We start from the raw sequence: 134,053 nt of genomic DNA, 5'->3' as shown, positions 1-134,053 counted from the left end.
CGTTTTATTGCGCAATAAAATGAGAAAAAGTCGTTTTATCGCGAGATAAAACGAACTTTTTCGTTTTATTGCCACGTTAAAACGAAAAATAGCGCAATAAAACGAAAATTACCGCGTTAAAACGAGAAAAAGCCGTTTCATTGCGTGATAAAACGAGAAAAAGTCGTTTTATCGCGCGATAAAACGAACTTTTTCGTTTTATTGCCACGATAAAACGACTTTTTCTCATTTTATTGCGCAATAAAACGACTTTTTCTTGTTTTATCGCGGTAATTTCTCGTTTTAACGTGGTAATTTTAGTTTTATTGCGCGATAAAACGACTTTTTAGCGTCTGCAAAAAAAAATTTGTAACGTTTGTGATATTTTTATTACATGGCCCGAATCAGCCACCATAGAAATCCCACACATAAGGCAAAATGTACCATGTTGATAGAGAATTTCTCAGTGTTTGGTACAGTACATAGCTAATATACAAAACAATATAACGGCATTTTAAGGGTCTAGAGGGCAAGGTCCAGCGGGTCAAGAGGGTTAGGGTTAGGGTCTAGAGGGTTTAGGGTAAGGTGAAGGGTTAGGGTTAGGTGTCAACTCTAGTCATCACTTATAAATACCTAATCAACATTTTTGAGATAGTTCAGAAAGTCCAGTCCAGTTCAGTTCAGTTCAGATCAGATCAGAACAGGGTCATCAACCTGCGAGTCGTGAGCTCCGGATACTATAACGAAAAGGCCGACCTGTGAGTAGCGAGCTTTGACATACATCAATAAATAATATTCACGACAGGTCATCGAAAATATACTAGTTAGTATTCTCCTCGTCTGGATTCGAATTTTAAGAGACGTTCGATAAAGGATCGCTTCCGATAGTAGAGCACACCTCTTTAATAGTCTCTCTGAAACATACGCACGGTATCAACTGGTCGACTAGGACGAAAGGACACCTTTCTGCTGATCGTAGAATTGGACGAAAACACAGTTTACGTATATTCGTTTCAGATTCCCTACAACCGTTTTTTGTTTGTGGAACGACGGCTAGGTACTAGACTATCATGGACGTAAAAAGTATTTTATACGTCCATATGAGTTTATCAAATGTTCCACTGCCGGGCTGAATACGCGCCTCTGTACCCAGCTCAACGATATCGAATTCCAGAGTCCCACGTCTTTGCGGTCCCAGATCCGACGCGAGTGGATTGAATGCATGATCGAATAATAAAACCCCGACAGATTTTAATTCATAAAAATTCTTATTCAATTGAGGAGACATATTAGGCTTTTTAGATTACTTGCACCAGCGTGGATCCTCTGGAAATTCTGCCAACAACTTCATTACGCTTACCACTCATAATTTGAAAAAACCCAAATTTCTTTTTTTAATTTTGATACTGGATTAAACAGTACATCATCATGTAAATCCAGGAGTCCATATTAAGAATTTCGTTTCTTGTTTTCAGTCTTAAAATGATAGTATCTGTTTTTTTTCAAAGTATTTTAAAGCCTGTTTGGTCAACGGATGGCTATAGTGACAATCAAAAAGATTGCTGATTTCACAATACTCTTCGGCAGCTAAATACTTGCTTCTAACCGGTCAACAAGTGTCAGTGTGTCCGGTTTAAGCTGTATTGCCATTGATATAATCGCATCATCATGTTTTCCGCACATCCTCGTCTCCGGACAATGCTGGTGGAAATATTGGGTTGAAAAAAGAGGTGGATTGCAAAAAAACCACTGACTGGTCAACTAAAAAAGTTCAGAATAGCTAAGGGAGCGTTCATAAATTACGTACCTCCATTGGGGGAGGGGGGTTACTGAATTTTGGTACAAAGTAGTACATGGGGGAAGTTGAGTGGTCAGCAAAAAGGTACGTACTTTGAGGGAGGGGGTATTAATCAATCTTGGTACGTACTTTATGTACCAAACTCAAATGAAAATAGCCGTTGGTGTATTATCGTCAGAAAAACGGGAGATTTTGAGGTACGTAATTTGTGAACGCTCCCTCACTAAACAAATAAAATAAAGAATTTCAAACAAACATATTTATTATCATACAACAATTATACAAAATGCCAGGTATGTGCTCGAGGAATTTTAACGTAAGTTCCTCAAACACGTGGACTGTATTTCAAAAACAGTCCAACCATGGACGTATAAACTATAAACTAGAGTTTATACAACCATGGTCCAACCATAGACTCTAAAACGGAAATGTCTATGGGCCACAACCATGGGCGCTAAACTGTAAGAGTCCATGGCTCCCCGCACTAAAACCAGAGGTAAACCTGGCCAATTACCCTGGAAAGCGTAAGATTTAATGTTGAATCAATCTGATTTTTACATTTTTACTCTTGAAAGTTGACCCGGCCAGACGCCTATCTACCTTATAGGTATTACTTTAAAATCATGATCAAGCTAACCATAACAGATTCGGCAGTTATAGAGATTAACTGATTACAAGTATCATTGTTATTTACAAAATGACAGCTGGCTGATCAGGAAAAACAAGGTATAATTTTTAGCCTTATAATGAGCTATCCAAAAAATAAGATTACCGCACTAGCCTTTAACATCACAATTGCTACTGCAAGGTTTTTCAAGGTTTTTATTCACCAAAAACATTTCGACTACAACTGATTCAGAAAATTTGAATCAATAGGATAATTATAAAATAACACAAAGAATTGTAAACTTTGATCCATAAAACACCGACAATTGGGACCAGTCTGAATGTCTAAGACTATTAATTTGACAATTCATGTAGTCACCAGGCATAAGTGACATTTGGCTATTTCATGAAATATGAAGCATTTTACCATATGTAAGAGAAATTTAGGATACTCTGTTTATGCATCATCAATCATCAAAGAACTACATAACATATCTCCAACATATAAACATTAAAACTCCATAAATCCACAAATTCGCTCTCTCAAATAATGAATCTCTCATTTTATTTCATTAAACATTATTCTTAAAAGAAAACCGAAATTTCGCAAACTTTTCTTTGTATTTTAGGAATTGTAAGTTACTCGTTAACACATGAGTGAATTTTTACAGTTCATACAGTTACTGTATTCGAAAAACAGTTCAACATAAAAGCATTAAAACTAATAATACCTACAGATTCAAACTGGAAAGCTTGAGATTAACTAATCAATCTTAATTTTTTCATGTCCATAAACATTATGTTACAAGATAACTAGAGTTTTAAGTAAGATAGCTAGAGTTTTGCCAACCTTGCCTGAGGTTTTCAAACATTATCAATGTTATTTTCTCAACATTGTTATGTTTAATGCAAAGTATTTTGAAGGTGTTTTTAATTAAGATATATTGAGTATCATCGTATAGATATTTCATCTATCCATATATCTAGGTAAATTACAAATAACAGATCACTGAGATATCTACAATTAAGCTGAATTCGATAACTTTTTCGAGATCGGAAATGCATCATGCGCAGATTTGAATCAGGCCCCATATATTGTAAAACTGACAATATAGCTATCAAAACATAGCTAGGACAATTTACTAATCAACACTGTTCATATTTCCTCATTTATAGAAAAGAATGCCCCTCTATATTCAATAGGACCTCAGTTTGATAGTTGCTATAAACCTAACTAAAGTCGAAAAATTCTAAGATGAATAATGAACACGTATGTGTCGTTTTATTCTCACGACAAAACGTTGCTAAATGACAGGTATTTACGTACTCGAGGAATTATCATGTAAGTTCCTTGTTAACAAATGTACTGTATTTTAATAGTTCGACAGTTCGACATAAAAGCATTTAAACAAGAGACAAAACCTACAAAGTCCCGCTTCCGCTGCCCCTCGTCTTAACTTATGATTTTCAAACATTATCAGTTCGCTCATTTAATACAAAGTTATTTGAGAACATGACAATAATTTTACTATCGATAACTAATCATGTTTAAAGCTGTTTAACATTCTTTCTAAAAAAGAGTAAAATGTAAAATCTCCCAGATATTATGCCTAAAACAATCAGCAGTAACAGCAGTGACAGGGTGTGCTATAGGTAAAAGGGCGGGTGATCTTTCATCAGTTATTTGAAGCATTCTATCAAATCAGTTATTTTTTCAGTGTGTTTGGTTTAGTTAAGGTTTATGGTTATTTGTTTTGTTTATTACTAACCGTCCGATAGAATGCTTAAAACAACAACAGAAATGATCATAAGAGGTTGGGAAACTCTAGAGAAGGTTGTTCCATGTGAAGAAGAACCTTTAATGATTAGATTAAGTTAATTAAAAAAAATTCCTGATGATGATTATAATTATAGAAGTTAACTAATTGTTTGTTCGTTTTTGTTTATTTTTTTTATTACTTATGATTTTATTTTGTTTTTTTTTAAATATTTATTTTGTTATGTATTTTTTATTCATTGTTTTTTTATTTATTTACTTCTTTAATTTGTTCTATGTATTTTGTATTTTGTACTATTTTTTACTATTTACATCATCAGGAATTTCTTACCGGTGGAAATATGGGCTCACTTTAAAAAAGTGCTACAAATTCACTGCTGCTCCTAAATAATCGTTTATCATTAGAAACCCCTATTTGGAGTTAAGCGATCATTGAAAGCAACTTAACCTTATGATATGGATGATGATGAAAGAAGTTAAAACAGCTATAAACAGAATTAAAACGATCAAAATTATTGCTGGCCATTATCATTTATTCCTTTATATCACATTATTCCTAGCTATACCTCTCTTATACCTCTGTGGATACAATGTACTAAGATACAAGTTTTCATATACCTAGCTATGATCATCTACATGGAAGCTCAATGCTAAAACTCTGTGAAAATCAAGATATTCTACTCATTAGTCAAATTGCTTTTATGGGCATTGGAAAAGAATTATGGCATCAACAAATACAACACTTTGGTATATAAACTTAGTATTTGTACACAGAATACTGCCAAACATTATAGTCTATATTTTTCTTAACTACGTGATGATATTCAAGGGCGTAGCCAGTCTATACTGAAGGCCCACTTTTTGGCCAAGGAATCATTTTCAAAACATCTTTATTCAAAGCCCATAAACTTGCTGGACGAGTTTAACTAATCAGGTATCAACTTCCTTTATTGCGTTTAAAAGTTTCAACCGTTTAACTGACTACCCTCTCCCTTTTGAACATTCAGGCTATGCAAATCATTTTCACTCAATATAAAATGAATCACTGTTTCTAAGAGACCAAACTATGTCATTATTACAAATCATGCAAAGCTATGTTTAACTAAGTATGAAGATTATCTGAGCTATCCTGTTGATATCATGTCTCAGTTTAGGTGTATTTCAACCGTGACGCTGAATGCGATCAATACCATGAATTAATGGAGCGTAGATTTCATGAGACTCCAAGAAGAAACTTTCTGTCGCATTACAAAGGACATGACACATCTGTTTACAAATCGAAAACAGTTTGCCTAATCAATATGAAAGAATTAGGATGCCATTTAATTGAAATATTCAAATATGAATAGTTCCTTCTCAGGCCCAGAGCCCTACTTATCTAACTTCAATTTTCATTAATCAACATTAAAACTATTTCTTTATTTCCGCCTCTTCAAATAGACAGTGCATTTTAAGACGCATTTTGAAACCCATGTTACACATCAGACTGGTTTGTAAAAAGGTAATACACAAAATAAATCAATACTTTACATATTCTACTGACGTTGCTGCTCCTGAACAAGTGTTTATAAGGTACGCATTGTCTGTGCTGCTCCTGAATAAATGTTCACAATATATATACATTGTCTCTGCTGGTCCTGATTAATTGTTTTTATACAACACACGCATTGTCTCTGCTCCACCTGTAGAAGAAATCTGTCATTGGGCGATAAACCGCTGCTGGCTGAATTTCTCATCTGGACTTCTAGGCCTACGCAGTTGGACTCTTCTGTGGTAGGTGATGATTTCAATTCAAGTTAGAATCTTCTGTTGGCAGTTTTAATAAGTAGATTCTAGAAGACGAGTTGATCTCAGGCTGAGCTTCTTCTTATAGATGTGATTTAGCTGAAATTAATAAAAGAAGATATCCTGTAATTATACAATATCTTACAATATACACAATTTTTCATATAGCATTAATCATAATAAATTCCATGTAAATCAACTTACCTTTCAAGATAACTGGATTTAGTGTTGGCTAGGAGTTCTAAGTTAGTTGATTAGTAAAATTCAAGGTGCATTCTTCTGTTGTCTGTTGTAATCAGTAGATTCGAGATGGTTAGTTGATCTTAGTATGGACTTTTTCTTATAGATGTGATGTAGCTGAAATCCACAAAAGGAGATATCCTGTAATCACACAATATTTCATATAGCATTAATGAAAATGGATTCCATGTGAATCAACTTACCTTTCAAGTCGGTTCATGAGTTAAATTCGTTCTGTGGTAGTTGATGATTTCAATTCAAGTTGGAATATTCTGTTGGCCAATTCGAATCAGTAGATTTTTGACTAGTTAAATCTTAGGCATTTTCTTATAGATGTGATTTAGCTGAAATGAATAAAAGAAGATGTCCTGTAATTAGACAATATCTTACAATATACACAATTCTTCATATAGCTTTAATCATAATAATTTCCAAGTAAATCAATTTACCTTTCAAGATAACTGGGTTTCGTGTCGGCTAGGAGTTCTAAGTTAGTAAAATTCAAGGTGCCATTCTTCTGTTGTCTGTTCTAATGTGTAGATTCTAGATGGTTAGTTGATCTTAGTATGGGCTTTTTCTTATAGATGTGATTTAGCTGAAATGCACAAAAGGAGATATCCTGTATTCAGACAATATTTCATATAGCATTAATGATAATAGATTCCATGTGAATCAACTTACCTTTCAAGATTGCTGCGTTAAGTATCGGCTAGGATCGTCTAAGTCGGTTCTTGAGTTAAATTTGTTCTGTGGTAGTTGATGATTTCAATTCAAGTTGGAATATTCTGTTGGCTATTCGAATCAGTACATTTTTGACTAGATAATGTTAGGCTGAGCATTTTCTTATAGATGTAATTTAGCTGAAATGAATAAAAGAAGATATCCTGTAATTAGACAATATCTTCAGGGATGAGAACGCCGACCTGTAAAATCCGCGGGTTAATTTCTTGAGTGACATATGCGAACCAGCACCAGCGAGCGCCGAAGGCGCGAAGCTATTTAGGGGGGGTTTGGGGGCCCTCCCCCAAGAAAATTTTAGAAATTAAATACGTTTTCCGAGCACTTAGAGCGATCTCGAACCCATGAACGACTATTATATTTTGGAAGGTAATGGCTAGTTCCAATGTGGTACATCCTCATTTGATGACATTCAGCATCTCATGCATTACGGGTCGAGCCCTGAATTATTGCAGTAAAAATGCGCCGATGAATGCTCACTAAAAATCATCACCAAGTAGTGTATAATATCCGAAAGCGTTCGCCACACACACGCAGCAACAGTAAGTAGACCTATATACGTTACTACTGTTGCTGTGCGTGCGTGTCTGCAACCGATCGATAAAATACATACAAACTCATCGTAGTACAAATGTACATACAAAATCACTGTGTTGCAATGAATATGCATTGAAATGCAATACTTTTACGTGACGATAAGTAAAACAGGCACTGAACGCTTTTACACTTCACCTGATTACCGATCGCGCCGGACCAATTGAGTGAGATCATCACCCCCCCCCCCCCATACTTTTACATCATTTTTGGACTATTTGGAAAATTGATATTTTTCAATACTGAAATCCGCGGGAAACCGCGGATCCGCAGGGAATTTTCATCTCTGATCTTACAATATACACAATTTTTCATATAGCATTAATGATAATAAAATCAATTTACCTTTCAAGATAACTTGGTTTAGTGTTGGCTAGCAGTTCTAAGTTGGTTGATTAGTAAAATTCAAGGTGCATTCTTCTGTGGTCTGTTCTAATCAGTAGATTCTAGATGGTTAGTTGATCTTAGTATGGGCTTTTTCTTATAGATGTGATTTAGCTGAAATGCACAAAAGGAGATATCCTGTATTCAGACAATATTTCATATAGCATTAATGATAATAGATTCCATGTGAATCAACTTACCTTTCAAGATTGCTGCGTTAAGTATCGGCTAGGATCGTCTAAGTCGGTTCTTGAGTTAAATTCGTTCTGTGGTAGTTGATGATTTCAATTCAAGTTGGAATATTCTGTTGGCTATTCGAATCAGTACATTTTTGACTAGATAATGTTAGGCTGAGCATTTTCTTATAGATGTAATTTAGCTGAAATGAATAAAAGAAGATATCCTGTAATTAGACAATATCTTACAATATACACAATTTTTCATATAGCATTAATGATAATAAAATCAATTTACCTTTCAAGATAACTTGGTTTAGTGTTGGCTAGCAGTTCTAAGTTGGTTGATTAGTAAAATTCAAGGTGCATTCTTCTGTGGTCTGTTCTAATCAGTAGATTCTAGATGGTTAGTTGATCTTAGTATGGGCTTTTTCTTATAGATGTGATTTGTGATAACTGGGTTTGGTGTCGGCTAGGATTGTCTTAGTCTGTTCTCTAATCGGCAGATTTTAAACGAGTTGTTGACCTCAAGCGCGGCAGTTTCATATAGATATTATTCAGCTGAAACAAGTAAACAAAGATATCCTGTAAATACAAATATTTCATTCAGAATTAATCGTAATAATTTCATTTATATCAACTTACCTTTAACGATTTCTAGGTTCGGTATTGGCTTGGATACTCGGTGTGGTAGGACATTAGTTTCGAACCCCAACTGCCTAATTATTTGTTGTAGTAGTAGCATTAGTTCATCACTGTTTAAGATTAATGACAGGCCGGATATATATCAGATCAGCAATGTGGACGGGTGCATAGATTTTGGTAATTAAATGCCTCTTCTGTGCGCTGTCTTCTAATCGGCAGATTTCAAGTGAGTTGTTGATCTCAAGCGCAGCCGGTTCATATAGATAGGATAAAGCTGAAATAGTCAACAAAGATATCCTGTTAATACTTCATTCAGAATTAATCGTAACTAGTGGAAAGCCCGTGGAAACCACGGGTGATTTCTAAATGAAGAACTTCCGACTTTTTATTTCGTTGCATGTTAATTGAGTATTTGGGCATTTCAAAGTGGCCTAATTTATGTGGTGTGATCAGCTGTGCCCATATAGAGACCATACGGGATCTCAGGACTCACTTGACCTTCTTCCCATGGAGGCCCAAGGTTACAGAACTATAGATAGAAACAAACATGTAAAGTACCGATATGATCATTTCATAATGTATGAATTTCATGACCCGGCAGCTGGGTCACAAAGGCAGCAGTAGCTCGTACTGTATCAACAGTGGCTGTCTCTAGTCAGTGGCTATGCCAGCTGACCCATGCACCCTCTGTGAACAGTAGGAGAGACTACAAAAATTTGGAAAGTGAATAATTTTGAATGGAAACCATGCCCAAGCGATAAAACACGTTGAGATCTACCGCCGGGCAAATTTTTAGGGCAATACATCCAGTAACGAAGGAGCTGGCGGTACAACAATTCAGTATCATTATATGAGATAATTTCATGTATATCGACTTACCTTTTATTATTGTTTTGTTCGCTATCGGCGAGGATCTCCTAAGTTGGTTGGTTGATGTTGAGATCAATTCAAATTGGCCCCTTCTGAGTGCTGTTCTCTAATCGGCAGATTTTAAACGAGTTGTTGATCTCATGAGCGGCAGTTTCATATAGATAGGATTTAGCTGAAAATGAGTAAACAAAGATATCCTGTAAATACAGATATTTCATTCAGAATTCAGGCCCCTTCTGTGCGCTGTTCTCTAATCGGCAGATTTTAGATGAGTTGTTGACCTCAAGCGCTCGTTTGACTTTGTATGAATTTCCTGACCCAGCAGCCGGGTCACATCGTACTGTATCAACTGTGACAACAGTGGCTATCTCTAGTCAGTGGCTATGCCAGCAGACCCATGCGCCCTCTGTTTACAGTACGAGAGACTACAAAAATTTGGCAAATGGCGCTGTTCCAGTTGGTCGATTTTGGAAGAGTAGTTGATCTCAAGCTGGGTTTTTTCTTATAGTCGCAATTTAGCTGCTACGATTAAAAGAAGATAGCCTGTAATGACAAATTATTTCATTTAGAATTCATCATTATCATTTCCATAAAATATCAACTTACATTTCAAGTTTGCTGGGTTCCGTATCAGTTAAAATGTTCTAAGTTCATTGATGCATTTGATTTAAGCTTGAATTGTTGTGTGGGCTGTTCTTATCGGTAGATTTGATTTGTTGTTGATCTCAAGCTGGGCAGTTTGATGAAGATAGGATTCAGCTGAAGAGTAAACAAAGATATCATGTAATCACAAAACATTTCATTGAGAAATAACTCCATCTATATTAAGTTACCTATTATGATTGCTGGATTCGTTATCGGTGTGGATCATCTAAGTTGGTTGGTTGATTCTAGTTGGCTGTGCGCTGTTCCAGTTGGTCGATTTTGGACGAGTAGTTGATCTCAAACTGGGTTTTTCTCATAGTTGAAATTTAGCTGCAATGATTAAAAGAAGATATCCTGTAATGACAAAGTATTTCATTTAGAATTTATCGCAATAATTTCAACTATATTAAGTTACCTTTTATGATTGCCGGGTTCATTATCGCCGAGGGTCTCCTAAGTTGGAAGTCTAATTTTACATATCTTTTGTTGTTTTTTCTGTGTAAATAGTCCGAAAGTTTACAATGTTTGAATTTTGTCTAATTTTACATTTCTTTGCTTTTCTTTTCATGTAAATAGTCCGAAAGTTTACAAGGTTAAGATAATTTTGTCTAAGTTTTACTTTTTACTTTTGCTTTCTCCGTGTAAAGTTTTTTCAAAATCGGAAATCGAAGTACAGATATAGTTGCGTGATCGGCGGTCCATTTTACATAAATATTCTTTGCTTGAAATCCAAGCACATAACGGGAAATTCGGTTCCGGTGCCTTCAATTAATCTTCCAACCAGTCTGAACCGGCAAGCGTCTGATTGGGGACTGCCTATTTTGATACATCGAGATTGGAATATCTATATTACAAGGTTGAAGATCATTTTGTACATTTTATGACTAGTTGATTAATAGTATCATATAGTGCAAACCTGCTAGTAAAATTGCCCCTATATACATTTCGATTCCCAGCTAAACTTTGTTCGTATTATCAAAATAACTTCATCGCCAATTAATAAACTTTTAAGAGATATGTATTCTTCCCACAGACATCTGTGCCCAGTGAATGGTATTCTAATCCATTTCAGTAATTTTAAATATTGCTGGTAAAATATATACAATGATCTTATGATTATGATAATATAACTAGCTTAACGAACCCAGAATTCCCCAAAACCTAACTGATTCAACAGATCCCACACACATGTGGCCAAGTTAGATGCAGACAACATTGCACGATACAGCGTCTCATCCACTGCGCTATTTTTAATAAACTTAAATTCGTTATATTGAATTAATTCTAACTAATTATCTAAGCGATCCATTAATTAGTAATCATACTAGCCACAATTAATTGTCAGTCGAACAATATTTATATGGAGCCTGAAAACCTACACGAGTAGAATTTCAGATGTGGTGAATTCATCACTATTTGAATTCATCAGAACTTAAGATAAAATCACATTTTTAGTGGTAAATTAGAAATTCCCTTACCCGAATTGCAATATAATCTTTATTTCCCTTTTACAGTACACTGTGTATAAGGATCAAAAGACCTTGTTATGACCGGACCTCCCTGGTGCGGTGCAAGACATGATGCTGGAATATAGTTTGAAGGAAGGGGGTTAGTAAAAGAGAGCTATTAGCGAGAGGAATAAGACCTAAGTTCAGGATATCCTGTCAGAATAAGGCTCTCAATCTGACATACACAGTGATATTGAAGTATTCCCCTACCAAATTCAGGAATGTATTTTGCACGTACAGATTTGTTTTATCTCCCTTCGATCAGAATTAAATCTGCGTTAAATGATTTTGGCAATATGTATCAAAACTAAAACAGCTGTATGAAGACACAATAGGTTCACTTAGACACAGATAAATAAGTAATGTGCTCAGATACACATGTATCAGCTACATTTTTAATGTCAATGTACTTGAATTCAAAATAATTTACCTTAATTGTAGATATCTAAGTAGTACCTTAATGAGTAATTCACCTTAGTTATATCCTTATTCATCCTCCAAGTTGTTTGTCCCGCGTGTTGACTAGGTAATGATGTTGTTAGAACGTCCAATGGTGCCATCGGACTCAGTCCCAGAGTCAGATTATGGATGTTGGTATCACCAGACTTCCCACCATCGGAGTTTGACTTCTGGCTAGCGAAATGACAAGATGAAGAGAGCATATTATATATTAAGTCAAAATGTTTGTCAGACAGAGCCTGACCACTGTGGTTTGAGAAAGCTTTAATTATCTCATAACCATCCCTATCATTAATAGTATTAACTATTATCGTGCCACAGATTTATGCCAGCTCCGTTCGTGTCTGGGTTAGGTACATATACAGCCAAACCATATACCTCTTCCCCACACGATAAGTGTTTTTTGAGAACACCTGTATTTTGGAATTAGTAAAAATCAACCCCTGATATACCACCATTGCCCCAAGTTTGCTTAAAATGAGCTGAAATTAAATAGTACATAATCATTAATTAACAAGACAAAATTTGCAACTATATCTAACTTTGATAGTGGATGATGAAAAAGATGAAAGGCCAGGATGAGGGGTCTGAATCAGAAATCGAAGATACAGAGTTTAGGATGCATTTGAAGTACACAAAAGATGCTCGAGATTACAGAGTTCACGAATACAATATAGACGATATCATACGCTGCGACAAGAAAAATTGGGAAAGATTTTGATGGAAGGGGAAAGAACCTTGGATGAAAAATAAAATTCACACAGTTTCACGGCTTAAATCGAAGTACAACCATATAGACGCTGGTAATACATAGTTTAACGGCTTTACATCATATTTGATCTAACCTGAGAGAAAGAAGTCAGCACAGAACTTCTGGCTGATAACAGCAAAGTCCGGTTCTCAGGGTTCCAACTGGCAGCGGCAGAGCCGGAGTTCTGTAACGTGGCCTCGTCCCAGCTAGTGGCGGGGTGCCAATGACACTGGTGTTACTACGGAGGACCCGCAATCAGAGTAAGACGGGAAGCGACAAACAACTTTGGCTTTGGGGGATATCCGATCTTCAAGCATCAACACCAAAAGACAACCGGCACCCAGATGAGAGAGAAAAACTGGGTGAACGGGGAGCCCAATCAGCAAGATGCCAATGGGTAGCCTTAGGCGAAGAAACCAGCCGATTCAGACTAGAATGGACCAAACTGGGGACCCAATTGAGAATTGAGCACACCACCTAAGACAACCGACACCCAGATGACAGAGAAAAACTGGGTGAACGGGGAGCCCATCAGCAAGACGCCAATGGGTAGCCTTAGGCAATGAACCAGCAGATTCAGACTAGAATGGACCAAACTGGGGACCTAAAGATCCAACAGCCCCCTCAGTCGAAGATTGCTACCGCCCCCATTTTATTCTGATTGTAGGTCCCCCGTAGTAACATCTGCATCACCAGCACTCCGCCACTAGCTGGAACAAGACCACATTAGTGAACTCAGACTCTGCCGCTGCCAGTTGAAACCCTGAGATTGAGAGGGCGGGGGCGAGGGACGAATGAAATGAAAGAAAAAAAAATGAAAAAACAAATAATATAGAAAAATAATGAAAAAAATAAAGATATAAAATATACCACACATTCATACGACACATATAAACTCCATTCACTCCTCTTGCACACACCGCGCACACAACTCCATCCACCGCACACATAACTCCATCCACCACTCCACACGCCACCGCGCCACAAGATCGCCAGGAAACACAGCAAAAGCTGAAGAGCTCGAGAGAACGCCATCTGATCGTGTCAAAGACTAGTACTCGATTGAACGATTGTGGAGAAATTCCGCGTTTTACAGTATCAAATGCAAACATAAATGTAGATATTTTATTGAACGGAATTGATTTTTCAGTTCACGTCAGTTGAAAACCCGTTTTGATCGATGTTTTAATGTTTATTTTAAATACAGATTACCTAGGATTATTGACTAATATCTAATTGTGAGGGTAGGATAAAAGGATCGCGGATAAATTACCTGCTCGCATGCCACAGCTGTCAAATCTCAATCGTCCAGTGCTGCCCCTAAATACTGTGGCGAATACATAAACTAACCGATTAATATACTCTACCCGTATTTGTACATGAGGCCTACCGTTTACTTATCTTGCTTAGTTTACGTCGTTCGTGTCTTGTGGTATCCCAAGACTATAAATCATATTGGATCCATTTTCAGGGGTAGAGCTAGATAATTAAATGATAATTATCCGAACAGTAGATTGTTCTATTTTTTTCCACGTCAAAGTTAATAGTTTAAAAATTCAAAATACAAATTATGTTCAAATTCAGATTTCACAAACAACAACTCGTTGGCTCACTGAAAGATAGCAGCGAAACAATCTTCGGGTAATAGATGTTAGGAACAATTAGGTTATCCTCTCAGTGCCTGGTTAATTGCGTTACCGTACCGTAATGGAAAAAGTAAGCAAAGAAGGTAGGCCTGACCGTGTAGGCTTACATTATCCAACTACAAAAGCCTTGACGCAACATAAACAAAATCGAAAAGGAAAATATCAAAAGTGCAGGATATCACATGCCTGAAGTAGCTTGGGCTTGAAGCTAATTACACCACGAGGGCAGATCTAGGCAAATATATCAGAATTTCAATTGCTAGACTTAATAGAGTGTGGTCGAATGAGAGAATATAGCATCTCAGGGAATGTCTAGAAGTTCAAATCACACTGCGTAGATTTGTTCACGTTAAGATTCATATAAAACTCAAACAGTGCCATAAAAATGAGCACCTGAAGTCTACATCAAGGACGGGTGGCCATTTTATCAGAATCTTGGGAAGAAATCCGTTGAGGAAGCGTCGATGGATAAAAGCAAACACATCTGATTTAAAAAAAAAAAACATGTTTTGAACATTAGTTTCCATAATATTGAAAGTATGCCTGTTTCAATATTTCTCATTAAAAAACCAAAACCGACCCTGAAAGATATATTCCAATGAGGTTGGTTTGGAATTTGTGGTAAACTATTGGAGATTTGGCTGTGGAAGGTATATATGAATCACATTATGTTTCATGCAGTAGCATGTCGTAATACATTGACGCGATTGTGTGCTTATAGATTTCACATGGTCACAGTCGAATGATCGTGGGTGGTTCTCAGGGAATTTACTAAACGCCAGTTCAATTGAGTCAATTCACGCTCGTAACACAAACTAAGTCCCGTACTAACGCGCGGTCAGCCCTATGGGCCCTGGTTGTTAACTATTAAGATTTTTGATGACGCGGTGGTCTTTCGTCTTAGACTGTTGTTTGGTCATTGTTCGGAAGGTTGACCAAATTTCATCTGGGTTTGCATGCAGACTTTTCGAATTTGTCTATACCCAGGCTTTCATAGCGTTTTGAATGCTTAATTGGTGGTCTCCTCAGCAGACGTTAAGGCAAGGAGATTGTCGATGGAGTTTCTTTGTATCAATAGACAGATTTTAATTCATAAAAATTCTTATTCAATTGAGTGGAGACATATTAGGCTTTTTAGATTACTTGCAGCATGGATCCTCTGGAAATTCTGCCAACAACTTCATTGCGCTTACCACTCATAATTTGAAAAACCCAAATTTCTTTCTTTAATTTTGATACTGGATTAAACGGTGTCATCATGTAAATCTAGGAACTAGTCCATATTAAGAATTTCGTTTCTTGCTTTCAGTCTTAAAATGATAGTATCTGTTTTTTCCAAAATATTTCAATGGCGTTCATGTAAATGTTTGTTTATGGATAAGATTGGTAAGAGAAAAAAATTTATTTGAGCCTTTCTTTTCGAAGACAGAATAGGTACTCAAGCAAGCAAGGAAAGCTAGCAAACAATAAGCTTTTGGCAACTGGCAACTGGCAACTGGCAATGTCGTCTCAGGGCTTCCATAATTTACTCGGATTTTGACTAAGTAGTGCAGTGTACCAAAAATCTGAAATTCTCTGTCAACATGGTACAACTTGCACACGGTGCGACCTTTTGACCGAGCGGCTCCGATTTCAAAAATACATAGTTACTTCGATGCGAGAGATGAGATTCTCGTTGATATTTGAATAATCGGGTGGCGGCCTCTCCCCAAGTAGCCTTGTCAGCCCTTTCAAATATAATCAAATATTGAATGAATTACACCGTAACATTCAAATTAAAAACGACGAATTTAAAAAACCGATTGTATGATTTTTTTGGGGGAAAAATAAAGACGATTGATACATATACATTATGCTGCTAACTAGCTTTACTCTCCCGATAGCTGTCATCATAAAGCAATTATGTTATTTTAGTAGCAATAAAAAGCGATAAAGATCTTAATAAATCCCCGAAAAGTGGATGTATGGATGGTAGCTATATCGGCATGGAGCTTTTGAGGCTGACAATCAGGCGTGTAAACAGCAGAAAAAGTGATCAGAAATAGATTTAGATTGTTCATTTGTTGTTGTTTATTTATGTTATAAAAACAAATTTGTAAATACATGTAATAATTTTCTATAAACAAAAAGAAGATCTGGCGAGTTTGACAGCAGCAGCTGCACGCATCATAAATCATCAGCAAAACATATTTATAATCATCATAAACAAACACGAACTTGAATACAGTAGAATTCTTTGAATCGAAATATTTGGACGGAATCAGAAATTTACAATGAAATATGCATCAACGAAACACCCTACGTATAGGGAATTGAAGTAACACCAATTTCTATCTCAAAGTTTCAACCTTTTACGCTTATAAATATCACATCACTTCCAATAGAACTTTCATTACTGCTCTTTCTCTTGTGATTCCTGAAATCAGTGAACAACTTTTAATTAAAATCCTAAATTATTTTTTTGGAAATGAAATAAATCAGAGTTTCTTTTTTACTCACAGCATCAGCTTTTTCCGTTCCGGAATCTTGTTCTTCGTCCTCTTTTTCCTCCTCAATAATTATGTTCTAAAGAATAATAATTTGAGGAAATTAATCTAAATTTTAAGTTGACCAGGGATCAAAAATTGGTTAAAATTTACCAGTGGATAACTCGACATAGTGATGATTAGAACTGCAGTGTCATCAACTTAATCCAAATTAAAGCAACTGTCATCTTCTAATGTAAAGTGATTGAAATGTGAAAATTACCTTGTTACTTTCTTCATCTTTCTTCTCGGCTTCCATTCTCGCCGCTTCTTTCTTTTCACGAGTTTTCTTCTCCTGGTCGATCATGTGGAAGAAGTCAAGTTCAGCTTTATCAACCAGATTCTCTCCCTCCTCTTCTTGACCTTCCTCTTCATGTTCCTGAACGCCGATGAAAACAAACGAAAAATAACCAGTTCAACGACGGCTGTGAAATGATGCATGAAAATCATCTCCAGAAATCAAAATGGAAGATGATAAAATATAACCTAATACTGAACATTTTATGAAAATTAAAGGCTATTATGAACTTAGATAAAAACATCCACTATAGAATTTCGACCCCCTCCTCCGTTGTCCACAGAATGTCCCTCTTCCTCCCTTGTCCATATACCCCCCTCAACCTTGGATGTCTTTTATGGACAGCCCCTTAGAATCCAAGTTTTGTGGTTCCAAACATTGCGATTATCAAGCAAAAATTTCTGTTACTGGTATTGTGAGTGCAAAAACTTGCAAAATGTAAATTTATAAACAGCTCTTATCTAACAACTCACCAAATCCATCTGAAATATTCGGTTAGTATTTTTTCTTAAATTCACTTAAAGCTGGCCGATATATTTTTAGCGAGATAAAAATTCTAAACCCGCACGCAAACCGCGATAACAATTGCATGAATAAAACTTGGCAAAAATGTTAAATAGTGGAACCTCGTTGTAATGAACTCAGGATATGAAGTGAAACTCTTTACAGTTAGTCGTATTCTATCCAGTTCGTTATAACGAGGTCTCACGGCACGATTATTAAAAAATGCAAAAAAAAACAAACAAACATGCAGTTAATTAATCCCGATGAATATAGGTGGCAGTCACAGCAACTTCAAACGTGTTAGAGACAAAAATATAAAACGAATGTGAACCGCAAACCGAACAGCAGACGCGTGCCGTGGTGAAATACCTTCTCTCCTCCGCCACTTTTAGCTCGTTCTTTCAGTTTATTCTCGCGATGTCGAGCGTCGAGAATTTTTTCTCTTCTCGTTTCTCGTTCTAACATCTATTTTAGAGAAACATGGATCGATTACAATCAGTGTCATCGAGATTCTTACCGGTCTTTTAGCCGTTCCGCCGGCACTTTTTTCCCGCTCTTTCAACTTCATTTCACGATGTCGACCTTCTAATATTTTTTCGCGCCTACATTCTCGTTCAAAACACTGAGCGAATAAAATCAGTTACAACAAGGAAATATTTATGAATATTTCAGAGATAACCCCCGGTTCAGATCAACATTCCTCGGTTAAGATTTAACAATGGCAAAGAATCATTATCCAACTTAAGCTATTACTGTGGAACTGGATGCAGAAGGGCTTCACGTGTTCTTGGCTTTGAAATATTATTTTTCAGAGGTACCCAAATTTTCCAGTTGAAACGCCTTCAGATTTATTCATTAGAAAATTATTTTCTGTATGGAAGCTTTTGGAATGAGTTTTTGAATCAAATGATAAATTTCAGAAATTTCTCATAATTTTAGCAATATGCATCAGTTGTTAATAATCTTACAGCAGTGATAAGATTCTTTTCGTTTCGTTGTAAAGTACACAAACTGTCTGACATTTCCAGTAGAGTTGTTGTTCCTGTGTGTGAACCTGTAGCTATCAGACGACCTTGCTCCTGCACGCGTAGACTGTACAGAGGTTCATCACAAACCTGTAAATATTCAAACATTTAAAACTTAAAGATTGAAGACAAAAAATGAAGCCTTACAGCTAAAAGTTTTTGACTTACTTGAATGCTTAATGTTGGATCATTTTGTTTGAATAAGAAATCCCAGATATCTAAAGTTCCATCCATTTTAGTAGTAAAGAATACAGCAGGTCTTATCGGCGACCAACAACCATCACTCAAATATGACATGTGATATCTACAAATACATGCCGTAATGAGATAAATGTTCGCAAGACTTTTGCAAAGACTTCAGAAATTTAAGGGAATTCATATTTTCTCTGTACTTACTTAGTCCACATAATAGAAGAATCTCGAATATCTTCAGACCAAATCTGTAAATTAACAGAATGTGCTAACAAGGTTTCGACATATTCTGAAGTGTAAGTATCATCGGTAAACTTACCCTTGCCGTCCAATCACCGACTGACAAGAAATTTTTAGGGAAGAAAGGATTTCTCTGTAATGCGTAAACAGGTCCGTGATGTCCTCCCCAAACATTGACTATTTTTTCAGCTGGAGTTTTCGCTTTACGGTTACACGATAATATAGTTCCCTGTTCGGTACCGACCATGAATTTCGTGGGCTGAAAAATTTACAAAAGATCATAGAACGCTTCTCGAAGACTTCATATAACATAGTATCTTAAAGAAGATCAACTTACAATCGTCGGTTCATATTCTAAAGACATTGATCCTTGCGCTTTCGTCGGGTCTTGTTTTTTTGTTGGGTCTAAAATCAGTTTTTCAGTCGGTTCACCGAGTTTACGGATATCCCACCACAATACCTGACCATCAGTCGAGGCGGAGAAACATTCTGTACCGGTTTTAGATTGGATCCAAATAGCTTTATAAAGAGGATCCCTATGACTGTGTTCAATAGGCGACATTTCTACCGGTTGTGAACCTTTTCTTGTGTCCCAATACGCTGTAAATTGATAAAGATGAAAAAAATCTCATAGAAATTATTATTCCACTTGATCAGGGCGGCCACTTTCCGCCCTCTTACAAATCCCTTGAGTTTTTTTCCAGATTTTCCTTGTGATTACACAAAATTCCCTGAGTGAGAGATTTCTAGGCTTAAAATGTTACAATTCATTCATTGAATCACGTATTGATAAAGAAACATATGGTTAGTAGCATTATCTGAATTCCCTCAGGTTGCTAGGCTTTTGGTAAAATTTGTTAAATTCTATGAGTTTTCCAGGTCAGTTGCCGTTGATTCTCCAGTAAGATTAGTTAATTCTATAAATGAATTACATACCCAACTGTCCATTATAACAACCTCCCAGTAATACATGTGAATCTTTAGGGTTATATTCAACGCAAACAAGTGGTGAAACAGGTTTCAGCGTCATTTCTGGTTTATTCGGGTTCTCTGAAATGATAGAACATTCGAAATATCATGAAATATCTTCTTAAGACAAAGATCGAAAGCTCAATCAAATACAGCAGTTCACATACCAACATCCCATATGTAAGAGTCCATGCTTGTATCTGCAGAAGCTCCTTGAAATTCCATTGTAGCGTAAGCAATAGCTAATTTTCGTGGACCATCGGGGAACCACGAAATATGAGTCGCGGTTCTTTTGATTTCATTTGGATCTCTATGAATAAATATCAATAGTTTTAATGGATGAAACTAATGAATTCTCATGGATATAACGAATTATCCACATTTTTTCTAAAAGCAACATTCAATTGTTTCTCTGAAGATGGAATTCAGATATATCTCAATATTGTCAAAGTACCAGGTAATAAACTTAAGATCATCCCAATTGTGGCATCGTTCACCAACAATTTTCACAATTGTTTTACCGAACAACCAAAGAATTAAATATGAATCTAACCAAATGTTTTTCTGCAGAATTGGCGAAATATTCACCTGAAAACATTAATAGTTTTAGCCGATGGTTGCTCCTCAGATAAATCTGATTCAATATCGTCGAAATATTCCTCGTAAATATCAATAGCATTGTTTTGTCGAATACAGTGTTCCATCACCTAAAAACATATCATGAAGAATTAGCAAATCAAATAGAATTGTGATATTTCAACTTACTAAATAATTTCTAATGATACTCACTCCTCCTAACTGTTGAATTGTGTTGATGTAAACTTCATCTTTCTCAACTTTTTTCCGGAAACGAATAACCTGTTCAACCTCTTGTGGATTGACATCTTTAGGCCATCCTCCTTCTGTGTGATTAATGCCTCGAGTATCAGTTTCAAATCTTTCAGTGTTCACCTTAAATATTACGAAATCAGTAAGTTTAATTCATAGGCTATGATTCAGTGCTAGACCCTGTTTTTTAGGAGTAGGATCAACCACAGCCGACTGGAACGAATCTAATGCCTGTTATGAAGTTTTATGAAGAATTAAGTTGTCGTAGTTTTTATGATTGTTATGTTTAGTGACTTTTCCAAATATGATGACTTAACTTGACATAGACCAAATTGAATATGAAATACAAACTATGACCCGAAAATAGAGAGATAATATAAAGCGATACAACGACTTATAAACTATAAGTAACATTCTACCTCATGTTCGGACATCTCTTGAACACATTGTATCCCGGTATCGCAAGGATTTCGCTCGACAAAGTTCTCTGATAAAGTTGCGTCCGGCAGAATATCGACGTGAAGCTCAGCCGGCCGATCTGAGAAATTACACTGACGTCCAAATTCATTTCGTTTCTTCGTATAAACATAAACAATCTCCATCTTTATTTAAATGTTTTCTGAAAACATACATTATCATTATTTGAGAGGGGACAAATCAGCCCAGGACAGTGTTGAGAATGTTTCTCTCTCGTCCGATTTCTCTTTGACTTTAGGGACTGAACTAATGTTAATGTCCAGACCAGCAATAACGTCAAATAACAGAGACTAGAGGCACTAGCTGGAGGGCTTGCTGCACAGCAGCTGTTGGGGGACAATTTGTTGACAAGAAATGACAATTGTTGAAAATTTAAAGTTAACTTAAGCGACAAGAAAGAAGGCTTTACTTACTTAGTCGTTTAGGCAAGTTAGAGTTGAAGTTGGTCGTAAAGGACAAAATCTATTCATTGTAAAATCGACTCTGAATGAATCTTTGCCTTACCTGATATCCGCTGAATATCAGTTCATCTGCTGTTTCTCAAAATAAACTCCTAACTTTATTAATTTCTGCAGTTGCCAAGTGCTGGAAGTGAAGGAAGTGTGGCGTCCTCCAAGTTGCTATTGGTGACCACCCAGTATTGTTTCCAAACCAACATAGACTGGCTTTCAAATGATTGAGGTCGAATCCCACAATAGTACTCGCCGCCCGAGTGCTATTAAGCTTGTAAAATGGAGTTAATAAGAAGTTTCCCTTAAATAAAACTTTATAAAGTTGATATGCTTATTCATTTAAAACAAACGAGTGATGAATGATAAATGAAATTTGACTAAGAAAAGTATTAGTATTCCTCGCATGCCACAGTAGAATAGCGAGGCTCTGTTAGATCTCAACCGTTTAGTGCCGCCCTTATGAATAACGATAGCGGAATTTCTGTGAACTAAACTACTAGCGCAGATTTACCGCCGGAATATAAATGTTCGTATTACGTATTCAATACGGACCACTGTGGCACCTAGTTCTTATAAACTATTATATAATAAATCCATCTTAAATTATTCTGAAGGATATTTCTATATTTTTATGTAACGCTATTATTCAATAAAAAGTGCCATCACTTTTGAGTCCTACAAACACTACTTAGGACTCGGTATCTCTGATCCCATATGCGTCAAATTTAAGATTTTCCAGGGGAGGGCGCCATGCCCCCCGTTTAGGAGCCTGCATTTAGTTCCGATCAAATTAAGAACGAATCCAACCGCGTACACGATTCCGGGCATACGTGCCCCTGCCATCATCCCGGGCTCTCGATTTATGGGAATTCTCGGGAAATGCACCCTCATCCACACAGACCTTGGCTGTCTACGTGATAAATCTGGTGTCTGAATCATTCGAAATGCTCCCTGTAATAAATATCTAACAAAGATCATCGGTTGGTTGTTTAATGTCGAAGAGGAGATAGAGCCGGCGCATGGATTGAACTCGGTGAGTGTTGTTGGTGCGCTCGGTGCCACCGCGCGTTCGCGGATATGCGCACGAGTCGCCTCGCTGTTACACTCAGTACTGAAAACAGTGTTCAGTATTTATAAGCGCAGTTACTGTCGGAATTATATCATTTCGTCTGATTCAGTTTTCGGCGTCGGTTCTACAGCAGTAACTTGGATTAATTAAAAGAAGTAATTAAACAGAATGTCTTCGCAAGGACAAACCGGTAAGTAAGATGATTTCAGCTTCAACACATAACGCAGACCGTGTTATGTTATTGCTTATATGCCGTGATTAGAATTCAATAATTTCAACTCTCCAAAAACGTTAAGAATTGTCATGAAAAGGTATACCGTTAAATGAATAATTCAATATGTATGCATGAAGTACGTTGTATTTGATATCGACATTTTCCTATGAATCTATTCACGTTTAATTTGCGGCCTCAACTCTTCGCGTTGAGAGGAAATGAAGAAAATTCGTGTCAATGAAATTGGTCGTATATTCTCTCGTAATATCGATAATCGAATTTCCAATAATATTCTGCTGCTGGCTTTTTTTTCATTAGGCGGCAAGCTGTTGTGTTTCTCACGAACTCATAACACGAATACCAAACTGCGTTGCTTCTTTCTGTTGTGTTTCATCATGTATTTTGAAAATTGCTAAAAGGCTTGTTGAACTTGTCAGCTCCTCCCCCTCGATAAACCAGGGTTATTTACCCCCACCCCCGATAAACCCGGGACTAGTTCCAAAGTAGCGGTGCCGGTGTTTCATTCTCTGATAAAATCCTGGCGTTGGGCGGGAAGGTGGTTGTCAGGGGATGGCATATTGGGGTAGACTGTGTTACACAAGTTTCTTAAAAAGAAACGTATATCTCGTATATCGAGCCCTTTTTCAGTCATAAATCTGCTTCCTCCATCACTAGTCTTATATTGATTCAGGTGCCTGTGGTTGCCAGGATAAGTGCGACTGTAAGACGGAATGTTGTCAGAAAGCCGGATGCACGACTAAAGATTGTCGATGCGAAGGCGATTGTAAATGTTGTTGCTGCGAATCGCAAAAGAATTGTCCAGACGGTTGCAGTAGTCGTGATAAATGTAACTGCGGTCCGAATTGTGGTTGCAGCGACAAGGCGTGTTGTAAATAACAGTTCGGTGAGTATCACTTATAAAGTGTCGCGCTGTCGCGAGTTAAAACAGCATCGCGGGAATTGGATAAACAGTTCAAGCACACAGCTTCATTAGCGCCAATATTTGTCTACTCAAGCGTCCAAGGTTATTGTAATCAGAGAAGCGAAATGTCTAAATAGATTTATTAGATATTTGATTATACTGAATCACGCTAGATTGTATGATAAAAGAGTTAAATTTTGTAATTTAGATCCATTTAATCGTAACAGTAACCATGATTATCATTTTGCCTTCGCTCTGTTTTCTGAAGTTTAAATTCTGAATGTTTGCGTGAAGGATATCTTCTGGTGAAGTTTTCCTTTTCGTAGTTGCAGATCTCAGCGTGCGTGTCCCTACAGCGTGTTAAAATGTGTTTCTGATTTCCAGGTTGGTCACCAACGTTCGGATGCCTAGAATGATGGATATCTAAAAACATCTTTATTGGGAGGCGAACTTGTAATACAATAAAAACTATGTTTAAATAATTTGTACCGGTGTAGTGGCCAGTGATTTTCATCCACAATTAGTTTCTTCAAACGAAAACGAAGTTTTCGCAAAGTATTATTCATTATTCCTTAATTATATATGACGCTCGCGCGTTGTGTGAAGTTGATGGTGGTGTTTCCGGAGGATGAACCCGTTAATAGTACACAATCAGTTTGAAAAGCGTCTCGTGATCCGTGGAAATTAAAACCAACTGTGCGCGCGGTGACGATTAAAGAAAATATATTATACATATTATATCAATATATCGAAATAAAATTTGTAAAATTATGAATTTTAGAATCTTAAAATACGTTGTATAAAAAGTATTTTGTAGGTTGAATTACGAGCGTCTTTCTTCGGGCAAGGGTTTGAATCTGATTTGCATCGCGTGGCCGCAACCGTGGGTGGTTCCGTCTTAATATCACTCACAATCATCTTTCGTGAGGAGAGAATCCCACAATGATAATAAAAAGTCCGAAAATGAAACTTCGAGATAGTAGTTTATTCAACGTTTCGACTATATCCTAATAGTCATCTTCAGGAATAATGAGATACTACAGAAATTATGAGATATATATACAATCCAGGGACAAAGAGACTTATTCAAGTAATCAGAGATGATACAAACTAAAGGAAAATTAACGTAGAAACAGTTACACGCTAAAATAGATTAAAGGGAAGCAAACCAAAGGGTAATTATAAACAACAATAGTGAGTATAAATATAAATGAAACTTAAAGTCAGTAGTAAAAAGAAAGACAAACTAGGGGGCACTTAAATTAAAACAAAGGTGAATACAAGTTAAGTCAGAGACGAAGTTGATGAGAGAACAAATAACAAATAATCAAAGGGGAAATCAAGTGTTGAGTTTAACCAGTTTACAGAGGAATTTTGATATAAGTTTATTATGGGAGACTGTAACTATCAGTTCTATAAATTCCGTCAATCTCAAAATTATTTGAAGTCACACGTACCGGACCTATTCCTCTGGAAATCGCTCTCCACTATTGTTCAAGGCTCTGGAAAATATCATCAGCACAGAAAGTCCGTGGATCTTACCAACCAACTGAATAAACTCATTGATTCCAGCCCTTGGACTAGATTTAGCAACACCGAAAACATAGTAAATTTGTCTTCAACCACGTTATCTTCTACTCAGTGTCAACTTCTCGGCTACGGTTTGAATTTTTCTCTTCCTCATCAAGATAAACATGTTTTAGACTTTGTCACCCAATTGGAATATCGCAAATCATCTCCGAACAGTTTGGACTATAATTTTATATTCATGAATCTACAGGCTATATGCGATCAACTCAACAGGAACCTTTTTGAATATCTACCTCGTCGATTTCGGCTCGCCCTCCAAGAACTACGGAAGTTAAAGACTATTAAAATAGCTAAGGCTGATAAAGGTGGCAAGATTGTGATTTTAGATCTGGATAATTATAATGTTAAAATGCAATCTCTCTTGGATAATCCTGGTGTTTATAAGAAACTTAAATCGAATCCTCTTCCTCGTATGCAAGCTAATTTCAACAGAAGTCTTTCGGATATTATTAAACGTTTCCCCTCCGCTAAAGAAACTCTGAATAAGTTCCATTCACGTCTTCCCTCTTTACCATATATCTATGGATTGCCTAAAATTCATAAAGATAATGTTCCACTGCGCCCTATAGTCTCCAATTGTAATTCTCCTACATACCGGTTATCTAAATTTCTCGCGAAACAGTTATCTCCGGTGCTCGGTTCGTTCTCTCCGTCGCACCTTCGCCATAATCAACACTTACTTGAACGTATTAAGAATATTATCCCTGGCAACGACAAATTTATATCATTTGATGTTACTTCCCTTTTTACCAATGTTCCTCTTGGACCTACTCTTGATTTCTTAAAACGCAGATTACCAACACTTAACATTAACTTCGACATTCCTACGGATTGTATCATCGACCTTATCTCTATTTGTACGACGGACTCCTTTTTTGAATTCAACAATTGTTTTTACGAGCAGACATTCGGTATCGCTATGGGAAATCCTCTAAGTCCTATTGTAGCTAATTTATTCCTAGAACATGTTGAGTCTGAAATATTGCCTCTTTACACTGATATTCACCCTAAAATCTGGCTCAGATATGTTGACGATGTTCAGGCTTTGGTTCCCTTTGACTTCAATGTTGATAACTTTCTTATATATTTAAACTCCCTTTACCCGTCTCTGGCTTTTACGTATGAATGGGAATCTAATAGTAAAATACCTTTTCTGGATGTTTTGATTTTTAACTGTGGTTCCTTTTTGAAATTCGCGGTTTATAGGAAACCTACCAACGCTGAATCCTACCTCCATTACTTCTCTTTTACTTCTCCGGATATTAAACTCGGTTTAGCTCAAGGATTATTTCTTCGCGCTTTGAGAATTTGCGACCCCTCATTTCTACCCGATGAAATTCACCATATTAACCAATCTCTCAAAAAACTTGCCTACCCCGATTTCCTATTGAAAAAAGCTCTACTTAAAGCTCGTACTACGCATTTTAGAAATAACAACCTTAGAACTCCTACGTTGGCTACCGATAAACAGCCTATCATTGTACCGTATGTACCTTTCCTCGAGAATTCTAAAGTTTCTCTTCGGTCACTAAATAAACAACTCATCTTTAAATACAATAATAAACTTAGTAACATATTGATTAACAACAAACCGAAAACCGAATCCCTAAACTGTGGAATTTATAAAATACCTTGTAAAGTTTGCGACAAAGTATATATAGGAGAAACAGGTCGGAATCTTAATCAACGCATAAAAGAGCATAAATTAGATGTAAAAAACTTTAAACCTGAAAGCGGAGTTGCTAGTCATGTTTTTCAGACTTCACACAATTTTGATTTTGCTAATGCTGAATTAGTTTACCCTTGCAGCGATAAAACTAGAAGACATATTTTGGAATCTGCATTAATTATTGAAAATTCGAACAACGTTGTAAACCTTAACAATGGTTTTTCACCCCATAATAAACTTATATCAAAATTCCTCTGTAAACTGGTTAAACTCAACACTTGATTTCCCCTTTGATTATTTGTTATTTGTTCTCTCATCAACTTCGTCTCTGACTTAACTTGTATTCACCTTTGTTTTAATTTAAGTGCCCCCTAGTTTGTCTTTCTTTTTACTACTGACTTTAAGTTTCATTTATATTTATACTCACTATTGTTGTTTATAATCACCCCTTAGTTTGCTTCCCTTTAATCTATTTTAGCGTGTAACTGTTTCTACGTTAATTTTCCTTTAGTTTGTATCATCTCTGATTACTTGAATAAGTCTCTTTGTCCCTGGATTGTATATATATCTCATAATTTCTGTAGTATCTCATTATTCCTGAAGATGACTATTAGGATATAGTCGAAACGTTGAATAAACTACTATCTCGAAGTTTCATTTTCGGACTTTTTATTATCATTGTGGGATTCTCTCCTCATCGCGTCAACACGGATATTGTGTTTTACCTACCGTGATCATCTTTCGTGCCTGCATTTTGATGGCATTAGGTTCGAATCCTGCAGAGGTGATTCAAAATCTGTTCAGTCATCCTTGCACCCTCTCACCTCGTGAAATAAGTTCATCGGGATAGTAGTCATTAAGAGTGGATCCCGTACTTTATCAAATGTGACAACCCTCTACATGAAATAAGTCCATATTTTAGGGCTGCTTTTGGTCCAGATCCTCAGTTTGACTCCAAAACAACTGGAGAAAATTAATAAAAAAGAAACTGTTTTCTTTATTCTACATATTTTTCGTTCAATAAAACCGCACAATTTTTTATAATCTTTATTCGTAAAACGTTTCTATACAAATACAAAAACTCAGAAAAGCAGTTTGAATATTTTGATTATTTACAACGCACATTATCAGCAAAAACATCTCATTATATCCATGAAAACAATAGCAATAACAATATCTTAAAACACTTTCAATAACAACAACAATATCAATACAATAGACTATGAAATACTTTACAGAAAACATTTTGTACATTTTTCTATCTATCGACATTAAAGCTCATACAACATTGCAGTTATTTCCCTATTTTTGATTTGAAAATAAATTACCGGTAAATATCATTTTATCAACAGCCATAGTTCAAACTTTCGATTTTTGGTTTAAAAGTATTCATAAAATGATTGGAATTAAAAAATGATTCCATTTGTGGACGGACCAGCAACAGTAAGATATCATATCATATATATACATGAATGCATCGACTTAGGCACTAACAACCACAGACATACATTATACAATGTATACCGTCTTTGAAAAAAAACCTTTGAATCTTGAAAAGCTTTCGTAAATAGAAATTTTTCTTCGGAATGTAATGAAAAAATCATTTTGGCAATGACTAGCCTGACACAAATAAACCTCAGCTGATCAGACGTTTTCCAATTAGAATAAACTTAATAATTTGACCAACAAAATCATTAACTTATAACTAAACTAAATCAATATGTTAATCATATGCAAATGAGATGCATATTGCATGAATTAGAAGCAAATTAAGCTGCGTATGAAGATTTCGTTCGAGCAGACGTTATGATTTTAGACGAGGATTATTTTCAGATTATGTGGAATCTGACGGCGGAATCGCGCGCTGCTTTTTGCCTAATATAGTAAAACGGATAAGAGTCCAGTTACCATGACAACGCAACAGTGCCTTATGGCAGAAATGCGGCTAGTTAGTGAACGGCAGAGTTTGAATGGTTCCTGAATTGTTCTAATAAAGCGCTTGATCAGAGGACAAAACGAGCACAAATTGGGAGCAAATTGCAAAATACACTACAATTGAGTGGCCGCAATTGACGAGGAGCTATTTAAACTCGAAAACCTGCATAAAACTAAAGATGAAGTATTTTCCTGACTGGTGTTAGTTCAACATTGGTGGAAAAAGAAGAACAACAGCGATCGAAGAAGAGATCGAAAGTTGATCGCCGAGTTACCCTTCTTATCCTTGCAAATACAACATAATCAAACGTAAACAGCCCCCGAGGCACGATCGATCCTTGAATACCTGTGCACACAGTATCTATATCTGATGTTATCTTTATTCCTTGAAACATTGTATCTCTGATATCAGGTCGCGTATTGTCACGTTTTTGCAAACTGCACTTTTTTCACCGTGTGCAGCGTATATAAAAACGTATCGGCGCAATAAAGATATGTGTCAAAGATTTCCGGTCCTTGAGGAGATTCGAAAAACTTTGCCGACATCTCATGCATACATAACATATTTGATTTATACAATTCTCAGCTATAAAAATGTCCTTGTAGCTGATATAATGATGCGCTCTCTCAGGGGATGGTAAATAGATCACACTCGTCTCAACGAGCAGGGATCCATTACTGCTACTGACCACTAATCTAATTTATACCCCTACGAATTCAATGAAGATCAGTTTTCAACAAACAACAAACAACGCGATTTACAAATCATATTCCTGAGAGCGACGATATTTCTAAGCAACAATATTTCAAATACCAGTTGTATAAATTGATATCGTGGGTTTCTCTTTAATGATATTCATCAAGATTCATCTCAATTATTCGCAGTATTTCTCATTGAATTCCAAAAGAACGCTTCCCATTTTAATCCAGTTTCTGGACGACAAAACCCTTTACTTTATAAGGGATAATTAACCATCTATTTGACGAGGAGATATCGGAGGAAATTACTGACATAAACTCAGTGTGGTTATCTGCTGAATTTAGAATCTGTATTCTCTCTTGTCGAGGATATTGCTATTTGTTGGTTACTCATCACGGTTTAATAGTCAAGCCGGTCAGAACAGCACGAACTCAATTACATCGTTACATAGAGCAGCACAGCGTGGACTTAACATAAAACACTATCACAAACCCCTGTCAACTTACAGACTGTTCTTATAGTGATGGATGATGGCAATATTTCACCGGATGGATGAAGACAAAATATCATAAATACGAAACCTTATTATACCCAGCCGAAGCAATGAATATCAGGAGACTAGGGCCCAGTTACACAGAGCGGGTATCAAAGTTACCCTTTGGGGTAAATCCTCAATCTGGGCCCGGTTTCATAGACAGGGTATCAACCACCAAGGTAATAACTGATAGATATCAAATGTTTCAAATGTTTATTTTGCCCGCACATCTATGAAACTCAGCCTTGGATGAAATATTTTAGCAGTTTAAAAATATTAAGTGTAAATCAATCAAAAATCTTTAGGATAATTAAACCTTTTAAGACATGAAATTAAATTGATTCTATACTCTGACTTTGTGATCGCAAATGGCTGCCTCTGATTCAGTCTCCCAATGAAATCATCAATAGCTTAAGCAAATGACAAAAGTAAATGGTGTAATAAATTTGATGTAATTGGGGGGTTTATGGAGGCAGCCATTGTCTTATTGATTAATGGACAGATGACTAAGAATAAAACACTTTCACACCATGTCAACAGCATCCACTTCGGTTTACTAATAATCCATATTCCACCATTCTCGACAACTACAGAAAAACCCTTCATGTTACAGCAGTAATTAACACTAATAAAGTATGCGTATAAAATATGTCAACAGCGTTGTCGTGGTGACGAGGTTATTTCAAAATGGACGGAATTCAAATGGTTTTAACGAAATAACAGTTTATTGATTAATGAAACGTCTATAGAGGCTGCGTCTTAGTGACTGATAATAAACAGCTATTTCCTTCAAACATTCATCAATCATCGTTCATCATTTTAGTTGTCGACAAATCATCACAAATTGTGGTAATTTTTCTTTTCTAGAAACTCAGTAGAAGACGTTATTTACGCGTCATTAAACGTAACTAGACCGCGGTTTTATCACTAGGGCAGTTACAGCAGAGCATACATCAAGCACGGCAACGTTCAATTGACCATGGACGTTAGAAACTTGCGTTAAAACTTTAGTTTATGCAACCGTGGACTGTCATTAATTCAAACTTTACCTGAACGTGACTGATTCAGAAAAATTACCCTCAATCGCTCAGAGCTGGAAATTAGATTCAATCGATCAAAGGAAAACAGTGCTGAATGATATTGAACTATCATGTCATTTTATCATGAATGAACGAATGAATGAAAGAATGAATGAATGAATTTGCTTTCAAAACATGTTTATCAACTGTCTGTCAGTCTGTCTATCGGAGCGGGAGGGGGTTTCTCATTAAAACTCATCCTCCGATGTTGTGCGAGCGTCAGCATGATTTTTTTCGCGCACGACGACTCGGTAGTCTGTCTACATTGAGAAGAGCAGACACAGTCTATTAACGGGTAAATAAATGAATTCATGTCCTCCAAACACCAGGTCTCTATTTCCCACGCAGTTTTAGAGACTCTTCAATACAGACACTCTATTACCTGTTCTATAACATATCGATAATCTGCAGCATGTATATGTCAATAGCAGTATCCAGTAAATTCAACCGATGCAGTATCCAGGAAATCTAGCTGATACGGTATCCAGTATGATATAAATGATTTAGTATCCAACAAATTTAACCAGCACAGTATCCAGTTTAATTAACCGACGCGATATCCAGTGAATGTAACCGATATAGTATCCAGTAAATTTAACCGATGCGGTATCCAGTAAATTCAGTTGATGCAGTATCCAGTATATTTAACCAACGCGGTATCCAGTAACACTGATGTCACCTTTACGATAGTGTGATATTGTCGGTGGTGGGCGTCTAGAATGTCTACGACTATGATTGCTATCTGATGTCAGTTGTGGTGTACTCGTAGCTGATGAATCAGACATTATATTAGCACCTACAAGAAAAACAACACAATCTTATACACCTTATTTCTATCAAGAAAAATCAAGACAGTATTATCATGGTACCAGTTTGTCAAAAGGTTCATGCTACCGATGAGACAATGAGAACTAAGTACTAAGTATGTTAATGCCTGGAAGATAAAGAAGTTTAAAAAGTCTCATAGCAGAAATTCTGTGCTTATTATCAATATACGACAAGAGAATAATATGGCACCAATACACACGCTAAGCATACGTAAGCCTTCCAGGGAAAGATGTTTGTTGTCCCCGGGGGTTTACGTCCCTGAGAAGATGACTTAAGAAATTCTGTACCTCTCTGTTGTTTCTGTAACGATAAACCTTTGTTTCCACGTTCAGGAGCTTTTTGAAACACCGTACTCGGTGGAGTATCGATTCTTTCAAATCCTTTCAGATCAGCGGCGTCTGAAACATGAGACGACGTTAAAATGAAATCAAAAATCATCATCATCATTATCATCGTTATCATTATTCTCCTCTTTCATTCATTATGTTACAAATATCATTTTCATGACTCAGATTTTTTGGCACGTATGACCGACGAACCTTTCGGTAACGGATCTCGATATTTTTGTCGCGCTCGATTATTTTCCGACGTTTGCTTCTTTTTCGTCGGTTTTCCCGGGGCTGGTTTGTTCTCGTGGCGACGAGATGGAACTTTACTCAGCTGAAATTACAAACGCACTCCTAATCAAATATCGTTGATGAAACTGGGATAAGATGATGAACTCTCGGTTCAGACAATCACAAACTTTTTCAGCTCAAGTAATCAAACCAGTTGCTCACGGCTAAGATTTAACTCTCAAAGTTAAAACATCGGATATTAAATACTTTTAAACACTAGAATCAAAATCAATGGAGAATGTGTTGAACTGGATTCAGGATTCAGGTTTCTTTTACTGTAATTGACTTTCTTCGTACAGAAAGTACAAGAAACCTTATATAACACGTTAAAGCGAAAACAGATGTAAGAATTGATGCAAGATTGCGGGAAAACTGGTGAATATACGTAACGGGGCTTTAAAATAAATCATGTTCCCTGTTTTACTAAAATAGAATTCATACTCGATTTAACGCTTTAAACACCGACATCCAGCTTACTATGGGTTCTAACTGGGGTACAATTTAGGGCAGCCAGCAGTTGAAGGTTTGATCAAAATAAATCATAACCACAAAATCGACAAAATAATTCCCTAAAAACACTTTAATAGAAGTTTCAAATGAAACACAAATGAAGAACTTGAAAAATGGATCGAATGAGAAATGACGGCAGAAAACCACTTAAAGCAGACAACAATCTATCTGATTTAAGATTGATATAATATGGCTGTAACAACCTAACCAGTATTTATAATTGATGATTCTGCAATTACACATCAATGCTGGAGTGACTATTGTACCCGTATTCATTTCTTATATTATAAATTTTGTTTCCCGGTAAAAACAAATAAATGTAAAAAAAAGAGGTTTTATGTGAGTTTTACAGCTTTATCAACTACCAGTAATTTATAGCATCAGGTTTCAGAGAACCACGACACCTTTCGCTTGATAGAATGGAACTACGTTATATTCCCTAATGATGAATTGTTTAGTAGAATCCCGAACTGTTGATGTGGTGTATGATAATCAAATTTACCACCGCGCTAATGAGGCTTGAGGTCGGGGCCCAGACTGCGTAGCCTTTACCTCCGGGCAGAGATAACAGAAAATCAAAAAACAATTCCCAGGGTCCAGTAACCACACGACTGGCGTATTCCCCAGCACCGACAATAATCACGGTACTCGGTCATTTTCGACAATCGAATGAATAAAGACAAGTCTAGTTCCGTCATTTTCAGACAGATTTCCTGGTAAAACCAGTACAGTAGGGCTACAGGACACGACGTGTTCGTTCATTATACACACAGGTCTATTGAACATGTATTTTTATCACTCATAGAAGAAAACTCATTTAAAAACGGCGCACATTTCCTCGTGATTGACCGAGGACGAGAGCAATGAAATTATCGTCTGCCCTCGTCTCTGATATTGATCTAGTCCTTTTATTCACGCACAATTGGTTTGGATTGATCATTTAGAGACAGTAGATTTATTCGTCTATTTGATTCGTCTACCGTCAATAAAGAACCAATTGAAAATGACGAACGACTGTGAATTGATGAGTCTGCAGTCGAGACATCCCCAAAACGCAGCAGCAGCAGCAGCAGCACTGCAGTGATAGTCGTCTGCACACAGCTCTCTGTCTTAATCAACTTAATGAAATTTCCCCCAAACTCTGCACAATGAATTAATGATTCAATTATCTCTTTATGTTAAAGACGGAATTTTCTTCGAGTTTGAGGGCTCCGTTTTCGCGAGACAACTACAACTTCTTGTTCTGATTAGATGAGGTATCCAATCATTACAAATAAGCATTTTAATAAAATTCATATTCAAATAACAAGGGTAGCTATTTTTAATACGGCCAGCAAAAAATTCAAACTGTAACACTATACAACAAGGAGAACAATAGGATTACTGTAAGCTATGTTGGATTACTGTAAGCTATGTTGGGTTACTGTAAGCTACGTTGGATTACTGAAAGCTGAACAGATTTTATACCCGGACAAATGAGAATGCACGTTGATGTTGTTTTTGTCGATGAAACATGGCAGCAGCGACCGGTGAAATATGCTGAATATCAATAAAATAACACATCATCAATATATCTGTATTTATACCTGTGGTGTGGAGAGGTGAGAGGAAGAGATGAGAGAGGAAGAGGAGAGAGACGGGGAGAGAGTAGAGGGAGTGAGATTAGAGGGGGAGAAAGAGAATGGGAGATGAAGGGTAGAAGGGGAAGAGAAAGAAAGTAGAGGGATTGAGGTACCGGTAAGAGGGGTGAGAAGGGAAGAGAATGGAGGGAAAGAGGAAATAGAGGGGGAAAGAGAGAAAAGGAGAGAGATTTCATTCATAATCAAAATCGATAGATAGAGGAATAATATAATAATGAAGCAGCTGCAAAAACAGGAAAATATCGATAAGATTTTTTAGATATCGACAAATGTTTTAATGAATTACGAATAACAAAACGTTCTCAGACGGAGAACATTTAAAAACCCAGTTCCACAGAGTATGGATCGAATATCTAACCCGACAACTGTAGAACTGGGTCCAGAAATTTACACAGCACAACAAATCTCTCGAGTTATGGATCAATGAATGCGTCGGTATTTGAAATGTTAGTTCCGTCAATTACCAGCAGATGACAGCACTGACTGACTGACTATTCAAGCAAGCACGCAGAGATACATTGAAAGCTCATACTAAATACTAATAAGACGAATTAAGCAAAGCAGATCGAGAGTTTAAAATACTATACACAATATCAACAAATCAGATTGAATCTAAAATTATGAGTCTAACAGATAAATAAATAACCTCAGATGAACTGGTGCTGCTCTCTGCATACGAGCGAAGTTGAGCCTGTTTCCTTCTACGCATGTACGTTTGCTTTACAAATAAAATCATTTATAACTATTACATAAAGTGGAAACTGGACTGATTCCGAGACTAGGCTGATACTGGGCAGATTCAGCAGTACTGGGCCGACTGATTCAGTAATGAAATCCTTGAGAATCTGTATCTTCGCTGAAACAAATGTATAAAGAATAAACTGTTATATTTACCTGGTAAGAACCGTAAAGATCATTCTTTCTTTTACGTGAAACATTCAAATCGTCTGATTCATGGTATCTCCTGTGAGACGACGGCGCTGGTTTCACTCCGTACCCCGCTAGCGCCACCTGTGAGTTCATATTCGCACTCTCTGTGTTTAACGACGCGTTGTCGTCACTGATCACGTGATTTAAACTCGTGACGGATGTTCCGTAACGGATGTCGTGATTCGCTAGACGACTCGGACTCAGGTAATTCTCTCCTCCGCTGCTGTCTATTAGCGCCGATGACGACATATTCTTCGTTAGCGCTAAATTGCTATCCGTTACTCGTAGAGTGCGCCGTCTAGCGGCTAAACGTGCGATATTACGAGTATTCGTCTCAATCATTTTATCATCGACTCTGACGACAGACGATCTATTGGTATCAGCAGCGTCTATCTGACCTTCACTGTTACTACGACTACTTAAAGTCAAAACGCTTTCTTTATCGTAATCGATCAATGATTGTTGCGAATCTCTCTTCGTTTTGTTTGGCCATTGTTGCTGCGTCTGCTCAAGATGATGCTCGCGTAGATGTTTACTTTTCGGACTATGTGAAAATACTTTGTCAGCTCTGAAGGAAAATGAATGGAACATAAATCAGAAATTTTTCAAGATTGTATTAGACAGTGTCCTGAGATGGAAGCTAAACTGACAATTATTTGAACAAAATAGCCGGTAGTTCTAGTGTCTTGTAGAATTCTTCTGTTCATCTTCAGAGAAGGCTACAGGTTTCTATTTGACTTTGGACATTCAGTTTGGGGAGTTTCAATTTTCATGAAAGTAGAACTCATAAGATGCATGTGCATAGGTCAGGGGTCCTGGGAAGTCTACCCCAGAAAACTTAAGAAAATTAGGTATCAAGAGGAACAATTATATGGCTCAGAGATTTTCCTGCAATTTGGCCATTAATCAAAGTTGAAAAGTATGTTTGGGACGAGAACTAAATCATTCTCAGATGGTTCTAAAATATGACAAAGATGCAGACATCATGCCAGTAACATTAGAACCATACTCAATAACTGCTCTAATGATTGTCAGTTTTCTAAAGATTTCTCAGTGTTATTTTTAGTACTAACGTTGTTTGTTTATCATTGGAAGACTTTCGTATAGATTTGTTGGATACGTGACGTGAAACTGCGGAACCTTCTTCTTCTTCTAAAGTGCTCAGTTTATCTGCGTCATAGTTTTCATCGTTTATTGAAAAATCCATCAGATTCCTCTGCAAATTACCAACTGACATTGCCTGGAATAAATGCATATTTAGGGTAACATTTAAACATTTGACAATTCAAATAATTAAACGAATGAGTGAACACCACGTAAGTTGGATTAAAGAATTTATAGTAGAAACAAAACCCACGATCAAATGAAGAAAAACATTCCGGGATAAATGGTTCTTATATTTCAAGTAGAATAATTTTGCCTATCATCACAGTATTGTACTTCTACTATTAGTTTTAGACTGCTGTCAGTCTAATGCAATCTTGGAAGTTTTATGACATGGCACAATAACCTGATAGTTCCGGGAAAAAAATGTCAGATTCCTGATGAATTAGATACAACTGTTCCTACTCACCTTGTAAGGAGTAATATTCTGACCCGATGTATCTCTACTCAGTATATTGTCATCCGCATCTCGGTTATAAAGTTCTATCAGATCATCTAAATATTTCGGACATGGAAGACTATTTTCTGAAAGAAAATTCATTAAGAAGTTTCAAGACCGAGCATTAGGTGGAATCATTTGTATGGGCAGGCGAAGTGGCTGAGCGGTCTAAGCCATCGGTCACTGGTTGCTCATCAATCCAGGGTTTGTGGCTTCTTACTCTGGTGGAGACTGAATTTCTTAGTCAAAGGTTCTTATCTGGTCTCTCACACGTTAATTGGGAGAAAAGAAACATCAAAGCTGAGTGATACTCAGCTGGTTTTCTCCTTTCTGGTACTAAGGAAACTGCCACTCAGCAGGTTGAGGTTGACATGAGTGGCAACAGTGGGTTGAGTTTACCCTGAGTGGCACCAGTTGGTTTGAAAGAAACTTATAAGTTAAACAATTACCATTGATGAGAGATTTTTGTTGTAAAATGATTTCGTCGCAGAGATTTCTCCTCTGCTCGTATCGAGCTATTATCAGATCTCGTTTACGTATTTCCATCTCACGCAGTAAAACCTCCGACTGCATTTCCGTGTTGCTGATTTCTAATTCGTGAACTCTACACAACAACGTTAAAATCTCTTTCTCTTCTTCGCTTGTGATTTTTGACGGCAAAGTCTGCAATTCAACAATATCATCAAAAACATTATCATTTTCTATAGAAATTATATTGTCTTTGAGAGAAGTTTCATGGACTTTGTAGTTTCATAGATGTTTTCTTCTTGTTTATGATGTAGAAATGAGACGTTTCAACACCCAATAGTAGAGAAAACTTCTTTGGAGTATGCGTATTCAACACATGGAAACAGTTGTGACAGCTCCATCAACAAATGCATCTAACTGTAGTGATCCTAATGAAGTGGTCACCGATATCGATGTTTCATTGATCAAACTGATTTCTCACCTCTTCAAGTTTTTCAGCCTTTGACTTCAGAATATCGAGTTCCTTTTTCACGTTGTTTTTGTGTTTTTGAGTTCGCGATTTTTCGTCGAGTAAAACCTTCATTTCTTCTCTCGTGACGCGAATATCATCAGGTTCCGGTGTGGAGTCCACGTCTAAACCTTGAAGCTCTTTTTCCTTCTCATTCTCTGTAGAAAGAGACAAAAATTGAATGATCTCTTACTACAGCAATAAACATATCAATACAACCAAACAATGGATCCAGGTCTTTAGTTTTCAGTTAAGATCGAAGAGTTAAAACATGGGGGATGAACTCATCTTTACTGTTAACCCAGAACTATAGAACCTGAATTGGATCTTAGTGTCTATAGCAAATTAAGAAACTGATAATATACCTATTTGTTTATTATCCAAATCCTTGTGAGACTCTTTCCTCCTTATTCTGGCTTTTTCTGCCTCCCATCTAAAAATCAAAACAGTGATGTCTCTTAAAATGTGATGAACACGACAACAGTTGTGAGTTTTCTAAACACTTACTCTTTGATAATCATCCGTACACGTGTTAATTCTAGGTTTATTTCCATGTTTGAGTTTTCAAGTTCCATCAAACTTCGTCTGTTAAGAAAAAGAAAGCACAAAATATTTTATCATTAGAATGATCGATGGATGAGTTCTCTCTAAACTGCTTTTGACAAGTTATATTCTCTCTCTCTCACCGTAATTCCATTTGATCTTTGAATGTCGTCAGAAGTTCTTCTTTCAAATTATTCAAACCTTGTTTTCTGGTTGATCCGAGCACTTCGTCTACAATCATTACAAACAATTGCACGATTAGAAATTGTTGAATGCGATAAACAGAATCCAGTAGATAAATAGAGTAAAGGAATGATAACAGAGTTGAAGTCAACAGGAAACTGCAGTTCCATAGTCCGCAGTTAGATTTGTCTCCAAGAGATACATTAGTTTATTATCAATAACTTGATAGTTGATATTCCTTGTACATACTTTGTATTGACTGTATCTTATTTCTTTGTGGTGATTTCACGTTCAGTTTTTGGCGTAATCGACTGATTTCTTGACGTAATTCTTGTATAATATGAGTATACTGCGCTATGTGATACGTGACATCAGTCACATTTCTACGCACCTGAAATTCATCATCATAAAACTACAATTCATTGTCTCTGATCAAACAATTCAAATGTCAGGTACATCAAGACATCTAGGTATTACATGGACATATTTGTCCTTTCAAAATTATGTTAACAATATTTCCTAGATTTAGACTCTGGACTCAGTTTTATAGTTCCTGGTTAAGATTTGAAGTAAAAACATTGGAAACGAATTTAGCTTAGTCAAACTTAACCAAAAACTGTAGAACGGGGTCTGTGGTCCCCCTGCACTGGGTTCAGGTCCATGGTCCCCCTGCTCCGGGAACAGGTCAGTGATCCCCCTGTTCCCAGGTCAGTGGTCCCATTGACCTTGAATTTGATATATCTTACTCACTTTAGTTTTGATATTTTTGGCTCTATCCGCGTACATGAGAGTATTGCGCGATTCTTCAAAGTTATGACTAGCTGGACTGATGTGAGCGATCATTACTGTTTTACAATTACCGCCTAACGCATCTTTCAATAATCGAGTCAGTTTACTGTCGCGGTAATTCACGTATTTACCTCCTTTCTCACCTACAGATTAAAACAGAAAATTAATGAATATGTCGACATTTAAGTTACCAGTTTAACTGAACATCTCTGTTTATCATAACAGGAAATGCAGCAATTCATTGTTCTCTGCGAAATTGTTCCTTGTTTTGGTGTAGCTGGATTCCAATCTAACTCAATATATGAATATATGTAGAATAAACAGTCAATCAATACTTATGGGACACTTTTTTTTCATATTCAATATGAGGTTTCAAATCAAGCAATTTCAACCTATAACTGTGAAAATGTATCCAGAATTTAGGATAAAGGATTATTTTTCTACTCACACAAAGCATTAATACAGTTTCCCAGTGCTAGTAGCGACCGGTTTATGTGAGCTCCTTCTACCATACGTTTACCGCGGTTATGAGTATTAGCGGCTCGTTCTGATCCGGCCAGATCGATCAGATACAGTTTACCGATTCGTACTTCCTCGTGAACGTTCGGTAATCGACTCCTCTGTTTAACGGTCACTTGTAGAATGGCGTGAGATCGCGACGACGTTTGATTGGCCGCCGTCGGTTCTTGAGTTCGCTCTTTATTTCCTCGTTTTAACAATGACATCACCTGTAACGTGATGTACACACACATCGGTGACCAAAATACTCTGTCATTCTGATTCTCAAAATTGTGGATTCAGGTCCACTATGAGTGAGATCTAGCTCTTGAATTAATATTTGTTCATTTTCAAATTTTCAAATTTTATAAGACAACTATGGAATGAAATGGAAATGAGTAACCCAGTTTTGGTATCATACCTCACTCGTAGAGTGCGCTGTTATTTCTGATAAACCATTTATCTGAACACCTTTATGATCTTCACGCAGCTCCAGAAATCCTGACGATGGATTTATCAAATCACGAATCATTTCATTATAAATCTGTACGAAAAAAAAAATCGAAATTTTAAAACATTGAGGCTAAGTAGTTTTAACCGCCAGTCACTAGCGTCATCATCGGCTCAAACCGCCTGGTGGAGAAAAAGAAACATTCGTGGGTTGAGGGTTAAAAATTCTACCCCGGTAATTCCATATACTAACAGTAGATGGCGCTATGAGAGTTGACCAGTAATGACCCGCGAGTGTCAGTTGGAAAGTGATTTGAATAGTGACTGACACGTCGCGCACCGGACGAACCGGTAATTACAATCAATATATAATCGTCTCATTCAATAGATGAACGTTCAGCTAATATACAGTCTCAACACATACAATCGCATAATACACAACACCTTTATATAGAACATTAATTAATAAATTCCATTTTCAAAATCCTACTGAGTGAGACACAGAACAGAAAACCCCACGGGCCAGTTCCACTCAAAGCCCATTACGATCAACTCACATTGTCGAAGTCATCGAAAATGAGAAGGTTGCCATAAGTAACTGATCATAACAATTTTGCTATGTTAAACTGGCCCCTGCCATCTCTGTCAATAATAATCAATACCTAATATTAACGATTTTATTCCAAATGACCTGCAGGATTCATCACATATCACTGTACTTCATTGATAAAGTACTGATCCATGAGGTGAGGGAGTCAATAATTGGCCACTTCGCCTTATGTATCTCCTTATTATGACTTGGGGGTTTTTTGCTTGCATATTTCATGAAGTATTATTTCCTGTTTATCATACGAGGCTTTATCGGTAATTAAATTTACCTCTAAATACGACATTTTCACTGTGTAAACGTTTTCATCCTTCGTTTTCTCCATCGAGAGGAAAAGATCGTTTAACGCTCGTACCATGATTCCCGGGTTTTCATCCGTTCCTAACATCGTGTACGTTTTACCGGCGCCTGTTAAATTATCAACACAATCAGAGTCATCGATAATATTCACACGGATTATGGAAAAAAAAAAAAAACAGCCGACAATATTTAAGTAATATCTTTCTTTCTAATATCTAACTTTAAATATCATTTTCAAGGATTTTCAACAATAGAAATTCTAAGGGGACGGTTTATTTGTTTTGCGTCATTTTGACCGCGTGACCGAGTTACGAGGGATCCAATATTTTTCTTTCCATCTCGATCGAAACAGTGATGGATGATTAATCACCTTGCCAACACGAACACAGATTGTGTTTTTTTTCATTAGGCTAATTGTCGAGTTAATGGATTTTCAGTCAATTTTTTCAGCGGGTAGATGAGATAGGGAGAGAGAGAGAGCTCTGAGGTGTAAGGTGTAATCCTATTAAAGCTGGCATGTTTTCAGTAGATAGAAGTATATCATTGATTCCTATGTCAATGAAGCTGATTCCAACGAATCGATTCACTGTGCTGCTACACGCAAAATTTCCTATAGACTCAAATATACAACTGATCTTAAATCTTAAATTCTAATCACAAATGATAAATTAATGATTATGATTTCTTTATCTAATAATTCATTGTATTTATCTTGTAGAGTAATATGCGGTATTCAATATTTACATATGAAACCTCAATATTTACACGTCGAACTGTCAAAATATACCAGTCCAGTACAGACAGTGCTATACAGTTCTATACAGTACTATATAGTACTGACAAATCTTTTAGTCAGATCTAATTCACTGAAATCTTTTATAATGTTTATACCCCTCATAAGATAAACCAACACCGTGACATTATAATCAATTCTAATTCATGTTCAGATGAGTTTTGAGTGAATCTATTTCGATATCTGTGATTGCGATGAAGGTGTCGTTTCTACCTCAGAAGTGGTGGGGTTGTTGGTGGTATGTGGGTGAATTATTTTTGATATCTGTGTTTGAATTTTAGCAATAAAGGTGTATTTCTAGGCAGTAGGGTTTATCGGGGTATATAAAAGAGTTTTGGTATATTTTACCTGTAGCACCGTAAGCGAATACGGTAGCGTTATATCCACTGATGATATTATCAATCAGGAATTTAGTCGTACAAATATAAACTTCTTCCTGTAAAATAGAACAAAAATACAATCAAATAATCAACAGTTACCTTTCATTTTGACCAAACGGGTTTAGAAATAACCTTTTGGATTAAAGATTAAAGAATTGTGTATAAATAATTTTGATTTTACTAAAGGTTACTGCCATTGATGTTACTTTACTTTTACTTAACTTTTGTTAGCTGGTTTTTTAAAGACCGAAGGGTCAGTTCTAAAAACTCAATGACAAGGATGATCTGCCCCGAGACACGGAGTCCAGTTGTACAGTCGTGACTTAAGCCCAAAAGTGGCCCTAAATCTGAAGACTGGTCCTCTGTTGTTAGATTGGCTAGAGCCGAGATGGTCTTCAATCTAAGCCAAGACCGTGCAACTTGGGACCACTTTGAACTGAACAATAATTGACCTTTATTTTATCATTACCATTAACCGCTGATAAGCGTTAATATCGAAATGAAATTTTAATCAAAATGAACGACAGATGATCTGAGGAAACTTTCAAAGCTGTTGCCGCGGTGATGGCAGACACGTGTGTTTAACTGCGGTAAATAAAACTTTCTATATAATTCATGTTACACGTTACAGAACTGCTGCCACCGGTGAGACCTGGCCCGACCTGCTCACTGCCATCACAAATCAAATATTTCATTTCCAACTACCCGTTCTTTGAATATTGACGGAAGGAATTGTTTAACGACTGGTAGCTTTAGGCAGCTACTTTCATCTCAATCAAATTACACTCAACGAAAAATATCGACATCGAAAACATCTACATTAAAACATGTATTTGTAAAATCAGCGTTTCAACTTCTCAGCATTTCTCTGCGATTAGTCGTATGTGGAGAATAGAATTAAAATGCCAATGACTTCTATTTAAGCTTCAAAAAGAACATTTTCTGTCCAATCCACAATTTCTTACATACAAACATAACGTTTGCGGTAACAAGTAACAATTTAAAAAGCGGTCGGCCCAGTTAATCAGCACGGTTCAATGATAACAATCAATATGAATTATTCAATATATCAGCGTTCAGCACGCACTATCTTAATGACTTGTTTGCACCAGTTTTTCACCACCGCGAGAGAATTTCTCAAGAAAAAAACCGTCCCTAAATAATAGATCAATGTGATTGCAAATAATTCAAAATAATTTCGGCTCTGAAAGTTCAACCATTTGTGCAATGCAGAGGGAGAGGGAGGGAGAGGGAGAGGGAGAGGGAGGGAGAGGGAGAGGGAGAGGGAGAGGGAGAGGGAGAGGGAGAGGCAGAGAGGGTATGATGATTACGGGTGGATATAATATTCATCAATAGTATTGCTGCTACGCTGTCACCCGATGTGGGAGGTCTGGAAGGTCGTCGGTTTCTATTTGTGAAACTGATGGCGTGAATGGTCGACAGGAAATTGGTGCGCGTTCAACCGTTCAAAGAATATGATTAATAGCGATATTATTATTAATATTTATAGCACGGATTGATGCAAAAAACGCATTAATAGATCAAAGCCTTCGATGAAACCCAGTGGCCTAATTCACTTATTACACTCGGTAAATTGGTATCAAATATTTTCGAGCAATAAAAACAAATTAACCTTCACCAATAATAACATCATTCACTAGTTATTAGATTCATAAAAGCTTTTAATGTCAGATTGTTAAATCTGTCATCAAATGAAGGCTTGAATATGAGCCATGTAATATCTGATGCGATGCCATTTAGTAAACGATTTTCCGCAAAATAATGACACCTCCGTTTATTTCCGGTCTCAAGGGCCTCCAGTATCCCACAAATATCAAAGTAAAGATATTTGATATTTCATTGTAAATATCTATTTTAGAACATTTTTTCTGCACTTTAAAAATTGCCAAAAAAAACCCACTGCATTAATTCAATTAATGCAATTCTTTCCGTGTTCCCTTCCATTTTAGAACGCCTATTATTAGAAAGAATTTTTTTTAATTTCCTTTTTCCCCACGCCCTCCCACATTTTTCTTGAAAAAATCTGCATTCCGAGTTATTAAAAAAGGCCTTATTGTAGTATGAAAGTGAACTGACCCTGCGCTGCGCGTCGGCTAAAAATAAATGAATAACAATTTATCTGTATAAAATAGGTTTGTTTTCAATTACTTTATGCCTTTTAGCAAACAATATCTTGTCTCGGACTCAGACACCTCAGACACCTCAGCAAGACACCAAGAATTCAGTGGGAAATGTGCACAAAGCCTGACCACAATTTAAGCAATCTGTTAACTCGAAATAAATTAAGGGCAAAGACATTCTTAATATATTAGAAAACTGCAAACCTGTTTACAGGGCTAGACTAAACTATTTGAAGATCTCAGCCAAACTAGGGGGGGTCCAGTGGAGATTTGAGTAATTATTTACCTGCGTTGATCTTCCATCGAAGGCGAAATCGAAAGCGAATTGTTTTTCTCGCGTTCTGTTCGCTCGTAAAACATCCTCCGTGTCGTGCAACGGATCCATTAAAACAACAACCTGTTAAATATAACAGCAGAGAAATATCACATACTTTATTTAACTAATTAAACCGAAGACAAGTGTTCAGTCAATATGCGATAATGAGATTATTTTGACTCTAGGTTTCAAAATGTAGAATTGATCTTAGAGGAAACAAAATCACCGAGGAATTTTAATGAACCCAACATAACCATAATATCAGGGTTCAATTGTACTTTAATGAAATAAGTTTTCATGATGTTTCATTTATAACAGGAGATCAGTGACCTGTTGTAATGAAGTATTTTCTATAAGTCTCTAAACCTGAACTAATCCAACATGGCGATCAACTCTTCCTTACATTTTCTTCTCAGAATGTTAAATTTCCAAACGAAAAAACAAAAACAAAACCAGAAAAACGATTTGTAAATAACGATTAAAAGTATAATTATTCACGGGATGAATTCAACGAACCCCGACAGATACTTACCGGACTCAGAGTGTTATAAATAATTTTCTGTAATTGAAATATTCTTAAAATATGACTGGAAATTGTATGAAAAACACAGCCAGGTTATTGGCAGGGTTAGATACGGTAGAGAATAGCTCTGACAATTCATGAATTTCTAATGCAATCATCAATGACAAAGAGAGACCGATAGATGTTACTGTATCGAAACCTATAGATGTTGTATTGTCTTATGATATAATTGTTCGCTAACATTGCTGATGAGATTGTCAGAAGCTTTTATGTTTCTCATACAGTATATATATATATATATAGAGATAACAATTCATCATGATACTGAGAGACTACTCGATGAAGATATGCATGTTGGGATAGGCAGGAACTGTGATACACACCCAAAATCTTAAATTAAAAAACAAAATCAAGGGTAGAGATCGTCTTTTTTCAGTATCCTAAGGTCAAAGTTTGGTATCTTACATATTTTACTTTATTTGACAAACTCTTGGTCTTAATACTCAGACAATTTGAGTGATATATATACAGAACATAAAAATGATGCACATTATACGCGACGTAGGTTGATACCTAATTAAATGCGAGCTATCTTTAAGGAAAAGTGAAAAATCACATAATTCTACCAATAAAACAAACAATTTACGAAGTTCGGCTCTGTCTTTGGTTTGCATTAATAACTTATGTTTGAAAAGGTTGGGTGTTATAAAATCTGCTGTGCAGATATAATTCCCAACTATCATTTATCAAAGTTTTTGAATTTGATTCAAGTTTTTTATCCAGAACAACAAGAAAGAATTAGATTAATCATTTTCCAATGGTGAAATGAGAAATATCGCGTATCGCATCGGGATAGTTTCATTAGTGTCCCAACAAAAAATTCTAGTATCAGGGCACTGCTAAAATTAGGCCCATGGGACAGGTATCATCATGTGATGGATACTGATAGTTTGACTATAAATATTCAATAGTAGAGATCTGTTGGTCTACCCACTCTAATGCTTCAAAACATGCATAGCAAATTCTTCAACATAATTTAATGCCATTTGCTTTGAAAATATGTAATGAAATAATGATGGCTTTTGAAGCATAGAAAAACGATAAGGCAGGAAAGTTCTCATTATACGTGTAACACTTAAACCGGAGCGGACGATTTTTTTGTTCAAATTTCAATGAGTCGCAAAATCGAAACAAAACATTCAGCGTTGCCACTGACGACCGATCTATAATTCATAATCACCGCCAGGGAATAGTTGTTGAAGATGATTTCGAGAGACGCTCGGAAATCAGCAAAAAAAATTCTGAAACGCTTTTTCTGGCGAAGTATCCTCATAACTTCACCAATGAAGAGGTGCTTATTTTGCAGCGTGGGTTTCGATCATTGGAAAATGTACGTCTGTTGAGGACACTTCGTGAATTCGAGCATCACTTGACAAGTTACGTCACCATAGCAACAATTTATTTTTTATACACAACATTCGCCGCAGGACCAATGAAATCGTGAGCTCAGTCATCTTTACAAACGTGTACTAATTCAAAACCATGTACACAAATCATTTTTAAACCATATTCTTGATAGCTTGGGGGATTGTATTTCGAGTAAGATGCACAATTTCCTGAACATGAAATCAATTAAATTCAACAAAAGGATTAAAACATTCGGAATACAATTTAATTAAAACTGACTCAATGAAGATATTATATGGATTTAAAAGAGTTCAGCCTAGTTATACTAATCAGTCAATTCCCAAAACTGCTCATCCTTTATCTTAAATGAGCAAATTACTAGTTGGGAATTAAACATTTGGTTTGTAATAAGCCTAGCTTAGAATTTAGCTTTTGTAATCTAATAACTTCTGTTATCCATAGTTTTATATACAGAATTGATGCCCTCGTATTTCACCTGATGAGGGGGATATGATTTAAAAGAGTTTATCAGTCAGTTCCCTGCATCCGAATCAAATCATAGATCAATAGAAAATACCGCGATACTAAGAAGATTAATGAAACTTTATAAATGTCATAGAGAGTTAGCGAAGTTAAATAGGATCTGGAGAGATAGTGTGTATAAATATGATTAATTCTATGAGAAGATTAGCGATAAATAGTTGTTAGTTTTGAATGGTACTGAAGATTACGGAAATAATTATAACTGCAGAAAACGAACAGTGTATTATATCATCTAATTCCAAACACAATCAATTTAACCCATAGCGAAACAAAGACGTCTGGACGATAAAACCATCCTATTATCAAAACTATAAAATTTGAGTCCTTCACAGGGTTCGCACACTTCAGCGCATCTGGAATTCCAGGAACGCAATAAACTATTGAAATTAAATAGTATATTCTGAGTAGCACATTTAGTATGAAATTCATTTCAGTGTATTTAAAACACTGAATTGTCTGTAGGTGTAACCTATTCATACTTACATTGTCTTCGACTTTATGCGATATATTTGTGGCTCCAGATATAATTTCATCGTTATTCATCGGGCGAATTCGAAGAGCCACCTAGAAATAGATCATTTAAAGAGAAATAAGAGAAATGCAGAATGAGCTCTGATATCAAATGAGGGGAAGTGAAGCGTGACGCATCAGATTCAAAATTTGACCACAAGTTTCACACGAAGCTCAGCAGCTGCTGCTCTCCAGAAGTTCTTCAGGGTTTAAACCCCTAAAACATGAAGCACCTTTCTCTGTTCACTAAAAGAATTATTGCAACAGCATAAGATTAATGTCTCTAGTTATGTGGTCCATCAAATTACTATTAGGGATCGGGACAACAGAGTATTTATCAATCAATCACCACACTGGTCACCACAGCCAAATGGTCACCACACTGACCAAACAAACCTACAAGAGATTGGTGGCCTAGTGGTTAGAGCGCTGGGCTGGCATGCGAGAGGTTCCTGGTGGCTAATGTTAGGGTTAGGGCTTGAAGGATGGTTCTGGGACGTTTTTGGCGAAAAATTTCAAATCTAAAAAAATTTCTTTTTTGTTTTTAGATGTGCATGACGTGCTTTTATCTTTTATTTCGATGTTACCATAGCAGCGACAACAGAGAGATCGGATATTCATCGAAAATGGTAAAAATCTAATGACAATCTATAAAACTGGTTTATCACCGCGGTGTCTACGATTTATTTTCAACAATTGCAATTCGTACAGGTTATTAACTTTGTCAACCATTAGAAAATTCGATTGTGCTTTACATTTAATCTGATTCATGCATCGTTGGATTAAAATAATAAATGTCACAGCTATAAAAGTGTATTTGAGACCACAGCACGCGTCTTAAGAATATCGTAATGACCACTTGACCTGAAAATAACCTCCAACAACTCAACCATGAACACACTGGACTATACTCACACATATATATTTGAAAGTTATATCAAAGAATTACTTCCCAGAAAGATAAAAATAAACATGAAAGAATTCTTAAGTTTATAACAGGTCTATTGAATCAATATATTTTTGATTAGAAAATTGGGGGGGGGAGTAGCTCAAAAATTGGTTAAAGATAACTGGTCGATAAATACCATAGTCACAATGAACTATTAATTGTCACTATGTCAACTATCCACTGGTTAACTCTAACCAACTTTTGAGCATCTGCAGCCCCTGGATTTCTTTTATCAAATATTTTTCATTTAAAAGCTTTCCTTACCGTCAAAGTTTGTTCGCCACCGATTTTCATCTTGTTTTCGTTTTACAAGTTTTCGAAAGATGTCAATATAAAAAATTCAGCATTTGTTGCAGAGACTGCTGTAGCCAGTCCTCCCAGAAGCATGTTCATTCTGTTATCCATCAATCACAAGATGCAGAACTCATCTCTGTTATCATTTATGGTTTTCACCGTAGAATCCTCAATATAATCGTGATGGTTTGAACACAAGTCTCCCATCCTGAATGCAATGCAACCAGTCTCCAGTAAAGCAGAGGCCCACTGTTGGTTGGTGAAATCGGCGATACAAATGGTGCACAACTCGGTGAATTCCCGATAGTAAAATATCATAGGTTCCAGATACAATTAAAATAACACAAAACACTGACAGGTAGAGGATGCAAAATGTGACAGACCGACATTAAGTGGTGTCACCGCTGTCAATGAGTGTCAAGTAAGTTAGTAGTAGAAGAATGAATGAATTGTCAATAAATTTCAGCAGGCTCTTCCCACACACACGACTCGCGAATATTTTTAAACCACGAATTACTCACTACTCTATAAATAACTAACAGTACACAGTTGCAGCAGTAGAATTCCTCTTGATCTCGACTCGTTTCAGTCAGCACGGTCGCTCACACTAGTACTGACACTGACGGCTGAAAAACACATGTAGTTTTGTTGACATTTTTGCCTCGACCGTGACGACACAGGTGGCAGTACCTCCTTGTCTCTGAAATGTAAATCGAAATTGCATTGATGTTTAGTATTACAAGTACGATATGAAAGACAGAGAGTTAATTTACTCTGAAAATACAAATGTCTCATTATCGCTGTTAAAACATCCGCACAGGGACAGACAGGGAGACTGAACGATCGGAGTATTCCTTGTAGTGTGTATAGTCACTGCACTGTAATGTGCTGCCACCGCACCTTCGATGCTATCCCGTCATGTGCTGCCACCTCTTGTCAACTCGGGTGATGACGTCAGAAGGGTTTTCCCATCATATTTTCATTGATGAGTCATTTGTCAAAAAATTGTTTGCGAGCCAAAAAACAAGTGAAAACAAGTGGTTGAAAGGCGTGTTATTGATTATAAATTCGGATGACAGTTTGAAGATTGTGTTGAACGGGTTTGCGGTGAACGCGTTGTCTATTTTTGACCGCGGAAAGGCGTTTATTTGCCGACAAATCGACTGGATTATTGACAAGATGGCCGACGATGAGGGTCTGGCGCCGACGGCTGATAGACCCTCAAATCTTTTAAATCATAGTCAGAATCAAGGTGGGTTCCTACCCCCTGTTTCAGGCAGATTTAGAAATCCCGGTTAGTAGTAGTGACTTGTCAGTGTCATCGCTGATCTCTCGCTGTGGATGATGACAAGATTTCTAAATTCAATCTTTTTGCTTTACCAACCTTACTATATCTGTTCACCTACAGTTGTCACTTAATTGTGTGGTCTGATTTACCTCTATCATTCTTAATTCTTTCTTAATCATTCTTAAACATTGAAATAATACTACTGTTCCTGAGGCGTAACACTGAGTGCCAGTGGCTAGAGTGTTTACATACATTTTCTAATAATCAAGGTAGCACCACCATAGAGTGATTAGTTGACCTAATGCAGTTAGACCATCCTAGCCATGTTTAGTTATACCTGACAATCACCTTCTAATGATAATTCTGGTATCTCGTAACTGTACTAATATGTAAACGTTTGTGTGTGAATGTCTGATTTACAGCAGACACAGCGAGAAGAAATTTGAAGCTGAATTTCGGGGGTGGCTTCAATAATCAAGTAGTTAATCAGCCAACGCTAGCCAGTATGGGACATCCCACTCAAATGTAAGTACCATCACCTCAACTGGTCAGAGGTCAACCTGTCTGTGGTTTAGTTTCACGATCGGATATTTTCACAAACCACTAAGGTATAAGCCCATCCGATAAGCTTACCACCATCGATAAGTAACTAACTACACCTCAACTTGTGTCCACAACTAGGCTTTGAAGTTAATCACCTATTACTTTATTGGAAATTAGATAATTTTGTTGGAATTGATCAAATTTTCCTCCAGTTAAATTCAATTGATTTTTGATTTGTTTGTGTTTGCAGTGAAAGAATTCGTTCTCATGGAATTGATGCTTCAGGGAAATTACAAATATCACCGGATCAGGTACTAAACTAGCTACAAACCGGACCTACGCCTATCAGAGTGAACACCTACTAAATTACCTTCTGATTACCTCTGTTTTATTCTAGGTTTACGATTTCACATCGGAAGACCTGGATGACCTTGGTGAAATTGGTAGAGGTCACTATGGAACTGTGAATAAAATGCAACATTCAATAAGTGATACTGTAATGGCAGTTAAGGTAATTTGAATATACTGAAGATTGAGCCACTTACCCGGAAATCAAGGAAACGTCAGGGAATTTTCTTTTCTTTAATAAAGTCAGGCAATAGTCAGTCTTTTGTGAATAAGCGAAAATCAGCGAAAACAACGTACATGTCAGAGACTAGTCAGGGAAAAAGCAAGTCAAATACAAGTGGCTTCTCTCCGTTTGTGGTTTTTCCAGATATTCGATGAACTAAAACGTGTATTTTATTTACAGAGAATTCGATCCACTGTTGATGAAAGGGAACAGAGTCAGTTATTGATGGATCTCGAAGTAGTAATGAAAAGCAGCGATTGTCCTTACATTGTACAATTCTACGGTGCTCTATTTAAAGAAGTGAGAAGAAAGACTGCTTTCACCCAGGTTCTTACAGATCGGGCAGAATCTGTGAATTCTGGATTTCCCGATCTAAGAACCCGTCTCCACTCACTGTCTGTGTAAATGATGTTTGTGACTATGTTTTGTTTTGTAGGGCGATTGCTGGATTTGTATGCAGTTAATGTCGATATCTTTGGACAAGTTTTATAAATTCATTTATTGGACACTAGAGCGTTCTATACCGGAAAAAATATTAGGCAAGATTGTAGTTGCTGTAAGTAATAGGCCTATGTGTGAATCAGGTTTTGGCTGCTTTCGAGGAATGAGGAATAATTGACATGATTTTTTCTTTCAGACTGTAAAAGCATTAAATTATCTAAAAGAGAAATTGAAGATCATTCACAGAGGTTAGTACTGTCTCTGAGTATGGTGCAAGGGTCAGATTGCCGCTGCATTTACTACACTTCCACGCCACTGTTTGTAAGGATGTGAAAAGATTGAATGTTATCAATCCGATTCCTGGTGGTGCCAGTTGATAATGAATTGTGGTGTCAATGATATGTTTGTTTATGATTACAGATGTAAAACCGTCGAATATTCTATTAGATCGAAGTGGCAATATCAAACTGTGTGATTTCGGTATTAGTGGACAGCTCGTGGATTCAATTGCAAAATCGCGTGACGCCGGTTGTAGACCTTACATGGCTGTAAGTTTTCAAACATTTAGGACAGTAAAAGTAAAACCTCTCTTAATCAGCACCAGTTCCATTACTTTCCAATATACAGGTTTTACAGTATAACATGTAGAACCAAGTAAATTCGGAAGCCTATAACGTATATTAGTGATATTCATGGATGTTTTGTTTTTCTGGCGATTTTCAGCCGGAGAGGATCGATCCTCGAGCTTCAAGTCGCGGCTACGATGTTCGCTCAGATGTGTGGAGTTTAGGCATCACTTTGGTGAGTAATTTGTAGTTAAAACTTAAAAACTGATAATTCCACCCAACAAGGAACAAGTGGTTAATTATTGTCAAATTTATTTTCAGTATGAATTAGCGACTGGTAAATTTCCGTATCCGAAATGGAATAGCGTATTTGATCAGTTGACACAAGTTGTCCAGGGAAACGCGCCACAATTAGACCATCGGGAGAATGGTTATTCCAGGGATTTCGTTTCGTTCGTCAATACGTGTTTAACTAAAGACGAGAAAACCAGACCGAAATACAATAAACTATTGGTAAGTGTTCAGGCGAAAACATGTTTCTCTATTGTGAAAAATTTTCCAAGGGTGTAGACTAGTAGATAAGCCTATAGATTACCGTAGTGTCCCTGGGTGAGGTGTCTCCACTCAGGAAAGAGGCAGTAGGTACTCCGTGTAGCTTGGGTATTACACCTTCCCAGGGAAAGATTATTGATATATGGTATGGTTAGGGGTAGAGATATAGGCTGGAGGTAATCATAGAAATTAATGGAAGCATGTCTGTAAAGCGTTCTGAGCAGCCTGGTTGGATTTAGTACTATATAGGCCTCACCTAAGCAATGTTTATGAATATGTTAAACTGATTTTTGATAAATTGTCAATTTCTCTTTCTCAGGAACATCCATTCATAAAATACTACGAGCATGCGGATATAATTGTGTCGGACTATGTGTGCGCTATACTGGATCAAATGCCTGAAAATATGGAATTCGAACTGAGCAACAGCTAGGCGGTACACGGCTTATAACTGAAACATGCACACTTTCATCTTGTGCCAAACAACGTTATTAGTTTTGGATTTTATTGAAGAATAATCCGCACTGACTGTGGCATGATTGTTGAATCAGTGGCGCGGTGTAACAGTGAGGTCTCTGAATAGTTCGATGGTTAGATCTAGGATTGTCCTAGAGAGAAGTTGGTGTGAAACGTTATGGAGAAATTGTGGATTTAACAACTAAGAATGGTTTGAAAACATGGCATTATTTACATGTTTTACTTGTATGTTTCTGTGGTATATATAGATAGTTTTTAAGTTCGTGATATTGTAAAACAGTTGACAGGGATCTGAAAGGCTGATGAATGTATGAATTTTGAGCCGTTTGTCAAAATCAATCAAAAAATACTTCAAGCTCGTCCTCCGTTGGGTTTATGAATTGAAATGTGGTATAAAGCTCAATAACTCTTACTCTAGTTCTATCCATGGTTAAGAGTTTTCCTTACGATACAAGCGAAAATTCTGTAATACTGTATCAATGACGTTCTAAGATGTTTCGATCCAAATCACAGAAGTGTTATTTTAATTACCGCAGCATAATTAATGATGGTTGGGATTTAAGGTGGCAATTAATGTCTCAATAACGCTGACAATCACAACAATGATATGAGCTAATTACAATTATAACAGAACAACCGGTACAGTAGACGCTGTTCATTCAACTCGGAATTTTTGTTAAAATGTTTATCCGACCGAAGAATTCCATCGAATTCGGATGTATGACTCTTGAGTCGGACGACCAATTTTGTCCTTAAAGATCCGACTTCGAGCGGGGTCTACTGTACTGGACTGAGATATCCTAGGGGGTCATTCATTTATTACGTACGCATTAGGGGAGGGGGAGGGGTCAGTGCAATTGCGTACTGTAATGCTTAATGTATACGAAAAAATGGCCGATTTTGCGTACAGAGGGGGAGGGGGTTGAAAAATTCAAATTTCATGCGTACGTAATTAATGAATGATCCCTAGACAAGGTTTTTAGTTCAAGCTCTATGCTACAGTCCTAAGGAGAAATGATATTCATATATTAGGAGAAAATATTGTTGAATAAATGGAGATATTGGAGAGAGATGGATTTTCATTACTTCCACTCCATCTCTCTCTCTCAATGACTCAATGTCTCTCTCTCTCTCAATGTCTCTGACTCAATGACTCTCTGTCTCTCTCAGATGCGTTTATGTCTTTTTTAGTAGATGATTAGAGTTTGTTTTTGTTAGGTTATATAATACTAACCGCTGTAATTGTGATAATTTCAAATTTTTATGTACAATAATGTAAAATAATGTATTATATATACTTGTAATATTAGGCTAACCAGACCGAGGCAGGATTTCATCGCACTTGTTGAACTATCGACAGGTTCCAAATGTTCTCGATTTCATCCATAATTCATACAACCCTCAAAACATGCTAGAAATTCTGCTCACGAATCGGGTTAGCCGAAAAATCTACCGGATTTAGTTATGTAATAACTGTCTAATATGGAGTGTAGTACAGTAAGTAATAAAATGTTTCTTTTAAGAAATGTATTTGTTAGTTTAAAGATCGGTAAAAATGAACAAGGATGAGGGGTGAAGGACATGAACACCAACCAGCTGACAGTTTCGGAATCGAACCAGTAGACTGTGTTTACCCAGAGTCGATATTTGGCCCTCCTAACTCCTCCGATTCCTGCTCCGGCTGCTCCGGAACTCGCATTCCTCGCAGAGAATGTATTCGCCCCGTTAGATCTGAAGCTATTCTACTGTATGAAGCCACCAATTGTCTAAATTTCCTCAAGATTCCACAAAAAAACCATTTAGACATTTACTGAGTTTAAATATATATAGTTAAGACCTGTACTACAAATAGGCCTATCAATTTATTTCCATGATAACAAACATCGTTAAACATGTCTAATGAGAACAGAACTAAAAGGAATGAAAAAGGATTATGGCACATAAGATATAGGGTAGCTGTAAAATTTCCTTCACCATTTTAGCAATACATGTATTAAAAGTCCAAACTATTCAAAATGACAAACAAAAATGTTAGAGACATGCAGGGTTTAAACATTAACAGTTAAACCAGTAGCTATCTCGGCCAGTATAGAATAGCATTTGATTCTAAAAAGATGGTTCACTAGATACAACTGTCAATTGCCAAGAAGAATTGCCAATTAGAAATAACCCTGATCCTGAGAATACTGAGTGAGAACAATCAAACATGTATTAACAGCCTAGATACTATTACTCGGGGACGGATCTATGGGGTCCAAATGAAAAGGAATGCTTTACCTTTTAGAATTAGATCCTGTACTGATTTACTTTAAAACTAAGTTAAAACATTTCTCTTCAGGCAATATTTCTATTGGTTTTAATTTCCGCATTTTATATTTGTATACCGCACTGAAATGTATACGGAGCACAGTATATAAGAAATATGTCATTATTATAATAATAATAATTATTATTATTGAGGGAATTTCTCTGATAAAGCAGCCACAAGTGGAGATCTCTTAACATTTGAAAGCTGAGAAGGCCAGGATCCCTAGATCCGCCCCATGTAACTGAAATATCATGAATTCTCTTAAATTTCGTCATTTTCTCCTTCCACATGTTTTGGAATGAGTTCGTGACTATTACGTATGTCGTAAAAGGACCAGGCGATCAATTGAACGACACCGACGACAACCGGTAACAAACACGATATCGTAAACATCACGTTCATTAAACTGTTGCGTTCATCGACGTTCTTTAACGTTCCGTTGCGTAGTTTATCGTATCCGTATGAATTGAACACCGACATAGCGAACATCGGTGATAACGATATCGCCGGTTTCACGATCAAAGCATTCGTACCGAAAACCATCGATGATATCGGATGCCTGAAATAGAAAGAGAATCATTCATGGAAACTCGCGTCGTCTGGTTCCAGTTTGACTCCTAAGTTTTATTACCTACTCAGATATTTACTCAATCAACTTGTTCCGCCTGAATATATTAACTGTTAACCGATAAGAACTGTTGATCGGGATATCAGGGAATCTAGGATTCAATATTCAGTGTATGGATTTCAGGGAATCGGGGTTCTTTCATCTTAAGTCAGGGAATTTCAGATCCCAATGCCATGCATACATAGTCTATGTTTTGCCCAAATCCAATACACAATAATTCTCTGTTTCATTCATTTTTCAATCTACAATTTTTCAGATACTCACGGACGATTATATAGTTCTTTATCGCGATCAATAATATCAGATACTGAGATATTATACAGCGTGAACGCTGCAAACGTGTAACAGCTGGAAAACAAATAACAAATACATGGTACTAACTAAACCGTTCTATAAACAATCTAAGGGTTGGTTAACTCAAATTACTGTTTTAATTGCCATCGGTTACTAACATGAAGACAAGCAAACAACAATTTGAACTTTAAGCTGAAACTTTTTTATGAAACTGCACCCAAACTCGACCTATAACTCACGTATCAATTAACAGAAATACGGCAAATACAAGTGGATATTTGGATCCGATGAAGTACATCGTTAGTCCTGTAAAGATCTTTGATATGAAATTTCCTCGTATGACTCGGTACGAGCCGAATTTAGCCACGAATCTTCCGCCGAAAATAACCAGCAACTGAAGAAACAAGTGTCCAATAATAAAAATTGACATCCTTTTGATTCTGTAATGAAATAAAGGAATTGAAGAACCTAGAAACTGAATTCAGCAGACTGTTATCTATTGTTCCATGCGAGTTACACTACCCTATAAACCCCCAGTTAACCCCTCCACAATACTCACCATCGGGCCAAAATTAAAAGCACCATACAAACAGCTACGAATGAAGGATGAGATTTCTGAATCGGGAATCAGATTATTACAGATGATCGCTGAAAAATTACTAAGGTAAGTTTTATGGAATTCTGAGAGAAAGTTAATGGTAACGAACGCAATGAAATTCTTCTCGGTAATAATCTGTAGAGTGAGACGCCAGTATGAATACTGATTAGATTCAGTCACAGTGTTCGATTGTTTGTCGATCAGTTCATTCGCCGCTGCCAGGTTGTACTTAGTTTTAGCTTTGATGCCTGTGTATCTGATACATAGCCAGGAGAGAACCGCGATCACAACGCATGCCACGCGAAACGCCGCCAGATTCTTCAAATTATCCGACACGATTTCGCAAATAAAAACGCTAAACGATCCGAACATAGCGGCGACCTGCGAATAGTGAATCAATCGCAGACGGTCGCCGTGGTCGAGGGACATCTCCGTAAATAAACAACAATGAGCGAGGAGCACGAACGTGAAAACCGCGTCGTAAAAAAACAACGAAACGATCAAATGAATTCCCGTTACCCAAGACTCCGACTCCGAGGTCCACGGGAACCACGGCAACAGGAACGATATCGCGAACAACAACGCGCCGCTGAGGATCGCTTTCTGACGCGTCTTCGTAAACGAGAACGTAGCGCGGTCTTGAAAATACGCGAACATCGGATCATTAACCGCGTTCCAGATCATGAACAGAATCTGAGACGTTTGAAACCACGCGTTATTTATGTGGTAATAGTTGAGGAATATATTCACGTAATAAAACATGAATATTGAATTCATCATCGTAGCTCCGAGACTCGTCGTCGCGTACGCTAGAGAATTACCGTGCATGATCAGTTTAAACACCATCGCTTCGATCTCTCACCTGAAATATATAGAGACAGAAACAAAGAATTATATATTATTTGGGAATGCGTTGTGAAACGAAAGTAAAATTAGGAATACCAAAAAAGGAGGCAGTAACATTTTAAACATACCCGGCGGTATTACCTTTTGACAGATAAAGGACTGTGATAGATGGCTGGACTCCCGTGTGATACCAGATACGACTTACCAAATTGTATATTTATAAAAAAATAGAAATAATTGCAGCAACTGAAAAAGTAAACAATTAGCTGTCACAAACCAGGGACAGCCAATAAATGTGGAAAGCCACATATCGCATATGGTCGCGTGCCACAGTTAGAACTGATCTATAAGGCACATTCTGCCCGTCATGTGCTGCCCCTTTATTTATCGTTAGCGGTGAATATGTGAACTAACTTATCACTCGCTTGCCACGGTTGGCATCTGTAACAAAATTTATAAATAAATTTTATGTGGCATAATTGTCTTGGATACCATTGTACCAAACTCCAATAAAAAGGGAGGAGCGTAGACTCAGATGGGGGATGGCGAGTTCGAACCTATGGCACGATAAATCAGTGTCAGGCACAAGCTGATGTACAACAATGATACATGTTTTAGGGCATCGCCTGGTCGGATCTAGGCTGACTGAACTGAGTATTACATTCAGAAGAAATCAATACCTGTGACCTAATGCTGCGTCCTTGGTTGTGAAAAACATTAGAGAATTCACTGAATACATTGAATAAACTCTAATTGTTTCTGAAAAATCACTTTTTTTATTACTACTACAGACGGCAAAACAGAGGAAAAATATTTCAATTATTTTGTCCTTTCGTTTTTGTATATGTCGTTTCATTGCACAAATGTGTGAATACAGCAGCAGCAGACGCTTTCGATTGTAATTCAGCAACTTCAACATCGTGATACCATTCAACACTTCCCCATTTATCAGTCTATCGTACAAACAAACAAATGAATCACAGATAAATTAAAGTTAATTAAGAGATAAATTCCTTCTTGCAAATGAAGAATCTTCTAAGACAAATAGTAGCGGTAAATCTGACAAGAAGAGAGGACTGAGTAGAGTCTCATGTACAGTGGAACCACATTATAACCACAGAATTTCATTTCAAATAGGACAATTTTGATAATTTCATACTGGATATAATGAACTATTGGTTATAACAAACAGATGTTCTAGTCCCCAGAACGTTGTGATGAGGTGGCACTGCAGAGTGAGAGTTGAGAAAGATTGAAAGTTAAAGGTGATATTTCAGCAGTGTCAGGTTGTTTTACCTGATAGACGGTCTCTAATCGAGCTAATTTAACGGCATCTTCTACTGAGATGTGTTTATCCATCAGAGCTAAAGACAAGACAAACGACTTCAACGCTTCAGTTGAATACTGGTAACCTAAAATGATTGAAAAAACACATAATCGTTAGAAAACATTGGTTAACTTTTAATCCAAGACAAAAGAAATCTGAACAGAACTCACCAACTAATGACCATTCTGTGTGTGAGAGTAAATGCTGACGAAATAAACGTTTTGTTTCTTCCGGTAATTCCGTCATTGAGAATCCCGATGTACACGGCAGTTTGACATCATACCTGTTTCAAACAAACATAATCAAAATGATGTTCATGACAGTTTGACATCATATTTACATAATTCATTAACACAGTTACAGCTACAGTTCATATAAGTTTCAATAATCACCTCTTTTCTGCCCATTCAATGATCGGGTTCCAATATTTGTCTTGATATTGTTTCAGCTCCTCCGGTTCATCAATTCGATAACTGTGGATGAAACATGGTATTAACCCTTTAACTGTGAAATCATTAAAATTACGGTCTAACTGTGAAATCATTAAAATTACGGTCTATTGAAGATTGAATTTATTTACCATAAAGTATCAGTTTCTAGATAACTGAGAATTCCATCAACTACTGTTTCTTTAGTTCGTTTAGTCGGGTTATCAATTGCCATATTACACAAATGTGTCTGTGAAAAGAAAGGGTTAAAGATTTAAACTAAAATTGAAATATAAAATTAGCTACAATTAAGTCTTTGTACGGTAGTTGTGATGATCATTATGTTGATGACTTATTCAAATGACAACTTAAACTTATAGTGAAATAATTGAATCAGAAATACAAATGAGGACTAAAAATATAGATAACTTGAAAATGCAAATTGGAACTGAAAATTGAAAGTGACAATAAATTTGACAGTAGTTACCAGGTGCATCGTATGACGCTCTATTTTTTTCTCTTGCGACATCCATTCCACTTCCACAGCGTGCGCCAGTGCTCTGTTCGGTACAACGAATACATTCCGTCCCGGTGTTTTCAGTTTTCTGTGATCGAGGAGTATTTCATATGAATCAGCTGCCAGAGAAAAAACAACTCAAATAAATTGTATCATACTATTTCCAATCATTTTTTACGCCAATTAATCTCATGAAAGAGTATAAAATCCATCAGCTAATCAATGAGTTGATATATCATATTTATCTGCTTATGAATGAATTAAATCAACCAATCTCTGTCTTTTTCCAAACAACACTGAATCCTAGCTACAGCAATGAGTGAACACCACTGACTCTCACGGCCCTATGACATCCTTCACAGATGATGATTTAGGCTTGAGGTTTATAGATTAAGATCAATGCTTGTCATACATACCGGTTCCATCCACTTTAACTATTGACGCAGTTTTATAGAAACGATTGATATCTAGAAATAAACAAACACACAAAATTCGTCACGACAGAAAATACTAAATTAAAAGTTTTGGTTTTAGTATTTTGGTAATGTTTTAAAAGGCTACCTGTTTTAGTATGTGTAAATATCTCTTTATCTAATTCTCTTTGTAGTTTATGAATAGAAGCTTCTTCTGTAAAAAAAGTGAAATATATAACTCAGTACAATAAAGTTTGATTTTAATTTGTCTTGAAATTAAGTCTGAAGTCTGTTTGGACTGAAATGTCACGGTTTTCTGATCAATCAAACATCAGACGATTATAACAGATACGTCATTTACATACTGTTCTCTGCTGTAGATTCGAATCTGGCTGTATTTCTCAATAAACTGAGACCATTCCGGCGCAAAAGTGAAGTTTTTAAACTCAAAGCGCTTCGAAATATTTTCATGGGCGCCGCCATCTTGAATCAATTCAATTAATGTAATGGGCGCCGCCATCTTGAATCAATTCAATTAATGTAAATTGAAGGGTGCTGATGAAAAAAATTCCTTTTTCCCAATGCAATGAGGTGAGTATTGTTGTTTTCTGAGTTAATTTAGAACTGCTAAATATTGCATGAAATTGTGGTTATTTTTCTCACGACGCAGAATGTGAAATGAAGCAGATAAAAAGTTGTTTATGAAAATTGCCTAAAAATTAAAAAGAAATGTCAAATAATATGGCCCAAAATATTTTTAGGCTGGAACACCCTTGACTACAGTTATTCGTAGGGGCTCGTATCAGAGTATTGGTTGCTGAAAAATTTGTTACAAGGTTATCTGTTAATCTATACTATTATTTCATCAGTTCAGACTCTGGATTAGTAAACAGATTATCGTTTTTACAGCAACCACATCTTTGATAGGCCTACGAGCCCCTGTGTGAAATTTTAAACCTTCAAGAGGTTTGGAATCATTGTTCGATCGATTCTGATTATGGAAGACCTGTACTTAAGTTGACCCAAAGCCGCAAGGCATGGATCAATTGCCAATAACTAGTTTGTCTAAAATTGTGAAAAAGTATTTTTAGCGCCAGTGACCTCAGTGAACTATTTATAGAGAAATCTTAACAAATATACTTTCTCTGAAAATCCATTGCTTATTGGCCGTATTAAGTGTGGCTTACAGTGGAAAGATATTTTTGAAAATCATATGAATCCATTTAGTTAGAATCGATCTATTCACAAATCTTCATAAAAGCACTCAATAGTTGAAATTTGATTTCAATCCTATTCATATCTAGACGAGGTAAGCACCTACAACTTTTAGGCCTAGATGAAGTTCTCTTAAGTTTCTAACCAGAAATTGAGGGTACAGTAAACCTCACCTCAGTTAAAATGGGACTGACAAAATTGAGTGAAGTCTCGGTTAAGGATTAGAAAAAAGAGGTCAAAGGAAATAAGAAAATGATTGGCCAGTTGCTCAAAAGTTGGTTAAAGATAACTGGCGGATATTTAATACGTTAGTAACAATGAACTTTTGATAACCACTAAATTATCCACTAGTTAACTAAAAATCAACTTTTGAGCAACTGACCCCTGACGCTGAAGTTTTTTGATATTAGGTAACCTGAAGCATTACTCTGATAGCGATTAAACAATTTCTTTAATGATGATATCTCATTCCAGTTGAAGCAGAAACAACTATGGATAAATCATTTATGTTTAACTGTAAGGGGGCGTGTTATCCGCTGAAACTGGCTGATGATATAAACTTATCTCTAGACAAACCTATAGCTCCATTAGTCGACATCGCTGCAGCTAAAATAGTCGAATCATCTTCTGTGACGCACGCTTGCTTGGATTTCATACCCACAGAATTGTTTATAAATCTGATGCAAGCGGCGTTGCTCTACGAGAGAGATGCCTCGGTCGCCGTTCTCATTCATAAATGGCCGTGGCAGAAACTGATACTGAAGAATATCGCGCCTGTAATAGACGACAATCTACTCATACTGCACGACTGTGATCTCAAGATTAAGAAAGTACGCCGCGGTCTCAAATATACAACGACTCTAGTGACGAACTTCTTAGACTGTCGAAAGAAAAGATCTCCTTCGAAATTGAAGTTTATGGATTTGTCAGGATTTCCAGTCGGTCAGTTTAGTTTTACATTTATTTCCTTACTGTTACATAGATTAAACTCTTTATATGTGTTCAAACAAAAATATAAAATGTCATTATAAGGCTAAACAAAAATGATACCATGTTTCTCCCCAGCGGCCGGGTCTTTTTTGTAAAATATGATAAAATTTGTATACAGTTCATTTCTAAAGCGGCCGGGTCTGTTATTGTAAAATTGATCACGATTTTTAAAAAAAGTAATGTATAGGGTAGATAGGCCGCCGGCCGGGTAAACTTTCAAGCTCAGCAGAGCGGAGAAACAAGGTATCAATTGTTTTCAGCCTAAGAATATGAAAGAGTCCAAAAAGTTTCCTTGAGCTAGTAGTTTATTTGACATATTGACTTTATCCTAATTATCTTCAGGAATACTGGGTCAAGGAAACATATATACTCTATTTTTCGCTAATATTTTTTGATTTTATTTCTTGACTGTATAGTTGTCTAACTCTATGGAGGAATATTGAATATTTTCAGCGGATGTGATCACTCATTATTTATGTTCTCACTGTTTACTCGTATTCAATGAAAATCGACAAAGAGAAATAATCAAATTGTACAACGAATGCAGAGAACAAATACCTCACCTTCCACAGGCGAATTATACAGTCGATGAAACATTTCCCGATGAACAATGTAAGTTTCTGCAATATCACGGTCGATTCCACGTGTGCTCCCATCGCACATTCACCTGCACCTTTTTGAAAAACTAAAGCAACTTTCTTCGGGGCAAATTTTCTTTTAGATATCACTAAAATATTACTCACCTGGAAGTTGCATTTGAAATAATTTCTAGAATTTTCTAGACTCCTGATTTGGCTTTGTACCTACAGAGCTCTATGAAAGTATGTCTTCGGACCCGCCCCTGTATCTATGCTTTGTCTCTCTGGTCCGAACTGTCTTTATTTATGTATTTTTCTTGTTTTCTCATAGATGTTGTAAGATTAGATGCGTTTGTGCGCACAAAACAACTAGCATTGGAACTAATCAAAGCGGCTCAAGTATCCGATAACTGTACACTGCGTATTGAAGTGAATAAACTGGATTTAACTTGTCTCGGCGAGGGTGTTATAGGACAAGTTCTTACTGAAGTTGATAAAGAGGTATATGATAGATATATTGTATCAGGCTACAGGAACTGGTTTGTAGTTCTCGCTTGAGTTTGTCTGTATTGAATCTGAGCTCATCTAGAAACATCCTCGCAGTTCCAACAACATTTCTTGGTTAAATGTAACTCTAGAATTGAACAAGTTCAATTTCAATTTGTTTACTTTAAAAGTCAAACGATAACTGGTCTGTTGAACTGGGTGACTATCTCATTTCACCTACATGGATCCAGTGCCACAAAACTCGGTTGAGTTCCACTCCTGATTAAAAGTTGATATCCAATGTTTTAACTGTCACAAGCCTAGTCCTAGAATTGTGATGGAACTGGATGGAAAATTACATCTCAATGTATTTCCTCTTTTTCAGCGATTGTTGTCATTGAGATTACAGTATAACTCATTAACCAGTGATAGTATGGTAACCCTGGCGCCGGTATTACAACAATGTCATAACGTCACCGAACTCGATATATCGTGTAACGGTCTCGTGTTAATTCACAATCGCGCGGCATGCGACGCTGTACGAAACGTCCTCAAACAAATGAAATTCATCCGACGACTAGATTTGAGTAATTGTTGGGTGCGAAATAGTCTGTTTCTACTTCTAGAAAATGTCGCGATGCCGCTTCAACATTTGTGCCTCAACGGATGCCGTCTGACGAGCGAAGACCTCGAGTACTTAGCGCGGTCTCGTCACGCGACGGCGCTCGTCGAACTCGATCTCAGCGAGAATCATTTCTCCGATTGTAATCGCGCCGTTCGAAATTTACTCGTCGCCTGCAAATCATCGCTGAAAATACTGGAGATCGAAGATTGTAAGTTGAACGACGTCGATTTATTGACGTTGGTTTCGCTGGCTTCGAGTCTCGACGAACTTCGATTCCTCAACGTGAATCATAATCGTTTCACCGATCCGACGGTGACCGAGGCCGTGCGAGCGTTCGCTAAAACTTCCGATCTACAAGTTTTGAAATTATCTTGTCCGGAAATCTACGTAAGTGCCAACAATGCGGATGTGTTTAATATGAACTACGATGAAGATACCGGCATGTTAATGTTCTGCGGACGAATGGATGCCATCGTTCAAGAGATGGCATCAAAAATGGAAGTTGTCGTTACATAATCGAAATTCTGAAGTTCAACCTCATCGAATTAATCCTTATTTAGCATTGTTCCGCTGTATACTAATAGATTTATTATTAGTCATTTATTGTATTTTCAATCAATGCATTTATTATTAGGCTAGTTAAATTCTTTAAACCAACTTTATCATGTATTGGATAGTTTATACCTACCGTACCATGGATTGGATAGATGTAACCAACCGTACCATCTATTGGATAGTTTAAAAGCTCTTAAGTTCATAGAATTTGTTTTTACTGATAAATCGTTCTTCATATATCTTGTTTTTGTTTGATGATTTCCTCGGGAAGTCATTGATTACTGTGATGTATTTTGCTCAGTTCTTTTCATTCAGTTCTATGCAACCGAAATCCCTCATACGGATAATTCTAATTGTATGTACATGTATTCAGTTTATACTCGGCGTCTCAAGAGTGTTTGAAAGTATCTTGTTATATGTCTCTCTAGTTCTCAAATTTTTCTAAAATGTATCCGTCATTTCTGTTGTTATTGATACTAAGTCAAACAATAAAATCTTTATGATGAGAATAAGTCAATTCGTATTCCTTTCGATGCATTTGAAGGTGTATTTTATTGTTTAGCGGTCATCCAGACATCATCCAGCATTCTTCATCCTTAGGTCGTTTGTAGCAAGTCTAACTAGTGCTACTCTCTAGAAAAATTAAGGCTCGGATTTATGCTTGCCTTTCACAAAGACAAAGAGTTTGTGTACAGGGTTCATCTGTTGTGTGATGGATCAAGATCGAGATAAAGATCACAAATCTTGAGCAATTACGATGTCTATCATGGGTGCTACTCACTAAAATAGTGCTACCAAGAGAGAGAGAGAGATCATCCGACCAAATCAACAACAGAACAAAACTCGATTCCAAATATTTGAATAATTTATTCTCTGACAACAGTAAATCTACAATGCAGTCGACACAGAAGCAAAAGGTACATGGTTTATTCAATCTGTACAGCAAGGCAGCCCCTGCTTACCCTCCCCTCCCCCATTTTATCAATTATGAAATATGGAAACTGATAAATTAGACAGTTATAGTTGAATCAGAGACTGCAAACTTGCTGTTCGATCAAATCAACTCATTATTTCGTAATTAGAATATCATTCATCATTAGACTAGGAGGAATAGGTCAACCACACATGAGTGTCTACACTATTATAGGTGTGGTTATAACAGTGACCACACCCGACAGTGCTGTCTACATTTACCAAAACTTTACCGGGCACTTCCAAATACGCTCACATCTCCAGACTGATTTCTAAAACTAGAACTAGCCTCATCTTTATTGCGTTAATACAAAATCCCACATTAAGAATGAACTAGGAAACATTTCGGAATCTACTTTTTAAAATTCTTCTTGTGGGATTTTCAATATTATCGTAACAACACGGCCTCAAGAGTGTTTGATCAATAGTTACTCTTCTAGCGTGTCATAGTTAAATACATCTAAAACTAAGATTTTGTCATTTATCATTGTCTCTTTGTAGTTGACTAGATTGATAGAAAATTATCATCGTACACATCTCAACTAAATAATGGCAGATCAGTTTATCTATACAATACACAGAATTTTACCAGCAGTATTTTGATAGTTAAAAGTTGCCTCGGTGAATATTATAATATCGTAATCATTGGTCGTGACATTGTCGTTCCTAGTTAATTTTTTTTGTTTGTTAATCATGATGATCAATATCATCATTATTATTAAGGTAGTTCGCAGGAATAAAGATATAAAACAATTAACATTAATTCATTATCAATTAACTAATTAAAACAACTGAACACATTTTTTTCCTTCAGAAAAATATAAACATCCAATACGATATAATAATAATAATAATAATAATAATAATAATACATTTGTATGACCACTTTTCATACAACGCTATTTATACGAGAACAACTGAGGAGTCGTCAAATCAATTTTCGACAAAATCATTCCACCAAAATGCTTGCTAAGTAAAAGCTCCACAATGGATTCAGAATAACTCCGACTAAGATTGAAGTTAAATCCTTCACGTTACATTGTCGTCAAGAATGGCTCATTCGTTCGTGGTTATTATGCCGAACACAGCTGAAGTAGTTTAAATCAGGAATCTACTCGTCCCGTTCAGCTATAAATCATTATAATTTGATTTGATATGTAAGTAATTCTGACTATGCGAATATTTCATCGATGAAACCGAGAATAGCTAATCCCTTAAAACGTCTTATTGACGATAAAGGTGACACCAGCGCGATCTGGGCTTTACAAATCATCTACAAGATGTTAACCAAATAATCCTTACGAAATTTATGATTATTTTCATAGAATCATACATAATACCGAGTGTATTATTGATCCGGGGAGAGACAGATGGGCAGACGTATGAAACATCAATCACGCGAGTCACAGCGCGTCGTAGAAACATCCCCCTCGCGAATCGTCGTAGCCCGGACATTCATCAAATATCTATTACTTGCTCATTTTATTTTATGACATGCTCCTGCCTCGCTTGGGTAAAATTACGCCATATTTATAATAGTGAAAATCAATAGAAGCTACTCTAACTCTAAGCAGCCGGAGATACAGACATCATACACTCAATGTATGTCTGGATTGTATGGCGATATTAAGAATATATTCAGCGTTGTAATAACCGTAAGATTTATATCTCAAGATTCTAGGGCCTGGTTTCAATGTAACGCTTGAAGATAAATCTTCTAACATGCCGCACAAGTCGAAATCAAATACCAGACTTCGAATCTAATTTCAAAATATACGCGTACAGTACAAGCATAATCCAGAGTAAAAAACATTCCTGCTAATTGACATCGCGTCTGCATTGTTCATTTATATCCATACAAGATTTATTTGAGAAAGACAGTAAGAAATGAGGAGAAAATCAGCAAAATGAAAATGTGCTCGATTGAACTTCAAACGTCTGAAGCTAATTATAGTTTACAGCGAATATAACTAACGTTTACGCAATTAAAATTATAATTATCAATCAATCAATGAAGGTTCATTAATATTCAGCATTACATGCGTTAAAAATTATTCAATAACTGAAATAATGAGTAACGAAACAATTAACGATATCTAATCAATAATTTACAAACCATCAAGAGACAATGGCTGCCTCCTTTATTCCACCTATGACATCAGCTTGGATAAAATACAAGCGATTTTATTTCGTTAACTCGATAAATGGTTATTGATCAATGTTGCCATGGTAATCGCGGTGATGTCATCACTTTCTCAGTGGAACGGAATTTAACTTTCCAGAAAGATATACCTTTTTTTTTAAAAAGATCTCGTCGGAGTGATATCGCGCGGTAAGGAGAACTGATTAAATCAATTCACCGAACGCAAAAAGAGTTGTGTGAAGGAGTTCTGTCTGCAATATTTACATTGAGGACCGCACTGTTCTATTTACAAATACATTGTTTCTGAGAAATGAACGTATTACCACACTGCCTGTTATCATAAACGGTGTATTCATTATTTCAAATCGGGATAATTCCAAACTACAGCGAACTATCATCACCAGGATTATTATATCCGTTTCATTCAATAGAAAATATATTCAAAGATGAGAATATCCTAGTTATTGATCAAAACTGTTTGAACTACAATCCTACAGGTTTCAATGATTTGAGGGACTTGATTTTAAGTCCTAACAGGGTTGGGTCTTACTACAGTAAGCTCCAGGGCTCAGTTGCACAGTACAAAAGTGGTCTCAAATATTTAAAGACTGGTCTCACGATTTTAGATAGGCTATAGAACTAGTTATAGACTGATCTCAAGTTTAAGCCATGACTGTGCAACTGGACAAGATTTTAAAGCATTTTTAGCCTAATTCCTTTTTGTTAAACTGCACCCTGAAGTTCATATTATAACGAGGTTCCACTGAATCTCTCACACATTTCCTCACACAATTACTACTCACAAAAGAATTATTGAAATATATTAAAACTACTGCTGCTGGCAAGAAATTTCACCATCCTCGTATAGAAACAATGCATTCACACGACTCAAAAAATAGATTCTGTCTGATCATTCATGGAATGTGCATAGGCCATTTGGCATATAATGATAGATACTGTAATGACAAGGATAATAATCATATAATTCTATAATAATAACACATACACAGCAATATATTGCTAAACCCATATTCTTGTTTGAAAATGCAAGGTTGTTTTTATTTTGAACAAGCTGAAACGATTTGATCATCCATACCAGATATATTCTTCCATAGAACACGTATGCTATCTGTCGTATGTTCAATAGGCACGTATTTTCGACTAGGGCACAACCATCAAATTTCACAATTCATTTTCACGTACCCGGTACGATTGTTAGAATTTCGAAACGTAAAGATCACAAAAATGATTGAAATCCGTAGAAAAAAATCATGATTTCAAACGAAAATTTCAGATGGATATTTTGTCGTACAGTAAACCTCGCCTAACTCGGACATGGCCAACTCATCGGACTATTCACTTAAAGGGAAAATGAATGAAATTACAGTCAAACTCGCTTCAAGTGATCATCGGATAATCATTCATCACAAGTCCTTTCTGTTATTTTAACATCAATGTGTGGTTCTTATTCTATTTACCATGTGTTAGTCGTCATTTGGATAACTAGACCAAAAAGCAAGTTTCACTGCATATTCTGCACACCCGGATCGAGTTCCGCAGACGTGGGTAAAGGTTTAACTCGCGAGTTACCAGTAACTCATTGAAAATGAACTTATCTTATGGAGAGTTAACTCTAACTCACAACTGTGGAACTGGATCCTGACTACCTATCTTTGTTGTAGTTTTTACACCACAATTAGCCATCGAAAATAGTAGTTTATTAGTAAATGAATGAGAAATCATTCCGTTTTTGAGAGTATCATGATAACTCTGGACGTAACTGAGCTCTAAAAAGAGTAGTAACTATTCTCAAATAGTAATTAATGGTAGTCAGATATGTGATTCCTATTTCCCTCAGATTTCATTGAACTCACTCGCAACTACCGATATTCAGCCACCAGTCGAGCGAGTTTATCGCGAGTTAGGGGGAGTAGGAGGTGTGGAAGGTTTACTCGTCGCGGCGTTCTCTAACACGTTTCCTCATCTCGGTACAAATCCAAATTCTGTTTATTCGGTTCGAAGTTCTGGTTTTCGCGGTCATTTTCGTACTCGACGAAATCGTCGAATAAACTCGGCCACGCCTCGGTGTCGTCGTACGTGCTCAGATCGTCACCGACAACTTCCACGAAATTTAAAAACATGTCCCACGTGTCCTTCGATATGCCGCGTATCCCCGGATGGTCGTCGAGGAAATTGAGCCAGCGTTTTAGAATCGGTAATTCGTCGTTAATGAACACTAAGTGCCAGAGCGCCTTCGCGATATCCACCGGTAAAGTCCGCTGACCGACGTCGGCATCGAGACCGAATTTAAACGTCCAACGATAAAACTCCTTAAACGCGTCTTTATTTTTCACTTCCTGCAACATCTCGGGGAATTTGGACTGAATTCCTTTGATCGAATCGACTTTAAGAGTTTTGAAACCATTGACGAATTCGCCGCGCGTGAATCGACACATCGTCTCCGCCTGGAACTTCCAGGCGAGCACCAGAACTCGAAACTCGTCCGGTTTCACGTCTAGGTCCCGACAGAATCTCTCGATGCCCTCCGCGAGGATGAACTCCTCGTCCGGTTCTTTATATTGTTCGTATAAAGCGTTGATTCTATTTTCGTTCGGCAAAGAGAATCGTTTCGACTCACCTCCGCTCAGTTTACGGATCGGCAATTTCGGATACTGCCCGAACATGACGCTCGCCGTCGACGCCGATTTACGATCGGTTTCGACAGTCGTAGCCGTCGTTGTCGTGGTAACGGTAGTAAAAGTCGTATAATTCGGATCGGTTGGCGGTATTTGAACTTTAGTTTCGTAGGTTCCAGGTTTTCTGATAACGGTCACCGGTAATCCTACAGATGAACGTGAAGGCTGCCGAGAGGAGCCGCTGACGGTCCGTGTTTGACCATTCTGGACACTGCTTCGATTTTGCTCCTCACAAGAAAAACACTTGCCCATTTGTACCCGACGTCCGACAAATCTTTCTTGCTTCAACAACACACCACCTACAACACAATGTATAAAACTCAATATTAGAAAAGTCAAGGTGCACTTTTTTACAATCCCTCTGTCTAGATTTTGAAACGTTTCAGTCTCACATCCACACCCATCTCATCATCATCCAGTATCATTCATCCCATCATTCTTCTTTATCCCTCATCTCCCCTCAAAAGGCCTAATCATTCATCCTTCTACTCTCACCCTGTCCCTCACAGTATACTTCTGCCAAAATATCATTCACCACAACACAGGTAAAGCCAGGTCATGCACCTAATGAAATCCTTCAACAAAATACAGTGATGATAAATGACTCATAGAATGGACCAGGAAGACACCAGTGTGTCGGTGACTGGTTGATTGATGATGGAAACTCGAACTGGAGACGGTAATTTTAACGCCTATTCTAACGTGATTTAATCGATTAAAATGAATAATCTCACTAACCATTCCACTTCTCCCGCTATAGATTCGACTCAAGCTTCTCTTTATTCTATTCCGTCGCTAATTTTCATATATATTCCCAGAACAATCATCGACTTTTTCCTCGGAAAAATGGACGAATGCCCTGCTCGGAAGTGACGTCCTGTCAAATATTCAGCACACCGTCAGCTGCTGCCACCTTCGGGGCGATGGACAAACTAAATATTCAACTACAACGGCCTGGTATCGGTTAAGGTTTATTCCACCGAATTAAAACATGAATAGATTGGCTTATTCTGAATGAAAAAACCGGTCTGATACGTGGTACATGATTTTTTGAAATAAATAAAATCTCAATTTGAATTTGTAACTCACTTGCCGTTTTTGACGGTAGAAATAAATTGATTGAATTTGTATTGAACTCACGTGCCAGGGCTAGTTATAAACCAGGAAACGATTGTGATATTTTTTCTCAGTGACTATTTCTTGTGCTAGCACATATCACGTTGTTGGAATAAGTAAAGGATAAAGATGTGACTGGTCTGACTGTGAATGTGCGGTAGTGAGTATCGAAATCCAATCACAAATTCTGTTCTGTAAATAGTTAAAAACTCGTATTCGTAGAGCCTAGAACAAGTGGTTGGCACTACACAAAACTGTACAATACAATAATTAAATTTAAATTTAATCTATTTTATTCAATTCTCTGTCTTCATATTTGATATCGTTGTTATCAATGATTGACATAAAGCAAGCAATAGTTTCATTTGCTGTTGGTTTTTTAGATAACGTTTAGCCCCTCTTATAATTATCAATGTGAATGAAAGGCACCGACGACCGTTGTTAAAAATGATGCAGAAATATTTCTATTTGTTTCTATATGACGAGGATAGTTTTTATGAGCATTCCACGATAAATTCAGCCAAAGCTGAAAAGTCCTTGATTTATTGTGGGATTTTCTCATAGATTCATATTACACGACGGATGATATTATATTAAGTGTATCTTCTTGACTCATGATTCAGATAAACGGCAACTGGCAGTGTACGCCTGTCTGTACTGTGTCATACTGACTGACTGGGTTGGGCTGTTTTTATGAGGACAATCAGCCCTCACTCCTCACTGACCCAGCAATCATTGCGTTGTGGATCAAAGTCTAGTATTATCGCATTACCTAAATTACGGTTGACCCCTGCAGTCACATAATTAGAAACCTGTAATTTGAATCCAAGAAATCTGGTACATTATTAATTGTTCTGAGCGAGAGAGGATATAATAGCATTGTGCTCTACGCTACTGTAGAGGCTTAAATACTACTTCTTCAGCTACTGACTTCATGACTTCAAACAAAGTTTTACCTAATGAGATTGTGACCTAGTCGTAGGGTAGGCATATGTTAAATGTTAGATTAGATTTTATTGGGAAATTGATCAGCTGGGTTTTTTTCTCATTGTCTGACGTTACCGATATTCATTAATTGCTATTGCGTCGATCGTTTAGCTTTGTGTATCCAGTGTTTAATGTTTGCTTTTTTTAAAAACAGCTTGAAATTCATTTGAAATTGATGTTTTATTTGATACAGGTTCCAGCCGGATGGTCTAGACCGAGGTAGATGGAACTGCGTCGATAAACAAGAATTCATCACCAGAAAAAAACGAACGCATGTAGAAATAACGGATAATTGCCCGGAATATGAATGATTAATGATGGGAATAGAGTTGTGATGAGTGTGTGTTGAGTATGGGATCGGGAGCTAGTTCATTATTAGAAAGCCTAACAGGCGGTCACCCGGTACGCGTAGTCATGCTCGGATTAGATTCAGCCGGAAAATCCACTGTTTTATATCGTATGAAGTTCGACCAGTATACGAACACCGTTCCTACAATCGGATTTAACTGCGAAAAAGTGAAAGGACAAAGCGGTAAAGCGAAGGGCGTTAATTTCATGGTTTGGGACGTCGGCGGTCAGGATAAACTACGTCCGTTATGGAGGTCGTATACGCGGTCGGCGGACGGTATCGTGTTCGTCGTTGATAGCGTCGACGTCGAACGTATGGAGGAAGCTCGTCTCGAACTAATCAAAACGATCCGTATCCCGGACAACGCGTCGGTACCGGTGATTATCATGGCTAACAAACAGGATCTGCCGGGCGCGCAGGAACCGCACGAGATGGAGAAAATAATGGCGTTACACGAACTCGGTCCCGGGCATTTATGGCAGATTATGCCGACGTGCGCGATCAACGGCGAAGGCTTAAACGAAGCGATGGAAGTTTTTTATAATATGATATTGAAAAGGCGTAAAGCGATGAAACACGGTAAAACAACGAAACGAAAATAAACGATTCGTGAAAATAGGAACCTTTTATTTCATCGAGCATTGATGTATAGCGCCTTTTAGCTGTGATCGTTGACAATCGGGATCCGGTTCCACAGTTCCAGCTTAGTTTCATTCTAAAAGTTATGTTCATTTTCGATGTTTCCACGCTAGATATAAATTCTAGTCGAGAACTGTGGTCTTTGATCCTGAATATCAGTTTCGATTTGGAAGTCAGAACCCTGAGAGTTATCTCGATAGTCACGTTCATTGTTCGGTTCTTATTTTCAGTTGAAGATGATAGTTATAATATTGCTAGTGTTCTTCCTGCGATAGTTTTTTTGAAGAAAATCTTCGAATCAATGTTAGCATTACGTCACCTAGAAACACACAGTGATATGAATCACTATCCGAAGTCATAAATCAAACTTTATGAATGTGAAACTCATTGACTGAATATTTCTGTATTTATTGCGATGAACGTCATTGAACGTTTTGAATATGGAATCGGTCCGAAAGATTAGAACTGGTTTCATGTATTCAGTAGTCGATAAAATGAGCGACTAATTCTAAAATCATGGACACATTGTATACTACTGTGTCACGCAGTTCTACAGCTCCGTTTCAAACAGATGCTTGAATCCGATCCGTTGAATTCTATCTAGATGAATATTTCATCGGTTTCAATTTCACGTCACTTCGTATCAGTTGAACTGAGATCAGAAATAATCGGAAGGGATCATTTTGACGGTGAATTGATTCATTTGGAATCGGGTGTTTCTCGAGTTCAGTCAATGCATGTGTCAATAATGCAGATTGTTTGTTCAGTTGTTAGTAACCAATATTTGGTTTATAAAGATGTAAATTGTTATTATATCGACATTCAAATAGGATGAATTTGTTTTGTATTACGATCATGTTTAAGACTCAGGTTGACTGCTGTTACTGCCCTAACTTCTTCTATCGTTCACTGGGTTTCTCTGTCCGAGCTCTTCGGACTGTTTAGATCTTATCTATTTAATCCTGACTGTGAGAGATGTTATCCTTTAACTGCTACGTGCTAGATTATTTTGCAACCCTTTTGATAATAACTGCGTTAGACCGGCCCGCTCGTACCGAGACTGTATTATGTTGCTGACTGGTTAATGATTTTCTATTGATTCTACCAGTAGTATATATATACTGAAACTGAGACCCTGAATTGATTGGTATGCATGTCATTTTTTACTGGCAATCGTAAATCTTTCGATTCTGCGCTTTCTACGTATGGCGCAGATTTCCTTCAGAGACTCCTTCCTTAACTGGTGATTGTCAGTTCTTAGAAAGGAACTTACATTAGTCAGACGGAAGGGTTCCACAGGAAATAATTACCTTCTCCTTTGGTCTTGCTTCAAAACCAAAGGAGGATGAATAATAGAAGAATATTATGTATATACAGAATTTATTTTGACATCATTCCTCAGTGTTATTAATCAATTTTATGCAATTATACTTTTTTGGGACCTTTGAGGTGAAAGTGATAGAAATTTACTTATTTTTGCTTTTGAATGAAGGAATGTGTCGTTATGATTTATAGTGTTGGCGCAAGCAATAGGTTAAAAATAATAATAGTTGAAATGGGTGATATATGGGAGTTGTCTGATGTATGAGGCACTTGTTGATGAAATATTTTCGCTGCTAATAATTTGCTGCACTGATGAACGGCTAAATGGCTGAAAATAAGGCTAAATGTTTCCTGCCTGTGGTTTAGTATCTCGAACAGTATTTATGAGGTTAATTGGTATTGACGGTATTTTGATAGAAACCATCAAGTATTTGATTTGCCTATTTACGCAATAAAAATGATTATCAAGCGCTGTGTGAGAATAACTGTCTGGTGTATGATCCAGTGGTTGATGATTAACCTCGTTCGGTCTTGTTTTCTGAAGAAAAACTAGGATTAGTTATTGATATCAAACCATGTATTGCGCCTATTCAATTATGATTGTTCAGATTTGTTAAACCAATCAGGTATTTCCATTCACAATAATCTGTGACGAAAACCCCAATGTTGCTTTATTGCAAGCATTGAGTGTTGTTACCTGGAAATACAAATAAACATTAGGTGAAATACCTTTGATAGTCAATCATGTAATTCTATAGGACAATATGTAAAACTGTTGTAAGACCAATTGTGTTAATCAACCTTCCACAAACAGTAAAGTTCCCACAGACAGTTAGACTCTAATTCTATAACTATCGACTTGATATGTCAACGTGTTCTTACAAGAAATCAACCACTTCAGTTCAATGCAAAACTTTCTGAATTAATGACCAATGATTTTACTATAATTAAGCAGGCACAAGGCATTTATTTATGATCATAAAATGGTTTTCATTTCTTGCGTATTTTATGTATCTCAGTTTTAACTGTTTGTATTATTTTTCACGGTTTTCTATTTCACCGTGAAACCCTTCATACTTTTAGAATAGTTTTTTATCACCTTTTCAAAACTGTGCTGCAATATAACAAATTCATTATTTCACATATTATTTTCTTTTTAAATATTTCAATCACAATGAATGACTGTAATGATTTAAGATAAAAAGGGTGCGTCGAGTGAAATAATTAGCCGGGTCAAACAAGTTTCAATCCCGCAAGCATTGATCATTGTCTTTTAAACAGGGATTGTGAAATTTCTTATACACCGAAAATAACAGTTTTCATAGAACATGCTACATGTATATTCAGGGAATGTCAACCACACAATAAATGAATGTTTTTTTTTTTGAATAAGTCCTGAGCACTTCTTCACATTTTCATTTATTACCTTTGAATACTCGCCGTCATTGCTTGCCTCATCTTGGTTTAGTCTAAGCTGTGGCGAGTGAGTACCTGTGTGTTGTATTCTAAGGTTTGATACTGGTTTTATGCTTGTAGGAATAGATCTAGAAGTGAATGTGGTTAATATTTTCCCACTCAAACCCCGCCCTAGACATAGAATATACGTTTTATATAAATGTTTTATTTTTACCTCTGAAGATATATATATATATATGTGTATATATTGAGTAAGTTATGAATTGCTGTAATGTGTAAATAGGCTAGTATTAATATAAACTGATGTACACATAAGTGTCTTGTGGAACGCTTTCAAATTATATTTTATTATGTAATTTTTAATGTTGAAAAACTTGTTGTATGACACGTGTATGGAGGTTATGCATGGACGTCAGACACTGTTCACATGTATGTCATAATGTCCGTCAGTTATGATATTGATATTACTTCAGTAAGCCACTTGTATTTGACGGTCAATTCGATGTCCTGTGACATCGCATGAATAACCTCTACACTAGAGTACTGATCAACCTCCGGGTCGAGGCTAAAGACTGAAGAATGTAATGAATTCTAGTTTCATCTAAATTAGTTTTAGAAAATAAGACTGAAATAGAAATGATTTATCGTGTCAAGATTTCAAGAATCAACTGCATAGATCTTACTTGTAGAAATATCTAGCTCCAAATATACAAAATACATTTATTGTATTGCAATGTTCACTTAAATAAATTGAATAACGTAACAGTTTAACACTGAAATATGCTTTTTGAGTTTTTGTTTGCTGTCTTTTTCTTAAGTCTTGAATGAATTGTCGTCTTCAGTACCTTTTTTCTTCTATCCCGAGTTCCTCCACCAACCCAAATAGCCTTTTAAAGCAAAAATCAGAGAAAAATACAACAAAAAAATTTATTATTCTAAATTATTTTAATTATATTTCTTATATAGAATATGAAACGAATATTTATAGCTAACGGTGAAATATGATTGAATTTTATTGTGAAAAACGACTAGAGTAATGTGAGCTGTAAGCGATGCGTGGCGTGTAATTCATCTCATCAATGCCTCCAACCGACTTCATGACCTCCTTCCATCTGCGGCTCTAGAAAACCCCGGAATGATTTACCATCGAACGACCATCTTGCACCATATCCTGAAAACAGACAAACCATTGATTTATAGTAGAATTATCAATGAAGAGAGCAACTGTATACTGTGGAGAACCTCCTTACGATGAACTTAAGGGCACCAGAAAATCTGATCGTTTATAATGATGGAAATATTTTAGAGTCCAACTGTAGGACTGAACTTACCATCAGCATGTCGAACTTCAATGATGTTTATTTGTTGCTGTAAAGCAAGAAGAACTACAATTAACAGAATGTTCATACAGTCAACTGCCCTTAATTTGGATTTTGGTCTTATTTGGACAATATTTGTAGTTCATTTGTTCATTAATATACAAGAAAATTACTTTTAATCCGGATTTCCTGTAACCTAACTGGATGAATTTTGTTGGTCCCAAATGATTCGAATTAAGCGGGTTCTACTGTATTTCAGTAAGCTTTAATCATTAGTTCTAGTTTATTTACCGGTAGTTGATGTATGTTGATCCATGTAGCCCCATCAAATATCTTTGTCATCACAGAATTTGCGTGTTCATTCTTAGTTACTTCAGCTGAATGAGAAAAATAATTTGGCTCCCTTTAATGCACGCTTAGATAACTCCGGTGAAATGACTATGTAGTTACCGGTACTTACAACCAGAAGAAATTCCCCACCAGCTCGATGACTGATCTCGATGACCATGTTTAGCCAGGGCTCTAGCTCCAACTGTTAACTGCGCCTTCTCACTACAAAATTCAGATATTCGTCGAATGAAAGTAAGAGAAAAATCTTTTTATTTTCATTGATGAAAAAAATGGCTATATCTCAATGTTGAGGTGTTTTGAAGAATATAACTTTGTACAGAATTGAATCGAAACCTGTGTAAAGCATTGAACGTATCCTCTAATAGTTTTCGTGATGGTGGAAATAGATCTTGACTCCCGACAGTTTTACGCAAACCGAGTAAATCGAGTAAACCCCTTCTACCAATAACCTGAAAATATCGAGTTAATTCAGGAGGGTACCAAGCAGGGAGCAGTTGGTAAAGTGGCGTGAGGAGGGCGATTACCTGGAATATTGTTCTCAATCGATATTGCTTTTCCTCTTCGTTCCAGTGATTCCAAAGAGTCGATAATCCTTCCAATAGATATTGAACCTCACGAAATTTAGCTTCTCTATAAACGAGAAAATGAAGAGGATTCAATAGAATTACTAAATCATACGGGCTTCTCGAAGCTGAGAGTCCATCGCTAGATGTGTTATTAACCTTTCAGAAATATAGTGCTGTTCATCCAATAATGGGTAGCTTGGTAAATCAGAAACTGGGCAAACTCTAGAACAAAGATAGAATAGATAAGAAAGAGGTTGTGCTCTGATGTCATAACTCTGATAACAGGCTGCTAATCATACTTCTCTTCCAGCCATCTTTCAAGAGCTCTGGATAATTCTTTATAGAATGGACACGGTGGGTATCCTACGATTGAAGTTCGAGCTGGTCGATTTGCACCGTCTTCAAGCAGAAGAGCTTTCACATCATCTTCAGTTAAGAATGCATCCAGTCTGTTCAACTCTTCAAAAATAACCTGCAATTTAAAGTTTCATGACATCGTTACAGTGATATTGGCCCGTCTCTACTCATTCTGATACCGTTGAAAACAGAAGCAAAAAGAATTGAGATTGATGCATAAATAACCAATCAATAACCTACTTTTTTCACAAGTTTTTCCAAATTTAATTTCATGCTGCAATTTTGTATCTATCTCTTCAATCTCAGAAAAACGGATCCACCGTATGTCATGTCATGTCATCAGTATTTTATAAAGATATTTCACAAGATTTCATCATCTCCAGCACCAACTGTCAAAAGTCAAAACATACACGCTGCGACCTTGAGGTTTAGGTTCGCTGATCTCTCGGAGCAACCCTTCATTTTACGAAGGTGCTGCCATCGTAAAAATGTGTGGCAAATGCTGGAACTAAACCGAATATACTCGACTAAACTCATTAAAAGCGCCTTTTATGTCATGTCCCTCTTCTGTCTTAATGTTCTAATCTTTTGACTCGTTTTGAATATTAATAAGCTATATTTTTTGTTGGATTGTCAATAATTCACTGGTGGATCTCAAGGTCGTTGCGCATTGATCACGACTTCCTAAAAATTTTTAGATTAAATCTTGATTTTTTCGAGGAATATACATTTCATAGGTGGAAAATGTCGACACCAATTAAATATATCGGAAGAAGCGCTCGAGATTATTACGGAAAAACGTTGTTTGAAATTCTGTGTCAACTGAAAGGGTTCGGAGTTGGTAGAATGGTCATTAGAGAATCGACTCACTTCAAATACTCGGAACCGAGTTATTACATAGTCAAAGACGTCGTTCCCAAGATGTCTGATAATGTAAGATTAGGATCTTATAAAGTTTAAATTGCCACAGCTGAAAAAAATCACTGACAGACCAAGTCCTTTAATCTATTAGCGTTGCAAAACAATATTATTGAGAGGGTATAACCCAAGTCAGTCATTGATGCGGTGTGTGATTTAGTTTCACGATCTGATATTTTTACTAACCAAGTCCAAGGTGTTACTTATTTCAACTGTGTTTTGGCCATTGTCATCCCTGATCTTGGTTTAAGTCCATCTGATTATAAAAGCTTACTACCGAGGTAACTGTGTAGGGGAACCTTGGTAGACGTATGGTATTCACGCTAGAGGAACTCGTACATTGTCTGGTATTCAGACTAACCCTGCTCTGTGGTATTTCTATTTTAGACCCGGCGTTCCGGTTACGCGATGATGGATTTCACATTTCGAGGCGTTCCGATGGGCGTGAAGAAAATCTGCTCCGGTTACAAACCGGACTGGCGTCTAGTCGCGAAACACGAGGAAGAACAGATTAAGAAAAATGATGCCCCGGTGAGAGATAAGAGAATTGCGCCTTCAACGACTAAATTCCCGCCTCTTATGGAAAAAATGATTTTAAGAGATTTAGAAAAAATGGGTAAAGAAGTGACGACTGCACCGGTTCTGAAAATCTCCATTAGACAAACTGATTTTAATTACGTTGTTCAAGATTCTAATTTATCTACAAGTTGACGTTCTTTAAAACCAAATTCTAATTTTGTAGATTTGTGAAATATTGAAGATGATGTCATTAAATGTTTAGATGAATTTGTATAAAGCAATGCATTGTTTAAGTATTTTTTATTGTGGATATGACATGGCTATGAGGATATCTGATCCAAACTGAGGAGTTTAGTCTGAATAGCAGACAATGCATGAGTTCCGTTACTTGTTTGGGGAAGAACAGCTAAATACTAGACCAAGAGTAATCCTGATGCTGACTAGAGGATAGTCGGGGTGTCCTAAAGCAGGGGCGGATCCAGACCGTATTATTGCCCAATACGGTCTAGAATTTTTAAGTGCCCTTCGAAATTTCACCGGCAATATTTTTGACGGCATTATTTCAGCAACCGCTAATTCCGTGTCCGTAATCCGGTCATAATTATAAAATTAATCGGTATATACTGCTGCCAAGAAAGTGAGGAGAGATAATCATATTTGTAAAGCCTTTAATCATGATAAATTAAAAAGGGCACTTTCCTTTTACAAGGGGCACTCATGCTTTAGATGAGGGCACCTTGTCCTTCCTTGCCTTTTCAGGGAGGGCTAAAGGGGCACTCGTACTTTAGAAGAGGGCACTATACGCGGAAAATGTTGAAGAAAAGGGCACTTTTTTGCCTAATTTTTAAAATTTTAGGGGCACTTTTGGTTGGAAGATGGCACACGACATAAGGAAAAATGTGAAGACGAGGCAATTTTTGCCGATTGTTAACAATGAAGAGGCACTTAGCCGTATTCTGTATAATTGTTAAGGGGCACTTTTAAAGATTATAGGGGCACTAGGCGAAGTTGGCGACAACCATTCTTTCATGGGTTCGCCAGCTTCATTTTTTATCCGCATGTGTTGAAATCTTGTCTCGAATTCGTTTATTCTGGATTGCTCTGCTAGCCTCTAGAAGCCCTCTAAAAGCCTTTAAATGGTACCATATTTTATATTTTGACCAGACCCCCCTCTAAGGAATTCGCGCCTTCGGCGCTCGCATTGACCTGGATACTGGGTGTGCCCTAAGATCAGAAAAGTGCCCTTAAATTTCCTTCTTATACTGTCTACCCATCCCCCTGGATCCGCCCCTGCAAAGTTTCGAACCTGATTTTCTGATACTGAGGTGATCCGAGTCTCGTAACGATATGTTCGCCATCTATTTGAATATAGCTGAACTATCAAATTTCTGGAAATTGACGATTACAAGATTTGCTATGAACCAAATTTTACAAGCGCCATCTATTGGAATATATAATTAATGTCCTTAAGTTGCTGTACGTGGGGATAAATAGAGATGTCCCGGGTTTGAATCCGGCGGTTATATTGACGCCTATTCAGAAGAGTGGTCTCTAGATGCTGAAAAGTGGGACCAAGAGTGTCTCAGGTTTGATGACCCTACTCCCAAATAAGTTCTTTTAATGGACTTTTGTAATTGTGACCTCCGCGGCCCTCCCTTTCATCAGCTCATCGTCTATCTGTTACGCTCGCTTTCCTAAACGATGACAACTCAAAAGCCAAACTAGAGTTTCTCCAAAACCTTTTCGAATTCCTAAATAAACGAATAAATTAATCATAGAATTGATAGCGTGTAACAATTGACCCGAATGATACGATCGATATTCTACTCCCTCGGGTAGAATCGCCGGTAAAATTGTATTTATCAAAGCCATCCCGTATTCAACCATAAATGTAATATTTAAAGCTAATATTGTCAAAGTTATTTGTCTTCCTTGTTTGCTATTTGTCGAATCTTCATCTTTGACATCGATTTGTTGAAGTTTGTGTCGCAGACGAGCTGCCACACGAACCAACATCATCATGTGTATATTACAGCCAAACACAATCAAACCCGGAATAAACTTCAACACAACTTTACCGAACACAAAATCGTAATAAATTGCATATTGTTTATTCTGAAGCAGGAGTTTCCTTTTGGAAATATAACTACATGAATGATTGGGCATTTTTACGAACGTTTCCAGATCCCAAATTGTCGGCACATCGAAAAGAAAAGTTAGAATCCAAGTCGCAACGGAAATACGAAATGCATTTTGAATCGTGCAAACATTCCTAGCAGACAGAGGGAATCTGATAGCTACGTAGCGGTCTAAACTTGTAGCGAACAGTAGCCACGGACTGGTGGTCGTGGTCATCTGGAAGATAGTGTCTACGTAAATATAGATATGACGGTAATACTCTTGGTAAATGTGATTATAACGAATAAATTCCAACGAGCTCGAAGCGACCATCAGCTCGCGTCCGAACAAACCGGTTAAACAGTTTACAGTGTCAGCTACAGAGAGCATCTCCAGATATAGAATACTGCTACCTTTTAGTTTCATCAATCGAAGAACAATGAATGCGAGACAATTAGAGATGACACCGATTGAATAAAGCATCCCACGCGTTAATGTCATTATCGTACCGTAAGATAAGATCGTATCTGAACCGTCACAGAATTTACCGCAACAAATCGGCACAGGATCTGTTTCATTCGCTTTCATTGTTCTCCAATGCGATACATGCGTCTCCTGTATCTATTAAAGCTAATACTCAAATTGATGCGATAACGTCTTCCTAAATAAATTTCATTTGGTTCTGAAACAAAATCATCGGTTTCTTGCTGTGAATGATATATATAATTTCCTCTCTGTCTCTGCCTCGTTGCGGGATCCACGGCTATCGTAGTTAGTTCCCTAATCGTTGGTGGTAAGCTTTTTATATATACGGATGGGCTTATATTATGTGGTTTGTGAAAATATCCGATCGTGAAACTAAACCACAGTCAGGTTTCTGACTACGGCTATCGCAGTTTGAAGCAAACAATTCAAATGCAGCACGTGTACATAGGTGAACGTATTCAAACTTTAAGATTACAATAAATCGTTTTCTAACATCGAAAATTCACATTAAGTTTAGTGTTTGTCACGACACTGATTCTATGAAAATAGATCGGGTTCGAACCTGTGGCAGTTTTATTCTTCCCCTATCTAATGCTCAGAATCGGTGTCAATAGACCGCGGGTTTGAACCCGGGACAGAATAAATCGCCATCTATTGGAACTTTTCCTGAATTGATTGTTGGTAAGGCTTATGAACTTCATTAAATCGCCGTCTATTAGAATTTTCCTCGATCAAGCATCAGATCGATGAAATTCCAATAAATGGATGGCGATCGCATCGGAATTCATAATTAGTGATTGATTAGAAACTGACCAGATATCTGACGTGTTTTCGGTGCAGACTCACAAGGACTCACGAACGAAAATAAAAAGCTGACTAAAATAGATTTTACGGAGTCATCGATCTTACATTTTATTCTCTGTAAAAGTCTTTACAAAATTACACGATCTTCTTATTCAATTTACACATTTCACATACATGAAATATAGAGAATGTTAGATAAACATCGATCTAATGGAGACAAGCCTGTTTTCAAATAAATCCTCAACCTTTGGATGCATCATCCAGTAGGGGTACATCCTCAACAGTGGTTAGACACAGGGAAACTATCAATATATTATACATAAATGACACATATCCTAAAAAGAATGAAGCTACTCAAGAATAAATCTCATTCATATCAATTTCGGAAATTATAAAACAGGGACCACAGTTCTATAGCTAAGACGTAATAAGTCCAAAAGTGGTCTCCGATCTTAGGTTGTAAGATTGGCTTCTATAAAGTTGATCTCAGACTGGTGTTGTGATTAAGCTATGACTATGGAATGGGCCCAAGGGGTCTAAGATTTAAACAAACTATGAAACCAGGCCTGACAAGCTGTTGATCTGGAAACACCTCTGATTTTCTGAACCGATACCCATACCCAGGAAGTGTACATACATGATGTACCCTACAGAAATAAGCTTCAATCTACATGAAATTTAAACAATTCAATAAAATCATTAAAATTTGCACTTAGAATCCACTTTGATACATTCTAAAATCAAATGGAACACTTCAAAAAGATAAAAGAAAGCTCCCTAATTCGGGTTCTATCCTAAAATATATCTTGAAAAAACACCAAGATTGACTTGACTATACACACGCTATATAATGATAACAATTACTTATAAATCTTATAACAATCGATTATTTTTATGTTTAAAGCCTAAGAATAAATAATATAATAATCATGATTATTAATATCATTCATGTTTAATTTACAATAATAATTATGATAACAACAACAACATTTTGATGGACAAACATCTATCTTAATAATTGTACCCTAAATGAATAGATAAATTCAACTAATTCAAATAGATTGTGGAATGTTCAAACAGAGGAATCTTCGTAACTACCTCAATAGAAAGCTATCGGTAATATTTAGATCTTTATAGAGTTCCGAAACTAGAACTGTGAATATTAAACTGGCAGTAACTTCTAATTTTAGTCAAATGCTTGGTTCGTTTAATTGTCGCTAGTTAATAACATGTGGTAGTTAAAGGCTCACAGAGCAGACGTCGATATCGGGAATCATCACTGAATCCAAATATGTGAACTATCAAAAAACTTCTAAATGTCCTCTGGTTGGCAAGATTGTCGACTAGCACGTTCCTGTACAAGTGGCACTAATGATGTTTTCTGCAAAACATTTGTACCTATGAACACAAGTTGTTAAAGCCAGTTTAAATATGAAATTATTTTTACTTAAGGAGACAGAAATTATTATCGCTTTGAGAGACAGAAATAATTTCAAATTTTTAAGAGACAGATATGATTTTCACTTTGAAGAGACAAAAAAATGATTTTCACTTTGAAGAGACAGAAATGATTTTCACTTTAAGAGACAGACTAAGGCAGGTTTGATTTAACATATTCCGGATTACAACTCTCTATGAAATTAATAGATTATGCTGTTTCAGAATATGTAGAGTGTATTCTAATCGAAAGGAATGCACCACGCGAAGAAAATTTTGGAATCAGTTAAGACCAATCAAAACCTTCCTAAGATGCATGTCAGGTTTGATTCAGTTATAATAAGAATTATTGCGCTTCAAATGCTGCCTCATCCGGTGGCGGCCTCTCTGGTGATCCGGATGAACTAATATTTGAATTCTGTCGTAACACTTTTTTGTTTGTTTCCGTGTGCATTTGATTTTCATAGTCGCGTATATCTCCTATCGTCATTCCTGAAATTGCGTTCAAAAACAAAGAAAATGCAATCAGTTGATAGTTGAGCTAGGAGAAAAGGTCTTAAACAAGTGTTACATTTGGTATAAACATTTTCTTTTAAAATGTTTGTTTTCAAATTGAGTCAAAATAATTAGGGACCAAATTGTAAAGGGTTGAATACTTAATGCTCTGGACACAGTTCAACAGCTTTGAGTTTTTTATTTTTGTTTGTTTATCTTGCTTTGTGTAGTTCAGGTCTTGGTTTCGCAATACTATTGGCTCATGACGGATCCACAGCCTTTGAAGCGTTGCCCGCACACTGTAAGCAGCCAGCAAGACTTGAACCTGCTTGTCACTCAGCAGCACTGATAGTAAATGCAATAGCATCACTCCTTATCCCAATGAGCTACTGAGGCGGCTAGGGGCAAAGTTATTGAATATGAACTAACTTTGTCGGGAGTTAAATCATTCTCACAACTGTGGAACTGAGTATGAGCACGGTTGAGGCCAGTTAAACTCACCAAACCACTCATCTATCCAAGCGAAAGCCTGCCTATGACCAACCAGTAATATATCACGTATTGCTCGATGCGTAAATTCTTCTACTTTTGTTTGTAAACCCCACACCTCAAATTTAACTTTCACTGCTTTATATGAACACATTATCGGCTTCTGAAAATCCTGGGAAAAATATCAGATTCATGAACAGTTATATCACATATACTCAAAGCTTGGTGCATGTGGTAATAGATAACAATCTAACCGCGCCGCGGTGTAGACGCACTATGGTGGTATTCCCATTATTCAACACACTAGGGTGGAATTTTTAAAAATTTTCAAATTATCTCCAGCACTATAGGGTATTAATTAGTCAGCACTGAAATGGTTAACTATTCACTTACCCTCCATCCCGGTGGCAGTGGACCACGACCCGTTTTTTCTGACCTGAAAGTTTTGCAATCCTGCAAGAAAAAAATGAAAGACACATCGAAAATGAATCAGTGAAAATATTGGCTCAATGGTCAGTAAATAATCAGGACACAGATCCACAATCTTAGTTGAAATTCAACTTAACAGTTAAAATACTGGAAACTGAGGAATGGGATTGTGAGTTGTATCTGCAGGTTGTTCAATGTATTTTACCTCTTCTTCTTTATAATGTTTAGGAGGTATATCATCGTACGCTATATCTAATGATAAAACTTCTCTTTGTTCTAAATCTTCTTCCGTCAATGTTAAACACTGCAGAGAAACAGAGCAATAATCATAACAACTTAAACGATCAACAGTACGGAGAAATGTTTGCGTCTCTGGAAAAAAAAAACAGAACAATCCACAGTAAAATGTGATTCAGGTATGCTTTGAAAACTGGCATGGCAATTTGGCATTTATTTAAAGTTTTTCGTTTATCAAGAGTTCATTCCAATTTTAAGATAAAGACTGTTGCATAACCTCTGGAGTTTGAACAGCTGGTGAATAATTGAAAAGAGCTCTTAGTTTTTCATCCCTCACTCCCTCCCTCTCTAACTCTTTCTTGCTCTCACTGGTGCATATACATGTATAGATACTTCTTTTACCATCAGAGTCAAGCAATATGATATTGTATATGATTAAAGTGAGGTGCTACGTACATTCTCTGATGAGCCATTATTGTCTTCATATCTAGTTTCTATATGTATATGGAACCTCGGAATAAATGAGCACTGAAAAAATAATATAACGTACATGAGAACATTATTCAAAATTAATCCCAAACGCACGACAGACGTAAGACATGATGAGAAAATGAGCCAGCTCCGGGGACCTCGAGACTCAGTCGCAAGGAGCGAACATCTTACATCAGCTTATTTCAGAATCAATTTACCAGATCTTGAAATTAAAGCTAATTCCGAGGATTAAAGTGTTGAATGTTTCGCGGATGTTCTAAAGATTTAATGAGATGAGTCGTGTTGGTTTAAGGGTTACAGGAACGATAGGGTGAAATTTCACTTTCAAACTCCTGCCATTTACGGCATAATTTTCTCCTTGATCCACTTCCCGGACGTCGTACGCATCCATTTTTGTCACAGATTAATGACTATATGAAACTGTAAAAGAACTACTGCCGTAAAACGTGTCTTCATCAAGAAATGTTTGCATAAATCGCGCCCTTCCTCACAAACGAGTCCACACACAGTCTCTCTCTCTCCACTGATATGCGGTAACCGTATACGACATTTGAATATTTTCAGTAAATACACTTGTCATGTCGTATTTATTTCTCGTGATGAGAAACAAATACGTAATCTTCGTTCCATTATAAATTCCATCAGTATCAGATAGAATGCTGCTGGCTATGCTTATCACGTATTTATCATTGTCACCTGTCCTTCCATTGCTGGGTATCTACTCATAAAAATATCATCTATTTTCATACACAGAAGACGTGATTCATTTTTCTGATTGTATATATGTACCGGTATTTGCTGCCAACAACTGATCTTCATCTCGTAGACACATTCTAGAGCTAGTTCTCTTAAAAGATTTCAATTCTAGCGTTAAAACATTGAAACAAACTAATCTCAGCTTTAAAATTTAATTGAGAACTACCGAACTGTGTTCTTGACCGACCCAGTACTACTGTGAGTCAAACCTTGAGTCAAAATAAGTTCATTTCTAAACATTTTTGAGTGAGGTCTCCTATGTTATTCAGTCGACGTAAGAAACAGAGGAAGTACTGATATTCTGAATTCAAGATGATATTGCCAATACCCCGGCCGGAACAACCGGTTCGGCAGAAACCACTAGAATGAATTCGAATAATGAGACTTCTATTCTGCGAATCCTTCGAGAATCCTTGTATCGGGTATGTTAGATAGGTCATCGTCGTCAATAAGTTGATTAAGGGCCTTATTTGTCAGTGGTTAGTCTGAAAGTCGATTGAGAAAGAGATAGAAAGTCAGTCGCTGGTCAACATAATCAGTCAATAGCGCTACATTCGGTCGACATCTTTAGCATCACTTCAAATAAATCAGTCATTCAGATTTACTGCTATATTTCGAGACACGTTTGATGAGGTGAAAGAAAGCAATTATTGGGATCCAGTATAAAATATCTAGAACAAACAGTCTCCGTATACAAGGAGTCCGTATAAATTAATGAAGTAGAACAATGGTGAAGTTCGTAGAGGGAATTCCTGTTAGGATTGTTACACGGTAAACACAGTTTTATCAGACGTAAATGTCAAATACGAACGTCATGAGAGAATGTTAGGGCTCAAATGAATTTCCGCAGCGATTAATGTTTTTTTCTCCCGTCATAAACAGAGATCGTTTTAATGGCTTTATCAATATCTAATAACATGTTGTCTCTCTCGAGTAGAGATCGAGTAAATATAACAGTAATGTGTGACATTCGGTTTGTAATTTCCTCTTACTCTTCTCGGTACTGTACTCAGTACTGTACTCGGTACTGTACTCAGTACTGTACTCAGTACTGTACTCGGTACTGTACTCGGTACTGTACTCGGTACTGTACTCAGTACTGTTCTCAGTACTGTACGTGTTTAGATCTTCAATCTCAATTTATATCAATAATTCAATGAGCAGAAAATCGGTTGCACTGCTGGACACTTCCTCCCAGGTACCTCTTCCTGGACACATAGATCTCCTCCTGAATGCCTCTTCGTGTCTTCCTCCTGGACACCTCTTACTGAATGTCTCCTCATCTCTTCCTCCTGGACACCTCTTACTGAATGTCTCCTCACCTCTTCCTCCTGGATACCTCTTACTGAATGTCTCCTCACCTCTTCCTCCTGGACACCTCTTACTGAATGTCTCCTCACCTCTTCCTCCTGGACACCTCTTACTAAATGTCTCCTCACCTCTTCCTCCTGGACACCTCTTACTGAATGTCTCCTCACCTCTTCCTCCTGGACACCTCTTACTGAATGTCTCCTCACCTCTTCCTCCTGGACACCTCTTACGGAATGTCTCCTCGTGCCTTCCTCCTGGACACCTCTTACTGAATGTCTCCTCACCTCTTCCTCCTCGCCACCTCTTACTGAATGTCTCCTCACCTCTTCCTCCTCGACACCTCTTACTGAATGTCTCCTCACCTCTTCCTCCTGGACACCTCTTACTGAATGTCTCCTCGTGTCTTCCTCCTGGACACCTCTTACTGAATGTCTCCTCACCTCTTCCTCCTCGACACCTCTTACTGAATGTCTCCTCACCTCTTCCTCCTCGACACCTCTTACTGAATGTCTCCTCGTGTCTTCCTCCTGGACACCTCTTACTGAATGTCTCCTCACCTCTTCCTCCTGGACACCTCTTACTGAATGTCTCCTCACCTCTTCCTCCTGGACACCTCTTACTGAATGTCTCCTCACCTCTTCCTCCTGGACACCTCTTACTAAATGTCTCCTCACCTCTTCCTCCTGGACACCTCTTACTGAATGTCTCCTCACCTCTTCCTCCTGGACACCTCTTACGGAATGTCTCCTCGTGCCTTCCTCCTGGACACCTCTTACTGAATGTCTCCTCACCTCTTCCTCCTCGACACCTCTTACTGAATGTCTCCTCACCTCTTCCTCCTGGACACCTCTTACTGAATGTCTACTCACCTCTTCCTCCTGGACACCTCTTACTGAATGTCTCCTCACCTCTTCCTCCTGGACACCTCTTACGGAATGTCTCCTCGTGCCTTCCTCCTGGACACCTCTTACTGAATGTCTCCTCACCTCTTCCTCCTCGACACCTCTTACTGAATGTCTCCTCACCTCTTCCTCCTGGACACCTCTTACTGAATGTCTCCTCACCTCTTCCTCCTCGACACCTCTTACTGAATGTCTCCTCACCTCTTCCTCCTGGACACCTCTTACTGAATGTCTCCTCACCTCTTCCTCCTGGACACCTCTTATTGAATGTCTCCTCACCTCTTCCTCCTCGACACCTCTTACTGAATGTCTCCTCACCTCTTCCTCCTGGACACCTCTTACTGAATGTCTCCTCACCTCTTCCTCCTCGACACCTCTTACTGAATGTCTCCTCACCTCTTCCTCCTCGACACCTCTTACTGAATGTCTCCTCACCTCTTCCTCCTCGACACCTCTTACTGAATGTCTCCTCACCTCTTCCTCCTCGACACCTCTTACTGAATGTCTCCTCACCTCTTCCTCCTGGACACCTCTTACTGAATGTCTACTCGTGTCTTCCTCCTGGACACCTCTTACTGAATGTCTCCTCACCTCTTCCTCCTGGATACCTCTTACTGAATGTCTCCTCACCTCTTCCTCCTGGACACCTCTTACTGAATGTCTCCTCGTGTCTTCCTCCTGGACACCTCTTACTGAATGTCTCCTCACCTCTTCCTCCTGGACACCTCTTACTGAATGTCTCCTCACCTCTTCCTCCTCGACACCTCTTACTGAATGTCTCCTCACCTCTTCCTCCTGGATACCTCTTACTGAATGTCTCCTCACCTCTTCCTCCTGGACACCTCTTACTGAATGTCTCCTCACCTCTTCCTCCTCGACACCTCTTACTGAATGTCTCCTCGTGTCTTCCTCCTGGACACCTCTTACTGAATGTCTCCTCACCTCTTCCTCCTGGACACCTCTTACTGAATGTCTACTCGTGTCTTCCTCCTGGACACCTCTTACTGAATGTCTCCTCACCTCTTCCTCCTGGATACCTCTTACTGAATGTCTCCTCACCTCTTCCTCCTGGACACCTCTTACTGAATGTCTCCTCGTGTCTTCCTCCTGGACACCTCTTACTGAATGTCTCCTCACCTCTTCCTCCTGGACACCTCTTACTGAATGTCTCCTCACCTCTTCCTCCTCGACACCTCTTACTGAATGTCTCCTCACCTCTTCCTCCTGGATACCTCTTACTGAATGTCTCCTCACCTCTTCCTCCTGGACACCTCTTACTGAATGTCTCCTCACCTCTTCCTCCTCGACACCTCTTACTGAATGTCTCCTCGTGTCTTCCCCCTGGACACCTCTTACTGATGTTGCGTCAAATCTGTAGGGAATATTGGTATATTCCAAATCTCTCCTGTTTCTGATGTTAAACATCTCTATCTGACGACGGCTTTGCTTCATGTCACAGAAATTGAATTATTAACCAGTTGAAGTATATGTTGAGTTTGTAGACAGACAGACATTGACCTTAGAACCAGACGACGCTGATCGTTCTGTTCGCAATATCACGACGATGAAAATTGAACGATATGATTTACTCAATTACCAGGTGTTTGAAGTGTTCGGTTAGTTTGAGGGTGTTTGAGGTGTTCGGGAGTGGTCACGAATATAGTCTGATACTGAACCAATCACACGAGGTAATAACGACAATAATGATGAAGTATTTATACGATTTGCACACAACGAGCGAAAAATGATGAGGAAGATCCAGGTGTCCAATATACGGAGCAGTACAACGACGAAGTGGCGGCCATTTTACTCAACGCTGGTTTTGAACCAACTACGGACAACTGTTACTATTCCTTAACCGAAACGCCCAACAATTTCGAAACCTCGTTAGCATGCACGCATCCCACCATTAAATTGTGACAGAAATCCATTCAGTATACAACGAGACAATTCAAAAATTTGTTCACAGGAGGGCATGGTCCTATGAAATTCAGGTTATTCCGGGATAAAACATGGCTTCTGGGGCCATCAATTCTTGACTCACTTTGTTCTAAGGTCGTGTGGCGTCATCAATTAATTATTAGGCCTATCAGGTGGTGGGCTATAAAGAAGACCTTGGGACAGGTCTTACTGCAGAAATTATTTTCTAGGGCTATTTGACGGCGGATAGTGTCGATTGAAGACAGTTCAGAAATAAATTTCAATGGTATGTCGAACTAGTGGGCCAGGATGTCAGACTAGTGGGGGGTGCGTAACCCTATACTGTTCAGTTTTAGCTCTAAAATCTGTTCCAATGTTTTAATAGATTCACATGAGCATTGGAACTGCGTGTTGATATTTAATCCCTTGTGAATGGTGGCTATCAAAAAACATCTGTGGCTTTTATTACAGAGAGATTTTCGTTGATTTCATCACAGCAACAGACAGACAGTCATCGGCCATTTTATGCCGGAAACAATTACTACATTAGTGCAAACAAGAAGTCTATTTGTATAATCAATTACCCTACTGCAAGTCGACAATCAGGCTAATGTGATGTAGTATATAGAAGATTGACACAAAAGATGATTGAAATCTTATCAAGTTGATTTCCATGCGGGAATGTAATGGAGTAATGTAGCAGCCCCAAATGATCACAATCTCAGACACACCATTACTGAACACAATGTGGATGAGAGTGAAAGGGTGGAGCATGATGAGAGAGAGAGAGAAAGTGAGTGAAGAAGTTGAGAGTGAGCATAGATACAGATACAGACCCCTAGTTGATGATGGGAGCATGAAGGAAGTAGCGGCGAAAGACATGGGAGAAAGAGAGGATGATGGAAAGGGGAAAGATAGAACGTCAGGGAAAAATGTATGTGAAAGGAGATGTGAGCTGGAGAGAGAAAAAGAGAGAGGAGAGAGAAATTACAGGCAACAAGCACACGTGAGAAATGTGACAATAATAGAAGAAAACTGAAACGATTGTTTGTTTCGAGACTCATATCACCATGACAATATCTACAACAAACACAGGCTGACGGACAGACGACAGACCAGCAGCAAATATGAAAAAATTGTGCACCACCTTCATACACGTGATCGTTCTCCATGGTCGGTTGTCAAGCGAATGTAATATTCCTCTGAAGGAATTGTCGGTATCAAACAACGCTAACCACTGACAACCGAAACCATGACGCTATTACTGATTTTTATTGAACTATCTACAACAGCTACCCCCTAACAAATATTTCTATGTACAAACTGTCCATTCTTTTTAAATAGATCCCTGAATAGAAGTAATCTATCTGAAATCTGAAATGTCAGTGAATCAGGTTTTTTTGTTGCAGTTCAACAACCGAATTAGACAATAGAGGTTCTGTTTGATGTTTTTCTAAAAAAAAAAACTCATCTTTGACTCGTCTAAATTTTCCACATCGTAGATTTCATGACAACGCAACTTTGTTGAAGTTAGAATCTTCCCCTAGAGAGATGCGTGAGAGGAAGCTGGAAGAGGGAGTGAAGCTAATCTGCGTCTTATCTAAAACAGCACGGAACCACAGATGGTTTTGGCGGCGAAAACGAAAGAGATCGGAAAAATATAATTCTTTAAAACTACATCGTTGTGAAGCATTGAATTAGATATAACACAACGAGACCTTCTACCACAGGCTAATGACATAAGTGAATCGGTGGGGTTCACGGTTGAGTTTATTTTCTGTAACATACATCTCAATGCTTTCAGCCGAGTTCCTCCATGACGTGTGGAGATTGCGGTGTGTGCATTGTTTTTAAGGCGAGCTGCACGAACATGCTAATCATGTTACTCCCGTCTAGATTTACCTTTATCATGACATCATTGACAGACTGCAAATATCTTTTGGGACCGAGGGTTCATTAGATAATGTATCAGTCTGTCAGTCTGCCCATCTGCCCGTCCACGTGGTGGTGATGTGGTTGTTAGTGTCTGTTTGACAGTCCAAATGGTGTTGTTGTGGACACCACTGTCTGTCTGTCTGTCCACATGGTACTGATGTGGATACCACTGTCAGTCTGTCTGTCCACATGGTACTGATGTGGATACCACTGGATACCACTCTCTGTCTGTCTGTCTGTCTGTCCACAAGCTGCTGGTGTGGACACCACTGTCTGTCTGTCCACTACTGTTCATATTTCTATGAACCCCTGCAGTGTATTAATTATCACTTCAGTTTATCACATCAACATCGACCTCTGCTTCATCAGTTAAAACCTGCTAATCACCGATTGTTATAATTTCTATTCGTTCAGTTAATGCTGATGATGTTTTCACGATGTCAAATAGAATGATTCCAGTGTAAACATTCCATCTCTCGGGGGGGAAGGGGGGGGGGCGGTATGTTCCCCGGTGGAAATGGCACCATCAAAATCAAAATAGATCATTGATTAACTGTAGGTTCAGTTACAACTAATTCTAAGATTAGTTGGATTCAATATTGGTTGATGTATGGAACAAGAGTCATAGCTGTGGATAGGGCGGTAGTCGATGTGAAACTGGATCAAGGATTTATCATTTTCATATTTGTAATATTTTCATAACATCCTGACAGTCAGTTGGATGAGTAATGACAGTATTGAAGTCAATGAGCCAATGAAAGCTTGAGGCGTCGTCGTCCTCGCATGTGCGCAGTGTAAGTAAATATCTCGAACGAAAGCAAAAATATTTGTATCTCAGATTTCGTTAAATCCGGGGAATGAAGGTAATGAAGGTAATAATCATCGGAAGAGATGAATTAACCCATCAAAATAGCATTTAACGCATCATTTACAGATTCATCTGTGGCCAAATTAACATCAGATCAGCAATGACCATCATTTACCATATACAGTGTATATCTATATATATATATATATATATATATATAATAGTTGCCGCTAAATGTCATCCTATAAATAACTGAACAGGTAGATTTGCGAGACAGGGATTTCTGAAATATCCTTTGTAAAAAAAGGAACTCCACATCGGCACAGAATGTTGGAACCTGTCTCAAATGTTCACTTTTTTTAATCGAGAAAATCTCCTGAAAGATCACAGGAGACTTTGATCACTTTCAGATATAAGATCTGCAGATTAAGCGTCGATCAATCGAAGAAATGTTTGCGTAAATATCATCAAAAAATGAACTAGAGTGAATAGAAGTGGCATATTGTAGTTAGTGGTTATAAAGACTGCAGACTACATTAAAGGGTAAAGGTCTGTGTTTTTGTACTGCGGCTACTGCTCCACCCTGTTTAATTGTCTGAAAATCTATACATGGTCATTATATGAATTCAGTGAAGCCATTAGAGTAACGTCTGTCTGGAGAGTCAAACCGGGAGACTTCAACAGATAAATCAATTACGGTACGGCAAACTATACAGAGTGACCCCTTTAATTAGTAAACTGTGTAGTACTAGTAGTAACTCCTTATATAGAAATACTTGACCTTCGTCTGAAGTATTGTAAATATTCATACAGTAAGATAAAGCAGTTATTGGCAATAAATGCTTGATGGATGATCGCGGAGGGGCCGGTAGGTCGAGTGAGTGAAGACAATTTCCGGTAATGTCAACACCTAGACAGAATAATCAACTCATTAATTCAAGGCCATCTCAGATATATCACATCAGTATCGTTAGGCCGTCAGCCCTGCCGGGTAATACTATCGATTGTTGAGATATTTCAGGGAAGACAAACGGTATAATGTTCACGGGGGTTGACGCTAATGAAACGAGCCGCATAACACGACCTCGGGCACCTTCAAACTAGTGCTGTGGTAAAATTAACAAACCTAAAAAATAACTTCAGAATTCAGAGAAAATCATAAACAGAAAAAGTGGCTGCATTTCAGTCTATATTTAGGTTTCAATTACGAAAGCTACTTTTATTTAAAAAAATTTGCATGCTTTTTGAAAAGAATTTTTTCCCCTCAATCCACTGAGTGCCATGCATTGGACACTTTCAATGATTCTTTTTCCCAACTAAAGGCGGACCAGAGAAGAACCTTCGACCAAGAAACCACCAGGATTCAAACCCTATCATTCAACAGCTTATTTTAAGTTTACATGTAGAACCTATAAAGCTAACGGTATTCACAAATTTAAACAATTTAGAAAAAAAATAGGGAGTGCCTTTATTGCAGTCTGGTAATTCAAAACCTATCATCAATATCAGACTATTGTACAGTCACTGTGTAGGTTTTAGAATATACAACTGATGAAATAATGAAATAAATTATTACTAATATTCTCTAATGGAGCCTGAGAGTCATTTATTATGAATCCTATTAATGATATTAAATGTCGAGTGAAAAAACTTTGATTCGTCACAATTAATGAGCGTCTGGGGAGCGTTGATCGTATCACGGGATTTACACCTATCAATCTACTGTTCAAATAATCACGATTTTCCCTCGAGATGAAATCACGATGGATCATTATCGGATAATGTGAAATGATCAATGAAACCATAAGAATTACGGAAAGCTCCGTTAAACAGAATTTATCACCGCAAATAACAGATTTCTGGCGACAATAAAATTGAAAAGTGGTCCACTCAAATTCTAGAGCTCTGACAGTTTGATATTTTTGGTTTTTCACTCTATAAACATATATCACAGTTCAGTTCCCTCAGGTTATTAATAGACACAAATGATTTAGTTTCATTTATTATTAGTTCATAAGAAGATAATATTAACTTGAAAAGTTAGACTTACAACTAAAACAATATAATGTGGGAGCAGAATTTTTTCATTCATTTTGATCTATGTTATTTCAATGGGAATTGCTCAAGAGCTGATAATACATATTTCTGGGGGAGGACGCCAGTTCAATTATAACCAAGTTGAAAAAGATCTTGATATTCCTCATGAAACTGTCCTGCTAGGAGCTACCACCTAGACCACCAGCACCATCAGCATCATGAGTACAGCAGACCGTTACAAATTACGGGGCAATAAATCAAACCAAATTAACCTTCCCCCTAAATGTTGAACTTCTTCCGCTGGTAATTTTCTCAATGCGTACCAAAGGAAATGAGCGTAATTGCTGTTCATAATGCATGACCAATAGCTTCAGACGATACGCCGTGACACATCAGCGTTAAACCAGTCAAACCAGTAAAACCCAGACCTCCGGTGCGTGGTGCGGCGGATAAGTCGTTTTTAACAACGCAAAACGTCAATTTGGAAAACGAGAATTTGTTTTCCTATCACGAATCTCCTTGAATGAAAATATCTCCGCGAACGGAACGACGTCTTCCCGAGGCTTACAACAATCTACAACCTCTAGCTAGCGAATTCGCTGCTGCAGCTAAAAAACGTAAACGCCGATCCTACGCGGAGAAGAAACGAGAGCAAATATATGCGACCTTTCAAGTAAGAAGTAGCCGGTAATAAATAGATCATTACAGCGTTATTGTCTCTCAGTAATGGAATGGAACATTCTGTTTTCTCGAAGAATTGCCTAAAACTACAGCGGAATACAGCTACGCGCATGCGACGACAGTTGAATAATCTAGATATTCCTCCTTCTGGTCTGAATGAATTAAACAGCGAACCGTGAAGGGAATGTACGTGGCACCGCGCCATGGCGTAGTTGGATTAGGCTATGAGTTGTTATCCCTTGAGAAATTAACTCGCGAATACTCATCGTACAAACATTGCGTAAATCTCTCTCGGTAAATCACTGAAGATTCCATGTTAAGAATTCAGTCTTGAATTAATTCTTTCAGTCGACAAAATCTTTGAGTTGATCGTATTCAGCATTTTGCAGTAATCGCCGACAATGAAATCTAATTTTGAAATTTCATTACTTTCGAAATATTTCATTATACTTAATTTGCTCGCAGTTGCTCTGATGGATACCCGCCTCCCACACGGTTCATTCAGCTTTACATCATTCATTGACTGATGTCTATTTTCAGTTTCTGGTCGATAGAACATCGACTGATCAACTGATTAACCGGTTTTAACTTCTTCCTAATGGATTTACAGAAAAAAACCAGTTTCCGCCCACAACAACTGAGCGTTGAATTGAAGAGAAACATTCATGAAAAATGAGAGGTGCAAAAAAATAAGAGGTGCAAAAAAAGAGAGGTGCAAAAGCCCATCTTCAGCTCCTCTCTGAGCAGATGTGACTTAACAGTTCGACGAAGCTTCCCACAAACTGCTTTCAAAAGAGATCAGAATAAAATATGAATATATCATCACAGCACCAGTACCGGCAGCACCAACAGCAGCTGCTGGTGCTGCTGGCAAAAATGATAAAGAAAGTTTCCACTAAACCTCAATCAATAAAACCATCATCGCGATTTTAACGCCTATTGATTGAATATAAAGCCGGAAGTGAAAATTGCTTTTAAGACGAAGTCGTTTTCGTTCTTAGAAAACGACGACGGCGAGAGGACGACGACCGTCGCGAGCAACAGCGCAGGAATCAATCGATTCAATCAGAGACCACTTCTTATTTTACAAACTGAATACTGGCTAATTATATACATGCACCTGAGAACTAGTTTCGTCACTAATCACTTCTGCTGCTGCTGCTGATGCTTTCACTTGTGTCTCTTGCACACACACACACTGCTATCGACATAAGAGTTGGTAGTAAAAGGTTGAACGTCAAACAAATATTCACAGAATCAACGACAGAATGAATTTAGTAAATGGATAAAGTAAATTTCATGTCACGGCGAAAAGAGGGGGAGAGAGGAGAGGGAGAGAGGGGAGGGAGAGAAGAGAGAGTACTCAGTATTCTCGATGGTACTATCGGCTTAGTCTTGCAATATGGCAGGTGATCAAAATATCGGTTCTTTCGGAAAATTTCTAAGTAAATTTGAATCTTCGATATCGATATCAAATGATGACTCGAAATTAGACGCTATTCTCATGAAATTTAAATTTGAAACAAGAGCTAATTAAGCTGACAAAATTGAAATTATAGAATAATTGAATATGAATAAGTACCGTGCAGTGCTGATTGAGGAGGCATTGATTTTCTAAACCGCACCAGATCAGATATATTCATTTCACCCTGTTTTAAAATCATCCAGAAATGATTATAAGATTCTACATTTAAATGACTGATAGCGAATTTCTTACATTCAAAAGGTTGTTGTTCACTTCGTGTCTATTTCTAAAAACGTACCAAGGAATTAAATATTCAATCATTAAAATCTCATGAATAAAACAAAAAGAAAAACTGTGGACAAAATATCAACTACAGCATCAAATATGCAAATTCAAAAGTTCTATATTTACGGGTTTATTATCAATTGACAATTGTTCTATGAGTTATAAGTTGACAGTTGAATTAAATGTCATTCAATGTATTAGATTCAAGGCTGATTAAGTGTTCTCTTCATTCATTCTAATTTTCAAACTCTATACAAGAGTTGACGCAAAATATCTTTATTGCATACTGATATAAACGCATCATGGCTGACCAAAAACCATTCTGATATGTCTATAGCTGATCACATGCAAATAGACCATACCTCGGGTTCCCATGCTTACTAGGTTCTGATTGGTCTAGAGCTGGTCACCTGATATTAACAACCAGGCCAACCCTAGGATGTCCATGTTTATCAACCAGACCAAACCTAGGCCTACCATGCTTAGTGACCAGATCAGGGTTACCATGTTTATTGACCAGGCCAACCCTAGGGTGCCCGATGTAAATAAAAATTTTGATACGAAGATTATCAAGACTTTGTTTCAAGGACTTATTCTCTTGTGGCAGCAGCAATTTGTATGATTTAAACGATCAAATAAAGACATGAATAATGAGCGACTTCAATTTATCAATAAGACTAGAATGACAAATGAAGGTCAAAGGTAGATTAATAGATAATAGTTTATTGGAAAATGTTATCAGTAATCACTGTATAAATCAACTATAATGAAACAAGAGGTGGTGATATATCGCATACAGTGTCATACACAGCACCTAACGACTTTCCTTTATATTCTTCATTTCATCATAAACTGACAGTGGAAAATATGAACAAACAAGATGACATATTCACAATAATCGGCCTATAAAATTACGATGTGCAATTCAGTCACCAAATATACATGCACATCGTATATCCTAATATTCATCTTCAGGAATACTGAAGTCATTGATGGAATACTGAATAGTTCTGTTACTTAAAAGAGTTATTTCCCATTTCGAATGTTCCCATACATATCCTTATACTGAAGACACTGAAGGAATACTGGTTGAACGCACAATGGCTCAAATCGCTTAATAGTAATTTCTCATTTCCAATGTTTCCAAACATATAATCCATGAATACGATTGTATATAGATCTTCATATTTTTGACATGAAGCGCTGATGAATTTGTTTCATCCGTCTGTCATCTTGCTCACGTATTTTGCGAGCGCCCCGCGGGTATTTTTGGAAGTCAATTTTCCGGCTATAAACACTATTTATGCGAAACACTTTACATGCGTCCGTTGTGTGATAATGCGCCCGAACATTAATTCAACCGCAGATGAGGGTTTTTATTGAATTTCCTCGCAGCCACTCGAGCCTCGACTACCCGGACAAAAACATGAAAATAACACCACACAAAACTAATCACTTTCCACGAATGGGGCACATTTTGTTTGTTAATCATAACGAATACAATTGTTCAAACCTCCATTAGACCTAGTCTAATTTCTTATTCCTGCAACTTGCTTTTATGTTGTTGCTTTTGCCCCGATTTCAATTCACAAAATGAAACAACAAAACCAAAACAACCTCTCAAAAAGTACCTCAAATGCAGCTAGCAAATCTATTAATCAAACTCACAAGATACATTTTCCATCCTCCATTAACATTCGCAAAAAATCTGATCAGCTATATATAGGACTTACATCTACCGGTAGATCAGCGACAATCATTTATATTTCACTGAACGAAAATTAGATTAATGAACACTAGATTAAGATTCACGATGAATATAATTAGATTTCTTCATCAGGGATAATTAGAAATGAACTGCTCTGTATAAATATTGTCTCTAGACTGATCACACTAACCAGTACCTGGTACAAATACACTGAACTATAGCTATATCAACTCCTCAATCATTGCTCCGTCCATATACGGCTACGGTTTGAAATAAAAGAAAACCGATTTCGTGAGTATGATGATATCTTACAGCGCGGAAATATATAATCTCTTAAATCATAATGGCAGTCATTGCATGTGACAGTTTAACGTTCATGATGGATCTAGATTTTCATGAAAATTGAGCTGGAAATCTTCACAGAATAATCCGTTATCATCGAGTGGTTCTTATCAATAAGCGCGCGCGCACTTGAAAAGAAAGAATTCAATTATAGCAGCAGCTTGAGAAGGAGCATTAGCTGAAAATCTTTGAACATCCACCGCGGAAAGGGCGCTTAATATCAGGACAACTCCGGCAGGATATGAACCAGTCATTGGCTTAAAGGACAATGAGTTATTCCGTAAGATGACATTTTTAACTCCCGTATGTATTAAGGTCAGACAGCATGAAGCCAGACATTAAGGTTTTTAAAGAATGTCCCACAAACAAATGTATGGAAATCAAAGACAGCCCGAACTCAGACATAAACTGAAAATTCCGATTCAGTAACTACAAGAGGTTAGTGGTTCACTGAGAGAGGAGTGCAAAGCTGGGCGTTTACCGTTTTCTGTCCTACTCCTCTAGAAATCGTTATAAGAAGCTTCATTCGATCTCGGTGTAATAAAACAATGACTGAACCGAGATCAGATTTCAATTGATTCACCGCTGTCACTTTCTGCGGTGATTACATGAGATCAATGATATCAGTGTAATATATCAGCGAACCTATCATCCGCACAACATCAATTACAACGTCAAGGTAACAACACCATCATATATGATGATGCGGAGAAGACCTTTACGTCAGCGGCAGTCGCGGCATTGATCGAGAGGGTGATTTTTCATCACCGAAAAATCGATAAGTCGATCAAAATATCATATGTTAGAAATATGGATCCACCCAGGGCGGCTACTGCTCCCGGAAATAGATCAACTGGAACCAAATCCACGGTGATGAGTTCAGATTCAACAGAGGCCGATTCATGAAGTGATGCACCCTAAAAAAGGGCATCATTGAGAATATTGGACTCTTTCCAATTCCTGATTGGTCCTTATAATAATACTCAGTACTAGAATTTTAAAATAAGTAGACAACTCTAACCTCAAGTTGCCTTTTGATTACCCGGTATATCGAAAATAAAGTATGGTCCGAAAATGTTCTCCTGCGGAAATTATATTCGAACTGGCGCATTATATCGGTGATGAAGAAATTATTCATTAAAATTGTCTTTGTTTCTCTTTCATTGATTTCTCAGTCGAAGCAACAAAGAATTAATCAGAAAATATGATGGGCTTCGTGACTGCGAACTAATAGAACTCATTGAATGGTGAAATACAGTCGCGGGTGAATAGAAATTATACACAGGGACATTAACATCAAAATACCGCCAGAGTAATGAGAGAGAGAGTGGGGGAGAGGATAGAGAAAGGAGAGGGTGGAGAAGAGGGGGAAGAGAGGAGAGAGGGGAGAGAAAGGAGAGGTGAGAGAGGAGAGGGAGGCGAGAGAGGGGAGAGGGAGGTGAGATGGTGAGAAGAGAGGGAGAGAGGAGAGAGAGGCGGGAGAAAGACCAACAATACAAACAATACTTACTGTATATTCTGTAGAAATTTGAATTCCACATGAAAAACATAAGAGAAAAGAATTAATATTCACAAAATCATCCTTTAAAACCAAAATTAAAACAGATAGAAAAAGATTGTTCTAGCACAGCAGTTTACCTGTGATCGTATAAGGGTAGAAATTCCACGCCTTTTCCGTGATGTAAAACACATGAGGAATCATTCCCTGAATCCAAGTCGGCAACCGACTGAAAACAATAATATCGTCTAATGAGGTTTTATAATAGGAGGCGATTCATTCAAAGCTGTGATCAGATGATAAATACCTGGATAGATGAATACGTTTTTCTGTATATTGACCACTGCCGTGTTGTTCATGATTGACCGGTTCATTCTTAACGACCTCGACCCCTTCACCTTTAGCGCTCTGTTCATTACTGTGTTTAGCGATCATGTATAACTGACCGATACGATACTGTAATGTAATTACCACTGCATTATTATTACACTGATTCAACTATCAAATTTATGGAGTCTGTTGTATTTCAGTTATCAGTTCTGGTTGGCTTGAAATTAGTTTTCATTCTTACAATTTACCTCAACTTAAAGATTTAACTTAACAAGTTCGAAATTAATGGTCCTTTTTATTAGAAAGACCTTTTAAGACATGATTCAAGTTTTGAGAAACGTCAATTTCGCAAAGTTACAAGGCTATTGCCAATTGGGAATAAAAGTGAGTTGATTGTCAAGAACTCCCAGAAGAACTGTCTTTCGACTTGGTCGCCCTTTCTTTGTTTCTTTTACCAAAACTTTGATCCCCAACTTATTTCCAGTTTCCATCCTCTCTCTCTTACTTAGTCTTCTGCAACTTTTGAGGGTTGAGTGACAACAATAAAATGTGCTTTTTTACCTCTTCCACCGATAAAGGCATACATATTCGATATTCCTTCAGAAGCATGTTTCAATAGTCCTTCAACTAATGCTCGCCAGCATCAATGGCATAACCTGCAGCGATGCTGTAACAGCAGCAGCAGGAGCAGAACTGAGGCGAGTGAAGTAGTAACTGTCAAACTGAACAACGGCATCCCCGGGAATTCCATAAATGACGTCATTCGGTAGGTAATTCTGTTGGTGAATTTGCTGCTCTGTACTCGACCGTGTATCACATGATCGATTGGATCCAAACTTACCACATCAGTGAATGATACACCAACAAAATAGTCTTCTGCCTCACAGAGGGTGCCACATGACGGCGTACATGTACACCGGTACACGCCGGGAACAAATAATCACTTAACATCTAAGAACACAAATAAAAACATCAATAGAAAATAGATTTTGTCCGATATAAAAATACTTTTATTTCCTGAATAGACTATCTTAGTAAAAATTATAAAAACAGATATACATGCATCATTAATCACTAGTAACAAATAACTTGACAGTATAAAAAATACATCCAATCGCCAGACTTCTTGTACGCCCTACTTCTAATTTCTTTAGGTATAAATAAAATTGATTGTACAAAATATCTCCAAGAAGATAAGTATAAATGAAGATACGATTTCTGAGGTGCAGCAACCCATCATATAAACCCCAAAATTATTTTTTCCATAAAAATTTGAAGAACAACTGTATATGTATGGCACAGGGCAAAAATGAAAGAACTTCATATCATAGTTTGATGCTACACCCCAAGATTTCTAAAACATTCACTAACAATTATTCATTCATGGTAGCTCTTATATACATCCGAATACATAGACCTTAACTGAGCTACATGCGGGATAGGCCTATAGGGTTTACTACAATCGATGTCCACCAAAACAATGTTTTTGGCTTAGTCTAAAGACCGGAAAAACTATGACTAAATTATTTCCATTACAAATATCCTCATCAGAATAAACCTGCGTAACTTGTTCCATTGTAAACAGTTCCCAGATCCGTTATATTTAGTTCTATATCCCACTCTGAGAATCAGGTACAGTTGGCAGCTTGGTAGTTGTATGTAGGGTATCTCTGATCTCCTGTCTCTACGGCTGTTTGTGATACGGCGCTCGCTTTATCGCTTCCAAGAAAACTTCCTGATCATCGAGAAAATGCTTATCCTGAAAAACATGGGAGAAAATTGTCAAGTTACGAATTCAGATTAAACCAGAATTAATCTAAAACTTGCAGATATTAAATCTCACCTTTTCAGCCTCAATTTCCCAGATTCGTAAAGCACGATCTAATTCGATAGTTCTGGATAAATACTGACCACCGATGTGTACAGACTGAGTCTGATCTATAACAGACCAGGCTCCATTCATTCCTACTAGACCATTCGATTTATTCTGGCTTCCTACAAAATAAACAAGACCCAGGGTTATCAGTAAAGCATTGCAAATATCCTAATCTAACTTGCATGATTTGAGTCAAATTTAACCAAGTAATTGTTTCGAAATTAATCCCTGTCTAAACAAAGATTGAACATCAATCTTAATCAACCCTGCTGTATTTACCTTGAACTCCTTGACTCAATGGGGTCTGATTGTGCAATGATGATTTACAGGCCGTGCATAACATTGAATGACGAGCATCTTCAATTTCTCTCATCTCTTTAGCAAGATTCAAACGCTCCTGTAATGTATGAAAACAGAGAATTAAGATCACTCAAGAAAACGACTCTTAATCACAAGGAATCTCTTATTGCCTAATACAAACCTGAGCAATTTGTTTTTCTTTAGAATGTAGTGCCGTTAATTGAGACTGAATAGTTTGTAGACGACCGGCCTGTTCAGCTTCGATCTTACGACTCAACGCGAGTGCTTGCTGGCCTTCATCCCGGGTGTGAGCTGCTGTCTATAAATAAAATAACACATTATAAACCCATAAACTAAGCAGGCACCAATTATTCTTAAGTCTTTGAGTATGATTAATGTCAGTTTTTGACAAATTGGCTAATCCCATGTCTCTTTCTTGATCCAGTTGTGTGAACTCTTGAATTAGTTCATTTGCAATGAGTTGACTCAGAGTTAATTTGTAGAACTAGATCAAGTATAATCAAGATATCTTAATTCTTTTAAAAGCGAAATTAATATTTCGAATTTTTCAGTCAGTTAGTTTAAACTACCGATAAGTTCTTTACCTCGGCCATTTTTTCAACTTCCTCAGATCTACTCTTCATTTGATCGGCTAACGCGGTCAATCTGGTTTTCTCTTCATTCAGAGATCGTTGTTGTTTTTCTAGATCCGATTTCTCAGCGATCAGTCGAGTTTTTTCACGTTTCAATTCGTCGCTGGTTATCGTTAATTTACTGCGTTCGTCAGCGATACTCTTCACAGCAGCTTCATACTCTACATCAGCCTACAACATACCACCCCCGAGTTAAGGTCCGACATTCAATTTCGTCGTGAGTAAATTATCTCCTTCCCTGAATGTCTAGATGTAGTCAGCAATTGATTGAGCATAGGGATGTTCTTGCCATATCCATATGAGCGGGGAAGTAGTTATTACGTAACTCTAACTTGCTAACATTTAACCAAATCAAAAATCATATTTCAAATTAATAGACTTTTGGCAGAGTCGAATGATCATACTGTACATAGTTTATTTCATAACTTATACCAGATGAGGCTGAAGTGACTCAGTGAAATTGATTGTGATGTATTATACAAATCTCAAGGATGGATTTCTGGGTATGTTATTGTTGTGATTTTGTTGTGGCTTTATATCATCAAAAGTTATATTTCAAATTACATGAAGTACAAATTTCTAAGATCTAGCAGTACAAACTGCACATCATGCGCAATTAAGTTGAAATGCCGAGCTGGCCCATGCTTCTAACTATTGTCTCATACCTGCATAGATCTGACGGCTCCTTTCTGCGTTTTCTCATCAAACATTCTTTGCTGTACGGCAAACTGCGTTTTCTCTTCAGCTAATTCTCGACGTTCTTGGTAAAGTTGAACCATCGCTTGCTTCTGTTCAGCCAGTATGTTATCCTACAATTATACAGTCAATTGTTGAGACTCCCTAGTACTAGAACTAACCCTGCAAATTATAAATATCTACAACATAATTTGTCTTGTTACTTTAGCTCTCTGAACGTCTTGTCTTTCACGACTAAGTTGTTCTAAAACCATTCTTTTTTCTTCTTCCAGCGCCATTTGCATCGAATCTAGTTTATTCTGCTCCTGTTTAGTTTTCCAACGTTCCTGCGATTAGAATCACACATCAATAAAACAAAATCCTACGAACACTGATCTCAATACTTGTCACATTACTTACAGCTTCGAGCTGTTTGCTTTGCTCTCTCATTTGAAGTTCCATCTTCGAGATGAGATCTTGTAGTCGATTTCTCTCGCGTTCATTTTCTTCCTGTTGTTTTTGAAGTTGATCTCTTAAACCTTAGAGAAAAATAACTACAAGTTGATTGATATTACTATTGATATTGGACAGCCACTTGTCTATGGAAACCAAAATAACTACAAGTCTTCAGTCAATAATCAATGGCTATTCTTAGATGTAATCTGCTGTAGATACTGACGTTTCACTTCTTCCTCCTTGTTCGTTATATATAACTCTCTCTCATCCAGATTATTCACGTGTTGCGTTCCTACTTTCAAACTCAAATCACCCAAATTACGAGTGTTACTTTCGATCTTATCCATCACAAACTGTAACGATCTGAACACAAAAGTTCCATTGAATTCATTGAAACAACTGAATTTTGCAAAATAGTAAGCAGCGAATAAAGAGCTTTACCGAGTGTGTGATTGTACGTTAGTAACAGCTTCAAGTTCTTGATCCTTAGCTTTCTTAATGCGTTCAATCATAGCATCGTGATCCTTCTTCATATCCTCAATAGTCAACCTAAATCGACCAATTATACATTAACATATTGAGCTGTAGTGTAAGAGCTAGGGGTTCAAAAATCAAAACTTATCTCAGCCAAACATTCTGTAACCCGAACCCCAGTTCAGCATTGAAATTTGACTCGCTGTGGATCTCGACACTGAGATTTTATTTGACTAAGAGTTTAATTCAGTTGAAAACAAACTAATCTTAACTCATAAGTCTGTGCAATGCTGCTGTATGGTGTACCTGTTTTGTTCTCTTATTCGTTCAGTTTCTCTCTGTTTTTCCATCATCCATTCTTCTTGTTTTTGTTGATGAGACAGCACGAGTTCCGATCGTTCATTCTCCATCTTTTTCAGACGATCGGTGTTCTGTTGTATTAACTGATCGCTTTCTTCCTTCAGTCTAAAATTACAAACTGAAATCTAGTCAGAAATTTGTCGAACGAAAACCCGGTTTCACGGCGCTGATGAATTAAGTTACAAACCTCCTCTCCCGTCTGCTAAATGTGTCTTCGGTAAGCTGCATTTGTTTCCTAAATAGAGCGACCAGAAATCAATTGAAATTGCTATGATTTTAGCCAAACCAGAACCAGATTTCATTGTTCTTGATTGACACTACAGTTAAAATAAGTTCACTTTCAATGTTCTAACTCTGAAGTCAAAGCTTAACGAAGAACTGTAGAACTGAACCCTCATACATACTTGTGAGCGTCTTGTAAAGCAGCTATCTCGTCGTTATGCTGCTGTTTAGATGAATCCAGTAATGATTGAATGTGTTGTTTCTCCAACTCGAGTCTTTTGATCTACATTATTAAACACACAGAAATAAAACGGTTGTAATCAGTAATGTTTGACAATTGCTAACTGTTCACAAAACAATGAAATCATAGTAAGTTGTTTTATAATATGTTTAATTGTCTTTTGACAATATCTTGGTAAAATAAAAATTTTAATGTCTTTAACATCAAGATTCCCTAATTTGTAGCGCTCTTAGCTCTGTGTACATGGTTCTAAATTCAATTCTTGCCTTGGTCTCTAATTCTGTATACTGAGTAGTGTTCATTCCACTGAAACCCATCGCTGCTAGTGGCATTGGTTGAGCTGTTGCTGCAGGAAGACTAGATAGTTGCATCTGAAAATATTCATCAATTTCGAATATCAGAAAAAAATCTGTTCATCTGAAAGGGGTTTTTTGAGAGTTAAGGGTGGTTAGACTGACCTGTGATTGTAACATCAATTGATGCTGCCTTTGCTGCGTGGTTAGAAAAATAAATGTTTATTTTATTTCCTTTTCTATTATCACGAGAATGATATCATTATTTTCAAGCTAGTGCAGAATGATTGGATTGATTCATAATGTGAAATGAAACTAAGTGAATGTTCAATGTGGTCGGAACGGAAAAAAAATTAGTGCAAATAATCACAAAACACCAACGAATCAACAAGTGAATAATTAACCAAATTTTGGTCTACTATTGGGAGAGAAATAACAGTGCTATATAAAAGAAAAAATTAACTGAAGTTTTGATTGTTCAATTAGATATAAAACAGACATTATACCTGGGCCTCCATCATTTGCATTTGCTGTAGTAAACAATAATTTGTGAAAATATTTACAATTCCGATTACTTGTAATAATCAGAGAGTTGATGAAACTAAATTACTCACTTGTTGTTTGAGTATTTCTTGTTGTTTCTGTCGTTGCTGTGACAACCATTGCTGCTGCTGCCGTTCCAGATCGAGTTGTTGTTGTTGAAGTTGTTGCTGCATTTGAACCACGAGAACATCGGGACCAGCAGCGGCTGTAGCTGGTGAACCCGGGGTTAGACTCGGTGTAAGATCGTGAGACTGGTTCGTATGGACGGGTGTTGAAGGCTTTGTAGGTGTCCGCTGACCAGCTGAACTCGGCCGCAGTCCTAGAATAAAATATTCATCATGAATAAACTAAGCGATCTGTGGATGATTGTGATGGTTTTATAAAACGAACCTGTTGATTCTAATGGTCCAGCAGTACCCAGCTCTCTACGGTGTTTCCTGCTTCCTGTATCCCACGGTAAACTATTCCTACAATATAACAATTATTTCATAAATCACAACAGTCAACCTGCAGTAAATCTTACGTTGAGGGAGAAATTTCTTACAATGTTAAGAAATACAAGATATTGTTTTAAGCAAACATTTAAAATAAAAGTCTCAGTCACTACAAGAAGCAGGGTTTAATGTGCAAGTACATGTATATAATACGTGTCTTCTGTAGAAACTTACATTTCCCAGTTTGGTGGAGCTTCAAATAGTTTATCATTAGTATCAGCTATAGGTAATGATCTATAAATAGTTGATAGGGATAGATGCAGTTAGAAAGCAGGCTAATATCATAGTACCTGTAGTGAGAAGCAAAATAATAGCGAACAGAGTAAATACACTTACTTCGAGACACTTCCGTCTAAATCTAAATCACCGGTAAAATATTCTGGTTTTTTATCACCGAACCCAGCCGGTAAATCCAGTTTCGCTGGCGGTTTTGCGGGAGGTGTAAAATCGGGTTGTTTTTTCTGCGGAGAAGACGGTCTCTCTTCAGCGATACTCATCCGACGCGGTTGTTCCGGCGGTTGTTTTTTCGGCGAGGACGGATCCTCGACTGCGATACTCGCTCTTCTCTGAGCAGTTTGCGGAGAATTTGATGCGAATCCCAACCAGTTACTACCGGTCGATTCATGCTTCGTGTCCACGACGACATCATTACCCAATCCTAACCAGTCATCGCTACGCGGAGAAGTCAAACTGCTCGGTTTAGTAACCGGTGATTTCGGAGGTTTAGTGTCCGCGGAATCGTTCGTTGGTTTCGATTCAGACGCCATGTCTAACCAAGAATTTCCACCGAAATCATCGGGAAGAGTCGATGACAATCCTCCGCGACTTCGACCAGCCTGTTTCATCGGTTTCGTTTCTGCGTCGTCTAGGAATCCCAAAGATGCTGCCATATCAGCTCTTTGACTAGTTCTGAAATAATATGTTTTCAATGATTGAAATTGAAAGTAGAAAACGTTCTCCCAGGAAACACTAAAGTTCAATAAAATTGGACTTAATGAATAACTGACTAGTCTAACCTGTTACGACCGGTTCTAGACGAGGCAGCTGAAGACGGACGATAACTTCCAAATGTAAAATCTTCTTCTGTCATTTCTTTCTTCTCTGGTTCTGTAAGTGAAAAATTACAAATCAACAATCAACTCCAAAGGTTCATTCGATTTAAACTGAAAAAGATTGAACACAGAAAACCAAGTTAACTAGAAACCACTGGTGATAAACTTTTACCTTTTTGTGATTTGTTTAGGTATTTTTTATCGAGTATAAAATCTCTTTTCTCTTGTTTCGTAGATGTTTGTAAATGTTTTGAAGCGACGTCACTTTTCAACAGATTGTCGAATACTGATCGAGCTGGTTTATTCTCTACGGTCTCGACTTTTTTCGGCTCGTCATCTTCGAGGCCCATCCCTACAAACAATCATTCAAATTGATCAAATATTCAAGTGAACATATTCCTGAAGATGGCTATTAGGATAAAGTCAATTTGCTCAAGAACTCTTTTCAGGTTCTATTTCTAATTCTAAGTGTGTGATTTTTATTTCATAACTTGAACGAATTTTACCTCCTAAAACATCATCATCGTTATCACTAAATATGATTTCTTCTCTTTTCTTCGCGGCTTTTGGTCGTTCGGGTTCAATATCTACACAGAAAAATATCATTCAAATGTTTTGAAGTTTTGCAGTCTTGAAAATCTGCTCAGAAAAATGACGCAAACACCGCACCTTTTTGAGTAGGAGTCTGATCTGTTCGGGGTGAAGTTCTCTGAGACGGTCCACTTCGCGTTGGTGGACGATTGTCTAAAAAACACCATCAATTCATATTCGATTAAATGAAAAATCCATAAATTCCGACATGAATGTCAATGTTTCTACCGACCTTCTTGCGAAACTGGGGTCGACGTGGTTGGAACTGGTTTTTTCGCAGGTTTTCGTTTCGGTATATCTTCATCATCTGATAATAATCCGGCTAACGGATCATCTTCATCTATATCTATACGAGAATGATACAACTGATTTTAAAAACACTTGACTTCAATCAATGTGAATGTATCGCTGGTTTTGATTTATACCTCCAAAATCGATAGTTTTAGCCTTCAATTGTTCTTCAACATCTTTTTTCACTTGTTCCTGTAAATTAGCTTGTGATTTCAGTGATCCACGACGAGGTGATGTAGCTGCATACTCTATACATATATAGATAATTACATACATTACACTCTCATACAGTGCAACATTGATGATACGAAGTCTATTAATACAAAATGCCACACTTAGAATAAAAAATAGTGTGAAATACCTACCTGAGCTTTTATTGATTTGACATTTTGACGATATCGTAAGAGACATCTTCAAAATTTGGCATTCCTGAAGATGGCTATCAGGATGAACCTCCAGACTGTTTTTATTCTTTATGGGCGAATTTATATTAGGCCTATCGTTATAACAGGTCTGAGTGTTCCATCAATAGTTATTACACAGTTTGTTATTGAAGTGTTCTATTAGATATTAACCTGCTGTTTTAGGTGGTGAATTTGGTGGCGAAAACGTAACAGTTTTCTTCGTGTCTGGTGCAGACACTGGTCTCGTCGCTTCCTTCTTCACTGGTCCAGATTTATTCAACGGTTTCTTTAATGATCCTGATCCGAATAAATGAGCATCCATGTCATCCAAGTCCTGAAATCACAAAGTTTTTACTTGATTGAATGATTGGGGTCTGAAATTGGTTTCTAAAGACAGTGAACTGTCTAATTCGAGAAAAACCCAAAATCATTAAGAAACTATAGAGATTGTTTAGACTCAATTCTGTGACTTTAGAAAAAGGCTCATGAGTCGAATCGTCATTAGTCTCTTAGGTATTTTCTTGATAATTGTGGATATTTTCTTCTGGCGTGGGATGTTAACTGGTCCAGTATCACAGACCTCTAACTGTTTAGCCAAGCTTGCAGGATCAGCATCTGAGAAATCTGATGGTTCCTCGCTAACAGCTGCCATACTACTGTAAAAGTCTGCATCTTGATGGCTGAAATATTGAGAAGAAAATCTTCTATATTTGAATGCAGAGAATTAAGCCTACAATTTTTTCTCGTGAAACTGTGGTTTGAATGAACTTACTTTGATTTGCCTTTAGTTCTCATGGCTGAACCTCTCGCTGCCTACAAAAACAATAACAGATTGCTGAAGTGATTTATGATAAATGTCCAGATCTAAAGAGCAGGAATTCAATGATTTTTTTACTTACAGATGATGCTGTGGTTCTAATAGCGTTTTTAGCCGGAGGTGGAGAATCATCTAAAATCATGAATCAACATTGTAACAAATGAATCTGAAGTTATTTCTAATACCGGTACTTTTCAGAGTAAAATATTCAAAGTTTTTGCTGTGATTAAAAGGACTGTATTATAAATGTACCTCCGCCAAGTAAATCTCCTAAAGCATCATCTAACTGATCAAATGAGCGTCCAGTTTTCTTGTTTTTATTCTGTCCTGGTTTCCAGTCCTGTCAAGAAAAATGATTGAGCTTTATTTGTTTTGCTTGTTTGTTTAGGAATTCCGAAAGATAACAAATAAATTCTAATTTAAATTGATTTGATGAGGTTTAACTGTATATATGTCAGTATTTCTGGTGTATTTCAGGATTTTACGCGGTTCTGTTGATACTTACTGAATTCATCGTAAACTGCTCTATATATCCCGATACTCGATGCCACAAATTCGAGTAATACTCACGACAACGACGGCATTTTAATGTGAAAATTGTACAAAAATCTATGAAATGTCACTACTGTCAACCATATTGAAACAAATGGAACGTCGCGGAACAACTAATCCGGCGAGACCTGGTATTTTTCCTAGGTGAAGAAACCCACAGTCTTTACGCGCTTAAAGTTCAAATTGAGACTTATTTATAGAGATAGAGATACATATAGATAAATTGTTAATAGACGTATTATTCATTTCTATGAAATGACATTTCATAATTTTTTACGCGAAATCCGATAATCAAAGGATTCAATAAAAGATATATTGAATTGAAGTGGGATTGTTCCGCGACTTTGTAGACGTGGTTGTAACCCGTGGCAACGAAGACGCGTATGTCACAGTGCTGAAGTGAATGTTGACAGGGGTTTGTTTAGGTGTATTGTGTACTGTGAGCTTTCTATACGGGTTCTGTACAGATTACACGAAGATGACCGGGTCCACAGACTCACCGATTAAAATCACCGCTCCAGATGTTTTCGTAGAACGAACTCTGGCTATTATTAAACCTGATGCTGTTGATAAAGCTGATGAAATTGAAGATATCATTTCCAGATCAGGATTTACTATTTTACAGGTACATTAATGGACTCTTGACAATAACATCCTTTCTTTTTAGGCAGGTTTTGATTGTATGTATTCCCGTTTAAGAATATCAATTCCCGATTTCAAACTCACTACCGGCCACTTCTATCAGGTTTATTATGCCATTCTGGTGAATAGGTGGAGAGATTCTGGACGAAAGGAGCGCCAGAAGAAAATTCCAGAATCTGTAGACCAATCGAAGCCTCGCGTCCAATCACAGACCCATCATTTTCAATATCATTAATTTGTTGATTGTCTCGCTTGCAGAAGCGGAGGGTTAAATTAACCCCTGAACAGGCCAGCGATTTCTATGCCGAACACTTTGGTAAAATGTTCTTCCCAAGTTTAGTGGCTTACATGAGTAAAGGACCGATTATTCCTATGGTGATCGCTAAAGAGGGCGCTATTTCTCATTGGAGAACACTGATTGGACCGACGAATACACTGAAAGCAAGGCAGACTCATCCTGATTGGTTAGTTTCTTTTCTGTGAATTATTACGTTGACCAATAAAGTTACAGTAGAGCCCATTCAGTAATCTCTACCATCTTGATCTATTGTCTCTGAATTATTAATCTGATGAAGTGACAGAAAAAAATAGTAATTCACGTGTACTTTTTACCTTGACCATTTTGGTTTGAAAAATCTTAATTTTGTTATTTCTGATAGCTTGTAATTTTCATGAATTTCAGCCTGCGTGCTATTTACGGTACGGACGACCAGAGGAACGCATTGCATGGTAGCGATTGTTTCTCATCCGCCGAGCGTGAAATCAGATTCTTCTTCCCGGACAGTGTTGTGGAGCCGATCCCCGTCGGTCAAGCTGCACGCGATTATCTCGCTAAAGCTGTTAATCCGACGTTACTGAAGGGATTAACGAATCTATGTAAACAAAAACCTGCAGATCCCGTGGTAAGATTAGAAAGATAGCACAACGATCCAGTTATACAATCTGTCCAACTGTCGCGTTAAAATCATTTCATTTTCCATCAGTTTCCTCGGAGTGAAATCTTAACTCATGGGATACTGGGTCCAAGTTAAGTGTTACGAACAAGTTTAATCGTAAATCGTATAAGTTTGAATTTTCTTCCTCATTGAAAACTTGAAGTAAGCAATAACAGCTTAACCAAAAGTTTTGAGAAGATAATTTGACATGATCCTATTTTCAGGGTTAATTAAATAGGGTACCAGTATATCGAAATGACAATTGTGTAATTTATTTTTTAATTTTGTAGATTTGGTTAGCAGACTGGCTGTTAGAAAATAACCCTAACAAACCTAAAGTACGTGAACCCACAGTTGAAGAACCGGTGTAAGAACTCGCAGTCTGTCCATCAGCACAAATATACAAATATTTTTCAAGTCTTGTACATTAAACATATAAAATTCAGTTATGTAAATTGTTCTACGTGAAAGTTTGTTTTGGTCGTTTTCAGTAGAATTAATAAAATCATCTCAAATATCCTGTAATATACTCGCTATTCTTCGTTGTTTTAAATCCGAAAATTAAAATTAAATCCGAAAATTAAAACTTTAAAGGAAGATCTGTGGAATTCTGTCCATCTCTCAGTCAATACAAGCGAGGCATCCTACGGCATAAATTTTGAAAGAAAATTTCTGTTTTATAAAATGCATTTATATTTACACGCGTCGTCATTTACAAGGATCAGTAGTGAACGACTAACTTCAATGAGGATGTATTGAATACACTGAAAGCTACATTAACAATAAACAATATTACGCAGTCACAATAAATCTAATATTTCTTCATGAGTTTAGCCGATCTTTTAGGAGGAGACCATTTCAGACACGACACATCGATGCTTATAGGTGGCCGTTTATACGAAGAACTTTTCATGTGTTCTTCCACGAGTTTCGGTGTCACACAAATAACGTGTTGTCCTTTCCAATATTTCACCATATTTAAAGTCTGCAGCGTATTTATAATATCACCTTGCGCAATACTCGTCATGTGACTGAAAATAGCCGTATTTGAAAGTCGTATTTAATAGCAATTTTTTAAGCTTAGAAAGAACCAGTTTGTGAAATATTTACCTCAGATCTTTGATTGATAACGTTCCTCTGAAATCGCGTAATATCTCGAGTAAAACCCACGTCCAATAACTACGATATGACAACTTTCCTAAATCGGACAATGGTTTTTCCGGCGAACCGACTACACCTTCTACTTTAGATAATTCATAACCTGCAAATTGAAATGATAGCAAATACCGATTGTTAAAACGAAAAGGCTTCGACAGGTTCAGAGTTGACGCTTACTAAATGCGATGAGAAATTTTCCGTATCCTTTCCTCTGAAACGGCGGTAAAGTAAGAATACAAGCGACGTTGTTTCCATCGGGAGATTCTTTTTCCTGAAAAATCATACAAAAAATTCAATACGTGTTAAATACGGTTAAATCAGGTTGAGATCAAGGGATGAATTTTGTACGTACTTTCGAGAAATAGCCGACTAAATGACACCCGTATCGATCAACTTCAGTGAGAATATAAAACAGAAAGGGCTCCACGTCGAAATATAATGTTTTATGGTCGAGAAATAATTTAGCGAGAAGACACAGGTTCTGACAGTAGATCTGTAATCGATAAAACAGCAAATCAAAATACAAGAACGACCCATACCTGTTTCCGACTGCCTACAGGCAAGCAGGGTTTACTATAAGATTTTGGTCAATCAATCAAAGCAAATTCGTTAAGACAGAATTCAATTTCATACCTTACTATCCTTTCCATCGACTTCATATAAAGATAATGTTCCTCTACGATATATTTCTTTGCCCGGTGGATGACGCCAGGTACATTGACTCTACAAAAATAAATAATTATTTAACATCACACGCGACTAGTGTCAGTCCCGATCACAGTGAGATCTAGCTGAGATTTTTTTGAGAACCTTGAAATGAGTTTGTTACCTGGTGATAACGGAATGATTTTTCCAATCTCATATATTTCAGACAATATTCACAAATCCACAATTTCGATTGTTTTCCGTATTCTTCCGGATACGGTGAAAAATACCACGCATCAATTTCATATTTTCCGATTTGAATTTTATCGATATACTTCACTTTTGTGATCTAAAAAAATAACAATAAAACATTTTCTGATAATAAAGAAATCAGTCAAGGATTCAGTTCCACAGATCCAGGACCCAGTTTCATAGTTATGGCCCCAGTTGCAATTCTGGAACCAGTTCCACAGTTCCAGGACTCAGATCATGCTCTAGTTCCACAATCCAGGATCGAGGACCCAGTTTCACAGATATGGCCCCAGTTGCAATTCTGGAACCAGTTCCACAGTTCCAGGACTCAGTTCATGCTCTAGTTCCACAATCCAGGATCGAGGAGTTACAGTCTCTGTGGACCCAGTTCCAGTTCAGGACCCAGTGCCACAGTTCAGGACCCAGTTCCACAGATCAAGGATTCAATTCCACAGATCCAGATCAATGAATCAATTCTACAGTTCATGTTACAGTTTTATAGTAGAGTTTGAACAACAGAATTGTGACATGCTACATTGATTCTGAGAGATTCTAAACTTACAGCTTCGTGTTCTTTTTCCAGGGCTGCAGTCGTCGGGTCCATTTCTTCATATGTCTTAAAAATAAAACATTTTAGTTTTAATTATTTCATACAAGATGCAGAATTTAAGAAAACAAGATCACTTGCACTCAAACATTGCATTCAGGAAATTCATGTAATGAATTACATGAATTTCCTGAATGCACTGTTAATTAATTTCTCAATCTAACCTTCTGTACATGATTGATTTCATCGTGTTTACGTTTTTGATTTCTAGTTATTTTTCGATCAGTGCCATCACTGAGGTCGGTCAGTAGATGAGTCGCAGGTTCTTTATGTCGTGTGCGGTCCGCGATTCGTTGACCTAAATCGAATCGTTCTCCCGTCACCCATTCATCCAATCTTCGATTAACTACAACGAACAACAAAACGACGTCCAATAAAACGCTCCAATACATTTACTATTTGCGGACACTCGGAAAGTAACTTACATCCTTCATAATGTACATAGTATTCATGATGTCCATCATTTTTTCTGCTCTGAATCACTTCAGCAGGATCTGAAATATCATAAATACCGGTTGTTTATTATATACCACAGAAAAAAAAGGCGATTTGTTATTATAAGTAAAGACACTAAAACTTTTAGACTGTGAGTGAGTGGGGATTCATTCGTTGAATTTGATTGAGTGAATTGAACTTGGAAGGTTGAACTTACGCCATGTTTCATCAGATCTCTGCACATAATAATGTTCTCCTATATCTACGACACTGTTAGTTCCACCTCCTCCATTACTACTTATTGCTGCTGCTGCTTCACCGCTCGGTGTCACCTTCTTTAATTCAACTCCATCACCATTATTATGCGAATCGTTCAACTTCGACGCCATTTTTACTCACTTACCCACGAAACTAGGGGGCAGCACTTGTTTGACAATTCAATTCAATTAATAATTATTAACGCCTTATGATACAAATACAAATGGGCAATACATGTCAATAATGTCGTGTACCTACCAGACAAGACAACTAAAAACTAAAAAAAACTTTTAAAAAACTATAAAAAAAGAGACCAAATTCTGAAGGTCGTCGTCAAAGTTTTACCCACGCAACGCAAGTTCAATCTAATTTTATTGACATTTCCTAACAAGACACTTTGTCCACACACACATACTCCTATTAGATGAAAGTTGATATGAGTGGTAAGCAATGTTGTTAAATTCGAGTCCAGTTTGTGAGACTGGAGCAGTTTTCATGAACGAGCCAGACACAAAAGTCACAATCAAAAATTGCTCTATTTACTATGTGTATTTATTTTTCAGTTCTTAAAATCTGGGCTAGCCACGATTGTTGTGGTAGTTGATATTAGTTGGTTCACTTAAGAGGCTGCCTGGCTGTTGGAGAATCATAGGGCTTGGGGAAAGATGGAGCTCGATTCTGGTAATCCCGGGGCATGGAGGACGCAACGTCTCAAAGATCCACGAGTTTGTCGAATATTTTTCTCATCTCCGTTTAGAGGTATGGAAAATGAGAGGGAGCTGTTTCGGCGAGTTTATTTTCCGCAGATACAAGCATTGTGCCGATCGAGAGGGATACAGTTCTGTCCTGTAGATATGCGATGGGGGATCACTACAGAATCTGCTGATAGTGCTAGAACTATTGAAATCTGTCTTCGAGAATGTGATCGATCTGATATCTTCATTGGATATTTTGGACAGGTGAGGTTTTTATGGAAGCGATAAGGTCGACAATGATTATGTCAACATTGACTTAACGCGACTAGGCTATCACAAAATGTCAACATAATTATTGTCAGCACATTGTTGGCACGCATCAACTAGCGGCCCCTTATAACCTCCGTAAAGCCTAAGCCGACATCCAAAATTCAAGACTCATGGCCGGGAAATTATTTAATGAAAAATTCTTTTTTGTAGCGTTATGGTTGGCACGGTGAAAATGATGCAACCCTTCAGAAGAATTTCGATGTTGCCAGCGCGTTGTTCAGATGGGTGGAAAAGTACCGTGACCGCAGCGTGACTGAACTCGAATTTCTACATGGTCATTTAAACAATCCCGGCGCGATGGCTACTTGTATTTGTTTTCGAGACAAGGTAGATAAAGTGTTTCCCGCACACAACTGCAGGCCGCAGCACTCGCTTAACACTCATATCATATCTTATCTTCTATTTCCTGAATAATTTACATCAATATGTAATTGAATACAATGATGATTTAGATAATAAGGACATTATGACTTTTTTATATACTGAGGTGAAATAACAGCAGGGTATCCTGGAAGAAAGCAAATCGTGTAAATGTAGGCACCCTGGCACTCAGCACTGATAGTGAATGCAACAGCATCGTGCCTTGGTTAAGATATTCAATTGATGTCATATTATATTTTAACTTGCAGTCATTTGATGATAAGAACCGTCAAGAAGCTTTAGAGGCTGGAGATCAATGGGAAGTTAAAGCTTATATGGTTGAAAGTGAGCACGCGAAATCATATATGGATGATCTGAAACAAAGAGTAAAACATTCCGAATCAAAGGTATTAACAAATACTTCCTACACTGAAAATAGAAGAAATGTTTCCATGAGCTAGTAGTTTATTCGATATTTTGACTATGGTATAGCCTATCATACTTCAGTCTTACTGTAGATGACTTAGTCGAAATGTTGAGTAAATATTAGCTCAAGGGAACTTTTCGGACTCCACTTTTCCATTCTTAATATGCAGGGTTTGATATTACGTGTATATTCATAAATTTTCTGATTTCAGACAATTGGTATCAATATGGCTTATAAAACTCCAAAAGAAGTAAGTTAGATGATTAGATACATGTTTGCATTTTACAGCAGTTTTTAATGATAATAGTGTATTTGTTCATAGGGGGTGGAATTCATGTTCAACTCTGTTTGGAAATATCTAAATGAAGTACTATTAGTAGCACCACCCGATTTGACTCCAGCTCAACAGGAATGGCAACAACACGAAGCTTTCAAAAATAGTCGATGCACACTTTATGTCAGAGATTTGAATTATGTAAATGAGATTAAACAGCATTTTTCATCAGGTGAAAATGTTGCGTATATGATTATTTTATGGGTATGAGGTAGAGTATGTATTAAATAATGATTCATTAATCTTTCAGGCGATAGAAAATTGTTGATTCTTGGTGAATCAGGATCGGGAAAGTCTTCAGCTATCAGTATGTGGCTGAATTCTCTGCAATCAGTTTCCAATTCAATCATTGCTTATCATTTTGTCGGATTTCCTCAGCATAGCACAGGTAAAGTACATATAGCAGTAAATGTAAAAAAAGGTGATAATGGGCAAGCCATAAAAAAGATTGATCACAAAAAGATTTTAAAAATTACATACATACACCATAGTTGATGCATTCTCAGATTGGAAATTGAAAATTGAAAATCTGTACTTTATTCTTTAATACAGATAAACAGAACATTCTATTTCGAATGAAATCAACAATCGGAAAAGGATTAGGAATAGCGGTTAATGACAGTGGTAAGGATTCTAGTTTAGATGGAAGAGTTAGTAAAACCGATCAGATAGAACAATATCTGAGAGAACTGCAAAATCTATTCGATACTGCTGCTGAAAATGGAAAGACGATATATATTATCATCGATGGTATCGACCGAGTTGAAGATATAGGAAAAACGTCAAAGGTAATCGTGTGCCTTCTTTTGATTTATAGAAAAATGGACAATCGAAAAAAAACTATGTAAGTTATCAGTAATGTTTTGATTCAATTGGTATGGGCAAATTTTTCAAAACGTTTTTCAAAGTTTTTCTCTTGATTACCAAAACCTCAGGGTGCTGTGATTAATGAGGGTCTATTTAATTATCTTCTGGGAATGTGATTGTGTTTGTTTCAGTTGTTATATTGGCTTCCCAAGGTTCGTAGTGATGGAGTTTTTATTCTGGTTTCAACTCGCTCGGATGATGAAGCCACAATTTCTGAATTAGTCGAGAACCGTAAATACAAACCACTGAATATACAACCTCTTGAACTGGCGCAGAAGGCTGAATTATGTGATGTAAGGCGTTAAGAATTTATTTTTCAAGTGAACTCAAAGAATTAGTATGAATTATCACTAGAATTTGATACATTCAATTGGATAACTTAACCAATTCTGATATTATCGAGTCACTAATTTCAGGCCATCCTTACCATGAGAAGTAAAGAATTTTCTACTGAACAAAGGAAATTAGTATTGCAAGCTGATCAGACTTCAAATCCGATGTTTCTGAATATCATGGTGGATGGATTGTGCACTGTAGGATATTATCTCCATATTACAAAGAAGATTGAAAATTTTCTAGAGGCAAAAAGGTATTTTTCATTTCATCGACGTAGTTGAAGAAAATGTACATGTCAGATTTAATCAGTTTGTATTCTCTCGTTTTTAGCATCGATGAAGCGTTCATGAAATATTTGGAACAACTCGACCAAGATTACAACACGGATGAATTCCCAAATCTGGTCGAGACCGTTTTAACATCGATAGCAATCATGAGTCGAGGCATTTCTGAGATGCAGCTTGTCGCATTGTTTCATTTGCCGTCACATCTCTGGTCCCCACTTTATTTCGCTATCGAAAAATATCTCGTTCTTAAAGATGGACTTTTAAGGTATACTCTCGCCGATTTCAAGCTTAGACCTGAGCGGCTGAGCCTGAATTGTAATACATATTCGTTTCTTTATTACAGCATTGGTTTTCCAAAGTTAACAACTGCCATTGAAAAGCGCTACTTGACCAGTAAAGAAAAGTTACAAAGAATTGCTGGTAAAATTGCTTTGTATTTGTATGCGGAATACAAAAAAACAGTGAGTTTGATTAATTTGAGGTATTGATACTGTAATCATGTCCATTACGTTAGTCAGTTTTGGATAAACTTTTCAGCCAGCAAGGTCATTCAGTGATTCCATGCCTGTTTGGATTTTTGAAATTCCATGGCTCTTTCTTAGAGCTGGAAAAACCGACATGTTGGCGGAAATTCTACTTGATTATTTTTGCTTCATGAAATTATTCAAAGAGTAAGTTCTTATCGAAATGCCCTTATATATTTTTCGTGTTTTTGCATTGTATTATGTATTCTCCTTCATTTCAGAGAAGAATTTATGGTTTGTAATTATTGGAAGCAGACGCAATTCAAACAGGAAATTGTAGCTGTTCGATATTTAAATAAACTGAATGAACTGATTGTTGATTGTTATGTGGATCAACTGGAACATTATGAAGATCTCAGTCCACTTGTGCCGGTAATCATCTTTCTCAATACTGTGGTTTACTATTTTGAAAGACAGATAAAAAGCTACCACTTTTTCTTACCAGGCCCTTTATATCTACAGCATTACTGACCATTCTTTTCAATAGTTATCATACATCAGAAAGCCCTTATAAATTAATAATAAGTTTCGAGATTTATCTAACTAATAAGTTTCGAGATTTATCTAAATCCCATTTTCAGAGAAACAGTTAGTAAAACCTCTTATTATTTTTCTGAAGATGAGATTTAGATAAATCTCGAAACTGACGAACAAACTTCACATCAATTTTTAAAGTATTCATTATCTTCATGACTGGGAATACAATCAGTTTATCGGTTGTTAATTATTCTTATTCATTTTTAGATTGAATATGTAATGTTGGAATTGATGCATCTTTTTGATTTCAATGAATGGCACCACGGTAAAGAGATATTAGTAAGAGGGATGCTTCATTGTGCAGTAAGTATTGGTAGGCTATACTGGAAACAATCATCATCCTTCTCAATACAGTCAACTCCTCTTTCACCCAGTACTGGTCAACTCAGTAAACTGCTCAAGTCTTGGGCCCGTGGATTTTACTGAAATTTGTAAGGGGAACCTTCCATTTTCCTTATTCTCAATTCCGTGAAATATTTACATTTGCCCTAATGCTACTGAGTTTTGGTAATGGACTGAGTTTTCTGTATGATATATCTACAATACACACTATAAGATGAATATTTACCCTTAATTGTTTTATCAGAGGACTTCATATCATCCTTTACAAGAGAAACTTATCACAAGCTACATGAATGCACTGGCGATATGTCTTGTTGATCAAGAGAAATATGATGAAGGCGAAATCTTGCATAAGAAAGTCTTAAAACAATGCGAAAGGTAGAATTAGTTTTGATGCTCCTACAATGAAAAATGGGTTTGATAAATGAATTTCACTGATGCTGTTGGTAATATCCATTTTCAGTTTTGATGCCACAAATGATAGTGAAATCAAGGCTTTGTCTTCCTCTTACCATGGATTAGCAGTAATCTATCTACGTCAGGGTATTTCTGATAAGGTAAGGGATGCATTTTCTCCTAAAGATCTTTGGTGTATTTGCAGTAGTTCTGAGTGCTTGATTGATTGTTATGTCCAGCCCAGCATACTTTGATTGAATTGCAGGCTGAAGAATACTTCTTAAAGTCATTGGACGTATGCCAGAGATTGCCGAAAACATTGATTTTACGCGAAGGAGCTCTAACATACCATAACCTGGGTGTCGTTTCTTTGGATCAAGCTGGACCTCTTCCTGAGCCTGACAACCCTCACTTATCAGTTGCAATCGAATACCTAGAAAAAAGTGTTCAGGTAGATTCTCACATCTTCAAACTTAACTCTTATTGTATTAGACTTTAATGCCTCTAGTATCCTATAAAATATCGAGATACTGAACCTGTTGAATATTTCTTCTCCATAGTGGTATAATGAAGCGTACCCCGGTCAACTACCACCGGAACTCGGAAACGCTCTCAATTCATTAGCTATGTGCAAACGTAGGAAAGGAGATTTGGAAAATGCGAAAAAGCTGTACGAGCAGTGAGTAGAAAATTCAATGAATTCTGAGTTATGTGATTAATGAAAATAACTGCCTAGTACTTACCTAGGTTTGGGAACTTCAGAGAGCTGTAATTGATGATATCTCCTGTTATCCACGATGCTTAAAACATATTGGACTTACAATGGTGAAATTGTTGTATATATTCCCGTCACATTCATTTCAGGGCTCTTCAGATCAGTGAGAATGCTTTAGGAAGTGAATCACTACATGTTGCTCGGACATTAAGTAATCTCGCTGTTATAGCTTGCATGGAAAATGATTCTGAGTTAGCATTAAAATATACTCTACAAGCGCTGGGTATATTCAAGGTAAGTTGGCCTACTATGTATAACTTGCTTTATCAAGTCTTTACTTTCTATATTAAAATCTATATGTCTATTTGTAGAATTCAACTGCAACTACTTGGGTAGAGTTGTATAACAGTACGGAAAATGCAGTCAAAATAATGATGTTAACAAATCGATGGCAAGAGGCTGAAGAACAATATTGGCTGACATGTAAGTTTGAAAAATTGATCCACTCAATCAACTGGACTCGGTATAGTCTGAATAGTAGATGAAATTCGTGAATACCTTTGAAATTTAAGTTTCTTTTTGTGTAGTTGAAATGCTGCAGGAAAGGTTGAAAGCTGGATACAACGCTCAAGTGATACCAATACATGGATCTATGATCACTCATTTCCTTGAAGCGCAGGAATTTGAGAAAGCGAGAAAAGTTCTGCTGGGAATGATACCTTATAACATTGGAGAGGATATACATTACTTGCAGCTGATTCAAATTGATAGAAAACTAGATTCAAAAATTGAGCGATCATATCAATATACAATTGATGCTGGTTTGGAAAGGTAATTGAAACTGTTGACAATGTGTGAAAGTTAGTTCTTTTTTCTTCACTAAGATCTCATATTATTGTTTTTGTCTCTGTCTATGTTACCTAAAATTATTGATCTTAATTTCATATTGTAAGATTTCCAGAGAGCGATTACTTAATCAGAGGCAAAATGGAATTTGAATTATTGCCGACTGGAGATTCGGATGTGGTTGTTTCATTTCTGAAGTCATCAGTTTATTCAGAAAAGCCAGCAGTATTCCCTCAGTTGTTTGACTTCATTATGGGAGCTGAACTGCCTGATATCGCAATATCTGTGTTACAGTATGGACATGACAAACATCCTGATAACCAGGTATTTTCCTTTATACAGCACATATTACTGGAATTATAAGTTGAACCTTGTTACAACAAACTCAGGGGACGAGAAAATTAGTTTGTAGTATTAGTTTCTTGTATCCAGTTTAAAATAAGTTAGATAGTTTGACTTTGTTTATGAAATCTGAGTTCATTATAACGTTCCACTGTACTCTGACTTAACTATAAGATTTTGAATGTTGAATTGCAGCATATATTAGGCAAACTCGTTGATACATATCGTGTGCAGAAGAATTATTCAATGGCTGTGAAGTACTTATTAAAACTGATTGAATTTACTCAAGACGCTCATAACATGTCATTAGCAATTAGATTCGCATGTTCATCTGGAGATTTAGACACTGCTAGACGGGTTTATGAACGAGGAATTCATCTATTTGCAGCAGATGAGGAATCTTTAAAACAGGTACGTTTAGCATTATTAGCAGAACTGTGGTTTATCGTTACGTTCTCTTATGCTGTACGCATTCACTGTCTGAACCATGAATCAATTTCTAGATTGAAGAAACGTATCAGGTGATAATCAAAACCGAGAAATTTATTGAAGATTACAAATCTGCACATCCTGAAGAATTTCACTCAGGCAGCTAGAGCTATTACACACTCCATCCGTCCTCTTATTTATATATATATATATATATTGTATTATGTTTTTATATATTCATTGTTGTAGGGAGAATTATACTGAAGTTAATATAATTATTTATAACAAAATCTCTTTTTTCTTAGTCTTTTCTTCCAAGTGTTTACTGTCCTCTATTGCTACTGTCCAGTCTCATCTAATATGCCGATGGCCTGGTCTCCTCTATCACTGTTTTCTCCAAGTCTCTATGGCTGCTGTCCCTATTTCGTCAAATCCTGTATTTACTACATCTGTTGCTAGTGGTTCAAGTAACATTTTGTTATAAAGAAGACTTACAAAACTTCCTAATCGATCCTATCACTATCCATCCACACAGAAAACAACTGATGCAATATTATCATTTAAATATTTTTTTTATTTCGAATCCTGATACTAAACATAAATAGTTATTTCTTGGCGGAAGCTTGTTGAGCCTTCAACACTCGAACGACTATCTTCTGTTCTTCAATCAGGAAAGCACGAACAATTCTGAAATCAAATAAAAGCGTCGAATATTAATCACATTAAAACCTGCTCAACTCATGATGGGCGGGAGTCCCGTCCCCATAGGAGGTCGAGGGGTGCCAATGCCCTAGTTAGGGCCATAGATTTAGTAGATTGGGCCCTTTTCTACTTGAAAATCCAGGGGATTCCCAATATGTGACTGTGGGTTCATTTTCACCAAACTCGGTCAGTGAAATACAGTCTAACTTGGTTAAGTGAATCGTCTGATAAGTAATCAAATCACTTAAATTGTCAATTAAGGGATCATTCATTTATTACATACGCATAAAATTTGAATTTTTCAACCCCCCTCCCCCCTGTACGCAAAATCGGCCATTTTTTCGTATACATTAAGCATTACAGTACGCAATAGCACTGACCCCTCTCCCCTAATGCGTACGTAATAAATGAATGACCCCTAATCCCAACTTGGTGCTACGGCTAATGCCCTCTTTCACTGTACTTGGTGGGCGCTCTTGGTATTACAATGAAAACTGCACCATTTTAAGCTGCGTGAAACTGAAGGATCTAATTACGAACCTGCTTCTCACACATTTGTGGCATCTTGATCCGCCATAAGTCCTCGTTACAGTCTTGTGTCGTTTAGACATCGACATCAGTTGTTTTGGTCGAGCTGGGGTGATCTGAATAACAACATAAATGCATCACTTTAAGGAATTATATGGACCTATAATTCCACAGTTCATTATCCTTCAGATTCTGATCTAGTTCCGGTCAGTTATGATTTAACTTGGGTAAAACATAAAAAATGAGCAAATTTAATGCTTCGAATCTAAATTGCAAAAAAACAACTGACAACTTATTTCAGTTCTACAGTTCTGATTCCAGTTTCAAAGTTAAAGTACAGGATTCAGTTCCACAAGATTTGACATCAGAAATGACCCGTTTTTATGCTCAATGCTTCACTTAGAAAGAAAAAATAACTGACAACTTAATTCTATTTCACAAAATTATACAGGAACTTACCCCGGATAATTTGATCTTACAATCTCCACATTTTGGGATCGATCCAGCTTTTTTCTTATATAAATAAACCAAACGACCGCCTGAGAAAAAGATAAAAATAAATTACATTTCAACTTCAGAGATTCAAACAGGCAGTAATTTAGAAAATTCATACCTGGTGTTTTTGAACTGTACGAAACATGAAAAAAAGAAAATACAAAATTGTTATAAACAAAAAAGTCATACGAATGAGAGAGGAAGGAAGGAAGGTGACGCGAGAGCCTCCTCGAATCAGAGGCAGTCACATCTACATCAATTATCTGCCAGAATTACGAATAAAGCAATCAATTCGCTGAGATTCAACTGAATTATTGTAAACTTACATCTTTTTCGCGTTTGATTTCGTGTTGTACGACAATCGTCGACGGAAAGTCAATCTCTGAACCATGATCGATCAGGGCTGAAATATCAATATATAACCGCTTTACAAACAACTAATCTCTTTAAAATCATGGAAAATAACCCTACAATTGAAGGTTTTTCAGAACAGCATCATTCGATGCCGATGAATAGGGATTTTAGACACTTATTTAATTTTTCTCGTACCCAATAATTCTTGCTATAAGACCGGAAGTAGTAAAGGACGACAGGCAGCCAGGTGGCGCACTAGTACGGTCGCGCACAGCATTATAGAGATTCGGTTAGTCAGGCAGGGATTCGAGCCGGATGATTCTTAGTTGACTACGTTATAACATTGTTGCTTAGGATGTCCAAGTAGAATTGCCATAAGGTCGAATCCCCGCTATTAAAGACCATGTAAGAGCGTGGTAAACGCTTGTCTGGCCGGAATCGTACCGGGCAATTTTCGGAGACCCGGCGCAACGCGGAACCGACAGTATTTCAATCTGAAAGCTAGACTTCAATCATATTCATTTGTAAAGATAATGAAAAAACCCGCGAAAGCTTGATCTATTTTTTCTAAACCAAATATATTGACGGAGTGCCGGGAATCCGAATGTTTGAATGCTTCAAGCACTGAATATTTTCAAAAACATTCAATCTTAAAACTATTTCCGTGTTTTATAAGATCTGCAAATATTGATCTCTAAGAAACATGTTTTGACATGCAACAGTACGTACAGTAGGATGATTGACCCAGAGCGGCTGGAAAGATTCTCATTGAAAAGAAACTATTTATGGATAGTTCATCGTAAGATCATCGCATTTTTAAGCCCGCGTGTGTGGCACCAGTGCTTCAGGGCCTGGTTCCATACTTGTGATTGCCTTCTCTAGAGTTGAAATCAGCTTATTTTCAATGTTTTAACTCAAGAGTCAAATTTAAGTCAGAACTGTGCCGATCTGGATCCTGATGATTATATTATGACGTGTTGCACATTTTACAATTAGCACCGAATATTAACGAAGATTGAAGAACACGCTATTTCCTAACGCTGAGATGTGGGTATTTCGCGTTTCCTAAATTCTCCTGATACCAGATACACAATCATCAATCATTTATAGATATCTCTCGTGTTCGCACTAGTTTATAAACACTCACTCAAACTAACAATCTCATCATTCATCGATCTATGATTATTTCAAATCATTCTTCCATGTTTACGTGAGAAATTTGCCATTGATTTATAGATTCTGGTATAGTCCAATACTGTAGCGAGTCATTCCCGTGGCTTCAATAGAGATATACGAAAATATACAAGTTTCTGGGCCCCATAGTCATGGCTAAAGAACATTCTTAGACCATATCTAATAGCCAATCTAACAACTTATGACCAGTCTGAGCTAATTTTGGTTCTACACCGTAGAGCTAATCTAATCTAACAACTTAAGACCCATAGTCTTAAGATTTAAGATAGCTTTGGACTCAAGTCTCGACTATATACTGGTTTTGAAAATAACGAGTTTAATTGTCAACTATTTTCTATTAATCCCTCGTTCGAATTGACTTCAAATTAAGAGATTTAGCATTAAAGTTATAGGCGGACTGTGTGGTATTTTCGAAGAAGAAACTTGATACTCGAAATTATCGGGAACGTTGTGTGTTTCACAAATTGTTATCGTCGATGCGGCGCAGTCAATTGTTCCTATCGTGATCACGGATGGAAATCAACGTGTGAAATGCTAACTAGGTTTACTGATGATAATTGATGTTGTGTGTTGTGAAGACGAGGAGTGATCGTGGTCGTTGCCGGTGACACGTTATTCACCGGATTCTCTGTATGTAATCATTGTGTTTGTCAGCAGTTTCATTTCACGTCTCATTACGTCCAGTAATAACTAATATTCTACGCATCCTACATCAGCCTGCTTCATACATACATACACACATACATGTATACATAATGATTTATTTATGTAGTTAGACTTTATCATCATGAGACACATCGTGAAGTTATTAAAGACAAATTCTAAAACGTTGCGTTAATACATATTTGTGAAATCTAAAATGAATTCTTTAGAATTGCATATGGTCGTTTAAAGACTGAGACAACATCCAGGATTGGGATATTGATTTCAGTGACTGGTCCACACGCTCAACTTTTCTTTTGAAGATCCTACTTGCTTAGTTTATGATTTGGTTTGTTCAAACAGTCTTAAACTCATTCACCCCAGATTAATATGAATATATACATGGCTGTCCGAATCCCCCATACTACTTCATTGTGTTGCTGGATGGTCGTCTTTTACGTGAATGAAGAGATAGAGAAGTGTTTATCAACTCGTAAACCAAAAAGGAATTGAGAAATGTTTCTGAGTTGTTCCTACAGCATTTTGATGACAAAAAAGTCTGCCAGTGGTAATTCTGAATTTCGCCTCGTGTATTGGCCTCGCCTGGCTGCGACACACAAGCCTCTTTTCTCTCCACGCCTTAATGAGCTGTCCGATTGGGGATGATTACATTTACGGAACGGCGTCGCGAGTAACTGCATCTTAACAGAAACAATCTATTCCTAAGTGACCTTTGTAAGACCGTTTCGGAAGTGGCATTAGTATTCGATGCTTATCGCGTCGAATTAGGAGCACACATAGCGGACTCGTTTTGCTGCTAGAGCGACGGGAAGTTACCTGATTATAAGCTTAATCGTTAACGCTCTGACCGGCATGGGAATCACCGTTAAAACGTTCCTGTTCATCGGATCGGCAAGATTTATACCATCCATCTCAGAGATACTGTACAGAATGGCTTCTCTCCACGTTCACGAACCAATTCATTTGCGTCGTCAAAAATAGATTGGACTATATTCGCGCTCTTCAGCTCAACGACGGTTAAGTAACATCTGTCCGGGGAACTCGATGTCGAAAGCTTATCAGATTCTCTTTTGAAGGATCAAAGATTTTCTATATTTCGCGAGGGTATTTTTGACTTGTATGGCGGATACAGACATTCAAATATACATCTTTAAGCTTTTCCAACACCTGAAAAGACCAGACCTTCCTTTGGTGCTATTTGATTCTGATATGGCCTTTCATAGTTCTTTTTGTCAACTGTCTTTTTGCATTCCTAATCAATAAGTCTCGTTTGACTATTGCTTAGTCAGCTGTAATGGTTAATTGATATTTTTCATATCGATTCTCTGTGAACAAGAATAGATCTTTGAAGCATTTTCCCGACGAGATCAAGAGGTTTTTTCGCTTTTGAAGTTAACATTTCATCAGTTTATTATTCGATCTTCTGCACTATTATTCAACAATCCCTAAACCTCATATTGCCATACATACACCACAAAAACTATATTGGAACTCTGTGGAACTTCGAAAAACTTCCAAAAACCTTGATCATAGGGTCTTTAGTTCGAACCCTCTTTGAGAACATCAAGGAAAATGGCTTCTGTTTGTTGAATAAGATATTTCAAATTTCAATCAAATCACTTTTGAATACATATTATGAGCCGACAAGAAAAGCCTCCAGGAATAAAAAGAACAAGGGAAATGGTTTCTGTTTGTTAAATAAGATATTTCAATCAAATCACTTTTGAATACATATTATAAGCCGTCAAGAAAAGCCTCCAGAAATAAAAAGAAGAAACTGGAGGTATCTTTTGGATTTTTGCTGAGCTTATTCGAGGAACGTGCAGCTCGGGCGGCTCTATCCATACAGCATGATAATGATTTATTGTCAAATCGAATGATTTCAATCTGGTTTTTAACGGAGATTATCAGAAATTCAATTATAAAACGCCAAAAGATTTTATCTGTAATTCCCGTCCCTGACTGTCAAACGCAGTTGCAGGCGGCTTAGCTTTAGTTGGATTAAATTCAAACGATTCTCCCCCGACGTCGAATAAGTGTTTCGATTTCATTGTAAAATGCTTTCAACCGTTTTAAAGCAGGTCTAGC

The 134,053-nt window shown here is 37.2% G+C and overlaps 16 protein-coding genes and 2 long non-coding RNA genes across 20 annotated transcripts; 6 read left to right on the top strand and 12 right to left on the bottom strand.

Moving 5' to 3' along the window:
* Positions 1-4,451: 4,451 nt before the first annotated feature.
* LOC141904042 (uncharacterized) lies at positions 4,452-8,616 on the bottom strand. The gene is made up of 8 exons (XR_012619118.1): positions 8,376-8,616; positions 8,102-8,280; positions 7,863-8,015; positions 6,867-7,045; positions 6,635-6,780; positions 6,389-6,529; positions 6,150-6,302; positions 4,452-6,044 (listed from the first exon to the last, which is right to left on the bottom strand). It is a non-coding gene; the product is annotated as an uncharacterized LOC141904042 (long non-coding RNA).
* A 206-nt stretch (positions 8,617-8,822) lies between these two features.
* LOC141904182 (uncharacterized) lies at positions 8,823-12,646 on the bottom strand. Its single transcript, XR_012619129.1, has 7 exons — positions 12,219-12,646; positions 11,716-11,820; positions 10,653-11,053; positions 10,426-10,567; positions 10,199-10,351; positions 9,602-9,764; positions 8,823-8,996 (listed from the first exon to the last, which is right to left on the bottom strand). It is a non-coding gene; the product is annotated as an uncharacterized LOC141904182 (long non-coding RNA).
* Positions 12,647-16,664: 4,018 nt separating this feature from the next.
* On the bottom strand, positions 16,665-22,285 carry LOC141903363 (dynein intermediate chain 3, ciliary-like). 2 transcript variants are annotated; one of them, XM_074791470.1, is made up of 15 exons: positions 22,164-22,285; positions 21,602-21,801; positions 21,144-21,305; positions 20,943-21,061; positions 20,522-20,664; positions 20,322-20,435; positions 19,723-19,985; positions 19,465-19,644; positions 19,350-19,393; positions 19,122-19,257; positions 18,897-19,043; positions 18,446-18,550; positions 17,350-17,505; positions 17,101-17,166; positions 16,665-17,017 (listed from the first exon to the last, which is right to left on the bottom strand). In XM_074791470.1, exons 2-15 carry the CDS (start codon positions 21,782-21,784, stop codon positions 16,994-16,996), a joined length of 1,842 nt encoding a protein of 613 aa, XP_074647571.1. In that variant the 5' UTR covers positions 21,785-21,801; positions 22,164-22,285; the 3' UTR covers positions 16,665-16,993. The 2 variants fall into 2 exon arrangements, with proteins under 2 accessions (XP_074647571.1, XP_074647572.1); XM_074791471.1 differs by lacking the exon at positions 18,446-18,550 and adding an exon at positions 18,298-18,393.
* A 10,040-nt stretch (positions 22,286-32,325) lies between these two features.
* LOC141903428 (kinesin-like protein KIF19) lies at positions 32,326-50,166 on the bottom strand (the record flags this gene model as incomplete). The annotated part of the gene is made up of 20 exons (XM_074791542.1): positions 32,326-32,620; positions 32,940-33,050; positions 33,192-33,312; positions 36,314-36,917; positions 37,423-37,589; positions 37,923-38,038; positions 38,402-38,615; positions 38,902-39,086; positions 39,294-39,361; positions 39,436-39,513; positions 39,615-39,702; positions 39,904-40,045; positions 40,405-40,586; positions 40,892-41,171; positions 41,363-41,485; positions 42,270-42,406; positions 43,440-43,527; positions 45,899-46,009; positions 48,885-48,965; positions 50,125-50,166. Coding segments are annotated over 20 exons (3,090 nt in total), but the record flags the coding sequence as incomplete, so codon positions are not given.
* Positions 50,167-51,110: 944 nt separating this feature from the next.
* Positions 51,111-56,092, top strand: LOC141903296 (dual specificity mitogen-activated protein kinase kinase 4-like). Its single transcript, XM_074791395.1, has 11 exons — positions 51,111-51,448; positions 51,865-51,967; positions 52,236-52,296; positions 52,383-52,496; positions 52,737-52,856; positions 52,993-53,112; positions 53,194-53,245; positions 53,418-53,545; positions 53,721-53,798; positions 53,885-54,076; positions 54,435-56,092. Exons 1-11 carry the CDS (start codon positions 51,334-51,336, stop codon positions 54,546-54,548), a joined length of 1,197 nt encoding a protein of 398 aa, XP_074647496.1. The 5' UTR covers positions 51,111-51,333; the 3' UTR covers positions 54,549-56,092.
* A 370-nt stretch (positions 56,093-56,462) lies between these two features.
* Positions 56,463-59,546, bottom strand: LOC141903875 (transmembrane protein 180-like). The gene is made up of 5 exons (XM_074792232.1): positions 59,408-59,546; positions 58,382-59,282; positions 58,062-58,216; positions 57,793-57,876; positions 56,463-57,459 (listed from the first exon to the last, which is right to left on the bottom strand). Exons 2-5 carry the CDS (start codon positions 59,264-59,266, stop codon positions 57,162-57,164), a joined length of 1,422 nt encoding a protein of 473 aa, XP_074648333.1. The 5' UTR covers positions 59,267-59,282; positions 59,408-59,546; the 3' UTR covers positions 56,463-57,161.
* A 494-nt stretch (positions 59,547-60,040) lies between these two features.
* On the bottom strand, positions 60,041-62,429 carry LOC141903712 (ATP synthase mitochondrial F1 complex assembly factor 2-like). Its single transcript, XM_074791957.1, has 9 exons — positions 62,317-62,429; positions 62,100-62,165; positions 61,955-62,005; positions 61,509-61,657; positions 61,174-61,271; positions 60,986-61,066; positions 60,764-60,876; positions 60,563-60,678; positions 60,041-60,219 (listed from the first exon to the last, which is right to left on the bottom strand). The coding sequence occupies exons 1-9, from the start codon at positions 62,420-62,422 to the stop codon at positions 60,082-60,084; spliced, it is 918 nt and encodes a 305-aa protein (XP_074648058.1). The 5' UTR covers positions 62,423-62,429; the 3' UTR covers positions 60,041-60,081.
* A 61-nt stretch (positions 62,430-62,490) lies between these two features.
* LOC141903711 (leucine-rich repeat-containing protein 14-like) lies at positions 62,491-66,901 on the top strand. The gene is made up of 5 exons (XM_074791956.1): positions 62,491-62,542; positions 63,641-64,108; positions 64,610-64,768; positions 65,066-65,235; positions 65,606-66,901. The coding sequence occupies exons 2-5, from the start codon at positions 63,658-63,660 to the stop codon at positions 66,359-66,361; spliced, it is 1,536 nt and encodes a 511-aa protein (XP_074648057.1). The 5' UTR covers positions 62,491-62,542; positions 63,641-63,657; the 3' UTR covers positions 66,362-66,901.
* Positions 66,902-68,254: 1,353 nt separating this feature from the next.
* On the bottom strand, positions 68,255-73,098 carry LOC141904222 (DCN1-like protein 3). Of its 2 annotated transcripts, none has more exons than XM_074792783.1 (2): positions 72,950-73,098; positions 68,255-72,510 (listed from the first exon to the last, which is right to left on the bottom strand). In XM_074792783.1, the coding sequence occupies exon 2, from the start codon at positions 72,461-72,463 to the stop codon at positions 71,483-71,485; it is 981 nt and encodes a 326-aa protein (XP_074648884.1). In that variant the 5' UTR covers positions 72,464-72,510; positions 72,950-73,098; the 3' UTR covers positions 68,255-71,482. The 2 variants fall into 2 exon arrangements, with proteins under 2 accessions (XP_074648884.1, XP_074648886.1); XM_074792785.1 differs by lacking the exon at positions 72,950-73,098 and adding an exon at positions 72,707-72,785.
* Positions 73,099-73,356: 258 nt separating this feature from the next.
* Positions 73,357-78,800, top strand: LOC141904023 (ADP-ribosylation factor-like protein 4C). Its single transcript, XM_074792462.1, has 2 exons — positions 73,357-73,487; positions 74,508-78,800. Exon 2 carries the CDS (start codon positions 74,666-74,668, stop codon positions 75,263-75,265), a length of 600 nt encoding a protein of 199 aa, XP_074648563.1. The 5' UTR covers positions 73,357-73,487; positions 74,508-74,665; the 3' UTR covers positions 75,266-78,800.
* Positions 78,801-79,023: 223 nt separating this feature from the next.
* LOC141904082 (uncharacterized) lies at positions 79,024-81,064 on the bottom strand. Its single transcript, XM_074792537.1, has 9 exons — positions 80,875-81,064; positions 80,577-80,749; positions 80,434-80,499; positions 80,236-80,341; positions 80,045-80,160; positions 79,821-79,912; positions 79,652-79,737; positions 79,373-79,409; positions 79,024-79,212 (listed from the first exon to the last, which is right to left on the bottom strand). Exons 1-9 carry the CDS (start codon positions 80,905-80,907, stop codon positions 79,118-79,120), a joined length of 804 nt encoding a protein of 267 aa, XP_074648638.1. The 5' UTR covers positions 80,908-81,064; the 3' UTR covers positions 79,024-79,117.
* Positions 81,065-81,297: 233 nt separating this feature from the next.
* Positions 81,298-82,311, top strand: LOC141904253 (small ribosomal subunit protein mS34-like). The gene is made up of 2 exons (XM_074792819.1): positions 81,298-81,567; positions 81,940-82,311. Exons 1-2 carry the CDS (start codon positions 81,379-81,381, stop codon positions 82,261-82,263), a joined length of 513 nt encoding a protein of 170 aa, XP_074648920.1. The 5' UTR covers positions 81,298-81,378; the 3' UTR covers positions 82,264-82,311.
* Positions 82,312-85,579: 3,268 nt separating this feature from the next.
* LOC141903537 (cytoplasmic phosphatidylinositol transfer protein 1-like) lies at positions 85,580-105,765 on the bottom strand. Its single transcript, XM_074791673.1, has 9 exons — positions 105,598-105,765; positions 105,014-105,162; positions 104,847-104,935; positions 104,719-104,726; positions 89,023-89,094; positions 88,535-88,633; positions 88,294-88,353; positions 87,913-88,072; positions 85,580-87,408 (listed from the first exon to the last, which is right to left on the bottom strand). The coding sequence occupies exons 1-9, from the start codon at positions 105,643-105,645 to the stop codon at positions 87,263-87,265; spliced, it is 831 nt and encodes a 276-aa protein (XP_074647774.1). The 5' UTR covers positions 105,646-105,765; the 3' UTR covers positions 85,580-87,262.
* Positions 105,766-106,057: 292 nt separating this feature from the next.
* Positions 106,058-115,412, bottom strand: LOC141904037 (fas-binding factor 1 homolog). Its single transcript, XM_074792479.1, has 32 exons — positions 115,284-115,412; positions 115,031-115,118; positions 114,861-114,910; positions 114,734-114,774; positions 114,542-114,641; positions 114,133-114,295; positions 113,692-113,805; positions 113,499-113,612; positions 113,345-113,419; positions 113,182-113,262; positions 112,848-113,027; positions 112,640-112,730; positions 111,960-112,532; positions 111,798-111,857; positions 111,520-111,596; positions 111,201-111,448; positions 111,093-111,116; positions 110,752-110,784; positions 110,560-110,664; positions 110,235-110,335; positions 110,018-110,065; positions 109,777-109,935; positions 109,438-109,545; positions 109,220-109,359; positions 108,961-109,079; positions 108,765-108,887; positions 108,531-108,674; positions 107,818-108,036; positions 107,394-107,531; positions 107,192-107,309; positions 106,880-107,031; positions 106,058-106,795 (listed from the first exon to the last, which is right to left on the bottom strand). Exons 1-32 carry the CDS (start codon positions 115,290-115,292, stop codon positions 106,721-106,723), a joined length of 3,870 nt encoding a protein of 1,289 aa, XP_074648580.1. The 5' UTR covers positions 115,293-115,412; the 3' UTR covers positions 106,058-106,720.
* Positions 115,413-115,687: 275 nt separating this feature from the next.
* On the top strand, positions 115,688-117,453 carry LOC141903309 (nucleoside diphosphate kinase homolog 5-like). The gene is made up of 4 exons (XM_074791412.1): positions 115,688-115,955; positions 116,231-116,436; positions 116,655-116,874; positions 117,198-117,453. Exons 1-4 carry the CDS (start codon positions 115,734-115,736, stop codon positions 117,276-117,278), a joined length of 729 nt encoding a protein of 242 aa, XP_074647513.1. The 5' UTR covers positions 115,688-115,733; the 3' UTR covers positions 117,279-117,453.
* Positions 117,454-117,612: 159 nt separating this feature from the next.
* Positions 117,613-120,399, bottom strand: LOC141903308 (histone acetyltransferase KAT8-like). The gene is made up of 10 exons (XM_074791410.1): positions 120,222-120,399; positions 119,995-120,063; positions 119,734-119,915; positions 119,525-119,578; positions 118,895-119,059; positions 118,699-118,788; positions 118,418-118,558; positions 118,243-118,336; positions 118,018-118,168; positions 117,613-117,938 (listed from the first exon to the last, which is right to left on the bottom strand). Exons 1-10 carry the CDS (start codon positions 120,391-120,393, stop codon positions 117,719-117,721), a joined length of 1,338 nt encoding a protein of 445 aa, XP_074647511.1. The 5' UTR covers positions 120,394-120,399; the 3' UTR covers positions 117,613-117,718.
* Positions 120,400-120,630: 231 nt separating this feature from the next.
* Positions 120,631-128,269, top strand: LOC141903951 (TPR repeat-containing protein DDB_G0287407-like). Its single transcript, XM_074792360.1, has 25 exons — positions 120,631-120,705; positions 120,826-121,221; positions 121,438-121,614; positions 121,917-122,054; positions 122,286-122,324; positions 122,397-122,580; positions 122,659-122,796; positions 122,961-123,196; positions 123,407-123,568; positions 123,692-123,864; positions 123,942-124,163; positions 124,242-124,359; positions 124,436-124,569; positions 124,644-124,794; positions 125,167-125,262; positions 125,546-125,679; positions 125,765-125,858; positions 125,963-126,148; positions 126,258-126,376; positions 126,562-126,706; positions 126,784-126,895; positions 127,000-127,243; positions 127,366-127,582; positions 127,796-128,011; positions 128,104-128,269. The coding sequence occupies exons 2-25, from the start codon at positions 120,928-120,930 to the stop codon at positions 128,194-128,196; spliced, it is 3,822 nt and encodes a 1,273-aa protein (XP_074648461.1). The 5' UTR covers positions 120,631-120,705; positions 120,826-120,927; the 3' UTR covers positions 128,197-128,269.
* A 313-nt stretch (positions 128,270-128,582) lies between these two features.
* Positions 128,583-130,372, bottom strand: LOC141903973 (large ribosomal subunit protein eL34-like). Its single transcript, XM_074792394.1, has 6 exons — positions 130,304-130,372; positions 130,081-130,157; positions 129,873-129,886; positions 129,719-129,798; positions 129,272-129,375; positions 128,583-128,716 (listed from the first exon to the last, which is right to left on the bottom strand). Exons 2-6 carry the CDS (start codon positions 130,143-130,145, stop codon positions 128,635-128,637), a joined length of 345 nt encoding a protein of 114 aa, XP_074648495.1. The 5' UTR covers positions 130,146-130,157; positions 130,304-130,372; the 3' UTR covers positions 128,583-128,634.
* Between the last annotated feature and the right edge of the window lie 3,681 nt (positions 130,373-134,053).

The sequence above is a fragment of the Tubulanus polymorphus genome, chromosome 4, assembly GCF_964204645.1.
Source record: "Tubulanus polymorphus chromosome 4, tnTubPoly1.2, whole genome shotgun sequence".
Lineage (NCBI taxonomy): Eukaryota > Metazoa > Nemertea > Palaeonemertea > Tubulaniformes > Tubulanidae > Tubulanus > Tubulanus polymorphus.
Note: the sequence above shows the minus strand (reverse complement) of the source record. Positions and strands in the feature narration are given on the sequence as shown.

What these genes read in the sequence shown, in the direction of transcription:
- LOC141903951 (XM_074792360.1), top strand. Translation starts at nt 120,928, where the DNA reads ATGGAGCTCGATTCTGGTAATCCCGGGGCATGGAGGACGCAACGTCTC. An exon ending in CTTATAAAACTCCAAAAGAA is followed by an intron (nt 122,325 to 122,396) that starts GTAAGTTAGATG and finishes ATTTGTTCATAG; the next exon opens with GGGGTGGAATTCATGTTCAA. An exon ending in AAGCGCTGGGTATATTCAAG is followed by an intron (nt 126,707 to 126,783) that starts GTAAGTTGGCCT and finishes GTCTATTTGTAG; the next exon opens with AATTCAACTGCAACTACTTG.
- LOC141904082 (XM_074792537.1), bottom strand. Translation starts at nt 80,907, where the DNA reads ATGAAATTAAATTTGGAAAAACTTGTGAAAAAA. An exon ending in CAGCACTATATTTCTGAAAG is followed by an intron (nt 80,342 to 80,433) that starts GTTAATAACACA and finishes TCTCGTTTATAG; the next exon opens with AGAAGCTAAATTTCGTGAGG. An exon ending in TGAAGTTCGACATGCTGATG is followed by an intron (nt 79,213 to 79,372) that starts GTAAGTTCAGTC and finishes GTCTGTTTTCAG; the next exon opens with GATATGGTGCAAGATGGTCG.
- LOC141903875 (XM_074792232.1), bottom strand. Translation starts at nt 59,266, where the DNA reads ATGGTGTTTAAACTGATCATGCACGGTAATTCTCTAGCGTACGCGACG. An exon ending in CTTTTAATTTTGGCCCGATG is followed by an intron (nt 58,217 to 58,381) that starts GTGAGTATTGTG and finishes TTGTTTCTTCAG; the next exon opens with TTGCTGGTTATTTTCGGCGG. An exon ending in AAAGAACTATATAATCGTCC is followed by an intron (nt 57,460 to 57,792) that starts GTGAGTATCTGA and finishes TTTCTATTTCAG; the next exon opens with GCATCCGATATCATCGATGG.
- LOC141904037 (XM_074792479.1), bottom strand. An exon ending in TGGACCATTAGAATCAACAG is followed by an intron (nt 111,449 to 111,519) that starts GTTCGTTTTATA and finishes ATTTTATTCTAG; the next exon opens with GACTGCGGCCGAGTTCAGCT. An exon ending in TTTAGCAGACGGGAGAGGAG is followed by an intron (nt 109,936 to 110,017) that starts GTTTGTAACTTA and finishes TTGTAATTTTAG; the next exon opens with ACTGAAGGAAGAAAGCGATC.
- LOC141903537 (XM_074791673.1), bottom strand. Translation starts at nt 105,645, where the DNA reads ATGCTTCTGAAGGAATATCGAATATGTATGCCTTTATCGGTGGAAGAG. An exon ending in TGCCTTTATCGGTGGAAGAG is followed by an intron (nt 105,163 to 105,597) that starts GTAAAAAAGCAC and finishes ATTACATTACAG; the next exon opens with TATCGTATCGGTCAGTTATA. An exon ending in TTGGATAGATGAGTGGTTTG is followed by an intron (nt 87,409 to 87,912) that starts GTGAGTTTAACT and finishes ACGCAATTTCAG; the next exon opens with GAATGACGATAGGAGATATA.
- LOC141903973 (XM_074792394.1), bottom strand. Translation starts at nt 130,145, where the DNA reads ATGGTTCAGAGATTGACTTTCCGTCGACGATTGTCGTACAACACGAAA. An exon ending in GTAAGATCAAATTATCCGGG is followed by an intron (nt 129,376 to 129,718) that starts GTAAGTTCCTGT and finishes GTTGTTATTCAG; the next exon opens with ATCACCCCAGCTCGACCAAA. An exon ending in CACAAATGTGTGAGAAGCAG is followed by an intron (nt 128,717 to 129,271) that starts GTTCGTAATTAG and finishes ATTTGATTTCAG; the next exon opens with AATTGTTCGTGCTTTCCTGA.
- LOC141903309 (XM_074791412.1), top strand. Translation starts at nt 115,734, where the DNA reads ATGTTGACAGGGGTTTGTTTAGGTGTATTGTGTACTGTGAGCTTTCTA. An exon ending in AGGCAGACTCATCCTGATTG is followed by an intron (nt 116,437 to 116,654) that starts GTTAGTTTCTTT and finishes CATGAATTTCAG; the next exon opens with CCTGCGTGCTATTTACGGTA. An exon ending in AAAAACCTGCAGATCCCGTG is followed by an intron (nt 116,875 to 117,197) that starts GTAAGATTAGAA and finishes TTAATTTTGTAG; the next exon opens with ATTTGGTTAGCAGACTGGCT.
- LOC141903308 (XM_074791410.1), bottom strand. Translation starts at nt 120,393, where the DNA reads ATGGCGTCGAAGTTGAACGATTCGCATAATAATGGTGATGGAGTTGAA. An exon ending in TAGTCGGCTATTTCTCGAAA is followed by an intron (nt 118,337 to 118,417) that starts GTACGTACAAAA and finishes ATGATTTTTCAG; the next exon opens with GAAAAAGAATCTCCCGATGG. An exon ending in AAAATTTCTCATCGCATTTA is followed by an intron (nt 118,169 to 118,242) that starts GTAAGCGTCAAC and finishes TTCAATTTGCAG; the next exon opens with GTTATGAATTATCTAAAGTA.
- LOC141903296 (XM_074791395.1), top strand. Translation starts at nt 51,334, where the DNA reads ATGGCCGACGATGAGGGTCTGGCGCCGACGGCTGATAGACCCTCAAAT. An exon ending in ATACTGTAATGGCAGTTAAG is followed by an intron (nt 52,497 to 52,736) that starts GTAATTTGAATA and finishes TTTTATTTACAG; the next exon opens with AGAATTCGATCCACTGTTGA. An exon ending in CGAAATACAATAAACTATTG is followed by an intron (nt 54,077 to 54,434) that starts GTAAGTGTTCAG and finishes TCTCTTTCTCAG; the next exon opens with GAACATCCATTCATAAAATA.
- LOC141903711 (XM_074791956.1), top strand. Translation starts at nt 63,658, where the DNA reads ATGGATAAATCATTTATGTTTAACTGTAAGGGGGCGTGTTATCCGCTG. An exon ending in TTTGTCAGGATTTCCAGTCG is followed by an intron (nt 64,109 to 64,609) that starts GTCAGTTTAGTT and finishes GAATATTTTCAG; the next exon opens with CGGATGTGATCACTCATTAT. An exon ending in AACATTTCCCGATGAACAAT is followed by an intron (nt 64,769 to 65,065) that starts GTAAGTTTCTGC and finishes GTTTTCTCATAG; the next exon opens with ATGTTGTAAGATTAGATGCG.
- LOC141904023 (XM_074792462.1), top strand. Translation starts at nt 74,666, where the DNA reads ATGGGATCGGGAGCTAGTTCATTATTAGAAAGCCTAACAGGCGGTCAC.
- LOC141904222 (XM_074792783.1), bottom strand. Translation starts at nt 72,463, where the DNA reads ATGGGCAAGTGTTTTTCTTGTGAGGAGCAAAATCGAAGCAGTGTCCAG.
- LOC141903712 (XM_074791957.1), bottom strand. Translation starts at nt 62,422, where the DNA reads ATGAAAATATTTCGAAGCGCTTTGAGTTTAAAAACTTCACTTTTGCGC. An exon ending in CACAGAATGGTCATTAGTTG is followed by an intron (nt 60,679 to 60,763) that starts GTGAGTTCTGTT and finishes CAATCATTTTAG; the next exon opens with GTTACCAGTATTCAACTGAA. An exon ending in GATTAGAGACCGTCTATCAG is followed by an intron (nt 60,220 to 60,562) that starts GTAAAACAACCT and finishes TTTGTACGATAG; the next exon opens with ACTGATAAATGGGGAAGTGT.
- LOC141903363 (XM_074791470.1), bottom strand. Translation starts at nt 21,784, where the DNA reads ATGGAGATTGTTTATGTTTATACGAAGAAACGAAATGAATTTGGACGT. An exon ending in TCTTCTATTATGTGGACTAA is followed by an intron (nt 19,258 to 19,349) that starts GTAAGTACAGAG and finishes ATGTATTTGTAG; the next exon opens with ATATCACATGTCATATTTGA. An exon ending in ATCCAACATTAAGCATTCAA is followed by an intron (nt 19,044 to 19,121) that starts GTAAGTCAAAAA and finishes GAATATTTACAG; the next exon opens with GTTTGTGATGAACCTCTGTA.
- LOC141904253 (XM_074792819.1), top strand. Translation starts at nt 81,379, where the DNA reads ATGTCGACACCAATTAAATATATCGGAAGAAGCGCTCGAGATTATTAC. An exon ending in TTCCCAAGATGTCTGATAAT is followed by an intron (nt 81,568 to 81,939) that starts GTAAGATTAGGA and finishes TTTCTATTTTAG; the next exon opens with ACCCGGCGTTCCGGTTACGC.